At 38.3% G+C, this 112944-nt stretch overlaps 6 protein-coding genes and 4 long non-coding RNA genes across 16 annotated transcripts; 7 read left to right on the forward strand and 3 right to left on the reverse strand.

Moving 5' to 3' along the window:
- Positions 1-14020: 14020 nt before the first annotated feature.
- On the forward strand, positions 14021-18917 carry LOC117134313. The gene is made up of 2 exons (XR_004458568.1): positions 14021-16151; positions 16188-18917. It is a non-coding gene; the product is annotated as an uncharacterized LOC117134313 (long non-coding RNA).
- A 3262-nt stretch (positions 18918-22179) lies between these two features.
- LOC103868679 (protein argonaute 1) lies at positions 22180-28740 on the forward strand. Of its 4 annotated transcripts, none has more exons than XM_009146758.3 (22): positions 22180-22340; positions 22820-23658; positions 23742-23950; positions 24025-24174; positions 24260-24399; positions 24502-24611; positions 24716-24822; positions 24916-25054; positions 25129-25245; positions 25837-25944; positions 26041-26112; positions 26203-26325; positions 26402-26564; positions 26655-26914; positions 27027-27169; positions 27271-27333; positions 27426-27489; positions 27578-27713; positions 27811-27884; positions 27964-28058; positions 28155-28186; positions 28283-28740. In XM_009146758.3, the coding sequence occupies exons 2-22, from the start codon at positions 22843-22845 to the stop codon at positions 28495-28497; spliced, it is 3336 nt and encodes a 1111-aa protein (XP_009145006.1). In that variant the 5' UTR covers positions 22180-22340; positions 22820-22842; the 3' UTR covers positions 28498-28740. The 4 variants fall into 4 exon arrangements, with proteins under 4 accessions (XP_009145006.1, XP_009145007.1, XP_009145008.1 ...); XM_009146759.3 differs by having other exon boundaries at positions 22204-22340; positions 22835-23658; positions 28283-28497; XM_009146760.3 differs by having other exon boundaries at positions 22258-22353; positions 28283-28497.
- An 11135-nt stretch (positions 28741-39875) lies between these two features.
- On the reverse strand, positions 39876-40526 carry LOC117134354. Its single transcript, XM_033292632.1, has one exon. The coding sequence runs from the start codon at positions 40524-40526 to the stop codon at positions 39876-39878; it is 651 nt and encodes a 216-aa protein (XP_033148523.1).
- Positions 40527-46931: 6405 nt separating this feature from the next.
- On the reverse strand, positions 46932-52468 carry LOC103868681. Its single transcript, XM_033290903.1, has one exon. The coding sequence runs from the start codon at positions 47459-47461 to the stop codon at positions 47228-47230; it is 234 nt and encodes a 77-aa protein (XP_033146794.1). The 5' UTR covers positions 47462-52468; the 3' UTR covers positions 46932-47227.
- Positions 52469-52564: 96 nt separating this feature from the next.
- Positions 52565-56215, forward strand: LOC117133880. The gene is made up of 2 exons (XR_004457923.1): positions 52565-55152; positions 55193-56215. It is a non-coding gene; the product is annotated as an uncharacterized LOC117133880 (long non-coding RNA).
- A 2672-nt stretch (positions 56216-58887) lies between these two features.
- LOC117133878 lies at positions 58888-64996 on the forward strand. Of its 2 annotated transcripts, XR_004457920.1 has the most exons (4): positions 58891-59068; positions 59137-59322; positions 63106-64261; positions 64710-64996. It is a non-coding gene; the product is annotated as an uncharacterized LOC117133878 (long non-coding RNA). The 2 variants fall into 2 exon arrangements; XR_004457921.1 differs by lacking the exon at positions 64710-64996 and adding an exon at positions 64338-64352 and having other exon boundaries at positions 58888-59322; positions 63106-63188.
- An 8316-nt stretch (positions 64997-73312) lies between these two features.
- On the forward strand, positions 73313-76166 carry LOC117133877. Its single transcript, XM_033290901.1, has 3 exons — positions 73313-73388; positions 73464-74362; positions 74430-76166. Exons 2-3 carry the CDS (start codon positions 73565-73567, stop codon positions 75588-75590), a joined length of 1959 nt encoding a protein of 652 aa, XP_033146792.1. The 5' UTR covers positions 73313-73388; positions 73464-73564; the 3' UTR covers positions 75591-76166.
- A 7220-nt stretch (positions 76167-83386) lies between these two features.
- On the reverse strand, positions 83387-85932 carry LOC117133879. The gene is made up of 2 exons (XR_004457922.1): positions 85712-85932; positions 83387-85639 (listed from the first exon to the last, which is right to left on the reverse strand). It is a non-coding gene; the product is annotated as an uncharacterized LOC117133879 (long non-coding RNA).
- LOC103868682 (1,4-dihydroxy-2-naphthoyl-CoA thioesterase 1-like) lies at positions 85638-87521 on the forward strand. Of its 3 annotated transcripts, XM_033290902.1 has the most exons (3): positions 85638-85931; positions 86791-86925; positions 87025-87513. In XM_033290902.1, exons 2-3 carry the CDS (start codon positions 86800-86802, stop codon positions 87364-87366), a joined length of 468 nt encoding a protein of 155 aa, XP_033146793.1. In that variant the 5' UTR covers positions 85638-85931; positions 86791-86799; the 3' UTR covers positions 87367-87513. The 3 variants fall into 3 exon arrangements, with proteins under 3 accessions (XP_033146793.1, XP_009145011.1, XP_009145013.1); XM_009146763.3 differs by lacking the exon at positions 85638-85931 and having other exon boundaries at positions 86325-86925; positions 87025-87521; XM_009146765.3 differs by lacking the exon at positions 85638-85931 and having other exon boundaries at positions 86793-86932; positions 87025-87521.
- Positions 87522-98586: 11065 nt separating this feature from the next.
- LOC103868683 (ABC transporter C family member 4) lies at positions 98587-105439 on the forward strand. Its single transcript, XM_033291683.1, has 10 exons — positions 98587-100943; positions 100977-102502; positions 102593-102679; positions 102743-103393; positions 103464-103628; positions 103706-104000; positions 104078-104292; positions 104397-104702; positions 104778-104841; positions 104919-105439. Exons 1-10 carry the CDS (start codon positions 100886-100888, stop codon positions 105257-105259), a joined length of 3708 nt encoding a protein of 1235 aa, XP_033147574.1. The 5' UTR covers positions 98587-100885; the 3' UTR covers positions 105260-105439.
- The last annotated feature ends 7505 nt before the right edge of the window (positions 105440-112944 follow it).

Below are 112944 nucleotides of genomic sequence, written 5' to 3' on the forward strand. Positions count from 1 at the left end.
CTTGACATTTATCTTCCGAACTTGACTGTTATCTTCTCCTTAGATAAGACGTCGATTTTTGTAAAAAGGTCCAACGTAATCGTATAGTTAAGGCGGCTAAGGTGTTAAGTTAACCATTGCCGTTTTATACGATTAATCTGAATCCATGCGAGAAAATAGGTCTTTGCGGTTTTTTTTTTTTTTGTATCGTAAAGTCTCAATGGTAACTTCAATCGAGGCGAAACAAGAGACGTTTCGATCGAGATTCGAAAGTGAACGCAAAGATGGAGGTAGGGTGAGCAGAAACAAGCCAAGGAGTTTAAGATGAGGTTTACTTGTTTTTGTCATAAAATCTCAACGGAAACTCCGATTGAGACGAAACGAAAAGCGTTTCGATGAGAATTCAAAGGAGAACGCAAAGGAGGACCCCTTTGAGGCCTGACAGGTTGCTATAGCAAGTGAGGATGTCATCTCGGTCGCTATAGCGAGTGGAAGGGAGCCGAGACGAGTCCCACTTGTTTTCGTCGTAAAATCTCAACGGAAACTCCGATTGAAACGAAACGAAAAGCATTTCGAAGAGGATTCAAAGGAGAACGCAAAGGAAGAACCCTTTGAGGACTTACAGGTCGCTACGTAGCGACTGACAATCTGACAGGTCGCTACGTAGCGAATGGAAGCAAGCCAAGAAGCGTCCTACTTGTTTTCGTCGTAAAATCTCAACGGAAACTCCGATTGAGACGAAACGAAAAGCGTTTCGACGAGGATTCAAAAGACAACCCAAAGGAGGACCTTTCTGAGGCCTTACAGGTCGCTACGTAGCGACTGACAATCTGACAGGTCGCTACGTAGCGAGTGGAAGCAAGCCGAGACGAGTCCCACTTGTTTTCGTCGTAAAATCTCAACGGAAACTCCGATTGAGACGAAACGAAAAGCGTTTCGACGAGGATTCAAAAGAGAACCCAAAGAAGGACCTTTCTGAGGCCTTACAGGTCGATACGTAGCGACTGACAGTCTGACAGGTCGCTACGTAGCGAGTGGAAGCAAGCCGAGAAGAGTCCCACTTGTTTCGTCGTAAAATCTCAACGGAAACTCCGATTGAGAGGAAACGAAAAGCGTTTCGACGAGGATTCAAAAGAGAACCCAAAGAAGGACCTTTCTGAGGCCTTACAGGTCGCTACGTAGCGACTGACAGTCTGACAGGTCGCTACGTAGCGAGTGGAAGCAAGCCGAGAAGAGTCCCACTTGTGTTTGTCGTAAAATCTCAACGGAAACTCCGATTGAGACGAAACGAAAAGCGTTTCAACGAGGATTCAAAAGAGAACCCAAAGGAGGACCTTTCTGAGGCCTTACAGGTCGCTATGTAGCGAGTGGAGAGTTGGCTTGAGCTCGGTCACTACGTAGCGACCGAGCCGTGTGCGTGCTCGGTCGCTACGTAGCGACCGAGCAGCGTGTGTGCTTGGTCGTTACGTAGCGACCGAGCAGCGTGTGTGCTCGGTCGCTACGTAGCGACCGAGCAGCGTGTGCGTGCTCGGTCGCTACGTAGCGACCGAGCTGTGTAATCGTTTTGTTGTGTTTCCTTTTTCCGCGATTAACGTAGGGGTTTTTCAGCTGTTTTTTTTGGAGAACAAGTTTTATCCTTCCGAGATGTTTTCGGAAAACGTGTTTTGGTAAAACCCTTACGCATCGAGATTTGTTTACGGGGTTTTGATAAGATTTATCGTTTCCCTTCTTGTTTACAGGGAGAAATCGCGAGCTTGTTTTAGTGCTCTTCCTGTGGCGGAAGGTCGCGACTAAGTTTTCGATTTTGTTGAAAACTACGGCGTTTGCGTAAGCGTTGGCCATAGGAGCAGTCAGTGCTGCGAGTTTGTCTTTCATATATCCAAACATCGTTTCGATCAAGCGTTTTGTGGCCATGAGTAAGAGTAATCCGTAACCCCCCTCCTTCTAGTGTCAAACTGTGGGAACCGAAATTCGCACTGTCGATTTCTGTTTAAATAAGGAAACTAGGAAAACCCTAATTTCCCAGAGGTCCCGGATCTCTGCGAGAGCCAACGACAAGTGATCGAATATATGCGGAAATCATGAAAAGATAACAAACGAGTTTAGAGAAAACAGTAGATTTTATTTCGAGTCCGCGTAAGAGCGTTGCGATCATTACAAGGGATCATAAAAGCTTTGGCCGCAAAGGCTGTCAGCGAGTTACTTAGTTCTAGCAGCCTAAAAGCTCAAACCTAGTTTGAGTCGCAGCTCGATAACAAAAGACGAAAAAGATAAATAAAAGGTTTTTGATTGATTTCGGACTGAACCTTGTTAAAGGCTGCCTACGTACCCCTTTCGAGGATCAAGCCGAACGTAGTTCAATTGATAGAGCTGGACAAGAGATCGAACTGCCTGGGCGAGTTCGTCTAGTAATTGAGTGCCAGTCATAGAAACCGAACTTGTCGAGAATAAAGCCTAAAGTTTCTAAGTGCAGAGAATTCCGAGTCTAAAAAGCTCTCTCTCTTGCTCCTCGCCTAGGACTCCTTATATACTAGCTCCAAAGTCGGTTTACGCTTTTACTCTTCTGCCCTTAAGCCGTCATAGCATAAAAATGGAGATATTCCATTTTTCCCGATCTTCACAATTATCTTCAAAACTTCCGTATTTATCCGCGGAAACTTGACATTTATCCTTCCTTGTGGACCAAGCGTAAACCAGGCTGTGGTTTACGGGCTTTTGATTAGGAAAATCGTAGGATGGGCTCGAGTCGTGTTTTAGGTCCCTTTGGGCCGTCTTCCGACTCGACACATTTACTACGAGTTTTCCGCAGTTTCTAATCCGCGAAGTTTGATCGATGAATTAGAATGGCGGGAAACATGGACTGAGCTTGCTACGGTCTTCGGGAGATAGCATTCGAAGGTTTTGACGAGAATGCAAGAACTGGTGTCGTATTGACGTTCGGAAATGTTCATTCGCTACACAGCGACCGAACTTTGGCTCGAGCCCGGTCGCTTCGTAGCGACCGAGCGGGACGAGCGCTCGGTCGCTACGTAGCGACCGAGCTTGGCTGAGCTCGGTCGCTACGTAGCGACCGAGCGGGACGATCGCTCGGTCGCTACGCAGCGACCGAGCTTTGGCTCGAGCTCGGTCGCTACGTAGCGACCGAGCGGGACGATTGCTCGGTCGCTACGTAGCGACCGAGCTTTGGCTCGAGCTCGGTCGCTACGTAGCGACCGAGCGGGACGATCGCTATGTAGCGACCGAGCTTTGGCTCGAGCTCGGTCGCTACGTAGCGACCGAGCGGGACGATTGCTCGGTCGCTACGTAGCGACCGAGCGGGACGATCGCTCGGTCGCTACGTAGCGACCCAGCTTGGCTTAACTCGGTCTCTACGTAGCGACCGAGCGGGACGATCGCTCGGTCGCTACGTAACGACCGAGCTTTGGCTCGAGCTCGGTCGCTACGTAGCGACCGAGCGGGACGATCACTCGGTCGCTACGTAGCGACCGAGCTTGGCTCGGGCTCGGTCGCTACGTAGCGACCGAGCTTGGCTCGGGCTCGGTCGCTACGTAGCGACCGAGCGAGACGGATGCTCGGTCGCTACGTAGCGACCGAGCTTGGCTCGAGCTCGGTCGCTATGTAGCGACCGACCTGTGTGCATGCTTGGTTGCCGCGTATCGATCGAGCTTGGCTTGTCCGCGGTCTGATTTCCATACTCGAGCTTGTCCGCGGCCGATTTGGATACATGTCTGTTGCCTTCGGACAATCGGTATTTAGTGGTTCGATTGAGATTTGGACGATATTTTACTGCAAGGCTGTTCGTAAAGATATCTTTACGAAGATTACTTTTCGTAAAAACGGTTATGCTGATTTTTACGGACTTTCAGACATTGATTCCGTCGTGACCGATTTTGACCCCAACAATTATCTTTTAGACGTCTAATTCACATTCTTTAGTCTGAGGATCTTGCCAAGACAATGATGGTTGATTCCATGTAATCTCTTTTACTCTTTTACCAGCTTATTACTTTTTTCCCCTTAATCCGTATACCTGGCCTCAAACTGATCACCCATATTTGGCTCAAGGTACTTAATAATCGTGGGAGAATCATATCCAACATATATCCCCATCCTCCTTTGAGGTCCCATCTTAGTTCTCTGTGGTGGAGTAATTTGTATATAGACGGCACATCCAAATGTCTTACGATGGGATGTCTGGCTCTTGACCCGTTATCTAATCGATGGGAAATATCTATGCTCACTAAATGGGCTGATGCGTATTAACTTAGATGCATGTAAATTTCGTGTGGCCCAAGCTGTGACTGGGAGTTTTGACCTCATAAGTAATGGTCTAGCAATCTTCTGTATGCGTTTAATAAAAATTTCGGCCAAGCCTTTCTTGGTATGAAACATATATCACGGAATTGTCCACACTTACCCCCATGGACATACCATAATCATTTAAATGCTTGAGACATGTATTTACCAGTTTATTATTTACTTAGTCTCTTTGACTGGTGATGGCCTATCAATGAGTTTTCCTTGTGTACATGCTATACACGTGAGATTCTTTGGGATAACCCTTTCTTCCTTTCAATGTGTGCCCATTTGTATATCAATTTCGCATTATGTTTGAACCAGGATGGCCAATCTGGTTATGCCATAAAGTGAATATTTTTCGCAGGCATTTAGCCTCTATCATCCTGATCTTGACATAGTAAAGACCAGTAGATAATGCATGTATAGTCTCGACCATTTTTCTATGGTCTTGGGCGAATTTTATATATCTAAAAGGAACTTTTTATTTCCTTTGCCCATTGTTTCAATATGGAAACCACTCTTATATCTTTTAAACTCAATGGGTTTCTATGAGTGAATATAAATCATTAGATCTCTTTAGTCTGGCCGTAGCCTATCATGAGAATGGCTATACCCGCAACTATATTTCTTATAAATTTATATATTTGAAAAATCATTCATTCCTTTTATTAAGTTCAGAGCAAACAAAGCAATAAAATAAATTCAAAGTGATAAAACAAAGCAAGTATAAAAACAAAACAAACACAGAAGTCGAAATCAACATTATTCTTTTAGGCAATCAGAAGTTTCATATTCCGTAGGATCATCTCTTTCATGATCAAAAATCATCTTTACCATCTTTATATACCAAGTGGGCTTCAGGATTCTTCCCTTTCAGACTCTCTTGATAGAGGTCACAAAGATGTTAGGGAGTCCTACATATCTTAGCCCAATGGTTCCCCATTCCACATCTATGGCACACTGATTTGGTCGAGCTTTGTGGTTTAAAGGATATACCACGGTCTCTGCCTCGACCATGACTCAAATTAGGTTGATACCCAGGGCCTTTGCCATAGTGGTTCCCACGGCCAAATGTATAATAGTGGCCATGGCCACGTTCTTTCTACCCTCCACGGCCATGGCCGTGTGGTCTATCATCCTGGACGTGGTTAGATTCTTTGGATTCTTTTTTTTCCTTTGCGGCCTTATTGGCTTCAGGTAATGGGGTTGATCCAGGAGGTCTCAATTCATTGTTTCTTATTAGCTAGCAATAGACTCATCCATGGACTTGTAGTCCTGGATTCTGAGATTCCTCCAAAGCTTTCGGTAATAACACCTTTCTTTGGTGATCATATCTCGATTTGAATTCTGTCCAAAGGTCTAGAGGATTCTCAATTGTCAAATACTGATATTTGAGACTCTCAATAAGATGATGGCGAATAATTAATATTGCCATGTATCAATCTTTCTTATTGGCATTATTGCCTTCTATGATACATTCACCAAGTCTTTTTGACTTTACGATAATCTTTGTATCCAATGCCCACCGTAAATAATTATCTCCAGAGAGATTTAGGGCAGCAAAATCCAGGTTGATTTTCGACATCTCAAATCATATATCACTCAATATTTAGGTATAATTTTCATGCGGCCTTACTCTTAAAAAATAATCAATTCAGATTTCAATCTTGTGAGGACAATGAAACTATCAATCTTAAAGGCATTTAATCAATCAGTCAATTTCTAGCAAGTCTCAGCAATACTATTTCTATGTGCTCATAATATTATGGTTTATCAAGACTAGCAAAAACGGATTCAATTAATTATGCAATTAGGGTTTAACAATCAATGGATTTTAGCAAGACTAGTAAAAATATTTATTAATCACTCAATCAGTTTCAAGGCTGATTTTAGCAATACTAGAATATAGATTTCAAGCATGAATTTCAATGAATCAGTTTCAAGGCTGATTGGTATTTAGCATAAACCGTGTGTAAATAATCTATCTAGTATCCAAATTTATCAAACCTCAAAAACATATAATCAGATCAATCAATTTAATAGAACTCATAAGCATAATGAATTTAGGGTTTCAAGTTTCAGATATGCGGATTAAGGTTAGGACTAGAATTAGGGTTTCATGATTTCTAATCAGATCAATCAATAAAATCGAACCTAGCATACAATCTTAAACTTCAAGACATTAGATTTTATCATGAATCTATCAACCTAGCATATGGGTTCTCTATTCTCAAAGACATCCAAATCAGATCAATATAACTTATCATACGGATTATTTAGGGTTTCTATTTAAAACAAATCAAGATTACAAAACTATCAATCCTAGCAGATGATATTAAACCTCAAGAATCATGAAATCAGATCATTCGGATTTTAAACAAGTAAACCTCAATCAATCTATCAACCTATCGGGATTATATAAGCAAAGCAAGCTAGCAACCTATCAGATTCAATTAATGATTTAACAGGCTGGTCGAAAAAAAAAATTTTAAATCAGATGAACAATTAACCAAGCAGGATGAGAAAATAAATCTATCAATCCTAACTGTGATTAAAGCATTAATAAAAACAAGCAGGTCGGATTTAATCAAGACTTAAACAGATCAAAATTATAAACTAGCAGGATGAAAATAATAAATCTAGCAACTTAACGGTCAAACAATTCTAGCAACATAGCATCAGATTCAATCAGATTTAAAACCTCAATGATCAAAACCGAAAACAGTTTTGATTTCAAAAAATATTCGATTAGGGTTTTAATATGTGATTTGATAATTATAGTATAATTAATTCTGATACTTATATTATTTAGGGTTTATAGATATAGGGTTAGGGTTTATCGGATTTTGACTTGTAAAATCTGATTTGGGGTTTTAATCATGTAGGAACATGATTTAGGGTTTATCGGATTATTAAATCCGATTTGGAGTTTTAAGGTTTTAGGGTTTAGATGTTTACCTTAACCTCCAAACGGGTTGAACAGACCACCGAGAATCGAGAAGAACTTCGCGAGCTGGTACGTGCTGGATCGGATCGTCGGGTCGCGAAGAGCAGTTGGGATCGTCAGTCGCATCGTCTATCGGATGCGAACAGATCGTCTAGTCGGGTACTTATCGGATCGTCAGATCGACTGAGCTTCTATTGGGTCGTCGGATTGACTGGTCGTATCAGATGGCTTTATCGGATGAGAGGGTAACCACCGAGAGAGAAAGAAAAATTAGGGTTTATGATGATCAAGGTTTCAAAACAAGAAAGAAAAGGAAAATAGGGTTTCTGGTCGTTTTTAGAACTCAGGGAATTAGGGAGCTTCGTGCTGATAGCATGTTGTAAATTAATGGGAGAAAGAGATTGTCTATTTCTCATTATTATGGAGCCCTTTATATATATGGAATTACAATAGACCGTCATAGATAAATGGAAAGTATACAAATCCTAAAGTGATTAGGAAAAGGAAATCCTAAGCATACAAGGAAAAGGAAACTGTCTAAGTAGAAAGAAAATATGTCTATTTTGTTATGACATTCACAAATCGGTTCATAACAGAGTAAGATGTAGGAAGACCAAAAATAAAAAAGTGAAGTTATAAATATTCAGAAAATGAACATAAGGTAACTGAGTGCACGAAAAACTATACTGATAACTAAGATGCATTAATTGATAATGGTTTGTTTACAAGGATATTTAACATTAATCAACCTCTTACCGATGGTTTCTTATACTTTACTGTTTGAGTTTCTTTGTTTTCACTTGATTTGGGGTTGTTTTAGTTTCTTATGCACTGTAAAAAATTACCGAAGACAACATTATAAACTCTTTACTAGATTTTGACCCGCGCTTGGAAAGCGCAGGTTTTTTGGATTATATTCTAATACAAAGTCTTATTATATCGAAAAAAATAATTTTTAACAGTTATATAATCTATGAATTAGTTTATTTGATATTTTATATGTACACTTTTACGTAAGTTTTTTTAGGCATGAGAATTATACCTGGATCAAAAAATCAAACCGAACCGACCCGGAAATATAGGTTTAGTTCAGGTCGAGAGAAGATAACCTATTGGGGGTTTTTTTGGACCCGCAGGTCTTTGTTTGAGTCCGGATCCTATCCTAGACCCGATCATAAATATGTTGTGTTTATTAGGTATATTTGGATATTTCGAATATGTTTCCGGCATTATGGATATTTTTTTTAGGTTTTTGGTTTACGATTATAGTTTTTGATTTCAGGTAAATTTTCAAATTTAAAAAAAAATTGGGTATTTGGATAAAATTTTGGGTATTTTCAATTCAGTGTCAGATTTTGAATAAGATTTTGAACATTAAGGTATTTGAATTTTTTGGGTAATTGGAGTTTCAAGTACTTTTCGTGTTTCAGATATTTTTCATATTTTTTAGATATTTCGAATCTTTTTAGGATCCTAAATACCCGAACAGATGTGGACCCATTACGTCCATATCGGGTCCAACAACCTTTTGATATAGATTTTTAACGTTATTGTACAAAAATATGGTTGATGAAATATTTTTTGAAAACTCATTTTTAAATATGAAAATATCTATCAAACTATAGACGGTTGAAAGTTTAGTATATAATATGAGATTTTAGTGGGAAATTTTATATATGATATGATTACGTTATTATAAAGGAAATAGGAAGTTAGAATATACACATATATGTTGTGTAACTTCTCTTGCTTTAAATTATATATTATATGATAAAAGTGATAATATACAACATTAGTTTCAATGCTTTTACGATTAAAAGTCAAAATGGTAAATATAGTAATAGTAATGATTAAGATTTAGGATTGGTATTTGAATAAATAAAGGAATTGAATAAATTATTGTTAGAGAAATATATGGTAATATATTGTTAGTCTAAGTTTAAGGTAAGACCAAAAAATAATGAGTTAAAAAAGGATCCAAACAACTTTGATAGGTAGATTTTTTAATACTTTTTCCCTTTTAATAGTATTGACTAGATTTTGACCCGCGCTTGGAAAGCGCGGGGTTGTTGGATTATATTATAATACAAAGTCTTATTATATCGAAAAACATAATTTTTAACAGCTATATAATCTACAAATTAGTTTATTTGAAATTTTATATGTACACTTTTACGTAAGTTTCTTTTCGACATGAGAATTATATCCGGATAAAAGAAAAACAAACCGAACCGACCCAAAATTATAGGTTTAGTTCAGGTCCAGAGAAGATAACTTATTGGATTTTTTGGATCCGCAGGTCTTTGTTTGAGTCCGGATCCTATTGTGGACCCGATCATAAATATGTGTTTATTAGGTATATTTGGACAGTTCGAATATGTTTGCAGTATTATGGATATTGTTTTTAAGTTTTTGGTTTACGATTAGAGTTTTGATTTCAGGTAATTTTTTCAAATTAAAAAAAATTGCGTATTTGGATAAAAATTTGGCTATTTTTAAGTTCATCGTGTCAGATTTTGAATAAGATTTTAATTTTTAGGTATTTGAATTTTTTTTGGTATTTGTTTGGAGTTTCAGATACTTTTCAGATTTTTAGATATTTTGAATTCTTTTAGGATCCTAAATATCCGAACCGATGTGGACCTATTACGTCCATATCAGGTCCAACAACCTTTTGATATAGTTTTTTAACGTTATTGTACAAAAACATGGTTGATGAAATATTTTTCTGAGTAAAGATATCATAAGAAATAATATTAAGATCTGTTAAAAATATTTAAAATATTGTATGTTTAGAATGATTAATGTATTATCAGAAAAATAATAAATAGTTATACATAACTCCAACAACTTTTTTATATTAGATTTTTTAAACTTCTTTCCCTTTTAATAGTATTGATTCGTTTTAAGTGAAAAATATATAAAAGTATAATATCTAAACCAATAATTTTCAAAATCTTGAATAATCAAGGGATTTTTGCAAAATTGACCTACAACTTAAAGTCAAACACAAAACTAACCTCCTTTTTTTTTGAAAATTGGTTTTGCCCTATTCACCCCACAAGTTCATATAATTTACGAAAATGCCATCAATTTTTTTTTTTTTTTTTCGAAAATGACATTTTTACTCTCTCACCCTCATCATCTTCAAGTAATTACAAGATTGCCATTGTCATCAATACCACAACCACCATGAACAACCAATTTGAAGCTCTTAATGCTCCCAAAATCGATTTACCCTTCTTCTTTTTCCATTCTTGTGAACTAAACACAACATATCTCTCACTTTCTCTCCACAATGAGCTAAAAAAACCCAAGATTTTGATTCTAAAATTTTTATGGTTCATAGAGTCATAGAAGCTAACGATTATGGGTGGGTGACTTCCGTTTGTGATTCTGTGTGCTTGGAGAAGCCTTATGTATGCTAAAGAACTTATCTCACCAATTTAAGGTATGACATCGAGTTTTTTCCAGATCTGTTCGTCAGACGACTTACTTGGGAAGTCGTCTGGCTGTAGACGACTTACTTTTCAGTCGTCTGGCTGTAGACGACTTACCTGGAAGTCGTCTGGTCAACGCAGAGGTTATTTTTGCAATTGACTTTGAAATCTGTAACCTGAGACGACTGAAAGTTAAGTCGTCTACTATTGTTTGGTTTCAAAAAAAATTCCAAAGAACCTAGACGACTTACATTTCAGTCGTCATAGGTTAGTTTTGTATTTGACTGGATAATTTCAGAAGTTTGACTTCCCCAGACGACTTACATTTCAGTCGTCTGGCAAAAATTAAAATAATAATATTTTTTTTAAAGTAAACGACTTACAATTAAGTAGTCATAGGTTAGTTTTGCAATTGAAAAAAAAAACTTCAAGATTTAATTATACACAGACGACTTATAATTCAGTCGTCCACCAGACGACTTAATTGTAAGTCGTCCAGGATTTTTTTCCGAGATTCTGGTCAAACCTCGTAAATCCTGGACGACTTACATTTCAGTCGTCTCGTGGACGACTGAATTATAAGTCGTCTGTATATAATTAAATCTTGAAGTTTTTTTTTTTCAATTGCAAAACTAACCTATGACGACTTAACTGTAAGTCGTCTACTTTAAAAAAAATATTATTATTTTAATTTTCACTAGACGACTGAAATATAAGTCGTCCAAAAAGTCAAACTTCTGAAATAATCCAGTCAAATGCAAAACTAACCTCTGACGACTGAAATGTAAGTCGTCTAGCTTTTTGGAGTTTTTTTTTAACCAAACAATAGTAGACGACTTAACTTTCAGTCGTCCGAAATAACAGATTTCAAAGTCAATTGCAAAAATAACCTCTGCGTTGACCAGACGACATATAGTTTAGTCGTCTAGACAACTTAGATTGAAGTCGTCCGCGTCTTCTCCACTAGTTTTTAAGTCTTCTACGTTAGTTTTGAATAACTTGTATTTTTAAGAGTGATAAGTAACTTCAAGATATGTAAAACTCATATTTACAAAATATGTTCTCTCCCTTAGTTTTACTAAATTTGACTAAGTTTTTCAATGCAAACTTATAAAAAATATGATATGCTTTGACTAGTTACTATTGTTTGTTTCCATCTCTTACCAACATTCTTGTTTATTAAGATGAGAAAAAGGCCATTGGAGTTTATTATTGCATATGAGAGATCCAAAGATAAGAAAAAGGCTACTGAAGTCTATTATTTCATTGATTTGTAAATGTGTAAACACATTGTTAGCACATTTAATACATCTTGGAAAACATTATTACTGATTTTACAAAAAATTCACAACTAAAAGAGTATACATGCAATTCATAAAACAGACCACAAACAAAACTATTATAGATCATTCATCTACAAAGACAAGCTTGGATTCCACTTGAGTAGACAAGACCAGACAACTTTTAAGAAGTCCAGACGACTTCTAAGAAGTCCAGACGACTTCCAGGAAGTTCAGACGACTTTGCCAGAAGACTTTTAGGAAGTTCAGACGACTTCCAGACGACTTTACAGGAAGTCCAGACGACTTTTAGGAAGTCCAGACGACTTCCAGACGACTTCCAGACGACTTCCAGACGACTTCCAGACGACTTCCAGACGACTAACAAGTAAGTCGTCCCAGAAGTCTTCCAGATCTGAAAAACCTACATATTAAATCCAGATCTGAAAAACCTGCATATTCAAAAACGTTCAAATGGCTTAAAACAGAAAAAATGAGTGGAAGATTAGATAAATCTACCTTTACAGAACACACAAAAATACATATCTAAAAATAAAATATCTACCTTTAAATTAGTGGAAGATGAGTACCAAATAATTAAAAACCTGCAAAAAAAAAAATAGATTAGTAACAAAGACATGAGACAAAATTGAAAAATTCATATAAAGTTTGGTGTTTTCAAGTCAAAGAGATTAGAGTGGGTTTGGAGAGTTTTAGTTTGGGAAAAAAGTAAGAACTTTATACAACAAGAAGTTACCAAATGAAGAAAAATCAGACATAAGAACTTACCAAAACGCTCAGAAAAATCCAGACGACTTCCTAGAAGTCCAGACGACTTCCTAGAAGTCCAGACGACTTCCTGGAAGTCCAGACGACTTCCTGGAAGTCCAGACGACTTCCTGGAAGTCCAGACGACTTTGTCAGAAGACTTCCAAGAAGTCCAGACGACTTCCAGACGACTTCCAGACGACTAACAGGTAAGTCGTCCCAGAAGTCTTCCAGATCTGAAAAACATGCACATCAAATCCAGATCTGAAAAACCTGCATATTCAAAAACGTTCAAATGACTTAAAAATAGAGAAAATGAGTGGAAGATTAGATAAATCTACATTTATAGAACACACAAAAATACATATCTAAAATTAATAGATCTACCTCTAAATTAGTGGAAGATGAGTACCATTTGATTAAAAACCTGCAAAAGAGATAGATTAGTAAGAAATACATGAGACAAAACTGAAAAATTCATATAAAGTTTGGTGTTTTCAAGTCAAAGAGATTAGAGAGAGGTTGGAGAGTTTTAGAATGATGAACATTACATTTTTGTTGCAGCCATTTGAGAGAAAGAGAGAGAATGTGTAAATTTTTCTTTATATAGAGAGACAAAAAATCCAATTAGATTAAATATTTTTGACTCAGACGACTTCCTGGACGACTTACATTTCAGTCGTCTGGTGAAGAAATTAAAACAGACGACTTACATGTAAGTCGTCCAGAAGAGTTTAATATTTTTAGCGGGAAATTAAATATTTTTAGCGGGAAACTAAAATAGAAGACTTTCCAGACGACTTACTTGTAAGTCGTCTGGACGACTGAATTATACGTCGTCAGGGTAAATTATTCAACAGACGACTGAAATATAAGTCGTCCACACCCTAAACATAACCCCTAAACTTAATTATCTAATTAAACACTTCATAAAACCAAATCAAACTTGAAAAGTGTTTACTATACACATAAATAAACACATATAGGTGAAAACTAATTTTTGAAAAAAACATTTTAGTTTTCCAAAATCTAACTCTAACAATACATACAATACTACAACATATGTTTGCCAAACTCCTAAACCAAAGTATTTCATGATTCACTACTTCCACTCATCTATCTTCAAAACAAATCAATTTTATCATATCTTAATTTATATCAGTTAAAACTGTTTATAATTACTTGATTTTTATTTTTTACGCATCAAAATATTTTTTTACAAGATTTATAAATTATTTTTAAAATAAACTGGTACCAGACGACTTACACTTCAGTCGTCCAGACGACTTCCAACATCTCAGACGACTCAGACGATTTACTAGGGCTATATTCGTAAAAATGGCTTCTGTTTTTTTGTTTGGTCACAAGGGGCTGAGCTGTAATTTCACTAGGCTTTTAGGTTAGTTTTGCATTTGATTCAAGTTTGGGTATATGTTTGGAATTAAAATCAAGTTGTGGGTTAGTTTTGGCAAAAACCCCAATAATCAATACTAATATCGTGAAGTCGGGTTAGCTTTAATAGAACCAATGAATTTCTTCATTTTTGTGAAGGTAACATGAATATTCAGAAAAAATATTTTTAAATATGAAAATATTATCAAACTATAAACGGTTGAAAGTTTAGTATATGATATGAGATTTTAGTGGGAAAGTTTATATATGATATGATTATTTTATTATAAACAAAAGAGGAAGTTAGAATGTACACATATATGTCTTGCAATTTATTTTGCTTTAAATAATATATTATATAATAAAAGTAATAATATAAAACATTAGTTTCAATGCTTTTACGATTAAAAATCAAAATGGTAAATATAGTAATATTAATGGTTAGGATTATGATTTAAATAAATAAAGGAATTAAATAAATTATTGTTAGAGAAATATATGGTAATATATTGTTAGTGTAAGTTTAAGGAATTAAACGCTCAGGTGCTCCTGCCCGAAAAAAAAATGATCTGAGATACTCCTGCCCGAAACTGACCGGATTTTGAATTTAATATATCTTTAATTAAATCAGAAAATTTATTAAAAGACCACAGAGCCAACAGAAACTTACATAATTACAACCCAACCAGGGCCATTTCGCGGACCATCCAGACCCGATCCATAAATTCGGATCTATTTCGCCTTAACTTTCGAAACCTTTATATGACTTAGTGTAATTGTAAACTTTGGTATAACTGTGTAGCGTAATAAAACCTGAACAAATAAATACTGTCCCAGTTACAAAGTTATGCTAAATTGAACTAAATCGCACATTGAGTACTCCACATTTAGATTGCAATTTATTATTACGTTATTGTTCGGCCACATGTGTTGTTATTGATATATTTAGTGAAGTTCAAATAAAAAGATTAGTTTATAGATATAACTAGAGTAATTACATAATGTTTATAGATAGAACTAGAGAAATAACAGAGCATAACAGCTCATCAACTTAACAACTTAGAAAAACTAGATAAAACTTCTACTAATCTTCAATTGGCCATGTGCGAGCAGTCAAGTGTATTTGGTAGCAGAAGTCATACGCTGCACAATTCCAGAAACAACGATCGCATTTCCACCGTGATCGTGATCCATCTAGGGAGACTTCAAACTCTGGAGGGTCTATGTGGGAACACCAGCAATCACGTGGCACATTAGGATCTATTCTTTTAGCCATAGATAGAAACATGCCAGGTTTATCGTAATCCCAATGGCCTGAGAGTTGCCAACTACAGATGATTTGAAACATCTTATCAACATGTTGACGAGTAAAGGCAGGGTAGTTGTGAACAATTCCCCTCTGATCAACGCTAAAGGCTAAGTTCAGCATTCCATCAACATACTGGGCCAACTCGCATCCTCTCTCACCAGCAAGATGGATTTTTTCCCATCCTTCATCAACTAAATGGAGGATGAAGAACTCATACATACCTCTCAAGTATATGGCCTCTGGATTACCCGAACGGTAGCATTTAAGCCTGAATGTTCGAACAGCACTGACCTCGTCTACCCAGTCATTCAGGTAAATGAGATTGGCCGATATGTAGAAGTGATCTTCTCTTCCAACTTCGTTGAACCCGGGAAAAGCAATCCTTGCAAAACCAAAATCCTTGATATTCATCGTTGCTACTGTAGAGAGAATCTTATGAAGCATTGAAGGAGGGAGAGAATCCATGTCTAAATCTGATAAAAGAAAAAATGTTATTGTGTGAGAGAGATAAGGGAAATTGTAGAGATTCGAAATTGTATGTAATTGTAGAGTGTAATTGTAGAAGTGATAAACCATTTATAGGTGATTTGATGGACTCCTCGAGAAGACATGACTTCTGTGACACGCCTTTTGAATAACAGTCGCGTCTGTTGGAATTGAAACTTTGTAAAACTATAATTTATTAAGATATATCTAACTATATTTAATGAAGTTGAACAGTGGCGTGTCCATTTAAGGTTGATTTGATGAGTATTATTACTTGATTGACTCAGGTTGATTTGATGAGTATTATTACTTGATTGACTCGAGACTCCCCCGAGATTAAACCATTTCTCTCCCCGAGAAAGCATAACTACTTCAACTTATCTAACACGCTTTCTGACTGCAACAGTCGCCTCTCCTGAATTTTAACATACATAAATATGTATAAGTAAGTGAAACTCGTGGAGATCACGTTATGAAACTAAGCAAAACGTAACAATTTAGATTGTATGAAAATTTGAAACTATAAAAAACTTAACGAAATTTAGATATTATATCGTTTTATTTTTTTAAATATGGTCAGTTTCCAGGTTGATTTGATGAGTATTATTACTTGATTGACTCGAGACTCCCCCGAGATTAAACCATTTCTCTCCCCGAGAAAGCATAACTACTTCAACTTATCTAACACGCTTTCTGACTGCAACAGTCGCCTCTCCTGAATTTTAACATACATAAATATGTATAAGTAAGTGAAACTAGTGGAGATCACGGGCTAAATTTATGAAACTAAGCAAAACGTAACAATTTAGATTGTATGAAAATTTGAAACTATACAAAACATAACGAAATTTAGATATTATATCGTTTTATTTTTTTAAATATGGTCAGTTTCCAAAATGTATAAGTTAGTGAATATATTTAGAGTTCATATATTTAATGATAGCAACTACCAGTGTAGGAGATAATCAAAGAAAAGGATAATATTAATTTTGAAAAAAAACCTGTAATTTAATGAACTATTAGAATCTACTACTCCTATTTTTGCCCGAGGTTGATAGACTCGTGGAACGAACACGACATTTGATAGACTCGTCGAAAGGAAAACATGTCCCCACGACTTCTCTTGTGAAAAAGTCTCTTTTAATAATCATTACACTTCCGAGTATCATTTATACGCTACATCTCTTGCATTTAAGAGAATTCTGCATTTAAACACTCACTGTTACTCCATCTCTTCTCTCATCTCTTCTCTGCGAATACTCCATCTCTTCTCTCATCTCTCAACAAACACAAGATGGCAGAGTACGATAAGCTTTCCGAGGTTACTTATAACCCGGCGGTCAGGGCTTGGCGTTTCAGAGTGAAACTACACAGGATCTACCCTTTCTATTCCTGTGTTACCAACAGTGGGCCTTACTATAACTATATCCTCGCAGATGAAGATGTAAGTGTATATCATCATCTCTCAATTGTGTAATAAACATGTAACCGTCAGAAATAAAAACTTGATCCTTGTAACATGTAATAAACATGATCTTTGTACTTTATTTTTGTAGGGATACAAGATGAAGATGAACACTTATGGGAATTATAAAAAATTTAGAGGCCTTGAGAAGGAAGAGGGAAGATGGGTGGAAATCTTTGTGGTAGATGTTGAACGGGGCTACCCATGTTTCAAGACAACTAGGTCTCCGTTCAGACTAATTGCTTCGCGCCTTACGCAAGTCCGCATCATCGAACCTCTGAACAATCGTCTTTTCTTTGATTTCAAAAGCATCCATGCAATCCCTTGCATGCACTGGCGTGACCTCAAATATCCCATAGGTAAGTGAAACGAACAGATTTAGGAATGGTAATCACAACTGATTTAGGAATGGTTTTTGGAATGGTAATCACAACTGATTTAGGAATGGTAATCTCAACAGTCGCATGGCTTGGTTTCAGAACTTTGTATAACTCTGTAGATGTAAGTGAAACGAACTGATTTAGTTGAGTAACACTTATATGGTAGATACAATGGGAGTGGTCTTCAACACGGAAGCCCATCTCGATGCCCCTTCAGGACCAAGGATGGAGTTTTACATAAGGGACAACATGTGAGTATAAAGTAACATATGATCCAAGCAAAATTTATATATATATATATATATATATATTGTAACTGACGCACTTTTTCTTTATTCTGAATAGTGACCATCAGATAAGATGTGTGGTGACTGGCACTCAGGCAGTTGCCTTCCGGGATGGTCTTGATGACATGAGTGGTGGGGGTCGTAGACAGGTGATTGTGGTCCTTAAGATGTGTAGAGTCTGTGAATCTACGAGTAAGTGTTGTTTCTGTGTCTAGTTTTAAATGTGATAGTTGAGTAGAACTTTTGCTAAAATCAAGACCATGCAGATTATTTTGGTCCTGATGATATATGGCTTCAGACCGAAGGTGGATTTGCGGACTTCAGGTTCAATCCGCGTTTGCCAGAGGTCGAGGAATTCAGGCAGTCTGTACTAAACAGCGACCCTTATGTTCAGAAATATGGGGTTGAAGGTCTCGTGTAAATGTTTAATGTCGGTGAAACTTTGTTTAAATATCGGTACAACTATGTGTTAATGTTGGTGACACTATCTCTATTGTCGGTACAACTTTGTTCACTCTATTGTTCAATTTTCCAACTTTATAGTTTCACTTAGTCAATTTTCCAACTTTTCGTTTCACTTAATCTCACCTGTTTCAACTTTTGGTTTCACTTAATCTCACTTGTTTCAACTTTTGGTTTCACTTAATCCTTGTTCCAACTTCTGGCTTAACTTAATCTTCTGTTCGACTTTTTCGTATAAATAGGTCAGATATTGTGTTAGTTTCACTTTCTCAATTGTCTAACATACTAAAAATAATAGAAACTTTTTCGATAGATCAAACTACATGGTTGTTCAACTTCGCATAACTTAGAAAAACATAGCTTAGCAATAACAGTTAGTTATAGGAATTGGAATTCTCTTAGGAATTTCAATTACTTTTTGTACATCATAATTCCTACAACTAAAACGATGGTAAGAAGAACACAACCTCCTGATATCTTTATCATGGGCATCTTTTTGGGACCTTCGCGGATATCTCCTTCATTCCTTATTGTTGCTTTGAGACTCTGAACTTCTTCTTCGAGCATTCGAACTTGGTAGTTCAGCTGTTGTATCTCATCGGTGAAGGCTTCGTCAACCCATTTGAAGACATGATTGTCGTTCTCGAGCTACAACATGATTTTTTTTCAAAACGAGTAAGCGTGATTCATAAGCGTTCGATATATAAACAACAAACGGATGTACCTTTGTGAAGCCGCAAAGAGACACCGATAATACCGGCGATATGGGTTTGGATTGCTTCTGGAGATGATCTCGGTGACGCCCACCCCGCACCAACACTACTAGGTATCCCCGGAGTTCGTATCCGTCTCCGACCACCGGTCGTGGAAGATGAAGCGGCGGACATCTCGGTTTTTGGGAGGGGAGGGAGTGACGAGGAGAGAGAGGAGAAAGATTAGGGAAGAGAGAGAAAATGAAGATAGCAAATGGGGAAAACCTAAAAAAAGGGTCTTTAATACTTCGATTGAACGATTGGGAAAAGCTGGGAAATTAGAAATTCGAAAAGCTGGGCGGGAAAATTAAGAATCCCACGGTTTTTTCTGTTGTAAGTTTCACCAAGTACTCAGTTTTACAGAAAGCGTCAAAGTTGCACTTTTTAATTATTTCTATTTATCTTAGTTATACTCGACTTGAATTAATGATTTTGTGGTTATACCAATGCAATTATGTTTCCTGAGTTCATTTCTCATACGATCATGTACATATAAACTTGATTTCGTGCCATAAAGAGTTATCAAATCTAACGAGGTCAGTTTCAGCGATAAAGCTATGACAACACATTGTATTTCCTATATGATTGCTACCAAGCAATGAGATAGAATTTTAAGAATTTTAACAATTCTGATTAAATCATAATTAACATAGCACTAATAATAAACTACAATCGTATTACTTCCATGACTTATAAAATTAAATTACAAAGTTTAGAATTTACAATCATATTATTCAATTTACATAACGTAGTTATACCAGTTTCACTTAGTTATACAACACACAAATAAAATTTATTTCACCTCACAACGTTCTCATACGATAAAAACACCAAAACCGAAAGTGAAAGGCAAACACCAAAACCGAAAGTGAAAGGCTTACAACCTAATCCACATCAAAACTGAAACCGAAAGGTTTACAACCTACTCTTCTTCTGTTTCTTGTGGGGATGTTCATCGTGCTCCAAACCTGTGCCCACATTATCTTCTTCTCCATATCCACTCTCACGCTCACAATAGTTCCTACTACAAGAGCTCTCTCCAACTCTCGACAGTTGCTCGGTTATTTGAACTATTTGCAATTCTTCGATGTCCTCCACATGCAAAATACTTCTTCTTTGCTCTCTATCAACTGATGTTAGATAAACAAACACATCTTCATCATCCAAAATATACGATTGCCTCTTAGGTTCCACTACCAATGGAATGTAACCCAAATTGAGCCTCTTCGTAAACGGATCTATTCCCATCTTCCTGCATATCCTCTCTTTCAACAACGAATAAGTGATCTCCTCCAACGATGATGTCTTAAAGGATATAACATACAAACGAGCATCGGTTGGAATCCATTCATAATCATCTCCATCCTTAGAATAATGTCCATCATAATCAAAGTGTATGTTCGTCGAAAATGGACACATTGTCTGCAATAAAAACATTTAACCACTTAAAGTTATACTTGTTTATTCAGTTATACCATTCACGTTATACTTGGTTACACAGTTAAACCATTAAAGTTATACTTCGTTATACTTCGTTATACCATGTCACAGAGTTGTGTCAGTAACCAACCAATTAGTGATAAGCCAGAACGTCTAATCTTCGATTGAATCGTCATAATTTCCGACATTCAATCATTCCTTTCCGATCCTCGATTAGTTCATGAAACCCAAATGAATAAGAATTTTTCAATTAAAACTATAAATTTGGAGTCGAGTCTTCAATTCAAAACCAAATTGTTATCAGCTTTGATTCCCGACATTCAATTATACAGTTGTTGATTATCGAATTCCCTAACAAACAGACCATTCAAACTTTCCGATCGTCGATTAGTTCATACAAATACGAAATCTTCTATCTAATCGGAATCCAGTGAATAATGAGTTCGTCTATGGTGGATTCTATACATCGGTCTTAACGACGATTTGAGATACATACCTGTATAACGGAATTAATAGCTCGATGATCCAGTATCCAAGCGAAGAGATCGTATTCCAAACGAATTCACGAGAAGATGAGTACGAGGGAAGTATCGAGTGGGCTTCGAGTGAATCTTGTCGGGGGGGAGGGAGGGAGGAGGAGGAGAGGAGAGAGAGAGTGGATACTCGATTAATTTATTCATTAAATCGGTCAGGGGTATTTTAGATATTAACCACATCCTCTAAGAGTATGAAAACAGATAAGAGTATGACAGATCACATGAGAGTAAGGTAGATCACTTTTTCCCTCATTAAGAGTACCTGAGCACTTGACTCAAGTTTAAGGTAAGATAAAAAAATAATGAGTTAAAAAAAGGGTCCAAACAACTTTGATAAATAGATTTTTAATATTCTTTTCCTGATGGTATAAACTTTTAATATTTTAACCAGAAAAACATTAGCACTAGTCAACCTCTTTGACTTCATCTGCATGTTTAAGTAAAGCAGATTAAAAATAAGACCATATCAGTTTTTTTTTTTAAGGATGACCATATCAACTAATATAGATTCATAATTAATAAGTTTAATGATTATATAGATGCATGACTGGTCTGTATGTTTCAATGCTCTCTGAGTATCTACTGCAAAAATAATAGATTAATGAAAAATGTTAAGATTAGTCGAGGTATGTTATGAAAACGTATTAAACCAGTTGAGATTAAAATATGTTTATTGTACTACTAATAAAAACGATTAGGTATATAAAACGACAAAAGGGTTTCGTCTTGTTGTTTTCGAGAAGCTTCTTTTTGGATTAAAAAACATTATTAATGTAATTCCACGTCAGATGCGCATTATAAAAATAATGTAAAGGTAGACAGGCTACTACTGCACACGTACGAGTCGCGTCGCACGAGGCACGACCTTGGGTCAGCATACGGAAAGACCAACCCTGACTTGACACGCCATTATACGCCAGCTAATTACGATGAGGGTAGTTTCGTAAATTAAGATATAGCAGATAACCCTTGGTTTGCTCTCTCGTTAAGCAAAAAAAGAGATGGGATATATAGTGCAGCAGTAAAATAGTTATCTCTTTTGTTTGGAGGTGAGAGAGAGAGAGAGAAGTAGGGTTGGTCAATCGTAGCATCCCCGGTGTGAGATAGCCGTTTTTCCGGTAATCAAACAAGGTCCTAACGTGCTTGTTCGTCACTGCTTCGATCTGTCTAAATAATTAGGTTTTCCACTCGATTGGGTGGATCTGCTTAATTTTTGGTTATGATTAGTTGAGATGTTAGTGGATTTCGTTGATCGGATCTAGTAGCGGTCTTTGTGCGTGTGTGTTCGTTCGTTTTTTATTTTTAAGGGTTTGTGTTGGTGTTGATAGTTTTTTTTTTTTTTTGGGGGGGGGGGGTAAAATGTTGATAGTTTACAGCAACTGTACTATGTTTATTTCTCTCAAATGGTTGAATTTGTTAGGAATAATTTCGAAATTTGATCTTTTTGTAAGATTTGAGCGGCTTCTGAATGTGTTTCCTGCTTGATTTACTTGCTAAGTAACATGTATTGTATTTCCTTTAACATTCAGAAATTTATTTCTATGAGTGTAGTTTTATTGGTTTCTGAAGGTGGATTTTTTATGTTTTTGCGACTCAGTGTTTGTTTTCTCAGGATTCATTATGGTGAGGAAGAAGAGAACTGATGGTCCATCTGAAGGAGGTGAAGGGTCTGGTTCCCGTGCTGCTCCAGCCTCAGGTGGTGGACGTGGTGGTTATCAGCAGGGGAGAGGAGGAGGCGGAGGAGGACAGCAGCAAGGTGGAAGAGGCTATAGTCCTCAGTCTCAACAGGGAGGTCGTGGTGGTGGTCGTGGATATGGCCAACCACAACAGCAGCAGTACGGTGGTCCTAGAGAAGGCCATCCACCACAACAGCAGCAGCAGCAGCAGTACGGTGGACCAAGAGGTGGCCAACCACCACAACAGCAGCAGTACGGTGGACCAAGAGGAGGTCAACCACCACAACAGCAGCAGTACAGTGGACCAAGAGGAGGCCAGCCACCATCACAGCAACAGTATGGTGGTTCAAGAGAAGGCCAGCCACCACAACAGCAGCACCAACAGTACGGTGGACCAAGAGGAGGACCTCCTCGTGGTGGTGGCCGTGGAGGTGCATCCTCTGCTGGACTGCCGCAGAGACAATCAGTTCCCGAGCTGCATCAAGCTACCTTACCAACTTATCAAGCGGTGTCTTCTCAGCCTACACCGGCTGAGGTGAGTCCTACTCAGATGCCGGATCCTCCTGCTCCGGTACAAGAATTTGAACAGCTCTCTATTGAGCAAGGAGCTCCCAGCCAAGCAATCCAGCCCATTCCATCTTCCAGCAAAGCTTGTAAGTTTCCACTGAGGCCTGGTAAAGGACAGTTTGGCAAGCGATGCATTGTAAAGGCCAACCACTTCTTTGCCGAGTTACCTGATAAAGATTTGCACCAGTATGACGTAAGTTTTTGATGTGCTTGTTCCCTTGTTGTTATACTTTAGCTACAGTGCATCTAATGATGTCTTGTTTTTTGTGTTTGCAGGTAACCATTACTCCAGAAGTTACATCAAGGGGTGTCAATCGTGCTGTGATGAAACAGTTGGTTGACTTGTATCGTGAAACACATCTTGGAAGGCGTCTTCCTGCATATGATGGGCGAAAAAGTCTGTACACTGCTGGACCGCTTCCGTTTGTTTCGAAAGAATTCAGAATCTTACTTCAGGACGAGGAAGAAGGGGCTGGGGGACAAAGGTTAGTTCATATATAGTTATTATCTTTATCCTTTTAAGGAATTTTTGGAGTAAAAAAATATTTTCCTTTTACAGACGAGAAAGGGAGTTCAAAGTTGTGATCAAGCTAGCTGCCCGTGCTGATCTACATCACCTAGGATTGTTTTTACAGGGGAAGCAAGCTGATGCCCCGCAGGAGGCTCTTCAGGTTCTTGACATTGTTCTTCGTGAGCTGCCAACTTCAAAGTAGGTTCACTCATCTATTGGATGCTTTTGCTCAAAACTACTATGCTTACATGGCTCAGCTCTTTTAGTTTTGCTAACATGTTAGAGAGAGGTATACTCCTGTGGGCCGGTCATTTTATTCTCCGGATATAGGAAGAAAGCAATCATTGGGTGATGGCCTGGAGAGCTGGCGTGGATTCTATCAAAGCATTCGTCCTACACAGATGGGCTTGTCCCTCAACATTGGTGCGATGGCTTTCTGCATTACGTTCACTAAACTTTCAATAATAAATTTTATATTATTGTCCCAGCTCATGCTTGTGATGCAATCTTGTTTTTTTTTTGTAGATATGTCATCTACAGCATTCATAGAGGCACTTCCTGTTACCGAATTTGTCTGCGAGTTGCTGAATAGGGATATTAGATCCCGGCCTTTATCCGATGCTGATCGTGTCAAGGTCTAGTTCAACTGTCATTTCCTGTTATTCTTCCATAAAGGAAGTGGAATGGTGCATTCTTAACCTTCCTGTGTTTACTGACTTTGAATCTTGTTCTGTACCAGATAAAAAAGGCGCTTAGAGGTGTGAAGGTTGAAGTGACCCATAGAGGAAACATGCGCCGAAAGTATCGCATTTCGGGGCTGACCGCCGTGGCCACTCGAGAACTGACGTAAGTGTTTGTTTAGCTTTGCAAACTACTATTTCGTGAATGCTGAACCAGGAGAAGTTTATGTTTCTATTTTTTTTTGTATTGTACTTTCAGATTTCCTGTGGATGAAAGAAATACCCAGAAATCTGTTGTTGAATACTTCTACGAAACATATGGCTTTCGCATTCAGCACACGCAGCTACCATGCTTGCAAGTTGGGAATTCTAACAGGCCAAATTATTTACCAATGGAGGTAACCTCGAAGTTTGTCATCAATTACTGTCAGCTGACCAATACTTCCTATGCTAATTTTCTGTTGCTGTACAGGTCTGCAAGATTGTTGAGGGACAGAGGTACTCAAAAAGGTTGAACGAGAGACAGATCACTGCTCTTCTGAAGGTGACTTGTCAGCGCCCCCAAGAACGTGAAAAAGATATCTTGCGGGTATATTTCTTTGTTTTGGATATTATATTCTCCTTTTCACTTAGATGCCTAGTTCATTATTGCTGTCTATCTCTTTAAATTGTTTTAGAAATCATATACATTTGGTTGAGCAAAGGCTGGTTATGAATTGTATATCTTACAGTATATTTCTTCTTGCTTTTCTTTCTAGCCTTTTTAGTTCATGATTATTGAGAGCATCTCCAACCCATTTTTATTTTTGTCTCTAAAATAGAGAGTGCTATTTTCTGCTCTATTTATAGAGGAAAAATAGCATTCCTCTATATTTTGCTCTATATTTGGAGATCTCTATTTTAGAAAAATACATTGGAGCAAAACACATCTCTATTATAGAGATCCTCTATTTTAGAGGTAGAAATAGAGAAATACAATAGAGATGGTCTGAGGCACTTCGCCAAGTTGGGGAGCTTTTGTGCTCTTACTAGCTACCTGCTTACCTTTTTCTAGTTACAATTTATGTAAATACATCTTATTCTCTTGAGCTGTTTAAGCTTGTAGATATTTTATCCTATATGTTGTTGTTGATCTGATGTATATATGTCTGATATGTGTTGATGTTTTCTGATTGGGTAGACAGTAGGGCTCAATGATTATGATCACGATCCCTATGCTAAGGAGTTTGGAATCAAGATAAGCGCATCCCTTGCTTCTGTTGAGGCTCGAATTCTGCCTCCTCCATGGGTATATTAATTTCCCTTGTGATTTTTTCAATTTTCTTTCTGTCACTCTTAAGCTTAGTACAGTGTGGTAATATGATTTAAATTTTCTATGCTGCAGCTCAAGTATCATGATTCTGGGAGGGAAGGGACTTGTCTGCCGCAAGTTGGACAGTGGAATATGATGAATAAGGTAAACTAGATGAAATAGTTATCCATCTGTCTGCCTAGCGCTTTTTCATATAATTCTGTTCTCATGATATGGTTGTGGGTGTGTATGCAGAAAATGATAAATGGCGGTACAGTGAGCAACTGGATTTGCGTCAACTTCTCTAGGCAAGTTCCCGACAATTTGGCACGTACTTTCTGTCAGGAACTTGCTCAGATGTGCCACACCTCTGGGATGGTAATTTTTGTAAAGCACAACTTTTATCGCCTTCTTAACCTTTCTTACCTTGATGTATATTATTTTTCACCTCCAGGCATTTAATCCGGAACCAGTCCTTCCACCAGTCAGTGCTCGCCCTGAGCAAGTCGAGAAAGTCTTGAAAACTCGATATCATGATGCCATGGCCAAGCTCTCTAAAGGAAAAGAGATTGATCTCCTTATTGTCATTCTCCCAGACAATAATGGATCCTTATATGGTATGGGCCATGTCTTAGTACCATTCATTGTCTGCTTTTACATTTAAACGAGCTCTCTAATCGTCATTCCCTTCTAATTTCCCATCGCAGGTGATCTGAAGCGCATCTGTGAGACCGAACTCGGCATTGTGTCTCAGTGCTGCCTGACTAAGCATGTCTTTAAGATGAGCAAACAGTATATGGCTAACGTGGCTTTGAAAATTAATGTCAAAGTTGGAGGAAGGAATACTGTACTTGTTGATGCCTTATCTAGGCGAATTCCTCTGGTCAGTGATCGCCCCACCATAATCTTTGGTGCTGATGTAACACATCCTCATCCTGGAGAGGACTCAAGCCCGTCCATTGCTGCCGTAAGTCTCTTTCTCAACATCTTGTTCTGAGAATGAATATTTTATTTTTCCTCCATAACCTGGTCTGATGTAATTACTCTAAAATTTCAAATGATTTTTGATTTTCTTTCAGGTCGTCGCTTCCCAAGACTGGCCTGAAATTACGAAATATGCTGGCTTGGTTTGTGCTCAAGCGCATAGACAGGAGCTCATTCAGGATCTCTTCAAAGAATGGAAGGACCCGCAGAAAGGGGTAGTGACCGGTGGCATGATTAAGTACGCGTTTCGATATTTTGAACTCTACTCCGAATCAGTTTTTTCGCTTCATGTTGCTCTTTGTATAAGATCATTGCCTCTTTCTCCTTACTTTGCAACAGGGAGTTACTTATCGCCTTCCGTAGATCAACTGGTCATAAGCCGTTAAGGATCATATTCTACAGGTATGTTTGTTTTTTGGCGTATACTTAACTAACGCTGTACATCTTCCCTTTTAGAAAGGCATATGTTATTATTGTATGGTACAATTCCGTAGGGATGGAGTCAGTGAAGGACAGTTTTATCAGGTTTTGCTCTATGAGCTTGATGCCATCCGCAAGGTAAGAGTTACAACTAACAAATGACTTGTGTTTAATTCTGTGGATAGTTATCTTATGTCTAAATATGATTTTATTTGAACCACTTCAGGCATGTGCTTCGCTGGAAGCAGGTTATCAGCCACCAGTGACGTTTGTGGTGGTGCAGAAGCGCCATCACACAAGACTATTTGCTCATAACCACAATGACCGCAATTCAGTGGACAGAAGTGGAAACATATTACCAGGTAAGACAAATTTGGATTGGTTTGGATTTCACGTATGACTAAATTAGCTGCTCATCCTTTGAATTTTTTTGCAACACTTTGGGTAATTTGTTTGCAGGAACCGTCGTGGATTCCAAAATCTGTCACCCCACTGAGTTCGACTTTTACCTCTGTAGCCATGCTGGTATTCAGGTAAGTCTATATATGGAAAAGATGTTTGTGTGGCTTAGATTTTCTTTCAAGTGTTCAAAACTTATAATTCCATGAACAGGGCACTTCCCGACCTGCTCATTACCACGTTCTTTGGGATGAGAACAACTTCTCTGCAGATGGACTCCAGTCTCTGACCAATAACTTATGTTACACGTAAGATCCATTTCTCTTTCTTAAATGTCTGTGTAATTGTAAGATATGAAACAGACGTAAACTCATACAAACATAACTTGTTTGAGCTGTGTGTAGGTATGCGAGATGTACTCGTTCTGTATCCATTGGTGAGTTTTTCTTTAGATTTTAATGGTTTACTTTTTTGATTTGGAGTTTTTGAAAGACAAGTAATGAGTTTCTTTCTTGTTGTTGGGATTTTGTAGTGCCGCCCGCATACTATGCTCATCTAGCAGCGTTCAGGGCTCGGTTCTACATGGAGCCAGAGACGTCAGACAGTGGTTCGATGGCTAGCGGGAGCATGGCACGGGGAGGTGGTATGGGTGGTAGAAACACACGTGGTGGGCCACACGTGAACGCTGCAGTGAGACCACTCCCACCTCTGAAAGACAATGTGAAGCGCGTGATGTTCTACTGCTGATTCGATTCAGCTCTATCTATCTCTCTCTTTTATTTAATCTCGTATGACTGTATGAGCTATTAAGACTCTTGTCGCCAAATAAATTGTTTGCTTTTGCGACTCTTATGTCTCTACTGAACTCGTGTGGTGTGAACTTATTGAAGCTGACTTAAGTTTGCGAGTATTTGGATTTATGTTTTGCCACTCTTGCTCTCAAGTGTGAGGTGCTTGCTTTCTGTTTTTTAGTTCCTTTTCTTACGATTATTGTCTCATAATTCTGGGAGATGATACTAAACCGAGTCCAGCACATAATGTTTTTATTTATTTATTTGCAGAGGTAAATATTAATTAAAATTATTAATTTTTGATTTATATCACTTTTTATTGAAATTTTGGACGGAGCAATACATTCTTCTAGGAAAAAACTACACATAATTTCGCTTTTTAATTACATAATAATGAAACAATTTTTATGTGTTATACCATAATTATCCTTCAGTTTACTGAAATCGATCGACAGAGTGGAACGACCAGCCCAACGGCTAAGAGCGGGAACCATGATTAGGTACATCTTAGCTAGGGAAGCTTCTTTGTCTAGCCAACACTTGGCATTTTTTTGTCCAATTCTAACAAAATCAAATCAATTAGCAACAGATACATAGATTTTGATCTAAAAAGAAAATCAAAGATCTTTTTGCTTTTTTTTTTTCATCGATGAACCATAAAAAAAAAATTCTTTTATGAAACAAATCTCTGAAAAACCGAGTAAAAAAGAAGAATACGAATATACACAAGAAAATGAATTGGACATGGCAATAGTTCCCGTGAGAAAAATTAAGGATTTGTAATCAGCTAAGAAGATGGATTTAGGACATAACAAGGATAAAATGGAAATATGAATTAGAAAGTTTGGGCTCGACTTTGAAGCCGATATAAAAGATAAGAATTGCATTTAGATTATAATGCCATATTCGGGTAACAAATGTTACAAATCGGTGACATCTATTTTTTTTTTTTGATTTTTATACGATTCAAATCGGGTGTTAGATGACAAATCTACAAATATGAGGCATTAAAGAAAAGAACAACACGAAAAACACATGTGACTCTCTCTCTAAAACGTTTCTCTCCAACCTCTCTCTTTAAAAAAGCTTCGATCTTTCCTCTCTGCAGTCCGACCTCCACGTCGGTGGTGTGAGAGGGCTCTGTCCTTTTTCTTTCTTTGTTTTCCAGCGAATCCTTTATGCGGTTGTTGTTACATGTGGTCACCGAAGCTCACTCTCCTTCTCCGGTTGTGCGTGGTGTGGAGACCGAAAGGCCATGACGGTTATATGTATGCTCCCAGAAGTGGATGGCAGATCCGGCTTCTTCTCTTCCAGATCTCGCTAGAGGACGGTGAGACTTGAGGAAGTTTGGTCAGATCTGGATCTTTCGGTTGTTGCAGATTTCAAGCTTCATGGTCTCGGTTTGTTGGTCATGGTGGGTATGCACGGCACGTTAAGTTTGGCCAGTGGAGGTGGTTTGTCCCGATAACCTCTACAGTTCCGGCGAGGTTCACAGGAGGCTTCTTTGGGTCTCTTCTTTGGGTCTCGCTCCCCATCGTCTTCTTGTGGTTGACGTTGGAGTGGTTTCAACAGACCGGGAGAGCTCGAGACACCTGTTGTTGAAGGCAGCGAACAGGATCTCCAGAAGAAACGAAGACACGACTTGAGGACAGTTGCAGCCGCAAGGATTCTAGGGTTTTTGTTTGTACCCGGTTTACTTCGGTTTACAGGAGCTGCTTACGTATAGGTGTGACATTCGAACTGCTACTGGACTGGTAGCCCATGACATTGGAACTGCTACTGGACTGGTAGCCCATGTCTTACTGGACATTGGAACTGCTACTGGACTTTATTTAGTTAAGTCTTTGTTTCTATTTTCAATTTCTTGTTTTTAGCACATTCTTCTTTGGATCTCTACAACTTGTAATCCTATATATAGGGCCTATGAGCCACGAAATAAGACAACATTTTTCTCCTTTTATTGAGTTTATCTCTTTTGTTCTTTGTAGAACACTTCTTGTTTCTTGGTATGGTTAGCTCCAAGTAAACTTCTCTATTTCGTTGGACTTGCACGTAATATCAAGCAACGTATAGAAACCCTTCTTTTGTTGGACTTGTGCGTCATATCAAGCAACAACTGAAGTTTGGTAGTATCAAGAGACTTTCCGCCCCTCTAGTGTCTCCGTTTAATCCACCAGTTCTCCCTTTTGGTGAGTTCATATCCCTTAAGTCCGATTGAGTGATCCTTCCCTAATTTAGGGCGTATCACAATGCAACGATCCTCTCTCTCATTCCTAAATCAGAAGAGGCGCAGACTATGAAGGACTATCGACCAATTGCCTGTTGCAATCTGATCTACAAAGTCATCTTTAAAGTCTTAGCTAGACGACTCAATTTTTTTTCCAGAAGCCTAATCAAACTGCTTTTATCGAAGGGAGGCTGCTATAAACCATGACTAAAAGTGGGTGAAATCCATGGTCTATCAGGTAATGAACTCACTTTTATGGTTGTCTATAATCCCAAGTTCATGGTTCTAGTTAGCTACTCTAGAACTTAAGCAGTTAGATCAATTCTGTGAAGGATCTAATTAAATCACCCTAGCAGTTTTATGTATCAATAATTCATCAAAACCTTAATAAACCCTAAATCTAACTTGATGATTACTCAGACGTAATTAAGCAAAGCATAAAGATTGACTGAATAAATTGCATAAATATATAGTCAGAAATACTGGAGTTCCAATACAAATCTTTGAAGGAGTCTTTGATATTCTCTCCAAAATATACTAAATATAAAACTAGTTTCTAAAGCGTGCTGCTTTGTCTAAGCAATGGAAAAGTCTATAAATACTAAGTATAAAGTCAGCTAAGAGCAATATTGTAATATGTGAGACTTTTGGTCCTAAGTCGGTCTTGAATCAAGTCAGGCCCCTCTACTCGCATGGGCGTCGAGCGACACCAAAGAAGAGGTGTCGAGCGACACCAAGGAAGAGGTATCGATTGATGCTTCTTCTAAATCTTGGCTCTGATTTCTGACTTTTTGAACATTTACGAGTTTCTTCATCTATAAGCACTGAAATGCTCCGTAATCTCCACATTGTTCTAATAATGTTTGGATCTGAAAAGATTCTAAAATATACTCCAAACATAAAATTAAGACTCTAAAAAAAGACTGATACTATAATTAAAAACTGGTAAAATCTATCGTATATCGCATTTTCATAAAACTCCAATAAAAACATGAATTCAGGTTGTTCAAACTCCCTTTAAGGCATGTGTATTTGCTCAACAAACGAGATTTATTGGAGCCATTTGTGCTCCCTTTTGCTTTTTAGTTTTGTCCACTTAGCAAACTTTACCATCATCAAGGACTGGTTCATTAACATTTTGATATCGTATTGGCTCTCTGTCTTTCCTCTCATTCTACAGTCCACCAAAGCTTCAATCATTGTGACTATAGTGAAGATTGCTAGAAAAATTTCAACAGCTTCATTAAGTTGGTCACTTTCTTGGCCTCAATTGCTGTGTACTAGGCAATCTATCTCTTGGCATATGTAATAGAATTACTGCAGTTATATGTTACATTGGTGAAAAGAGAAGTTTTAGGCAGCAAACTTATGACATATCCCAAGCCTCTATTTTAGTCATCCACTTCAAAATCTCTTCTCAATATCCACTTTACAGTATATGAACTCTTAGAATTAATGGTTTATGTTTTCATTTGATTGGTTGTATATGATCCCAACTTCTTCTTTTTTTGTGATCCCATCAACAGCTAATTCATCCCGAGATTTAGTAAGTAGATCATATGTGTTGTACCAAACTTTACCATCATCAAGGACTGGTTCATTAACATTTTGATATCGTATTGGCTCTCTGTCTTACCTCTCATTCTACAGTCCACCAAAGCTTCAATCATTGTGACTATAGTGAAGATTGCTAGAAAAATTTCAACAGCTTCATTAAGTTGGTCACTTTCTTGGCCTCAATTGCTGTGTACTAGGCAATCTATCTCTTGGCATATGTAATAGAATTACTGCAGTTATATGTTACATTGGTGAAAAGAGAAGTTTTAGGCAGCAAACTTATGACATATCCCAAGCCTCTATTTTAGTCATCCACTTCAAAATCTCTTCTCAATATCCAATTTACAGTATATGAACTCTCAGAAACAATGGTTTATGTTTTCATTTGATTGGTTGTATATGATCCCAACTTCTTCTTTTTTTGTGATCCCATCAACAGCTAATTCATCCCGAGATTTAGTAAGTAGATCATATGTGTTGTACCAAACTTTACCATCATCAAGGACTGGTTCATTAACATTTTGATATCGTATTGGCTCTCTGTCTTACCTCTCATTCTACAGTCCACCAAAGCTTCAATCATTGTGACTATAGTGAAGATTGCTAGAAAAATTTCAACAGCTTCATTAAGTTGGTCACTTTCTTGGCCTCAATTGCTGTGTACTAGGCAATCTATCTCTTGGCATATGTAATAGAATTACTGCAGTTATATGTTACATTGGTGAAAAGAGAAGTTTTAGGCAGCAAACTTATGACATATTCCAAGCCTCTATTTTAGTCATCCACTTCAAAATCTCTTCTCAATATCCACTTTACAGTATATGAACTCTCAGAAACAATGGTTTATGTTTTCATTTGATTGGTTGTATATGATCCCAACTTCTTCTTTTTTTTGTGATCCCATCAACAGCTAATTCATCCCGAGATTTAGTAAGTAGATCATATGATCCCAACTTCAAGGACTGGTTCATTAACATTTTGATATCGTATTGGCTCTCTGTCTTACCTCTCATTCTACAGTCCACCAAAGCTTCAATCATTGTGACTATAGTGAAGATTGCTAGAAAAATTTCAACAGCTTCATTAAGTTGGTCACTTTCTTGGCCTCAATTGCTGTGTACTAGGCAATCTATCTCTTGGCATATGTAATAGAATTACTGCAGTTATATGTTACATTGGTGAAAAGAGAAGTTTTAGGCAGCAAACTTATGACATATTCCAAGCCTCTATTTTAGTCATCCACTTCAAAATCTCTTCTCAATATCCACTTTACAGTATATGAACTCTCAGAAACAATGGTTTATGTTTTCATTTGATTGGTTGTATATGATCCCAACTTCTTCTTTTTTTTTGTGATCCCATCAACAGCTAATTCATCCCGAGATTTAGTAAGTAGATCATATGTGTTGTACCCCCCCCCCCCCCCCCCTCCCCCCCCCCCCATTAACCTCTGAAAGATACACATCTACACGCTCTGTTAAGATATATATCGCAACCAAACAAAAAATTCAATTGGTGGAAATTCGTTTGATGAAAAGTACAAAGATTTAAGTAGTAATTGTAGTGTTTGTCGGAATTAAATTTGAAGTGCCCAAGCTAATAAAAAGATATAAGAAATAGGAAATTCATCTTATCTAGTTGTTATGTAAATAAGTTTAAGTTTAATGAGATTATGAGTTATCTATCTCTATATAAGAAGATTCTAGGGTGTGACATAGCTTATGAGTTTAAAGATTGATTTTTGAAAGCTTAAGTTTTGAGTTATTTTCTTAAGCTAAGTTAATAAAGAAAGAGTTTTTTTTTTTACAATATTCGAGTTCATACACTTGAGTTTGAACAATAGTGTTTAGCAAATTCAAGTTCTAGTATATAGAAAAGTAGGCTGCAATTTGCAAACAATTGAAAACCCAAACCAAGATCAAGTGATGACTGCGAGGAGTGCAAAGTCTTTTTATAGAGAATTTGTTACATTGGTTGTTCTATTTCAGTCTGGTTACCCAGACTACCTCAAGTTTGAGTAATAAAATAGTCGTTCGTTGTCAAAAAAATACAATCACTGTTTTCTTAATCAAATACAAACAATTAGTTAAATTTGATCTTATTAAAATAACTTTCACATAGATTCACGAATCTCTTAAAATTTCACTCTCATAATAGACACTCGAAGTAAATGTTCGCATTAGATAGATCATTGTTGGTCAAACCAATAGTTAACACTTAACAGACACATATCAAGCTAATCTCTCTCTCTCTCTCTCATATTTTTTTTTCCTCTAGTCGAAAACCAGGTATACCCAAAGATTCCAAAAATATGTAGATAGAAATTTTACCTTTAGAGGGGCCATGTTAGGTTGCAGAAGTGAGGCCAGCTCTGTGAATCAGATGTTTTAACATGTTAGGAATGTTAATGAGGATGATGGAGAAGACAAGGCATGTTAGAGGGATCATGTTGTCCCACTAACACTTTAATACAATCTCATGGTAAAATATCTTCACATTACCTCACGCTAATCGTTATACGGCTGTACTTTTTTTCTTTTTTTTTTCTCTTCTTATTTTATATTTCGGGCTGTCAACCAATTTTAATTTTATTTTTTTGTTTCAATTTTTATAGATCTTATTTATATCTCATCATTTTAATAAGTTTTAGATTCATCTTTTAGCTTATTATGATCATTTTAGGTTTCATTTAGGTCTTTGTGTTGCATTTGCATACTCATTTGCATATCATAGGGGTTGGAATGCTAATTTGGAAGTTTGGGGTGAAATTCAAGGGTTAAATTGCACATTTTGGAAGTTTTGGGCCACTGTGATGAATAACAAGAATCCAGGAACCAAGGCTGCAAATTCAGTATATTCGGTGGGGTCAAATTGTACAATCCAAAATTCCAGGGGTTAATTCGTGTGGACTTTTCTGCATCGCTAATAGTTTTGGGGTTGGATCGTAAATAGCCAAAAGAAGAAGGACCAGGTGTGCAAAAAGTCTCAAATCCACCATTGTTGCTTCGTGAATCCTCCGTTACGAGCAGACGACGAGCAAGACGGTGGAGGCGGATACCACGGCCTGGAGATCCGATCACAGCAAGGAGGCGACGACCTGTACATGAGAGCTTTCCGATGAGGAGTATCAACGGTGAAGCTCGATCACGAGAAGCGACGAAGAAGACGGAGTCCGAGCTCAAGCGACCTCAGCGGCTTGATGTAGCGGTGTTGCTTGGCCGCTCGCTCTGCATCACCTCCCTGTCCAATATCGACTTGATGGAGCGGTCAAAGGTAACTGCTGTGGTCTCGGAGCGGTTTTGTGGAGCGGGAGAAAGAAGCCGCTCGGTAAATCCATATGCAGAAATTAAATTATTGACCGGTTTAGTCCGGTTTGACTTTGGTTTGTGGGGTCAAACCAGCTCGAGTTTTACCACTCTATAAATAGATTTATGTTGTATAATATAACTTAGAAATAGAACTTATATTTATTATTTATATATGTGTGTTTGATTGATAGAAGTAAGAGAGATCAGATGTTTTATGTGTGTGTAGTAAAGCGAGAGAGAGGAATTATAGAACTTATGTTTCATATTATTATTGTTTCAAGAGAACTACAAATCCTATTTATACTACTTTCACGTTGGTTTAACATACATATATTTGACAAAATAATAATATAAGATGGACAGATATTTATGTCCATATAAAGACAAGATTTGATGGATGAACATTGACTTTTTAACCTTTATCTTATAACACTCCTCCTTGATCATTCATCTTATACGTATTACGTAGTGCCTCGTTAAAAACCTGGTCATGGAAAAATCCATTGGGACAAAAACCATGACAAGGGAAAAAGAGTATACTGTCGTAATCTCTCCCTGAAAGTAGTGGACCTAGCTTCCTCGTTACAGGTCACGCAAATACCGTATTCCGATACCATAGACGTGTTTTTGGAATGTTGTAGTCGGAAGAGCTTTGGTGAACAAGTCAGTCGGATTTTCGCATGACCGTATATACTCGATGCCCACTTCTTTATTTTTCTTGAGCTCCCTTATGTACGAGAAAAATCTTGGAGGGATGTGCTTTGTTCTGTCGCTCTTGATATAGCCTTCTTTAAGTTGAGCAACACAAGCCGAATTATCTTCAAATATTTTCGTCGGTTCTTTCTCGTTGACCATTCCACTTGATTCTTGTATGTGGTGACTCATTGACCGAAGCCACACACATTCTCGACATGCTTCGTGAAGCGCGATAGTTTCTGCGTGATTCGAAGAGGTTGCAACCAGAGTTTGTTTCTGGGACCGCCAAGAGATCGCGGTTCCACCAATTGTAAAAACATAGCCGGTTTGCGATTGAGCCTTATGAGGATCTGATAAGTATCCCGCATCTGCAAAACCAAACATACTAAACTCGGGTTTTCTTAAATACATTAACCCTAAATCAACTGTACCTTGAACGTAACGGAATAAGTGCTTTATTCCGTCCCAATGTCTGCGAGTAGGAGCAGAACTATATCTCGCCAGTAGATTAATAACAAAAGCTATATCTGGTCTGGTACAGTTTGCAAGATATAACAGCCCACCGATAGCACTCATATAAGGTACTTCTGGACTTAATATATTCTCGCTATCTTCGCAGGGCCTAAAAGGATCACACTCAACATTGAGAGATCTACCAATCATTGGAGTACTCAAAGGAGTCGCTTTGTCCATACGAAAGCGTTTCAATAACCTTTTCGTATAGTTTGATTGATGCACAAATATTCCTTCTCGGAGATGCTCAATCTGGAACCCAAGGCAAAATTTTGTCTTGCCGAGATCTTTCATTTCGAACGCCTCTTTCATATGAGTTCGAGCATCATCAAACTCCTTTTGAGTTCCAATTATGTTCAGGTCATCTACGTATACATAAATGATCACAAAGCCAGATGACGATTTCTTTATAAAAACGCATGGACATATCGCATTATTCACATATCCTTTACTCAAAAGATATTCACTTAAGCGATTGTACCACATGCGTCCGGATTGCTTTAATCCGTAAAGTGATCGCTGTAACTTGACCGAACAAATCTCCCTGGATTTTTCTTCCAATGCTTCAGGCATTTTCAATCCCTCAGGGAGCTTCATATATATATCGTTATCCAATGATCCATACAAATACGCAGTCACAACGTCCATGAGATGCATTTCAAGATTTTTAGATGCCGTTAGGCTCATCAAAAATCTAAACGTAATTGCATCCATTACCGGGGAATACGTTTCCTCAAAATAAATTCCCGGTCTCTGAGAAAAATCTTGGGCAACTAATCGGGCTTTATATCGTGTTACTTCATTTTTCTCATTTACTTTTCTCACGAATACCCACTTATACCCAACAGGATTTATATTCTCAGACGTTATGACTATAGGTCCAAAGACATTTCTTTTATTCAGGGAAAGTAATTCAATTTGAATGGCCTTCTTCCACTCTTCCCAGTCATGTCTTTTCTGACATTCTAAAATGGACCTTGGATCGGGATCATCATTTTCATGATCGATCTCTTTGGACACAGAAAAGGAGAACATTCCATCAACATCTTTTATCTTATTTCTGATCCATATCTTTTCATCTCGGGCGTAGTTGATGGAAATCTCATACTTTTCTGTTCCCCTCTCGTCATCTGGATCATCTTTATCTATGCCTTCTTTCAGACATTTTTCAGTATCAGGTTCTTCTAGAACCTTTTCCATTTATGTCTTCTTTCAGACATCTTTCAATATCATATTCTTCTAGAACTTTACTTTGTTCATCCAATTTCATTTTCTTTAGGGGATTTTTATCTTTAGAACCCACTGGCCTTCCCCTCTTTAACTGAACCCTAGGTTCATTCGTTTTGTTTCCATCAGCTTGTTCTTTAGGAACATCAACTCTTGATGGAAAATTTTCAGCGGATATACATGATTTCGACACCCTTCTCGTATCTGTGAATACATCTGGTAACTGGTTTGCCAAATTATGCAAATGCACAATTTTCTGAACTTCCAGCTCTCTTTGATTCGTAGGAGGATCAAGGTGTAACAACGACGGTGTACACCAAGTAATCTCTTTAGGAATTTCTCTAATTCCTCCTCTAATGCTGGAAATTCATCCTCATTAAAATGGCAATCGGCAAACCTTGCCGTAAACATATCACCAGTTACTGGTTTCAGATACCTTATTATACTTGGTGACATATAACCCACATAAATTCCCAATCTCTTTTGTGGGCCCATTTTTGTTCTTTGTGGCGGAGCTATCGGAACATAGACCGCACACCCAAAGATACAGAGATGGGATACATCTGGCTCTTGCCCAGATGCCAATCGTAAAGGGGAGTACTTATGATATGCACTCGGTCTTAACCGAACCAGTGCAGCCGCATGCAATATAGCATGACCCCATACATAAATTGGGAGCTTTGTTCTCAAGACTAACGGTCTTGTAATCAACTGCAACCGTTTTATCAATGACTCGGCCATGCCATTTTGTGTATGCACATGGGGGACTGGATGCTCCACATCAATCCCCATTGACATACAATAATCATCAAAGGCTTGCGATGTAAATTCACCAGCATTATCAAGCCTCAGTTTCTTAATGGCATACTCTGAGAACTGCGTTCTCTGCTTTATTATCTGGGCAATGAACTTTGCGACAGCCGTATTTCGTATCGTCAAAAGAGACACACTTGACCATCTACTAGATGCGTCAATCAATACCATGAAATACTTAAACGGCCCGCACGGTGGATGGATCGGCCCACATATATGACCATGTATTCCTTCTAAAAACATTGGTGATTCATTGCCTACTTTTGCTGGTGATGGCCGAGTTATAAGCTTTCCTTGAGAACATGCATTACATGTAAACTCGCTCGTTTGCAAAATTTTTCCGTTTTTCAACGGATGACCATTCGAATTTTGCACTATCTTTCTCATCATGACTGAACCAGGATGTCCTAGCCTTTCATGCCATATTTTAAATGTATCAGTAAACTTCATGTTTACCACGGCATAGGACTCAGTCATGGTTATTTTCATACAATATAGTCCAGAGGATAACATTTTTAACTCTTCCAATATATGTTTCCTCTCGGACTTAATGCAAAGAAATTCAATGCCATCTTTACTCATAGTCTCAATATGATATCCATTTCTTCGGATATCCTTAAAACTTAACAAGTTTCTATGAGACTTGGAAGAATACAATGCATTACTTATTTCAAATATCGTTCCCCCTGACATTAAAAATTTCGTTCTTCCTGAGCCCATAATAATCTTTGCATTACCAGATATTGTACTTACGCTTCCAGCGTAATCTCTTATTTTGAGACTGGATAAATATTTCTTATCTTTAATTATCGTGTGCGTTGACGCACTATCTGCCAAACACAAATCTCCATCCATAGTCTCAAAGTTTGGCATTTTCTGAATATAAAATATTCATAAAACATAGATTATTAAACATCAAACAAACATAACATATATCTTACAACAAAAGATATAGATACTATAATACAGTCTACTTATATCACATCGATTCTATCACTCATCGATACTCTCTGGTTCAACCAGAAAGTCTGATACGTCGAGATGAGTATCATCGTTTAAACCATGAAAGGATGGCCCAGGTTCATCAGAGATGAAGTTAGTTTCACCTCTTCCTTTCTCTTTTCCCTTTTGGGATTCTCTATACAGATCGGCTAAATGTTTTGGTGTACGACAGGTATGTACCCAATGACTTTTCATGCCGCATCTGTAGCAAACCTTTCCTGTTTGCCTTTTATCATCCTGGCCGTTTTCATTCCTTTCATTTTCGTGGAAGTCTTTATTATTTATTTCATCATAGGGACGGAATCTTCTTCCTCGTCCTCTTCCACGACCATGATAACGGTTTCCACTACGTCCACGACCTCGTCCTCTCCTATTATCATAACTGGATGTTGCAACATTCGTTTCAGGGAATGGAGCAGATCCAGTGGGACGAGCTTGATGGTTTAAAGTCACGAGTTGATTATTCTGTTCCGCTACAAGGAGGACTTGCATCAACTCCGAATAACGGGTATATCCATTCACCCGGTACTGTTTCTGCAGGATTACATTTTCACGATGTAACGTGGAGAGAGTTTTCTCGATCATATCATAATCACTTATTTTCTCTCCACATAACATCATCCTCGAACTAATTCCGAACATCGCGGAATTAAACTCACTAACACTTTTGTAATCCTGGAACCGGAGATGGATCCACTAGTGTTTAGCTTTCGGTAAGATCACATATCTCTGGTGATCGAACCTCTCTTTTAAAGATTTCCAGAGGTCACAAGGATCCTCTTTCGTAATATATTCATCTTTTAAACTATTATGGATGTGGTGTCGTAAAAATATCATGGCTTTAGCCTTTTTCTCATCCGATACCGTTTTTGAACTATCGATGGTTTCCAAAAGCCCGTTTCCTCTCAGGTGCATTTTTGCATCCACTGCCCAGGTCATATAATTATTTCCCATAATATCCAGGGCATTAATTTCGAGCTTTGTCAAATTCGACATGATAACTGTATTCACAGAATAATATATAATATAGTAAAGACGGGAATTTAAATGCATAATTTAAATGCAAAAATTAAAGGCATACAATAAAAGCATAAACTTAAATTGCAGAAATTTAAATTGTAGAAATTTAAATTGCCGAAATTTAAATTGCAAGAATTTAAATAGCATAAATAAAATCGGGAGGCTCAACCTACCACATGATCCGAGAAGTCATAAACTACCATATTGATCATTTTTTCAAAGTCCGAGGAGACATGGTCTACCATTTTGACTTTTATTTATTTCAAGGTCCGAGGAGACTTAGTCTACCATTTTTGACCCTTTTTTTATTCATGGAGGCAAAGCCTACCACGTGTTTCTCTGATCGTGAAGGCATAGCCTACCATAACGATCAGTCGGGGAAGGCAGCGCCTATCATCCCGAACGGAGAAGGTCCAGCCTCTCACTCCGAAACAGTAATAAAATTTAAATAAATTAAGTGTATTGAAATACATAAATTTAAACATTACCTCGGCTGGTTTAAAAACTTTCGGATTGATAAATCTCAGTTGGTCAGAGCTTCGTGCTGATAACGTGTTGTATAATATAACTTAGGAAATAGAACTTATATTTATTATTTATATATGTGTGTTTGATTGATAGAAGTAAGAGAGATCAGATGTTTTATGTGTGTGTAGTAAAACGAAAGAGAGAGGAATTATAGAACTTGTGTTTCATATTATTATTGTTTCAAGAAAACTACAAGTCCTATTTATACTACTTTCACGTCGGTTTAACATACATATATTTGACAAAATAATAATATAAGATGGACAGATATTTATGTCCATATAAAGACGACTTGATGGATGATCATTGACTTTTCAACCTTTATCTTATAACAATTTAGACCTAAAAATCTTAGACTTATCTCATTTTCTCTCAAGACTTTGTCTAAACTTATAAAAGCTTAAATCTTTTTATAATCTAAGGAAGTACTTCATCTTATATTTGTGTTTCTCTTGCTCATTAACATGATTAGCCTTGATCCTTACATGGGTTTAAGGTTTCTCATGGAGATTAGTGATGTGATTCATGGGTTAGATAGATTAGGGTGATTAGGTAGAAATTTAGGATGTTTATGGTTTGATTAACATTGTTCTATGCTTGCTAAGTGCACTTAATGCTAGATTAGACTTGATCACTCTCATCTAAACCTTAAGCTTTTTTACGTCCGAAAGGTGTTTGTTAAAATGTTTGAATGAGCTTAATATTGTCTTTTACATGCTTGGCCAACGACAGTTGATGTTCAAGATGTTTAAGTGGTTAGTATACTTGTGATTCATGCATGCTTGATTGCGTTAGCCAACGACAGTTGATGTTTAATTCATGATTAGCATAGGGGTTTTTGCCACAACAGTGGATTAATCTATATTGAATGAGATCTAGACCTATAGACTTGTTCATTGTTTTGTTTGAACATCCTAGATTGAACCTTGATCACCTTATATCAATTATCATTGCCCATGGATCAATCCTTAGCATTTGAAAGTTCTTGCACTTATTTCTTGATTGGATTTGAGATCACCTTGTTTATATTTATAGGATATTAGCTTGTTACAAATCATCCATCTTCTTGTTTGCTTAGATTAGGAAAGTTTGTGTATTCTTGGTGTTATAGATCACTAGTTCCTTGTGGATTCGATCCTAAGATGCTACAATGACATATCATTCGACTGTGGTATTGTTGGCACATTAGGTTAATTGGTGTGTGCTTAAACGCGTAATCACTTATACAATGCACACAACTTATGTGAAGATTATTGATAGGCCTATTTAGCTCAATATACAAATTGTGGGCGGTAATTGCAGAAGTGTGCATTTTTTTAAATAATTAGCGAACCATGTCATTTATGTCCTGAGTTGCTAATTCTGTCCTCGAGCTAAAACTTCTTTATTGTGTATGTGTTACCTGCTACCGGGACTGATGCCAAAAAAATTAAGTTCTATTGATACTGTATGGAAACGCTATGGAAACGCAAACTACGTTTTGAAACCGGATAGATTGATGGTAATTGATGATATAAGAGCTTGAAACCGGATATAGCTTTAATAATTGAAGAGAGAAGAGTTGTAAGATATTTTACTAATTATTTGTCCGAAATGGGATTCAAAGCAAGATATTTTAGAAAATGTTGGTCGCTGTTCTGAACGTAAGGTGGGGAGTGCTCGACGCCATAGGACCATGGTTTCCTGTTTAGCTGCGTCTGTTCCCTGTCAAATAACGAAACTTGGATGTTAGATTTACCATATTAACGAAGCCAAGAGGTAGAGGGAAGCATATATTTATGAGTATGTTGTAATGATTGTAGGATTACATTCTTTTCTCCGGATTTTAATATTAGTAACTGGATATTTGAAAGTAGTGTGCATATCTACATTATTGAATCCTTACTTCAATATCTTCACGTGCTAGTGGAGTGAGTTGATGGTTGTTTTTACCCAGCCGACCACCCCTTGGTAGGGAAGAATTTTCTTCGTGACAAAGGGCGCCCGAAACCTGAAATTGCATTAACGAGACAGAATTAACCGGTTACAAATATAGGATACTGGATCTCATAAGATGACTCTTTGAGATACCGGATCTCATCTTCGTTCAGAGCATTAAGGATGGTGTTGATTGATCGGGATGACTGGTAAGTCAGAAGCCTAACGCCCACTGGTTCCTCTCCATCCGCGAACATCATCTGAGGTAAATCGACTTATGTTTCATCTACTATGTCTTTTGGAAAATCGACTAATCTTGAAGCGACCATTACGGATTGGTAAAAGAGATTTTGCAGACAGAACTAAGAAATCAGATGTTGGTTCAGAACGAGACGATATACTATGAAACAAATTTATATCAAACTTCTTTGGGTTTTTGCAGTCAAGAGAAAAAGTTTTTGAACATTTTGATTCTTTGCATTATTATCACTCTCTCTCTCTCTCTCTGCAACCGTCTCTTCAGATTCTTTAATTTTCTAATTGTATTTCTTTTTTATACGACCAAGGACACTTTCGGTATTACTGAAAAATGCACAGTGCTTTATCCACTTACCTAATATACTTATATATTTTTGCTATCTAGTGCAAAAACCCTTATTGATATATTCGTTTGTAGTACATTTTTCTTCTAACAAAAGATTTTTAGCGGAAATCCGTAATCCTACAACCCGAAAACAATATATAATATTGATATCATCATGAGGTTTTTGTTTCTGTTTAATTTTTGTCACATGTTTTACTGTTGTAGGGGTTAACTAAGTTCTGTTGATATGGCTGTCAATAACCAAACATTTGTAACATGATTGTACTTAACCAAAACAATCTGTTTAATTTGGTTTGATTATTAGCCAAAAAAAAATTGGTTTGATTGAAAACAAAATTAACCAATAACAAAAAAGCAACCCAAAACTGTTATTTTTTTCTTAAAATTATATCAAAATATAGACATGTAATCATAATTTATGCTGAAATATATTTTTTTGACGATAAATATTAAATCCAAGTCTATTAAAAAACCAGACTAGCTCTTGGGTGAGAGGTGCAACCTACTCGAGACCCTCTTCTAGGTATTCATACGAACGGATCCGCAGCTGTAATGAACAAAATAATGTGACTTAGTTTTCTCAGCACGAAGATCGAACCCGAAATATTTTTCCGTTTAGAGCCCGTCCTCTACCACTAGACGACAGAGTCCCACTCTTTATACTGAAATATGCACATGACAAAATCCCGTTTCCATCTAGATTTGGTTCTTTCATGCATTTTGCAAAACCAGTAAAAATAACGTTAAAAAATCTAAAATTTTCGACTCGAAGTATATATTTCAACACTGTTTCTTTGGGGTTATTTATAAATATTCCAAAAGTTTTGGTAATCAATGAACTCGTATAGTGTCCGAAGGACAATATGATAAGAGTGTAGATAGCATTACTATGAGAGTTAGAGATCCGTTACTAGATAGTTTAATGTTTTATCAGCTACACCTTTTGATGAATTATTTACATTGTCATCCTGTGGTTTATATTCGTTAGTTAAATTAAATAAAATTTGCTATATTATCATTTTGTACAATAGTATATTTATTCAATTATGGTTATGTTCCCTTTATTTTTCAAGATAGTCTTTTCTAAACTTGTTAAGAAAGTAATAAGACTCTGAATACCGAAAACAAAATCAAAAATCCAAAACACAAAACCCTAGCCGCCTCCTCCTTGCAGTCAACCTAATCTCAATACTTCACCGGTATCAGCCTGTCGTGCCGGTGCCGGTGCCGGTGGCTCCTCTCTCTCTAATTTTGTGCTTTGCTTTTGTTTATCTCGCAAGCCTCTTCTCCTTCTCATGTCAATACGTTTGCTTGCTCTGCTATCTCGACGTCTCTTTTCGGTGTATAGGAGGCATTCGAAAGGTAATGGAGTAACTACGAGACATGCGTGAAGGCATCGTCGGCTTCAAATCCTTTTTCTAGGTTTTCACTGGATTTGGTGTTTGGTTTTGGAGTTTGTAGACCCATCCCGTCTTTGTAGAGATTCTCTTTGGTTGGTTTGGATCTGTCACTAGTACTTGCTTCAAGGGCCTTGTAGATTTTTACACATCCGAATCATCACTCGGCTGTGGATTTGGCAAATAAGAGAAGCTTTGTTTCTTCGGTTCTCGATGACGGATCGCGTAAAAAGTCACCGGCTCTTTTGGTCATTAAGTGTCGGAGATCTATTTAGTGGTGGCACATTTTAAGTGTGGATCCATCCCAGCATCATCGATCAGGCTGTGGTCCTTCTAGCTGATGGGAAAAACTCTTTTGTTTCTCTTTTGCAGGTATTAGAGTGGCAGCTAAGTCCCATCTGCCAATTGCTCTGTGTGTGTGGTTCTTGGAATCAAAGATAAGGGAGACATGACATCCGTATTTTCAAATTGATTGTTTCAACGTTCCTTGCCGTTTGTTTTCATATTACTGAAAGTTAAGAATCGCTTCTCGGCTTTCAAGAACGAGTCATGGAGTGAGTATTTCAGTATGGTTGGTCATTCAAAGCTGAAGTACCCTTCGCGTGGACATTTCAATTGTTGTGCCATCCCAGGAACATCTTCGGACATCGGGTATGTGGTGTTGGGTTCAACAATTCTCTTATATTAGCAGATTGGTGTCAATGTCAAAAGAGAAGACTTATCTTTTCTAGATCATTTTCCACGATTTTCCTTCATTACAAGATGTGCCCTTCTCAAGCTGCTAGTGTGGATCAGGACATGTAAAGCAACAGTGTGAAGTAAATTCAACTTTGGACAGGGCAATTTTCCTTGATTCTCAGGTTTTCCGGCCTAGAATAGGATAGGTAAGATCATTGTGGTCATTTATGCTTATATTTTTCTTATCTTTCGTTTGTAATTTGCAGGTATGTTTCATCTCCACGTTTAATAAAAATCTAGTGTTAAAAAAAACTTGTGAAGAAAAAAAAAGAAAACAACTATGTTAATTCGTAAACTGATACTTTTTTATCATCAAGATGCATATTCAATTACGACTCTGCAAATCACTTAGTTAACTTTGTGTCCATATCAACGAATTTATAAAAACAATTAGTAAAAAAATAGGACTCTAAACAAATATAAACTCAAAACTGAAATTATTGTTATATAAACTATTAACTAATAAAATATGTATCAAAAACTTTACAAGATTATTTATATAAACAATTAAAAATCTAAAAAAATCATCATTTTGAATATGGAGAATACAAATAAACCGGAATTGTAAACCGATATCCAAAAAAAAATTTCATGTATGATACAATAAAAGAAAGACTTCGTTTTTTTGGTCAAAAGAAAAAGTTCTTTTTGGAAAATTTGGCTGTATAACACCAAAAAATCTTAATTCATCATCTAACCTTTTTTCTATAAATCTTTCTATCTCTCTCTTCCTTTTTTCTATAAATCTAATATCTCTTTTTTATTTAGAGTATTCCCTTCTGTTTTCTATGAACAACTTGGATTAAAAGAATGATATTAAAATAAAGACTTATTAAATAAAAATGGGCACCATGACTTGGATTAGATCATTGCAGGGATTCATTACATCCGAATCAGAACTGATCATTGGATAAAAATTCACTAAACTCTAATTTAGAGGGGAAAAAAGCCACGACCACGTAATGTAATGTAAGATAAGGAGAAAGAACAGACACATGGCGGGCTCTAATACAAAGCTATACACATTGAAGGAAAAAAGAAGAAGAAGAAGAGAAATTCGAATTCCATCTGTTCAACGTAATGTAAATTACGCTGAAAGATGAATGAGAGTTTCTCATTTTTCGTTGTGAGAAATCCAATCAAGAAGAGAGATTGTTTGAAGAGTTTGACTTGTCAAGAATTGACCACATGACGAGGACATCTTCATAACCACAAGCCATGACGTCTCCTTGAAGCTCCTTCACCGATCGTCTCTCGTGTTCTTCTCTTGCCTTGGCGTTTGCGTGGCGGTTGTGTGGCGTTTGCTGCGGTTGGTTAAAGAACGTTGCCGCTTTCTTGAATGGCGTTGCGATTGTTTTCTTCCATGAAGTCATTTTCTTTCCAAAATAAAAAGATAAAATTAGGTTTAACTGGTAATTGCTTATTTGCTTTCCTTTTGGAGATGGATTGGAGAGGAAAGGATTCTATATATTTATACACCACAGGTGAACACAAAACAGTTTCTCTCTTATTAATATTTTAAGAATTGTTATAATAAAATAAAAAATTAGTAAGCGAATTAAAAGTAAATGATAATAATATCTTGCTTTTTGTTTTGTCACAGATAATAATATGTTGCTAAAAAATAAGTAAATAATATTGGAGAGAGAGAGTTGTTAAAAAAGCAAGATCCGTGTTAAGAGCATTCCCATAAACCCATCAATTCGATTTCTTATCCTCCCCACGTGATCTTTCTCTCCTTTGCTCACAAACTTACACAATTTTACATTTTGTCTCACCTTAACATTCATTTCGAACAGATAACCAAGAACTAGAGTAGTTTTAATTAATTATGGTTTGTAAAAGTTAATAATCCATTAATTAGGTTTGGTCGTTTTCGAAATGGGTAGTTTGGGTATTGATATGAACCGTAAGTTAGTTTATGTTTTTGTTCATGATTTTCTGTCATAAATATAAACTATTTTCATAATGTAATAAGATCTAAGCTATAATGTAATAAGCCATTCATGAATTAGTTAATGTTTAATCCATGATCTTCTGTCATAAAAAAAAGAAGAAGAAAATATTAGCATAATTATAAGGTATAAATTATATTCCACACTTTCTATTTTGTAACTATAAAAACGTTGTAATGAGTTTTACCAAAACAAAAACGTTGTAAAGAGTTAGATTATATCCTACCTTCACCTGCTAGACTTTTCTCACTCAAAAACAAACAACTAAGTAATTTCAAAGTAGATAACCAAAGCAGTAAACTAGACAAAATCAAGATTGGTTCTTCTAATAATTAAGCTTAGTAATAACACAAAAGTTTCTTGAGCTGATTACTTATGTTGAAGATCGGCTTGATTGGTTTGTGGTGAAACATAAACGCTATTTCTGACCGTAAACCATTAGTAGATATTTTTATATTCCATGGTACTATGCTAGATATTTTTTTAAGCTTGAGTGGTAGATATGACTACGCACATGACACATGAACAATGATGAGTAAAAGTCAAGAATTTGCCTTTCCGGTTTCGAGTACTGACGACAAACATAAACCACTTACATCAACTTTCTATGGGGTCTCACTTTCTACTTATGTTTTTACCCAAATCTCCTTTTTCTTCACCGATCATTGCGCTACTTCTTGATATTTTTCTCCTATGCACCCAACTCTCACACAAATGCAGACACATGTACACATAAAAATGTGGTTAGTCAATCTTATGCATAGAATAATCATATATCAATACCAAAAAATAATCGACATGTGAAGATTTGAGACTAGAGACACCGTCGCACCGACACGATATAATTAATTACTAGTATTAAAATACCGCCTAAACTGTTAGCTTAATTAATATCTACTAAAACTAAAATATATGGATTCATCCAAGAGCTCTGGAGACTAAATGGTGTTAGAGTTAAGGGTGACTTTGATAACAGCATATGTTAGTATCTACTTAAGGAGAAAGATGCCAAATCGTCATCTAATGAAGATAAATAGAAAAAGAACAAAACTCAAAGAAAGAAAAAGCAAGTCTTTTGTCTTACGTATAATAGGTTTTTTTGGTTCATTGGCTAACTGAATACTCAAGTTCTTCATATTTAATCGATATTAGATCCTGATCCGTGCGCCAGTGCGTGTATGAATTTTTGATTTTTGGTTATTTATTTAACTAAATGATGTATTTGTAATATTTGATGTATTATATTTACCAAATAAATAATTTTTTGGTATCTTAAACCATCTATTTATGACGAATATTCGATATCATATAAAGAAATATAACAAATAGATGTAATTAGAGAATTATAGACGATATATAAAAACTATGGTTATTAATGTAAAATATGAAAAAATATTATATTATGACTTAGTATGGCATAAAAGATTATAAATTAACTATACATGTTTAAAGAAAATACAATGATTTTTAAACTTCTATGAAAAATTTAACATATAAAAAAGGGTGATGAATTAGTCATCAAATTCTAAATAATTTCATAATTTTATTAATAATAAATTATTTATAGTCTCTGTTTTTCGTCAAGATAATTATTAAATGTCCATAACATTAATATGTTAAAATACCATATTATGAAAGCCCATGTTGTAAACGTTTTTTTCCGGGAAGTGAACAAAAAAATTACATTTAACTCTTCATTTTGTTTAAGTTCTATGTCGGTAAAAGATTAAAAAAATCTCTATATCTTTTTCAATGTTCAATTTGAAGCTTATTATGCGAAAATCATACACAAATATAGGCAATTGGTTGGAATCTCTATATCTTTATATTCTTACAAATTTTAAATTTATTGTTTTTTTTTCTGCAAGCAAATCAATTACCGAAGTAATATATCAATTGGTTGTAATCTTATATATTCTTATAATTAGTGTAATTATGATTACAGTTTCTATATTTAATAGGTACATTAAAGATACGACACTGGAGATATTCTGTTTTGATTAATAGAAGATATTGGATTTTGAGTTTGTATTTATTGATTTGTTTTTTTATAAAGCTTAGAAAATCAATAGGATGATTGGTTGGTTGATACATCCTATAAGTAAAACGAAAACTATAGGTGGTTTGAATATTGTACATCGATCGATGCATGATGTAAGTTGACTATATAAAACTTGAGCATGATCATTTCAAACTAAAGTATAGGAAGGTTATATGCATTTGTTATATTGTAGTTAATATATTTTAAATATTACATACGTCAAGTGATTCACGTTTTCGTAAAAATAAAATTCAAGTTTATTATTGAACTGTACTCGTCCGTAATAAGCTACGTTAAATATGATGTATTTTTAGGTTCATTTAATGTCATTAAGTTTAAATTTGATTAAGGAAAACTCATTAATTTAACTGAAAATGACAAGCATTAAAATATGTAGGTTTATTTAATGACGTTAAGTTTAAATTTGATTAAGGAAAACTCATTAGTTTAACTGAAAAAACAAGTATTAAAATAGATAGTTTAATTTAATTCTCAATGGCATGAAAGTGTAAATAAGTTAGAAAATTTAAGAGTATTTTTTAATGAGTACTTCTCTTATAATAATATATAAATGCTTAATCTCAGTTTAGTTACTGGTGATGTATGTTCGTTTGAACGACAAATTCTGAAGTTTTTGATACAGAAAATATTAGTTTCTATCACTGTTTCCCATTCCGTACTATCGGGAAAAAAAATATTTTGAATGTGATTTGTGTTATTTTCCTTCGTCTAAATGTAAAAAAAAAAGCTGACGTTAACAATAAGAAATGTATTTTTATTAACCAAACGACTATTAAAATCTAAAAATTTGAAATATGATGCAAATTGGCAAATGATTAGGTGATAAAAATGGCGGAGCCAGAGATGGGTAAATGTGTATGATTTACAGGACCAATGTATTAGGAGTTTGAGGTGGGCAGAGTAATGCGCAGAGTAATACCATGTGATCTCCACATGCCTTCTCTCTTTCTCCACTTCCATCTTTATCAACTATTTTCTTCTCTTTTTTGGTTATTTGTTGTGTTTCCGTCGTATTCGTTTTCTTTGATCATATCCTGCTTGACATTTATACAGTCTAGATAACATACTCTAGTTTTCATTGGTACGACTAAACGAACGGAATACAATGATTTATAACTTTTTGTAGTTTCACAATCTTTCTTTTTCATTTTATTGATGTTATTGTTCCATCTAATGCGAAGTGTTCTTAATTAGTGGCATAACGTAAATCTACGTAGCAAAACCAACACTATTCATCACCTTTGTGGCGGTTGACTTCTCTGCTCAACAATGAAACTGATAGGCTATAACCACTGTGATCCAAAAATTAAAGAAAAAACTGTAATTTATTTTAACAGTGTATCATTTCGCGATTTTGTGGCCGAGTGGTAAGGGAAAGGAAAAGAGAAAGAGTTAGGGAAGTAAATACGTTTTAATCCACTTGATGCACGAACTAAATCACATTATCCTGGACATCCACATGGATATGAGTCTTTGTTTTCGGTCTATCCGAATACTCGGAGAAAGAGTATATCCATGGTACACCACTCTTTAAGATTAGTCTGTTCTCTCCATAAATTCGAAATATCTCCAAGTTAATCAAAAAAATGTTTTATAGTGCTAAAAAAATAAAAGTTACTAAATCTTTCAGATTTTGAAAAATCAGGCTTTTAACTATAACAATTTTTCATAGATGTGAAAATTCCAAAACTTACGTTCATAGTTTTCTAATCTTAAAATTATATTAAATATTAAATTTAACAACTATATTTGGTACATGAGTATTTTTTAATCGGACTACAGAAAAACTAACTTCATTCTACTACTAATAGTGATAAACATAAGGTTACTGTTCATCTGGGCACTATTCATCCGGTGAAATACAACACCATCTGCGGGGTGACAGAGATGATCGAAGTGCTCATACTTAAAGTCGACGAGAATGAGATGTTAAGAGACGAAGAAGGTCGCACTCGCAACAACGCATGACAATTGATTAATGCTCAGGGTGATGTGATCTCTGATTTGATTGTTGCTGCTGAGATGAATGACTTTGACCTGAGCCGAGCGTGGTATGATTGGGTAAGTCAAGACCCCTTCGAGGGTCTTCTTCACCAAGATCCCAAAAACCACATCGAAGAGCTTGAGGATCTCGTGTCAAGGAGTGAGCAGAATGAAGTGTCTGAATACCACATGCTCTGCAAGATCTTCCCCTATTTATCTATGGGGATGCATTCAGCTGGTTCAGTCAACTACATCCATGATCTCTAACCAGCTGGAAGGACACTGAAAGAGCCTTCCTTTACAAAATTCTTGATGATGCTGAAGCGACTCGAGAAAAGGAGAAGAATGATAAGTAGGACATGCTTGTTGAAAGTTCACATACAAAGAGGGAAGATCAGATTCCGAAACAGTTGCTCCACTACATTATTGTAGAGGGTGATAAAAAACACAGATCTGAAGAGCAGAGCAGAGCAGAAGAAGCTGAGACTAGTGATCCGAGCTCAGCATCGATCACCACCACTACCTCAACATTGATCGACACCAACACCGCAACATCGATCGATGATATGTGGTGTTTTAGACATCTTGTATATATGCTTTTCAATTAGTTTTCAAGTCTTTATTGAGTCTTCCTAGTCCTTTACGAGTCATTACAGGTCTGGAGTTGCATTGGATGGGCGATGGCTGGAACACAAGAGGCAGAAAAGAGTGCAATTTGGTGATTTTCACGCAAAACAGTCTTGATGGTTGTTCCCGATCGCGCAGAATACCCCGAGTGTCTGTTCCAGCGGCAAAGATTTTTAAGGAAGTTTCCAAATATTTCGGGTACCTAGGGCTTCCCCCTTTTTCTCCTTGGCCGCAAGAGACCTGCAAATATATCTTTTCTTATTCTTTTAGACATTCTACGTTAGTTTTTGGAGAAGAAACCAGATTGGAGCTTTTGGAGATTTGTGATTTGATACTTTGTAAAGGGATAATTCTATCTCTCTCGATTTAGAGAAGAACCTCCTGAACCTTATTTTTGTTTTATCTACACATGTTTTCTTCATCTGTTATCTCTGTGATTTCTCTGTTCATGTCTGAGTAGTCGCTTGCTAGGTTTAGGGTGTTAGGGATCATAGATAAATGAGCTAGACACAAATAGGATTGTTATTCTTTGATATCTCTATCTATTGTTATGCTTACTGCTTATGTTAAACTGGCAATTTAGCATCTGATATATAGGTTTAATCTAATCATCAAAAGTGTTTTAGGTTGCTAGAAAAAGCATAGATAGGCGATTTGTCCTTAGACAACGAAAGCTGATGCTAAGGCAAATCGTGAACCAATTGAATCTGAACTTAATGCGTGTCATCATTCTCTGATCCAAATGACAGTTTAGGCATTAGGATTGCTTGATAAATTGGTAGACACCACGACAGTGGGTTTATCTATTCTTGTTGTTCAAGTTCTAGATTGGCTCTTATTGCCTTCCTGAATAGTTGTGTAGCTCATGTTCTAAGTATTCCAATGAATCACCCTGAACCTAGCTCTTTTAATCATCTGAAATCTTTAATTAATCTTGTTACTTGCTTGATATTGATCCTATAGAAATAAAGTGTAAATTGGTCCTCTGGAAATAAATCTCAAATATTACATCTGCACTATTAGCTTGCAGCAGTAAAGACACAATTTTAGTGTATCAACCGACCACAACACCTCAGCAACGATCTACACAGACTTTTGTCATCGATAGATACCACTTGAAATCTCTGAAAAATCAAGTTTTCCTCAGGACATCGCAGACTCGGAACAAAAGAGTACTGATGTATTAAGTTGTTATCATGCCCCAAATGTAGAATAAGAGATCACCATGGAAGATTTCTTGGAGCTAGAAGAACTCTTGGAGTTAAAGGATGGAGAAAAGCTTGGAGATTTGGATTCGAGTAGGGAAGTCACTATGGAAGACTTCTTGGAGCTGGAGGAATGGCTTTAAGATATGGATAAAAATTCAAAGAAGAAGCTTGATGACGATCAGCATACTTCGAGAGGAGATCTGGAAACTTCACCAAAGGCTAGCATCGATCGACACCAACCTGATGAGATCGATCAAAAATAACCCCACATCGTCGATCAACTCCCACCCTATATCATCGATCGACACTCAGCAGATAGCATCGATCTACACCCACACTCCATCATCGATCGACACCCACTCGAGATCATCGATCGACACCCATCGCTGTAAGAACTGCCAGGATACATGATTGAAATAGGACCGATTGAGGAGTGAGTGCACAAATCTGAGACCTCACACCTTGTTGTCCCCGAACATCTAAGACCACCTATATGCACATAAGAAGCTGTTAGGATTCGCAAAAGAGTGAAGAGGATACATGATCCTGTGAGGATTATGGTTCCATGCGATGTATTTGATGCTGAATCTCCTATTCCACCTAATAGAAGTATGAAGTTCAGTTCTTACATTGAGGTACTTGATGATCCTCTATATGCAGAAGCTTCTCAGAGAGGATTGATATTTAGAAGTGAAGTCGATACATACCCCACAAAATCAGTATCGAACGATATCAATAAGTCGGGATCGATCAACACTACCACTTCACCATCGATCGACACTACTACTTCATCGTCGATCAACAGTGGACGCATATCAAAGCAGAAGGAGTTTGATGTGTGTGAAAATATTTTGATGGAGTTAACACCACGCGATCAGACAAGTTTGAGAGAAATAAGAGGAGGAATTGGAAGAAGAGAAAAATGATCAAGGACGGTCCTCAGTTATCATTGATTCCTCACTTATCAGATGGTGTCAGGAAATCCAGAGTGTGCAGCATCAAAGCCATTTGCAAAGCTTCGAGCAATCCTTACGGCTGAGATAATAGACAAACGAGAAGAGTCTATGGAGGAGGCTTTCACAAAATAATGATAAAGCTTCAGAAACTTGTTTGGAGCGAGTTCTCATTCTCATCCGGGCTGAATCAGATCTCCAGAAGTCAAGCTAAATGACTATAATAAAGCGCTGAGTGGGAGGCAACCCACTATTTGGTAATTTTATTCAGTTTAGGTTCGATTGTTACTGATTTTTGTTTTTTATTTTTATGCAGGTTAAAAAAATGAATAGTAAGGACGACACTGTAGCAGCGCCGAGCGACACTGTAGCAAGAACATCGAACCGCACTGTAGCAAGAAAATCGAATGGCATGTAGCAAGAAAATCGAGCGGCACTGTAGCAGCAACTTTGACTGACACTTTAGCAGAAAATTAGAAGTTACTGTAGCTGAGATACTGTAACAGGGTACTGTATCAAAGTCACTATTCATTAAAAAAAAATAAAAAATTTTGAATTGGTTTTATTAATTATCTATTACTGACTTTTATTGTTTTTTTTTTATGTTAGGTAAAAACAAAAGATCCGAGGAAGACGAGTTTGCATAAGAATCGACGTTGACTAGCTAGCATCGATCGACTAAGCATCACAAGTATCAATCACCACTTAACTGTGTTGATCGATACTCACATCAATCGCCACTTAACTGTGTTGATCGATACTCACATCAATCGGCACATCAACCAATGAGACCAGCTTGATATCGATCGACAACGCTTCAGCAACAACGATTAATTGTCACTTCATTGTGTCGATCGACACTGACATCATCGAGCAGGTTATCGTTCTTAGTTGTTAAATTGTGTACTTATGTTTATGTTATCAACATAACTCCGACTGAATTTACACTGGGGACAGTGTAGTTTAAGTCTGGGAGAGAGGTTTACTGATATTGGTTTATTCATGAGTCTTATTAAAATGTTTTCAAAAATAAGATTTTATTGAGTCAAGAAAGAGACAATGAACTTATTGATTTTGCTTGTTATCTAACCACACCATTCTAGACTTAATAGTTGCAGATAGCACTAAAGATACTAAATTGGATCAACATGTCAACTATGTTACACTTGCTGAGAATGTTTGAAGGAACCAAAGCTGACTTCCAACCTAACTAAGCTCAACTTGCTTGTCTTGGGGCTTGGTATACATGAGATTAGATTCTTCAAACAAGTCTGGAAGGTAAAAGCCTTGTGTAGATATGTCACCCTCTCTCTCTCTCTCTATTTCAAAATTTAGATTAGACAAAAAAAATATATATATATATATATATAATTATAGATGATAATTTAGGAAAAGAATTTGAACATGACTTGGTGGCTACAACCATTAAGGCTTGATTTATAAGAATTCTATAGGTAAATGTTTCGAACAGGACTTGGTGGCTACAACCATTAAGACTTGATTCACAGAGAATCCTAGGATATAGGTCAAAAAGAAGTGAAAAGGATTTGGTGGCTAAAACCATTAAAGCTTGATTCTTGGTCAATGATCTTTCGATAAAAGCAAACTTTGATTCAAAGAGAAACTAGTAGAGAGAGAGGAAAGGAACTCCCATTTACCTGCAGATCCAGATACTTGTTTGAGCATCCTTGCATCCTGTGATCGATACTCCCAAGGTAAAGCCTACACTTTTATTTATTCAAGAAATGAGGTTGGTAGAGGGGATTATTAGACATGATTTGCTAAATTGTTGACTAGGTAAATTTGGGTTGCTGGACTAGGATATGGTATAATGTGCTTCTGAGATTAGGATTTCCTAAGTTAATGATTCTGAGTTTTTAATCTGTGAGTCCCTCCTATTTTCAAACCTCTTTCAGAGAGACTGTCTGTATGTTTTGCTTGAGGACAAGCAAAAGGATAAGTCTGAGGGAATTGATAGGCCATGGATTTTATCCACTTTTAGCCATGGCTTATAAGTTTTTTAATATATATTTAATACGATATATAGTATATTTAGAGTATTTACAGATTCAGGGACAATTTAGAGGAATGTGGTGATTATGGTATCTTTTGGAGCCTTTTGTGTGCAGAATTGCACAGATGCGTCAGATATCTAGCTATGGATGGAGACTTTCCCACCATTATATTGAGCCCATCGTTTGACACAAGATATATCTTTGAGTTATCTTTCTAAGGCCACCGGTTTGAGGTCAATCAACATCCTATACCAGAAGTTATGCATGTTTTACTGAAGAGTGGTCAGTCTGCCTCGCGAGAGGAAGCTGTCGAGGAGATGAAAGACTGTTGATCGACGGTGCACCCTTGGTGTCGATCGACAGTGATGCCAGAATACGGCCGAGAATATTTTATGACCGACTGAAGCCCATAAGCAACCACAAATTACCAGAATACTCTTAGATGATCTAAACCCCTATTTATGTATTTTCTAAGCCATTGTTGATGGTTACGCTTTCTATTATTCATAGAGAGACGAGAGGAACTCCTTGAGAGTCCTATTGGAACTCCATTGGTTTTGGTTTTAATATCTATTGCAATTTTTTATCTATTCATCTATGATTTCTGTGATAACTATCATGTTTGAGTAGATCCACCTGTTAAGTTTAGGGTTCCATATGGTTGTGATAAATTAGCCCTAAAATAGGATTGTTAGAGAATTGATACCAGTGATTAGAAGTATTCTTAATGCATGCTTCTAGAGTAATTAACTAGATCGTGTACTTAGGACATAGGATACTGGGAGAGTAGATCTTTGTCTAATAATATTATGATTGAGTTAGATTTGTTAGAAATACATGATAGCTGATTGACCATCTTTAGTGGTAATCAACTAGCCACAACCATCAATCAACATCGACACTCGACCGTCGATCGATAGTGTTATAAAGTGAGCGGTTGAGTCCTAGCATATCAGCTCGCCTAGCATCTTATCTATTACTCCCTCTGTTCGATGTTTTACAAAATTTTGATGTTCTAATATATAAGATGTTTTCATTTTCCTAGGTAACTTTTACTTTATTAAAAACTGTATACCCAATTCATTTATAGTTTTAATGATACTTTCTAGACAAAAAGTAGTTTTCTTAATATGTATGTTTCTATCTAAACATCTTATATTTAGGAGCAGAGGGAGTATAATTCATGTGCCTAAACCCTAGATCTAGCAACCATCATTCCAGCAAACAACTCTCAGTCTCATAAGAACAACTACCTTGTTCGCCCCTGCAAATTACAATATTTACTGCATTAATAAACTATTAGCCTAGCTTAATCATATAACTATTAGATCTATTGTGTTCCCTATCTCCCTCTAAATTCGATCCCTAAGTACTACAATTCGACCTCTTAATTGAGAGATTATAAATCACTCATTAGGGTAATTTGAGTGATATCAGTTTCCAGAAGCACGAAATGTCAACAAAAGTGGTGATCTCATGGGTGTTGATATGTTCTTAGTGGATGAGAAAGTTATTTTACTTAAGTAAAACTCTGATATTTTTGCACCGAATGTAAAACTTCATATTTGTAATTGATGATTTTTTATTGTGTCTCAGTCAACCCTCATCCAGGGATATATAAGCAGACATCGGTTGAACATCTTTCGACAAATCAGTAAAGAAGGTGTGGTTTATGAGCTCAGTCTCTTCGAGGTCACAAGGAGTAATCAGAACTTCAAAGCCTCGACGGCCCGTTTATAAAAAGATCACAGAGAAGACCAGTTTTGTTGAGATGGCAGATAGCATTAACCGGGAGCGTAATGCATATGTCCTGACCTCGGAGCCACATGTGCACCCTTAGCTCATCTCATCCATTTTTTGTACTTCTAATATATTTAAGTTACTGATTCTGATGTAATGCAACCACATGCATGCAAGTTTCTCTGCTCTGCGGAAGTGGACAATGACTGTACGAACAGGTGGTGCTAAATCTCATGTTTTTAGGTTATCCACACTAAACAGAACATCCCTCATACCCTTTAACCAACCATATCTAATCACTCATATTATGTGACTTATGCAGGTTCCGTATTCAAATGTCTATCTCTGATGTCTCTGAATGTGTTGTGTATGTGGATTTCAATGGGTATGTCACCAAGATGACAAATGTCACAGCTGCAGAGGTTGCACAGCTAATGGTAACATTCTCAAACAATACAATTTCGCATCTACTAGGCTCTTTACCAAATATGACATTGCTTGCTAGAATGTAATCTGCAAACAGAACCCAGGTGTTAAAGACTCAGATGAGAAATCCCTCCCAGAATGCCTCAAGGATTTAGTTGGAAGGACCTACACTTTCCAGTTAAAACTGTCTGCATTTAACTTTACTTAACGAGAGCACTTCTTTGACGACGATGAGTGTCCACCACAACCCAACTTTTAGGAAAGTGTATGTTCACACATTCTCTGTAACTCAACTCACTTCACTCTGAAGATGTAAGATGTCTGCCCTGAAGTAGTCGTTGACGTAGTTGCTGAAGCAGACGTCGTGGTGAGTGGTGAAGACCATGTGGAATCAAGGTGCTGAGTTGGAGTCGTGTAGACTTGGAGAGAAAGAGAGTATCTTGGAGATATGGAAAGAGGAATAAACTTGAGGAGCAAATTTATGACTTAATGAAAGAGGAATAAGTGCATTCCAAGAAAAGGAAAGTTGCACTTATTGTTATGGAAGATGTCCATACATGTTGCCTTGGAGACTAGAGTTTCGGGAACGTGGAGAATAACCATAAGATAGATATGGAGTCGACTGTATAGACATAGAGACACAGAGGCTGATCTTATAGAAAGAGAGAGAAGCTCTTGGAAGTGTTATGGGTCGTGCTGAAGCAGTGGCTGAAGTACTCGACGGAAGAGAGACACAAGCGGGTAGCTTAAGAATCTTTCAGTAGCAGTTGTTAGGGTGTAAAGCTGATTAAGCAGAACTTGTAATAGAGTGTACAAGGCGATTTCTAATAAATCTTAAGGGCTGCTTGTAGTTGTTTGTCTCTTGCTTTACTTTCTGCATTACCTTATTGTGTTTGCATTATGCACTTACAAGTGGTATCAGAGCGGGGTACCTAAGTTATCGGTGTTATCCTGAAGGTGAATATGGACACGATTATTTCTGTGCAGAAGGCGATCGTGTTGAATGTGGACCAGTATGGTCATTGGAAGGCTCGCATGAAGCAGATGATTCGAGGAGTCAATGAAGATGTGTGGACAACTGTGGAGATTGGTTGGGAGGAGCCTACCATAGTCACAGGAGGTGAGAATAAGCCTAAACCAAAAGAGAATTGGTCAGAGGCATAACGCAATGCATCAAAATTTAATGCAAAGGCGTTGTCGATGATTTTTGGAGCTGTTGAAGCAGAGCAGTTTCAGCTGATTCAGGGGAGTACTTCGGCTAAAGAGGCATGGGAGATCCTGCTGAATTCAGTTGAAGGAGATGTGAGTGTCAAAAGGACACGTCTAGATCACCTTGGGTCGCAGTTTGAGAATCTCAGGTGGTCTGATAATGATTCTGTGGCGAGTTTTAGTGCCAAACTCAGTGGTATGGCGCATGAAGCATTTGTACTTGGGAAGAAGGACAAGGAGAAGAAACTGGTAAATGAGTTACTACGCTGTCTTCCAACGAAGTTTGGAGCTCACAAGGCGGTCTTGCAGATGACTACAAACACGGATGAGCTCAAGTTTGACAAACTTGTGGGTATGCTGAAGGTACAAGAGATGGAGACAAACAATAGTTCAGTCTCTACACCAAGCAGTGCGCCAAGGAGTGTGGCGCTTGTAGCTGACAAAGATACTGATAAGTTTCAGAAGATTGAAGATGACATTGGTATGCTGTTCAGGAATTTTGGTAAGATGAATTCTTCTGGTTGGAGGAATCAGTATGGTCGCCAGGGAGGTGATCGTGACAATGGTAGAAGGAGAGAAAGTCTCAAGTACTATGAGTGTGGAGGCATTGATCATATAAGGGTTGACTGTCCTGTAGCACAACAAAGAGAACTTAAGTGTTCTGAGTGCAGAGGTGTTGCACACACACGGCGTGAATGTCCAAACTCAAAGAAGGAGAAAGGAGTTCTATTGCACTCGTCTGATGATTCAGAGTCTGAAGAAGATGGGAAGGTGATGAATAATATGGTTGCATTTGGTGCACACAAGGAGAAATCTAGTGAATCCTCAGATTCAGATGTTTGTACAGACTCTGAGGATTATCACGTGATGCTCAACAAGTGGTTGAATCTCAAGAATGAGAATCTGAGGTTGCAACACGATCTGGTGCAGAGCTGTGAGCAGTATGAAGATCTTGCTGAAGAACTTGCTGTTGTAAATGAGAATTATGAGTCTCTCGAGTAGAAGGTTAGCAAACTGAGGGAGGTTGCTATTGTTGAACGTGAGAGAGCAATGAGGCTGGAACGTGATTTGGCTGAGAATCGCAAATAGACCAGGATGCTCAACAGTGGATCCAAAGAGTTGGATAAGATACTCTCGATGGGTCAACCAGCCAAGGCGAATTGGGGACTGGAATATCGAGGAGCTGAGAGTACTAAGGGAGTACAATAGAAGGGGCTATCACATTTCGTGCATGGGAGCACATCAAAAAGTGGAGCCAAAGGAACTTGTCAGGAAGTGCGTCGGGACTTACGACAGAGAGTAAGACAGAAAGTTCTACAGCGCGTAGCTGTGAGTAACAAGCCGAAAGTAGTACATCAGTGCAACAACATGAAGGTCAGACATGAGGTTCTGAAGCATGGTTGTGCAGCTGGTACAAGGAAGGAGACTGATCGGTGCATCAGCAACTGTGTCGGGCCAAGCAAGAAGCAGCATCAAATTTGCTGTTGGTTCTGTGGGAAGGTTGGACACAAGAAGGTGCAGTGTTTTGCTCGTGAGAAGAGCATAAACATGGCCAAGAAGGTGAACAAGACGTTCACTAAGCCCAAGAGGGTTGAAGAGGTGTCCTTAGCCAAGAGTGGCTTACTTGATGAGATCAAGGATGAGACATCAGAAGATGGATGCAGCTCTGTTAGGAGTGATCTTCAGGAAGATCAAGAAGCATCAAGCGTGGAGTCAGGACACGGAGTTGTATGTGACACAAAGGGGAAGGAGATCGAAGTGCGTCAGAAAGTGGTGCGAGATGATCTTCAGGGGTGTGATAATGAAATCACTCCAAGACAGTAGCAACGAGTGAAGAATACACTCGGTGTGGATGAGGAGGGGCTCATGGTCAAGGAGACGACACATGAAAGTAGTCAGGTCCTCAACAGAAGTGGGTCGAGAGGTAGCTCGACAGGTGCATCAGATCGTGATGTAGTACTTGTTATTCCGCTGCAGCAGGGGCTGTGTCATGATTATACATGAAGAAGCAGGCGGCTGGGTCTGTAAGGCTTGACATCTAAGCTTCTGTGTTTTAGCTTAGTATGCAATCAAGTAGGGGGATAATGGTGTGGTGCACATCTGGTGGGGGAGAAAATCACATTTGGTGTGGAAGTTTCCAGGTAGGGAACGTGGTTGCAATGTGGTTGCTGAACCAGAAGAGTGTTGTGCTTGATCGGCACACAAAGCTAAAAGGGGGAGATTGAAGATGTAAGATGTCTGCCTTGAAGTAGTCGCTGACGTAGTTGCTGAAGTAGACGTCGTGGTGAATGGTGAAGACCATGTGGAGTCAAGGTGCTGAGCTGGAGTCGTGTAGACTTGGAGAGCAAGAGAGTATCTTGGAGATATGGAAAGAGGAATAAACTTGAGAAGTAAGTTTATGACTTAAAGAAAGAGGAATAAGTGCATTCCAAGAAAAGAAAAGTTTGCACTTATTGTTATCGAAGATGTCCATACATGTTGCCTTGGAAACTAGGGTTTCAGAAACATGGAGAATAACTATAAGATAGATATGGGGTCGTCTGTATAGACATAGAGACACATAGGCTGATCTTATAGAAAGAGAGAGAAACTCTTGGAAGTGTTATGGGTCGTGCTGAAGCAGTGGCTGAAGTACTCGACGGAAGAGAGACACAAACAGGTAGCTTAGGAATCTTTCAGTAACAGTTGTTAGGGTGTAACAGACTGTGTAAAGCTGATTAAGCAGAATTTGTAATAGAGTGTACAAGACGATTTCTAATAAAACTTAAAAGTTACTTTTAGTTGTTTGTCTCTTACTTTACTTTCTGTATTACCTTGTGTTTGCATTATCCATACCCAGGTGTATAACCTACGTGATGACATGCCTAGAGCTGGAACTCTGACAACAAAGCCCTCCCTTGGTGTAAGCAACCCCTGAGGCCAGTGTAGAGACGGAGCTTTTTTAGGAGCTGTTTCTGCGAGTGGAGCTTCGCCTACTGAATCTATTCCAGGTGGAATAAATACTGAGAAGATACCATTTCCGAAAAAGGAGCCCGCGGGAAAAAAAAAGCTCCGGAAGACATAGCTCCTTACTTATCGAACTATTGCGACGACCGAACACCACTACTCCTTTTTCTTTTGATTTTTAAAATTTTCAATAATTTGAAATGGGCATGACTAATTTATAACCGCTACTGTTAAATTATTTTGATTATTTACTAGCCTTGTTGAGGACGTAACTTATGAATCAAGTTTCAGTAATTGAGGCAACCTTAGACACGCACAAAACATTGCTATTATTTGACACTGCAGAAAAAATCATGCTTTCAGCCTGACTTACAACATCGAGGACACGTTTATCTTACAAAATTATAACTTCAGAATTCCCATTTAGTCATCAGCCCCAAATCTTTCTATGTTCATGATTTGAAATATGCGCTTTAAACTTTCCTGCAATTAGCAAACCGAAGACTTATTAGCGCAAACCATCCCCTCCTACGTGAACATGGACATGCTAAAACGTAATTTTTCACGCACAAAACTATCCACAGTTTCCATTATTTCTAAAAAAAACTACCAACAACTCCAACAAACATGTTCCTTAGAAAATCGGAAACCCCACAGTTTTCACCTGCAAACAAATGTGATTGTTACATTAGTTATACAAATAATATTATAGCTCCAAGCAAACATTTACCAAAGCATGCTTTCTGGTGCGAGGAACGGCCAACATCAAGAGCTTCCTGGCACGTAATGAGCTCTAGTTCACAATAGAAATGAGAGCATTCCTAATTTATATTCCACTTTGTTTTGAAAATTATCTGTAATTCCACTTAATTTTAAGTCTATAATAAAATATAACGTAGAATTATTTTAATTTTTGATTTATGATTCTACGTTATAGTAAAAAAAAAACATGAAAGTAAAACTCAATTCGATTTTGAAGTTAATTTATAAAGTAAGAACTGAAGTGATTTGTTGATGCTGTAAAGCAAATCTTTATGACACTATTATAGGTAAAGTTGACTACTATACATAAATGAAATTGTATTATATATGAATGATGAACTTATTTTATGCGAATGAAAAAAGGTGTCGGGGATGGATTTACATCTTACTCAAGGCCCATTAGACATTGAACTAGGTCCATATTGGTAGGAAGCTATAGACTTCATCTTTCTATAAATAAAGAGCTATGAAAAGGTTCACTTTGCATTTGTAATCATCTTCTTCTCCTCTTCTTAGACTAAGAAACATATTTTCATAGAGATTTTGTATTAAAAGGTTCACTTTGCATTTGTAATCATTTTTGTAATGAACCTTTAATCGATAAAATCTCTCTTATATTCTTTTTCCCATTTGATTTCATCTAAAGATTTCTTCTAAGCCTCAATAATCTAATTCTTATTCTTTTTTTTGTAAACTGCTTGCTAATTCTTATTCTTTGATTCTTTTATCAAACAGTTGGCGCTGGAAAGAGGGGGCTGAAGAGAACTAGCTTCAAAGCATGTCAAACATGAAAGAATCCTAGATCGATATTCATCTTCTGTTTCTAAAAAAAGGAAAGAAAAAAAAAGCTTGGCTTTTGATTCCACAATCTGAGCTTGCCGTCTCATCCTTTGGCTCGTAGAGATTGCAGCAAAGCTCAATACTTTATCTCGGCGGCGATGGCGATCTCGCGATGATTGAGTCTCGTTCCGACGATCTCCAAAACCTACTCGAGGAAGCTCCAAGCCCAACCTCATGAACCGGACCATGAGACGGGAACCGTAACAGATAATTCCCGAACTAGAAACCCTTCTTGAGGATTCGAAGAATGGGGATACACAAGCGTAGAAGAAGATCGTTAAGGTAGAGAGATCTTCTTAGATGAATGTGTTCGTAAGCGTAGCTTGTAAGAGCTTTGCAAGATAACTTGAGAGATAAGGAAGTTAGGAAAAATAGTTTATTGATTGTGTTCTCTTAGCTATCGTAAGAGTTACATATATAGTAAAACTAAAATATAGATAAGGCTAGAACTAATCCTTATCCTAGTAGAAATCATAAATAAGAACTTGATAATAATAAAACATAACGATAAAGTCGTTAAAACCGTTAGTGACGTGTCCTGTCACAATACTCCCTCCTTCAGAACAGACTTGGCCTCAAGGCTGAAACTCAGGATATTGCGCAATGAAGTCTTGGTAGAACTCCCAAGTCGCCTGTTGAGGAGTAGAACCTTTCCACTGGACGAGAATCTTGGTCACTGGTTTATTTTGCCGATTGACCATTTTCTTTTCCAATATGAGTTCAGGTTCTCTACTTGAACCAATGTCGTTGAGGTATTGTTGCAGAGGAGGCATTGAAGTTGAAGCTGGCGGGTTAGGACACAGTTTCAGTTGACTCACATGGAATACATTATGTATGGAAGTAGTTGGTGGTAGTTCAAGCTTGTAAGCCCGCGAACCAACTCTGTCTTGTACGCGAAACGGACCGTAGTAACGTGGTGAAAGCTTGTGAGGCATGTTACGACCCTTCAGCGAATGTTGACGATATGGTTGAAGTTTCAAGTACACATAGTCACCAACAGAGAACTCACGATCAGAACGATGAGAATCAGCGTACTGTTTCATTCGATTTTGAGCCCGCAAGAGGTGGAACTTCATCATATCAATGAGTGCTTCCCGTTTCTGAAGCGTTCGGTCAATAGCTTGTGATGAACTTTCTCCAGGCAAGTAAGGCATGTGTATTGGCGGAGGCTGACCGTAGACGATCTCGAACGGTGTACTGTGAATAGCCGAGTGATAGGTTGTGTTATACCACCATTCCGCGAGAGGAAGCCAAGAGCTCCAAGAACGAGGCGAGTCAGAGACCATACATCGTAAGTATGTTTCCAAAGTCTTGTTTGTAACCTCTGTCTGACCGTCAGATTGAGGATGATAGGCTGTTGAGAAGTTGAGATCGACACCATGGACACGGAACATCTCTCGCCATACTTCACTTAAGAAGGTGGGATCTCGGTCGCTAGTAATGTCTTTGGGCATTCCATGGAGGCGGAAGACCTGATCCAAGTAAACTTTGGCGACATCCATAGCAGTGTATGGGTGTGATAGAGCCATAAAGTGGGCGTTCTTACTTAGCCTATCAATGACCACGAGGATGCAATGTTTGCCGGCAGATGGGGGCAGACCTTCTATGAAGTCGAGACTTATTGATTCCCAAACTCCTGCAGGGACCGGAAGTGGTTGTAGCAGACCTGGCTTTGCCGCCAAATCGTAGTTGTTCTTCTGACAGGTTGGACAGTTTCGAACATAGTTTTGAGTTTCTAAGCTCATCTTTGGCCAAAAGAACAGAGTTTTGATGCGTTGCAGTGTTGAATCACGACCTGAGTGTCCTCCAATAGCTGAATCATGTAGCCATTTATATATGTGAAGCTTGACTGTTGGATCATCACCTACTACGAGTTTCCCTCGACGACGTAGTTCTCCATTCACGAACGTGTATGACGGGTGAAGGGATTTGTTGTCCTGCAGCTCGGAGATGATCTTTTTAAGACACGGATCAGTGTCCCACAAAGCTTTCAGTTCCTCATAAAACCCATGATGGGCTTGAGATAGCGTGATCTGAAGCAATTGGGAACCAGAAACGCGAGATAACGCGTCTGCTGCGACGTTCTCCTTGCCTTGTTTGTATTGAATTTCAAACGTGTATCCAATTAGTTTGGACAGCCACATGTGTTGAAAAGGAGTTGTGATCTTCTGTTCCAGGAGAAATTTGAGGCTCCTCTGATCAGTTCGAATGATAAACTTGTTATGAGCCAAGTAAGCATTCCAAGTTTGGACCGCGTGAACCACTGCAAGAAGTTCCTTTTCGTAGACTGAAAGGTTTTGGTGTCGTGGTCCCAATGCTCTACTAATGTAGCAGATTGGATGGTTTTCTTGCATGAGCACGGCGCCTATACCCGTCTTGGATGCGTCCGTTTCTACTATGAATGGCTTAGAGAAATCAGGTAAGGCGAGGACAGGTGCCGTTATTAAGGCCGTTTTTAAATCTTGAAACGCTGAGTTTGCTTCTGTACACCACGAGAATCCATCTTTCCGGAGTAGTAAGGTGAGTGGTCGTGCGATTATACTGTAACCTTGTATAAAACGTCTGTAGTAGTTAGCAAGACCTAAGAAGCTCCTGATCTGCTTTTGGTTACTAGGAATGGGCCAATTTTCGACTGCTTTTATCTTAACTGGATCGGTGCTGACGCCGGCAGAAGATATAAAGTGGCCAAGGTATTCAATCCTTGTTGCTCCGAAGGTGCACTTGGATTGCTTGAGGTAGAGCTGGTGGTGTCGAAGTATTTCGAAAACCATGTCGATATGAATGAGGTGATCTTCCCAGGTGTTGCTGTATATCAGGATATCATCGAAGAAAACTAGCAGACACTTACGAAGAATCGGTTCAAACACATGATTCATCAGGCCCTGGAAGGTACACGGGGCGTTAGTAAGTCCGAAAGGCATGACGAGGTATTCGTAGTGGCCCGCGTGGGTTTTGAATGCTGTTTTGTACACGTCTTCAGGAGACATGCGTAGCTGATGGAAACCGGCGCGTAAGTCCAGCTTGGAGAAAAATTTGGCACCTCCCAGTTCGTCTAACAGATCTTCCAGTAGGGGAATAGGGTATTTATCTTTGATCGTCTGTTTGTTTAAGCCTCTATAATCCACACATAAACGCCATGAACCGTCTTTCTTTTTCACAAGGACTACTGGGGAGGCGTATGGACTGGAGCTGTATTGAATGATTCCTTGAGTTAGCATCTCAAGAATCATCTTATTGATCGAGTCTTTCTGCATTGACGAGTATCTGTATGGTCGTAGGTTGACAGGGTTAGTTCCTGCTTCGAGTGGGATTTTGTGATTGAAACCGTCTCGGAATGGAGGAAGAGACGAAGGCTCATCAAAGATATCAGAGTAGGAGTCAAGGATTCGTTGGAGTGATCTGTTTTCGTCGAGCTGTGGGTTGCTTGCTTCTATGTGGTAGAAGATAGCCTCGGGGTTAAGTGGTTGCTGCGGTGAAGTAGTGTCGTTGATCTCGTGTAAGTGGAGGAGGGCGAGCTGAGGTTGTTGTAGTAATAGCTTGTTTAAGTTGTTTCCTGTGACGACTTTGGAGTTGTTTGGTGTTGCGCCTCGGAGAACATGTTTTAGACCTTTGAAGTTGAATTCCATTCGTAGATTCAGAAAATCCCAAAGGATAGGGCCGAAGGTTGATAGCCATTGAACTCCTAGTACCAAATCACTGCATCCCAGCGCCAATGTTCTTGTTTCGGTTGTAAAGTCGTAGCCCTGCATCTTCCACGTGAACGGGCTGCATTTGTATTTGGTTATCAAGTCACCGCTGGCTGCGACCACTGCCATTGGTTTGATTGGTGTTAAAGAACAGCCCAAGCCCTTGGCGATTTGTAGGTCGAGGAAGTTATGTGTGCTGCCGGGATCGATCAGAATATGCAGTTTTCTTTTTCCGTATTGACCCATTAGGCGCATACAGTTGAACGTCGGACAACCGTTTAATGCGTGTACCGAGATCGTAGGGACCTTATCATCATCTGCAATTGTTGTTTCGCGTATCTGTTCTTCGAAAGCGATTTCTTCGTCGAATTCTGTTTGGTCGGCTTCGAGAAGTAAAAGCTCTGAACGTCGATGTTTCAGTTGATGGCCAGGTGTGAAAGGTTCCTCGAAATACATACACAAACCTTTACGTTTTCGTTCCTGCATCTCGTCGAAAGAAAACCGTTTCTGAGGTGCATTAGGTATTAACGGTTTGTTGTTGTGATTGTCGCTGGTGTTGGACGAGTTTGGTGTTGTGCTGTATTGATTCTTGTTTTGTTGAAAATTTGATCTCTGAGACGTGGTGAAGGTTGGCCGTGATGTCTTTGTCGGAGCATGGAGTAGGGATAGCTCGTGGAGTTTCGCGATTCGTGCTGCCTCTGGGACAGTGGAGGCTTTGAACTGGCGGACATGAAAGGCTAGATGCTGATTCATGTTTGTGAGGAAGATACTTAAGGCGTGAGCAGGAGCCAAAGTAATCCTTGTCATGGCACAATCAAACTTTTCCAGATAGATGTCGATGGAGTCGTTTGCTTGTTTTAGACTGACTAATTCAGAGAGAGGATCATCGAAAAGTTCGCTGAAGCGTTCCGATACAGCAGAGACATAGTCGGGCCATAGTGGAAATATGTTGTAGCGGTTGGCTATGTAGGCGTGATGCCATTGAAGAGCCTTGCCGGTCATATGAAGGGAGGCGAGACGAACCTTCAATTCTGGTGGAGTACTATCGATCGAAAAGAATTGTTCGCAACGATAAATCCATTCACGAAGTGCTGTTCCATCAAACATTGGGAACCCTATTTTTGTTAACCGTGACGAGAGTGTATTGGGGAGCTGTGGAGTAGCGTTTTGGTCGGAGTTCATTGGTGTTGTTTTTGCTGTACTCTGTTCTCCTGTGAAGCGATCTGGTGGGTCTGGTTTCTGGGATTTGTCAGCAGCTGTGAGGCCGGAACTTCCCTCTTGTTGTGTTGACTGCGAATTGCTATTAAGGAATTTTTCCATCATAGCTTTAAGTTCGGCGATTTCTCCTCCAAGATCCTTGCGTATTTCCTCTGATTGTTGAGTTTGTGATAAACGCAAGTCGTCAAGGTTTTTGTTCATCTCGGCCAGCGCGGTGGTTTGCCTTGTGTCCATAGTTTGGTCCTAAGGTATTGAGATGCTCTGATACCACTGAGACGGGAACCGTAACAGATAATTCCCGAACTAGAAACCCTTCTTGAGGATTCGAAGAATGGGGATACACAAGCGTAGAAGAAGATCGTTAAGGTAGAGAGATTTTCTTAGATGAATGTGTTCGTAAGCGTAGCTTGTAAGAGCTTTGCAAGATAACTTGAGAGATAAGGAAGTTAGGAAAAATAGTTTATTGATTGTGTTCTCTTAGCTATCGTAAGAGTTACATATATAGTAAAACTAAAACATAAATAAGAACTTGATAATAATAAAACATAACGATAAAGCCGTTAAAACCGTTAGTGACTTGTCCTGTCACAGATCATGGAGCCCTCCATCTTCAGAAACCGATCTCTCCTCTCTCTGGAACTTAACTCTATCGATCTCAGGCATGAAGTCCTCTCTTGTCCAAAAGATGTCACTGAACGGACAGATCCAGAACGCGTTACAGTTTCTGCATAAGCCGAAAGTCTCATTCTTTGCCGGAGAGTGGATCAGAAGTTGACGAGGAGGAAGGTGATTTAATGGAAGCTCTACAAAGAGACCATGGTTGACGGCTGTGGAGCTGGATTCGTTGGGTTTAGGAGCATCTAAACCAAAAGACTTCTCCTCTTCTCGTCATGTTGATGAGATGACCTTCGTTGCCAAGATCAGCTCTCAGCTTTGTCGGGAGAAAGTCTTGAGCTTCAGAGACTCTGTTCTTCAGACAGAACCTGTTCACAAGAGACCCAAGCGTGACCTTATCTGGCTCAAAAACAAGTTTAGTATCTGAAAGAGATGGCGTAGATTGAATCAGCTTCAGTTACTTGATCTCTCTCTCACAACCACCTCAAAGGCTGATTGCCTTCAGAGATCCCCAAGCTGCGGCAGCTTCAACATCAAGGCTCAGTGGTCACAAGGCCTTGTCTCTTGGCTCAAGGTCTCAAGACAAGCTCGCCGTAATTGGCAAAAGCTTCCAATGAGACATCATCATGTCCCTTGGCGTCAACAAGCTTCTTGAGGCCCAAAAGCTCTCGCCATCTGGTCGTACACAAGGAGCTTTCGGGGACAGGAGGTATGAGATCAGTCCAAGTAGAGGAGTCTATCAAACGGTTCTGTTAAGAGGAATGTGGCGTCTCCGAGGTCGCAGTCTCAGTCACTGTTTGTACGAGATTCAGTTGATTAGAATGATGAACTTCAAGATGGGGTGACTAAAGACGTTTTTATTAGAATCAGACAAGGGATTACAAGATTGACGGGAAATAAGGAGACAAGATTAGAGATCTAAGCAACAAGATCAGAATGATCGTTGGGAAACCCTAAATCTAGCCGCTTAGTTTGTAGATTGTCCAAAAGTCCCAGTTTCGTTGCCTCCCCCTTCTCTTTTATAGCGCCCCTGTTCGTGATGCCCTAATCGCACTTGTTCTTTGGGCCCTGTCGCCAAAGGCCGAGTATGCGGGCCTTGGTACTGTTTCGTCTAAGCCGAATATAACTGATCGGCTTAGCTTATCGGCTTAAAGTGCTCTAGAGTCGAGCCAACGTCCCTAGCCTCTAAGCCGACTAAGTTCAATCGAGCTTGTCGGGCTAGGGCCTGTTATTTGATGGGCCTTGTGGAGGGATGTAATCCATCTCCTACAATAAGTCCCCCCCCCCCCAGTTCACTTGTGAGCGGCTTGTCGGTCTCAGTGAATTTGTGGGTCAGGTTCGTTCATATAACAGGACCTAATGCCAGCGACAACTCGTTTTGCCAGTGTGTGATTTTAGTCGCGTGTCGCATCTAGTCGCTCCGAGCTGCGTCTTTTCACGATGCGTTGTGTTTTACTCGGGAGGTAAAATTCTCTTGACTAAGAGCTCGGGTGGTTTACTCGGGAGGTGAACTTCTCGAACTAAGATCCCGGGCGGTCTTTGGATGGTTAACTCTGTTGAGTCGGTTCAGACCGGAACCGGAGATTAATTTCGGTCCTGATTGAAAACCGGTTTGAGCGAGAAACCGAACCGTCGCGAGTATGTTTTTGGGCATTTAGGCGGCCTTTGAAGCCCATTTAGGCCTTTGTAGACCTAATGATGACGCTTCGAAGAATGCGCCTCGTTTTTGCTATAAATAGGCTTCTCTCCTTCACTTTCGTCATTCTTCTCTGCAGACTCAGGTATCCTACTTTCTCTCCCTTCTCTCTACTTTTATTTTCTCTCTCTAGATAAGTCTTCTGTAGAGTACGCTTAGGACTTCATCGGTTTAGTCGTTCCCCCCCGAGTAGAAAGATGGCTTCGAAGAATCGGTTGTCGCGTGAAGAGAAGGGGAAAGACATTGCCGCCCCGTCAAGCCCTGCTAGGGATGCGGACGGCAGTCCGTTGGATGAGTTCGACGTAATTCATCGCGATGCCCTGAGAGATACGGAGAATATGAGCCTCTCCCAACGCCTTCTAGTCGCTGATGCTCACAGGCAATTTTGCGAAGAGGCCGAGGAGAATGCTGAGGGTGAGGGTAGAGAAGCAAGTGGCTCAGAAGCACCTAGTCAAGTCGCGAGACCTCGGAGGCGGGCTCAGCGGAGGGGTCGGTTTGATCAGTCAGCTTCTTGTCCCGTGCCAAGGAGTATTCCTTTCGACGAGTTAGACTGTCGCCCCATAATTTATCATCCTGGTGGAATCTTTGAGGAGCTTCCTTCACTTCCTCGAGAGGTGTTACGCGATCCTCGAGTTCAATCGTGGGGGGAATGTATTCAGTTCTTGTTCCTCTAGCGAGTCCGTGAAGAACTTATTAAGGGAGAACGGCGGCGCCGGCGTCACTTTCCTTATTCCGTCTACCGAGCAGCGCCCATGGTCACCTCTGGTCGGATATCAGTGTGTGTATGAATCCTATTTCAAGGACCAGACCAAGCTCTGGTTTCCAATCCCTCGATTGATCACGTCGTACGCGTTTCGTCGGGATATTGCTATTTCTCAGCTGCTGAATGGGTCACTGCGCATAGCGGTCATGCTGATGGTTATGGCTGCGGAGATGGATATTTCGATGAGCGTGAGGGTGTTCGAAGAGTTAACTTTCACGAAGGCGGAGCCAAACGGGATCTTCTCGATAAAGATGCGGGCAAACTACAACGTCTTGACGGGCCATCCTAACAAGACGCAGGATTGGCAGCGAGCTTATTTCTATGTTAAGTCTGACGAGCATGCCTTCGAAGAGCCTCCGGGGGACGACTATCGCGTTTTATGGAATCCGTTACTCGGTAGAGATTTGACTGTTTTACTCGCGTTCTGATTAGGAGTTCTAACACCCTTCTTTCTTTTGCAGTTCGTCATCCTAACACGATCGCCTATCCCAAAAAGTTCTTTGAGAACGCTCAACTTATCGCAACGCACAGTCATCTTCGTTGGCCAGATCTTAGCCGAGAGTGGATTCGTCGTCAGCAAGCTAGGATCGCTAGAGGTAAGGACGCTGTTCCATTTAGAGAAATTACGAACCTTTCGAATTCTTATATTGGGTTTTCTTCTCCTTCTGCAGTTGATTGGGAATCGAGACTTCCTTGTGTACTCGGTACTCGCAGATCACGTCCCTCCTTATTTACTCGGAAGCAGCAAAAACTTCTCAACAAAGCCAGAGAGATGGAGGGAATCCCGGATTTGAGCGCGTTGCTTAAAGGGAAGCTTCAGATGCTTTCGTCAAAATCGTCTTCTGCTGGCGCCTCAGAGGTCAGGCCTACTCCCGCAGACGGTGACGCGAACTCGGAGCCGCCAGCTCGCACCCCTCCGAAGAAAAGGGCCAGCAAAAGCAAGAAACAGAGCCAAAAGGAACAGCCTTCTCCTCTTGAAGGGAATGTTCCTTTGGAAATGGCCCCGTCTTCCGCTGATGCCTCTGAAGTCGCGGCGAAGAAAAAGAAGAAGAAGAAGGACGGCAAGAAGAGGTCTCGCGAGGAGACTTCTATCGAACCTGCGGAGACTTCAGCGGCTGTAGGGAGTGACGATGCGGGAAGACCCGACCCGATCGATTCAACTCGGGGGTCGTCTGAAGAACGTCCCAAGAAGAAGGCTAAGAAGACAACCGCGGGGGATGAAGGCCGACGTGAGGGGACCCCCATTCCCGAGGGCCCTTCTAAAAGCGGGGGAAGGACTTCTGAAACTGGAGGCGGCTCTCGGGATGAGTCTCCATCGAGTAGAAGAGCCCCTTCTTCTTCCGCGAGGAGGAAGGACGGTGAGAGTGGAGGTTCTCTTCCGCAGATGTCAGGAAGAGGGTTCCCAGATCGCGTAGAGTTCTTGTACGACGAGAAGACTCCGCTGGTGCTGAACCCGCTTCAATGCGCAGAGTTAACCCGTCAGATCCGTGGCGGGACGAAGGAGTTGCCACCACTCGATGACTTGTACTTCAAGAAGGAGTACATTGATGCAGCCATGGCGAGCAAAAGGGTAACTTCGTTTTCCCTTTGCTTTTTCTTTCTTGCAAAAATTTCTAAGTGTTTATTGCTTTATGCAGAGCGACGGAAGCATGAATTATCTCGTTGAGAAGTACGACAGCACCTTGAAGCAGACGATGGTTCAGCTGGGCGCCTCGGAGAAGCTCACACGAACCAGGTTGGGCGTGATCGAGAGGTTACGTGCTGAAAACAAAAAGGCCGGCGACAAAGCGGCCAAAGAGAAAGAGGTCCTCCGAGTTAAATTTGAGGAGTTGGAAGACAAGCTGAAGTCTGACCGTCTCGCGAAGAAGGACGCTTTACGCGAGAAAACTCGCTTAGAGCGGTTGGTCACTTCCCTCGAGAAAGAGAAGGCCGAGCTCGAGGAAGAGAGGGACGCTGTCGTTGGAACGCTGGTCAAAGAGAGGCAACGTCTGAGGGACTCTAGGGTTCAGGAGGTCACCCGCGAGAGGATCAAGGTTCAAACGGCTATGGCGGACAAGTCTACTCGCTGTGTAGGTAAGATGAAGGGCTATCTGGATCGCCTTAACGCGCTAGAGAAGGCCAAGAGTCTATACGGGCAGGCTTCAGGGACGAAAAAGTGCCTTGAGATGATAAGAGATAGCGGGACTGAGATCCCGCAGAGTATGATCGACATCTTTTCGGAGCAGGAGAAGGTGCATGAGGCTGAAGTCGCCAAACTCCGCCTCGAGCCATTCTCCGAGGATGACTTTGCTCTCTCTCCTCTCAACCTCCCTTCTCGATTTGTAAGTGAAGAGCTCATGGGGGTACTCGACCCGTACGGATCGAATGTTGGTTTGATTGGCCACGAATCGGCTTCCCAGTTGATCACTTCCCGCGAGGCGACCGAAGATCCAGTCGATGAGCCGATGGTAGACATTACTTCCGCTCTGTCGGAGCGTATTGTCGTTCCCGAAGGAACTGCCATCGAGGAGCGTCCCGACGGGAACGATCCCGAGGAGGCCGGGGACGCGATTCAAGCAGACACGGGGGATGTAGCCGCCGAAGATTTGATCCTGGTTTCTTCGTCTGAGGAGCGAGAAGAGGACGAGGTGGGTGAGGAGGAGAACAGGTCGTCGCCGGCACTTATCGAAGAGACGGTCCCGAACCTGTCAGTTTCAGACCCTCCTGCTCAGGTTGAAGGCCTTGACGCTCAAGCCGTTGAAGAAGAAACGGTTGAACCGCTTGACCCGAGCAGGGACGACCAAGACATTGTCGTTTGATCTTGTTGTATGTAATATTAGGATGCTTTCATCGGTGGTCTTGATAGACCTTGTTGTTGTACTTTAAGACTCTTTTTCCTTTGTGTTTCCTGTCAGTATTTGCAACTCTTTTAAGCGATTTCAGTTATCTGTTGTGTTTGGAAACATCAGATTTTTTTATCCTTAATCTTTTGCAAATAGACAAGTGATGAACCGGTAATTGGTTTTACTCGGCTGTCATCATGTTTCGATTTGGAGTTATATCCGTGCAAGTTGTCCAATTTCGATAACAAAGAGTTGAGTATAAGAGTGGAAGGTTCTTATGTCCGTTTCCTCAGTGACAATTAAGTAACCGGGTAGTTAAGCCGTTACATTTTAGTCGAGAAAAGGCAAAGATTCACTCTGTTTAGTCGGTTCAATGCTTAGGCATAGGTGAATCGCGACTATTAAGGTCCTGGAGCCAAGTGTCTGATCAGGACATAGCTGTAAGCAAAGGAGCGTGAGTGTCCGCGTGTCCTCTGCTGGAGGCACGGGAGCCATTCGATATGAAAGTCATTATTTATTCGATTGAGACCTAGGTAAGGTTTTGACTTTGGTTTTGTTACAGCTGGACCTGTTAAGGCTGCCTACGTACCTCGGTTGAGGATCAAGCCATTCGTAGTTCGTTGTTCCTGAGTAAAAGTGGCTGTGAGTGGCGCATTTACTCGGTCGAGTAGAAGTGACCACGGGGTGCACCTACTCGGTGTTTTTTTTTTTTTTTTTTTTTTTTTTTTACTAAAGACATACTCCTACGGGTAGAAGCGTCGTAGGTGCATCGAGTTCCATGAGCGTGGGACTTCTTCGTCGCGCGACGTTTGGAGTCTGTATACGCCAGGCTTGACGACTTTAATGATTTTGTAAGGTCCTTCCCATCTGGCGCCGAGTTTGCCGGCGTTTAGCTCCTTAGTGTTTTCGAACACTTTGCACATGACGAGGTCGCCGAGTTCCAGAGGTCGGGCTCGAACCCTTTTGTTATAGTAGCTTTCGATCTGGTGTTGGTAATTCTGGATGCGCAGCAGAGCTTGGTCTCGTCGTTCTTCTTTCTCATCGAGGGCATCGAGTAGCATCTCCTTGTTGAGCTCGACGTATTGAGGCATGTTGGAACGTCGGAGGCTTGAAACGTTAACTTCAGCAGGAGCCATTGCTTCGACACCGTAGGCGAGGGAGAAAGGAGTCGATTTAGTCGATCCTCGCGGGGTTGTGCGGTGGCTCCATAGGACTCCGTCGAGTTCGTTGGCCCAGTGACCCTTTTTCAGGTCCAGACGCTTCTTGATGCCATCGATGATGAGTTTGTTGGAGGATTCTGCCTGGCCGTTACCTTGCGGGTAACGACGAGTGGAGGGGCTTAGTCGAATGTTCCACTTGCCACAGAACTCCTTGAAATTACCTGACATGAACTACGATCCGTTGTCGGTAACAATTTCATAAGGTAGACCATGGCGGCAAATGATGTTTTTCCAGACGAAACCGCGGACTTCTTTGTCTGTGACTTGAGCGTATGCTTCAGCTTCGATCCATTTAGTGAAGTAGTCGGTGAGGACAAGGATGAAGCGTCTTTGGCGGGAACAAGGAAGCGGTCCTATGATATCCATCGCCCAACGCATGAACGGGTAAGGGGCGGTGGTTGTGCGCAACATCTCGGTTGGACAATGGATGATGGGTGCGTGTCGTTGGCACTTGTCGCAGCTTCTCGCGTATGACTTGCAATCAGCGTTCATCGTCGGCCAAAAGAACCCTAAGCTCCTTACTTTGATTGCTAACGCACGTCCGCCCGAATGATTTCCGCAAGCGCCTTCATGCGTCTCTGCCATAACCCTTGCTGTCTCGTCGCCATGGATGCATTTGAGGAGCACTTTACTCGCCGTCCATCGGTGTAGTTCATTGTCAAGAACGACGTAATGGGCGCTGCGGGTTTTTAGCCGGCGAGCTGCCCATTTTCTGCTGGGAGTTCCCCCTTCGAGAGGTAGTCGATGAACTCGGTTCTCCAATCTGGGCCAAATCCGTCGTCGTCTGGAGCAATGGGCTCGACGACCTGGGCAACGAGGGTTTGGTCGGTCAGTATATCGATGCTTGGTTTCTCGATACGATGTATCGGGATTGTTCATTTAACTTGGTCATGAAGCTTGCTGCCAAGGGTCGCGAGGGCGTCGGCGCAGACGTTTTCGCCTCTGGGAACTTTGATGAGTTCGAAGAACTCAAACTCTGCTGCCAGGCTTTGCACTATTTTGAGATAGGCGTCCATTCGATCGTTGCGGGCATCGTAGTCGCCACTGAACTGACTGGCGACTAACTGGGAGTCGCAATAGGCGCTTAGTCGTTTAGCTTTTACGGCTTTTGCTAAGCGGAGTCCGGCGATCAGGGATTCGTATTCTGCCTCGTTGTTTGAAGCGGGAAAGCCAAAGCTAAAAGACTGTCTGATTAGCTCTCCGGTCGGAGACTGTAGTTGGACTCCGGCGCCTGCTCCTTTGTTGGTCGACGATCCATCGACGTGCAGCGTCCAGTTCAAACTTGGGAGTGCGAGATCTTGTTCCAATTCTGGGGCCAGTTCGACCAAGAAGTCCGCGAGAACCTGTGACTTTGCTGCGGTGCGGTTCTTGTAGATGATATCGAGCTCGCCGAGTTCAATGGCCCACTTTGTGAGTCTGCCAGACCTGTTGGTGTTTTGGAGTATCGTTCGGAGAGGCTGATCAGTCAACACCTCTACCGAATGCGACTGGAAATAGGGTCGAAGCTTTCTCGCTGCTTCGACGACTGCTAAGGCCATCTTCTCCAGAGTTGGGTATCGCGTCTCTGGCCCGGTCATGCGCCGGCTCGTATAGAAAATGGGCTTTTGCTCGCCGCGGTCTTCTTTTATCAGGACGCTGCTGACTGCAGCTTGTGATACTGCGACATAGAGAGACAGAACATCACCGACGTCCGGCTTAGCGAGTACAGGAGGTGTTGTCAGGTATTGCTTGAGTTGAGTAAATGCCTCCTGGCACTTCTCGTCCCAAATGAACTTCTTGTTTCCTCGCAGGAGATCGTAGAAGGGCAAGCACTTGTCGGTGGATCTGGAAATGAATCGGTTTAGAGCGGCTATCCTCCCCGTGAGTCGTTGTACTTCTCTACTGTTTCTCGGACTCGGGAGGTTCAGGACCGCGGATATCTGTTTCGGGTTCGCCTCAATTCCTCGCTGCGTGACGATGTAGCCGAGGAACTCGCCAGAGGAGACTCCGAACGTGCACTTTGCCGGGTTCAGCTTCATGCCGTACTTGTTGAGAGTTTCGAAACATTCTTGCAGGTGGCGGAGGTGATCAGTGGCATGGAGCGACTTAACCAGCATGTCGTCGATGTATACTTCCATGGTGATACCCAACTTATCTGCGAACATCTTGTTTACGAGCCGTTGGTAGGTTGCTCCGGCGTTCTTCAAGCCGAACGGCATAACCTTATAGCAGTAGGTTCCCCTATCTGTGATGAAGGCTGTCTTCTCGCGATCATCCGGGTGCATCATTATCTGGTTGTATCCAGAGAAAGCGTCCATGAAGGTTAGCATCTCGTTTCCAGCCGTAGACTCGACTAAACGGTCGATGTTGGGAAGAGGGTAGCTGTCCTTTGGGCAGGCTTTGTTCAAGTCGGTGAAGTCGACGCAGACGCGCCACTTGCCATTTTTCTTTTTGACGACTACTGGATTTGCCAACCATTCGGGGTAGCGGACTTCGGCAATCGAACCGGCACCGAGTAACCGGTCGACTTCTTCATTTACGGCCTTAGACCTATCGGGACCGAGTTTACGTCTCTTCTGGCGGATAGGTTTGAACGTTGGGTCGACGTTTAGTTCATGAGTCGTTATAGTCGGGTCAATGCCTTTCATGTCTGCCATAGACCAAGCGAACGTGGACACGTTCTTTCTGAGAAAATCCAGAACTGACTGCTGCATTTCCTCAGAAAGGTATGCGCCAACCCTCACGGTTCGACTCTGGTCGACGTCGTCAATAGGTAACTCGAGAACTTCGCTTTCCTGAGAGTAGACTTTTGAGGTTGGAGGAGATACTGAGTTAACGGATAGTGACGACCGTTGAAGTTTGACTGTGGCGACTAGGAGATCCCTGGCGGCTCTCTGATCCCCGCGCAACGTTTTAATCTTCCCGTCCGTGCCAGGGAACTTGACGCACTGGTGGTATGTGGAAGGAATGGCTTGCATTGAGTGTAACCAAGGGGTACCGAGTATAGCGTGATACAGAGCTTTTGTGCTTACGACGGCAAACTTGACCGTTCGAGTAACACCGCATGCACGCACCGGGAGGTGGATCGTTCCCAAGATAGTTTCGGAAGACCCATTGAATCCGGTTAACGTTCTGGAGGACGCTTTTATGTCGTCGAGGTCGACTCCCATCTTCTGCAGAGTTCCTCGGAAGATGAGGTGTCGATAAGGATCTTGGTGACATCATACTCTCCAATTCCAAGGACGACGAGGAGTGGATCATTATAGGGCGTGTGAACACCTTCTGCATCATCTGGTGAGAAGGTTATCGGAGGATGACTTGTCGGTTTAGTCGGCCATTTCTGGGACGTCGCGACTTGTCGATGATAATCTTTCACGGAACGGACTGAGTCTCCGTTAGGGGGGGAGCCTCCCATGATAACGTTCAAAGATTGTCCCGTTTGTACTCGCTTAGAGTCCAGTAAGGCGCGGAGATCTTTGGATATGCTGGTATCGGGTGGTGACGGTTGAGACTGACCTTTAACTCGCTCCAACTGTCGTCGTAAGTCTGTTGGTTTTGAACGGTTGAGCTTCACGCGAAGATCGCATGCGCCGGCATTGAGTTTATCTCGGAGGTCGCTAATTGGCCCTTCGTTGTTGTTAGTGTCGCTTGCCGAGATGCGTCGAGACTTTCGTGCATCCAGCATCGTCCGGAGATCTCTGTGCTTGGAAGCGCCTTCGTTTTCTGATTCGAACTTCCGTTTAAGGACGTCTCTCAGATCTCCGGGTACAGGAGCATCGTCGTTCTCTTCATCGGACGACAAGGATTGCTGAGAGAGTATGACCTCGATGCGTCTGCGATTAGCCGGGTGCTCTTCGTCGGCTGAGGAATCCCCCTTGCCGTTATCCTTCGGGGTTTCTTCCTCGTCGTCTCGCCGCGGAGCATCGTTTTGTCGACCTTTGCCGGTGGCTTTGCGCTGGACTCTTCTTTCCTTATTCTTGCTCCAGCTCTTACCGTTCTTTGGTTTAGCTTTCAAGGGCTCGAACTTAAACTCGCCGCTCGCAAGGGATGAGAGATAATGTGCGTAGAGAGATTTGCATTCCGTTGTATCGTGTCCCTTGACGTCGTGATATTTGCAATGCTTGGTGAGATCGACAGTCCTGGAAGGCCCCGCTGCTGATCCGGCTCCCGCCGTAGGTTGGGTGGTGCAAACAGTGTCGACTTGTTTGTCGGGCGATTCGAGTTCTCTTGCCCACTTGTTCCACCCCTCTCCGCGAACCACGAGAGTAGAAATCGGTACGTTATTCTCGTTGACGACATACATGTATCCGTCTTTGCGACCGTTTTTGTCATTTGGAGCGTGCTGGCGCGGCTCTTGTCGCGTATTTGCGTTCTTAGCCGCTGGAGCCTTGGGCACGCTCATCTTGCTGAGAATTGCATTGGTGTCTTCTTCCATCCGGATGAAGTTATCAGAGCGTGCGATAGCGTCTTGGAGCGACTTAGTCGGGTTCTGGTACAGGTCTTCTCGGAACTTAGAGTGGACCCATAAGGTATTGCGCAAGGCGTCGATAGCGATTCCGTCTGGGATTTCAATCTTTGACACCACAGCTTTGAATTTTTCCATGTACTCGCGCAAGCTCTGGTCCTTCTTCTGATTGAGGTTCCATAGGCTGGATGCGGTGGCACTGCGCTTTGTGAACATGATGTATGTCTTGAGAAAAGCTGCTGATAAGTCGCGGAAACATCCGATTGAGTTCTCCTCCAACTGGGAGAACCAAGTCAGGGCTTGCTCGTGAAGAGTCTCAACGAACAGCTGGCAGTAACCTGCGTCCCTTTCGTCGTCAGGGAGTCGAGCTCGCGCCATCGCGATGTTAAAAGCTGTCATATGTTCCACCGGGTCTCCGCCGGGCTTATACTCAGGTAGGCGCAGCTTCTCTATCTTTCCGAGTTGCACGCTAGTTAGCGCGCGAGTAAAAGGAGTACGCGAGGTTGCGGCGAGTACACTCTCGATTTGCGGAGCCGCGCTGGTTACTTGGTGGATCTTCTCGCCCATCTGTTGAAGGCTGAGTTTGAGCTCGGCGAGCTCGCGTATTGTCGTGAGATCTGAACCTGCTGGGAGAGCATCTGCGAGAAGGGCTTCATTAGGCTCCGAGTCGTCAGAGATATGGTCGACTCCGGTTGCCGTAGGGTTTGTGTTGAAGAGGCGGCGGCGTATCTGCTGGGGGCGGCTCGTCTGTCCATCAGGAGCTGTGAGCGCCGCGACCAACGCAGCGAGTTGGTCGTTGGTTGTCTTTTGGACTTCGTCTTGGCGAGCGAGTCGAGCCATGACGGAGCTCATGAAATCTGAGGTGATGGGTGGCGCGGCCGCAGGCGTAGGTGTCGGTTCCTCGCCTGGAGCGCCGAAGGCGGCGTCGTCTTGAGCCATGTAGATCTAGAACGTTGCTTTAGTCTGCCCCACGGTGGGCGCCAATTGTTTGTACGAGATTCAGTTGATTAGAATGATGAACTTCAAGATGGGGTGACTAAAGACGTTTTTATTAGAATCAGACAAGGGATTACAAGATTGACGGGAAATAAGGAGACAAGATTAGAGATCTAAGCAACAAGATCAGAATGATCGTTGGGAAACCCTAAATCTAGCCGCTTAGTATGTAGATTGTCCAAAAGTCCCAGTTTCGTTGCCTCACCCTTCTCTTTTATAGCGCCCCTGTTCGTGATGCCCTAATCGCACTTGTTCTTTGGGCCCTGTCGCCAAAGGCCGAATATGCGGGCCTTGGTACTGTTTCGTCTAAGCCGAGTATAACTGATCGGCTTAGCTGATCGGCTTAAAGTGCTCTAGAGTCGAGCCAACGTCCCTAGCCGCTAAGCCGACTAAGCTCAATCGAGCTTGTCGGGCTAGGGCCTGTTATTTGATGGGCCTTGTGGAGGGATGTAATCCATCTTCTACAGTCACTGACGAACCGACGAGTTGTCTGAATGGAAAGCTCAAGCTCAAGGTTCTTTGCCGATCTCACCACGGCTGCTATCATCTTGAAGTTTGACGTCATTGCCAACTGAATTTGGATAACACCGAGGACAAAAGCTCTCACACTTGTGGGAAGGGAAACCAACAACCTGACCAGAACTTGATCAAACTTCCGACAAGCTCGGCCAATCATCTCGCCACAAGCTTGACGAACAGAGACGACCCCAAGATGAGATGAGTTCGATGAGAACAAGTTCAAGCTCTGTTCAAGGACTGCTTATTAGCGACTTGAGTTCTTCTTTTTGAAGTTTTACTCTTACTGGCTTGAGCCCCAACGTCAACAGTTTCTTCTTGATGCGAAAGTGGAGATTGCAACCAGTCGTTAAGCTCGGCTTCTCAGATAATAGCAATCACATGGTTTGTTCTCAGCAAGTACGCAATCTCGGCAAAAGCGAGGAGCAGCTACCGTGATCTCGTCAAAACGCTGACCACGTACAACCATCCCTTCACGACAGAGATAAGCTCTCTTATCAAATCATTACATGCTTTAATCACTTTGAAATTACACACATGTGTTAGGCACTATAGCTTTGGTTTAAATTATTAAACAACTCTAAGTTGTTCACTCATCTCATGTTATTGCTTTGCTGTTGGTAGCCTTATGATATTAATAAGTTGACAGTTATTATATCATCATGTGCAACTCACAAACACTAAGTAGAAACAAGTTCTATTGATTACGTGAAACTCGTTTATTTCTTTTGGGTTTGTAATGATCTAATCCTGTTTTTTGTGAACCAGAGTTGATTAGATCTTTGAGCCAAAGAGAATCAACAAGTGACTGTCACCATCATGTCCTCATGCTTCGAAGGACGGCCCTCAGCTACAAGCTTGCAGGAAGCGGTACAAGCGGAGCAAGCCAGAACGTTTCTCAACATCATCACAGCCTGACGAACATACAAGCCAACAACTTGTTCGGCACACACGATCTCAACACGAGACTTCGGGTCGGCAACAGTTCTGTAACTTGTATTTTAGGCACAAGTTTAAGTTAAACTTGCTTTTTATTAGGCACGAGTTTTCGGTCGACTCGCTTATTGTTAGACACGAGTTTACAAAAACTCGTCTTTGACTAGGCATGAGTTTACAGAAACTCTCATTCTACTAGGCACGAGTTCTCAGTCAATTCGCCTCTGTCTCAGCATGAGTCAAGTGAACTCGTCTTTCACTAAGCACGAGTTTAAAGCAAACTCGCATTTTACTAGGTACAAGTTCGAAGTAAACTCGCCTAAATCATCATAGGCATGAATGTGACTAGTTCATTGTCTAATAAACCCTATTCGTAAAATTCACAGAGATCCACTTCATCTCTCTCTCTACGAACTTGGGGGACTTACTATTGGGGATGGATTTACATCCTCCTCAAGGTCCATTAGACATTGAACTTGGCACATATTGCTAGGAAGCCCTAGGCTTCATCTTTCTGTAAATAAGGAGCTACCTCCTTATGAGAAAGGATCATCTTCTCCTCTTCTTAGACTAAGAAACATATTTTCATAGAGATTTTGTATTAAAAGGTTCACTTTGCATTTGTAATCATCTTTGTAATGAACCTTCAATCAATGAAATCTCTTTTATATTATTTTTCCCATTTGATTTCATCTAAAGATTTCTTCTAAGCCTCAAGAATCTAATTTTTATTCTTAGATTCTTTTATTGTATTGATTCAACAAACATCACCAGCATAAATACTATTTTTGGATCAAACAAAAGGTACAATCAATAACGAACTTATTTATTGTAATTTGTTCATATAAGAATGCTTAAACTGTAGGCGAAAATTAAATATTTTAATCTAGAGAAACACTTAGCTAGAAATGTAAAAGTAGCTTCTAAGTCTGCAAAAACTGTGTCCTAACGCATCATTTGCGTCTTTCTTCGGTCTTCGGATGATATTAATGTTGGGGGTGGATTTACATCCTCCCTCAAGCCCCATTAGACAATAAATTAGGCTCGTTTTACTATAAAGCTCTAGTTTTTTCCTTGTATAAATAGAGATACACCTCTCTTTATTAAGGGGATCATCTCTTTTACATTTAGACCTAGAACACATCCTATAAGGATTTTATACATTTTTTGATTCACTTTACACTAGAAATCATTCTTTTAATGCAATCTTTGATCAATAAAGTCTATTGGATATTCTTTTTCTCATTTGATTCTATGAAGATTTCTCTTAAACTTCAAGAATCTAATCTTTATCCTTAGGTTCTTTATTGTATGGTTCCAACAAACAACACCAGCATAAACACCGTTTTTGGGTCAAACAGTTGGCGCTAGAAGGAGGGGACTAAGGAAAACTATCTTCAAAGCATATCAAATTTGGAAAACCCCTAGATCTAGCTTGACCACAAGTCATCTCGGTAAAGAAGGAAGCTTTTCATGAAGCCCGGCGGTTGATGTCACTAAAGGCCCACCAACGAGCCCAATACTCTAGGCTTGTCGTCTCTGAACATCACGTAAGGTTTCCCGTCTTCGACGATCTCCACTGGTGGACCGGAACTCTGGAAGAAAAAAGCTAGCGAGACAGGAGACGACGACGTCGATACCTAGGCCGAGACTCTCCATGGATTGCTCGAGTGAAGGTAAATTGGTGACGTCTGAAGAAGAAGACGATGTCGGAGCGGTCTCGAGAGATGAAACTGGTTTGATTCTCTCTCTCGTGAGCCTAAGATTGTTAGACGTCCGGATCCATCCAAAGGACGCGGCAGCAAATCCAGAAACACGGCGAAGGCGAAAATCCAGATCTAGCTTATCACAAGGGTTCATCATCCTCTAATTTGTTTACTTTTGATGATGTGTGAATACATTCGTTCTCCCATCTGCACAGCACCAAGATCAACACAAGGAGACAAAACCACAATCACAATCGATTCATCAAGCTCGACTTTGACCTGCCAATGAGTATAACTTGAAAGGATGTCCGAATTTGGGTTATTCATATGAACCCAAGCTTCCTTACAAGAGAGCAGATCCATTGTTCGACAAAAAGAGAGAGCTCTATGAGCTAACGACGAAGTTTTAATGGTGAATGAAACAGAGAAACTCTCCAGAGCTTTCTCTGAATCATTGTTTGAAGTTTAAGAGAGCTTTGATTGGATCCTTAGATTCAAGGTAATGCTGGCTTGCACAATGATGTATCTCTGGAGATTTTTCTCGGCCAGGTGATATCGCTCAAATTATCCTAATGAGTTAATTACTCTCTCAAATAAGTTGTTAATATATATTTTTTAATTAAATTTTCTAAATATCATGATAAGTATATATATTAAATATTTTTTTAAAAATACTATATATATATATATATCAATAGAATAGATTAATGTTTATTAATTATCTTAAATATCATGATAAATATATATAACAAGTTAAAATAAAAATTAAATAATAATAATAATTAAAATATGATTAATCCTAAAATTATTGAGAATATTCACTTTTAAAATAATACTCCTTCTGTTTTTAAAAGATGCATATTCTAGACTTTTCACATATATTAAGAAAATTCATTAAATATGCATTATTTTTTGTGAATAATAATTTTTCATAATTTTTAGCCAATAGAAATTCAATAAACACCATTAATTTTTTTTGAAACTTACAAATTTTTATAAAATCATACATTGTAAAAAATGTATCTTTTTGAAACATTTTTTTTTCATAACATACATCTTTTAGGAACGGAGGGAATAATAGATAAGTTTATTATGTGCCACAAAAGGGACTTAATTTACTGTAGCCCATTAAAAGGGTTCAAGTCCCACAATCAACAAGAGAAAAAAAAAATTCCATCTGATAAGAATGTCTGTCAGCTTTTGACATTTGGACTAAAGGGGAGTGGACCCCCGCTATCACTCTCAGTTTCAAAAATATTCGACCAACAAGACAATTCAACCTATCCTACCCACTTTGTCCCAGCCTTGGTTATTATCTAACTCCTAAGAAGACACTCACCTACCTAACCCCACCACAGATCGCACAAATGGATTCTGCATCGTCCAAAACCAAAGCTTTAGCCCTTCCGCTTCACATCTTAGGCTTCGAGATTGATGAACTGTCTACAACACGTGTCACCGGTCGTCTTCCCGTTTCTCAAATCTGCTGTCAGGTTCTTTGTTCGTCCTTCTTCTTCTTCAGTTTGATCATCAACCCTTTGGTTTCCCGATCACAGTTCTGAGAAATTTTCATTTTATTTCTTTCTCAAAAGCCTTTCAAGGTGTTACACGGTGGTGTATCTGCTTTGATCGCTGAGTCTTTAGCAAGTATAGGAGCTTACATGGCTACTGATCTCAAAAGGGTGGCTGGAATTCAACTCTCGATCAACCACTTAAAGAGTGCCGATCTTGGAGACATTGTGTTCGCCCAAGCATCTCCTGTAAGCTCGGGGAAAACCATTCAGGTTTGGGAAGTCAAGCTTTGGAAGTCAAGAAAAGAATCCCATAACAAAACCTTAATATCTTCCTCTAGAGTCACACTCCTCTGTAATCTTCCTACCCCTGGTCACGCCAAAAATGTATCGGACCCACTCAAAATGATCTCCAAATTGTAAACTACAAAGCTCTCTCTCTCTCTCTATATATATATATCTCTGAATACGAGTCATTGTATTCTATCGTGCTAATCACTGTATTCTATCTTGTTAATGGCATTTTTAATTTTCACTTGTATCGATCACTTATTCTAAACATTTACCTTTTGAGAGCCGTTTATTGATCTAAGAGGATATCCAGATTGTGATTTTGGTATCAACTTTCCGAAACAACCAACCCTACTCAACTAAGAAGCTTATTATGAAATTTATTCGTAATTATAAAATTTATTGCTATTTCAATATGTGGAGGCGAATCTGTTAAAACTAATTCTGGGTTCATATGTTTTTTAGTTTTTGTGGGAGGTTCTTTTTGAGAAGTTTTCCAGATAGGAAGAGCTACATCGAGATTTTGTCTCTGGAAATCTATTTCTGCAAGAAATCCATAGGTACCAACTGGTTATAAACCTGAGGTAATCTCAGTTGGGAAATCGTTTTGCAAGTCGAGAGAAAGTGATTGTTTTGGATTCCAGAAAAAACTAGGTTTTGCAAATTTGGGTTTGGACATGTAACACCCGGTTTCTCTTATTTAACTCAAATCTCCACTTTGGTAACTCCAACCCCATAAATTCAATATTTTATTATATAAAGCTTGGTTAATATATATATACACATAACAATTATATATTTAAGATTTTGACATGAGTTAATCTATCTCATAATTAAAAATATATACTAGGATATTAACAAAAACAAATTTTATTAAAAAGAATTTGATTTTAATTAAAGAGAATTATAAATATTATTAAAAGAATTATGAATATTATTTAATAGTAATTTTCTTTTTCCAGAATCCTAATCAAAAGATAATTGCAAAAGATTATTTGATACTAATTTTCCTTCTAATATTGTGACATGTGTTTAAATATATAACGATTAAAAATATATATAATAAAAGGAATTTTGAAAATGACAACTTTTAAAAACAGTTAATATTAACTGGAAATAATTATTTTATAGAAATTTTATTATTTTATAGAAATTTTATTTTTCTAAATCCGAGAAAAAATATAATTATAAAAGATTATGTAATATTAATTTCCTTTTTTAAAATCCTAAAAAACTGTAAAAGAATGTTTGATAGTTGTTTTCCTTTTTATAAAAATAAATCCTAAACAAAAGAAATTTGTATCATATTTTTAAGTCATATCCAAAAGAGAATTGTACATATTTATTAGATAATATTTTTAAGAGAGTATTTAATGATGAACATGATACTAAAAAGTATTTAATTAACAAAAAAGTGTAAAATTAGTATTGATACGAATTGTCAAACTAGTAATTTTAAAATTATTTATTAATAACTAAAAATAATTATTTGATAGCAGTTTTATTTTTTTCTGAAATTTTAAAGAGAAGATAATTGTAATAGATTATATGACAATAATTTTCCTTTTCTAAAATCTCAAAAAAATTGTAAAAGAGTATTTAATATTATCTTTTATATTTATTTTAAATAAAAGGGAAATTTATAAAATAGAATGTTTTACTTTTTTTAAAAATCCTAGCAAAATGTTTTTAAGACTTATTTAATAAAATATTAAATTAGTATATAAGAACATGTATAATATTGTCATTGATTCGATTGGTGTATTTGACTTTCATTTTTTTTTAATTTTCATTCAATTTCTTATTTCGGGTTGTGTTCAATTTAAATGCTTAGGTACAGTATTTTCTCTAATCCAGAGTACAATGTTTATAACAATTCATCTATGCACCATGATTATAACATACAAATATTAACTTAAATTTATATGTGAAAACTGGTTTAATTATAAAATAAATTTCAAACAACGTATGCAAAATAAACAATCATAAAACTGTAATATAATGATTTATTATTTTGTGATTTTCATTAAATTAAAACATAAAAAACCTTGTTGCAACGCAACGGGCTCATATCTTGTTATTATATATAAAGCATGGTTTTTAAAGTTGTTTATTAACATGATCGCATGATCGCGACACATAGCAATTATATATTTAAGATTGTGACATGTGTTAATCTATCTCATAATTAAAAAATTATATATTAAGATATTAAAAACGAATTTTATTAAAAAATAATTATAAATATTACTTAATGGTAATTTTCCTTTTTTTTTAAATCCTAATAAAAAGATAATTGCAAAATATTTTTTAATAATAATTTTCCTTCTAATATTTATATGTGTTTAAATATATAATAATTAAAATATATATAATAAGATAAAAAAAACGAATTTTGGGAAAACAAAACTACTTTCAAGAATTATTTAATACAACAAACAATTTAAAAAAAAATATTTAGTAGTAACTTTTATAGAAATTTTCTTTTTCAAAATCCTAGAAATACATTTGAAAACAATTAATTTAATATAATTTTTCTTTTGCAAAATTTTAATGAAAATTTAATTATAAAGGATTATATTGATCTTATTTCTTCAAAATTGATAATTAATATGATTGTGACACATGTCAGTTATATATTTAAAAATGTGATATGTGTTAAACTATATTATAATCAAAAAAATATATACTAAAATAGTAAAAAAAACGTTAAAAGCATGATCGCGACACATGTCAATTATATATTTAATATTGTAACATTTGTTAATCTATCTCATAATCAAAAGTATATATACTAAAATAATAAAAATGATTTTCTGAAAAATTAATTATATATGTGGAAGCCCCCTTGGTCTAGTGGTTTGACCAAAAGTTCATTAATGCTTCTACACCAGGAGGTATTGGTTTCAACTCCGGAGAAAGCGGAATTTTGCAAATTAAGAGAGAAAAGGCTAACAAGAGATCTGCAGCATGGCGCAAGGAGTACCGTCAAGCGTCGATCCCATAAGACGGCTCAGATGATGCAGTCAGGCGTGAATCCTCATACGACAGGTAGAATTGTCAATTGTAGAATCGTCAACTAATATTTCTTATTATTATTACTGTTATTATTTTTTTAAGAGATATTAAAGATAGAGAATTATAAAAGATGAATATTAACTTTTAAGAAAATAATGTTAAACAAAAGACTAATTGTAAAATCCTACAAGTGCAATAAAGTATTTAATAAAAAAAATAAGAAGAAAAAACAATTTTAAAATAAATATTTTTTTTAAAATCCTATTTAAAAGAAAATTGTAAAAGTACTCTTATTATTTTTTTTATAAGTAACTAATTTTCCTTTTCAATAGATAATTGTATGTTAAAAAATTATGACCAAAAATAGCTACAAATATTTCACATCTATATTTAGGTTTAAACTTCCAAATATTATTCTTACAAAACACAATAGTATTTACATGAAAAGTATTACCTGAGTATTTTATTTTAATTTATTGATACAACTCAACTTATATTATCCTTATTATATCTTATAATGCTAACATAATTTTTAATTTTGATGTTGTTGTCGTACATTAGTATGTGTGAATATGATGCATATGTGTTTGTATGTATAAGACAAAATATATAAATAATTAAACAGAAACTTTTCTATTAAAAATAAAATAGTTGTATAAAAATACAAAAGAAAAACTAATTATAAGATAATTAATTTCGTCGACAAAAAAAAGAAGTTAATTAATTTCCTTTTTAAAAGTCTAAATAAAATAAAAATGTAAAAGTAATCTTATTTTTCTTATAATTCACTAACTTTAATTTTAATATTTTTGTATAATAAAAATATAAACAAAATTAATTTCAAATATTTCACTTAATATGACTGTTACATGTGTCAATTAAAAAAAAATTAGATAGTCAATGTGTTAATAAAAACATAAATTATGTGAAAATAACTTCTTATTTTCCTAAAATCCTAAATAAAATAGATTTCTCAAAAAAAAAATATTATTTTCTAATCTTAACCAATCAAGATTTTTTTTTTACCAGAGAGAATTGTAAAATTTTATTTAATATTAATTTTGAGTTAAAACTTAATGATAAACATGATAGTAACAATTATTTAATTAACAAGAAAATTTGTAAAACTATTAGTGATATTGAAAAAAAAAAGAATTTTTAAAATGGAAACTTTTTAAAATAATTAATATTAACTGGAAATAATTATTTGATAGAAATTTTATTTCTCTAAATCCTAGACAAAATATAATTATAACAAATTATGAAATATTAATTTCCTTTTCTAGAATCCTAAAAAACTGTAAAATAATATTTGATAGTTGTTTTTTTTTATATAAAAATCCTAAACAAAAGAAGTTTATATCATATTTTTAAGTCCTAACCAAAAGAAAATTGTAAAAGTTTATTTGACAATATTTTTAAGAGAATATTTGATAATGAACATGATATTAAAAATTATTTAACTAACAAAAGAAGTGTAAAATTAGTATTGATACGAATTGTAAAAATAGTAATTTAAAAATTATTTATTAATAGCTAAAAATAATTATTTGATAGCAATTTATTTTTTCTGAAATTCTAAAGAGAATATAATTGTAATAGGTCATATGACAGTAATTTTCCTTTTACAAAATCTTAAACAAAATTGCAAAAGAGTATTTAATATTTTTTTTTAAAATTTTAAATCAAAAATAGATTTATAAAATATAATGTTTTCCTTTTTAAAAAGTGCTAGCAAATTAAAATTTTAAAGATTTATTTAATAAAACAATAGTAGTTAGAGTACACTTTGAGAAAAATAGTAGTGTTTTTTTCACAAAATCGTTGAGATAATGGAAAACCGAAGTAGTTATGGAGAGAGTGGGGATTAAAAGAAGTTGTAATCATTGTATTTTACACAATGTTTGTCAAAAATAAAAAAAAAACTTGTTTTAGGTTTTTTTTTAAAGGACATATGTCACTTCCAAAATTGTCTTTGAATCTTGTTTTATAAAAAGTTGTAATCATTTTATTTTACAAAACGTTTGTCAAGTAAAAAACTTGTATTAGATTTTTTTTAAAAGGACATATGTCACTCCCAAATAAAAGATGATTCTTTTTATTGTTTTCCCAACAGTTTCTAGTATTCTGAAAGTGGTTCCAGTTGGACTTTAAGCTTATTTCACGCAACTTCTAATCTATTAATTTAGGTACTATTTTTTATCTACTATTAACAATTCATAGTAATCCACTTAAAGAAATAGTTAATATGACATATTTGATAATTTATATTAATAACAAACCAACTATAAATTTGAAATTTTTTCATTATGACAAAATTTGTTGAAAAACAATCTAAGAATATCTTATTTAAAATTTTAAATATTTTTATAAAATAACATATAAATTAATTTTTTAATTAGCAATATAATATTATTATATATCAATGTTAATTAAAGTTTTATTATAAAACAATAAAATAAAAATTATATACTTTTTTTATAAGTTCTATAGTTATATATTGTATTAAAATAAAGTGCTATATGAACTAAATATAAAATTTTATATTAAATATATAAATATATAAATTAATAAATTTTATTTCTTAAAATTGTTTCATTCAAATAAATTATCATTCATCATTAAAATGAGTTAAAATTTGTAAAGTATATAATATTTTTGATACAAAAATTAATTTATTAACACAAGTTAAACTTGTATATATACAACTATATATTATGTTTTTATTTATTTTGAAAATTTCAGCAATATATTGTTTAAAATGTTTTTATACAAAAATATAATAGTATATAATTAAATTCATATACTATTTAAAAATATGTTATTAGAGAACTACGAAGTTTTAGTAATTCATTTAAAATATTAATGATTAATCAAATTATATTTTTTTTCATTATAACAAAATCTGTTAAGAAACATTTAGAAAAGATTACCAAAAATTCAAATATTTTTATAAAATAATGTATTACAAGTAGTAACAAAAACAAGTTCAAAATTCATGTAATCTTCAAAACTCCTTCGCTTGTCCTTTCTCCTTCACGGTTTGGGATTCATTAGCGAACCGACTGACTGGGAATAGGACTGATCCTGACTGGTCGGCAACGCTGCATTTTGTGTGCAGCAATTTGCAAAGCATGGATAAGATCCTGATTAAAATTCTGTTCCAAGCGTGTATCTACAATGTATGGAAGGAGAGGAACACTCGCAGACACAATACTGGCTTTCGAACAGCAGAACAAGTAGTGAGAATCATTGATAAGGGGATAAGGAACAGAATCACTTCTCTCCATTACAAGGTGGGTCACAAGTTGGAGGGTTTGAGAAGACGTTGGTTCGAAGTTACACTTTAAATCATATGAGTTCATTCATTATACAGCCTTGTGAATGTTCTTAGGTATCCATAGCATATGTAAATTCATATTCTTTCTACATGATCAATAAATTTCACATTTCATCAAAAAAAAAAAATCTTCAAAACTCAAAAATAATAGTGTATTTTTGAAAGTTTTCTTAACAAAATATAAAATTTTGAAAATATATATTCAAGCTCAAAATGATAATATCTTAAATTTTACAAACAATAAAATCATAGATACTAAATAATATTTTTTGAAATGCACCACGGAAAAACAAACTATATATGTTGTGAACATTAAAGCAATCTAATATTTTGAAATATTAATTAAATATAAAAAAAACTTTATATCATAACATCCAAAAAAATCCTATATCAATACAACTTACTAAAATAATATGATAGATGCACTATGTATAAAATTTACTAAAATAACAGGGCTATATTGTTTAAAAAACAATATTTTTTACTTATAAATCCCGTAAAATACTAAAATAATATATGTTAAAGTATTTTTTTAAGCACAACATGTAAATATAAATTATCTTAAACATATTTATTTTCTATAATATAAATAAATAAATTTTAAAAATGTATTATAGCAAAATGTACAAACTAAAGAAAAAACATATTTTCAAGAAAATTATCTATTAGATTATTTTATATTATTATTTTATTGTACCTAACTTGAAAATATATTAGTAAATAATAAAAATTAATAACAAAGTAAATGTATTAAGAAATAATGTCAAATAAAGATAACAATACTATTGAGTTACATGATATATAATCCTAAAATAGAAATAATATATTTAAAATATTTGTAATAATATCAAATATATTTAAAATGACAAAAATATCCTCATGGACGTGCTGACTAAATCTAGTTTTTTTTTCCTTCAAACGGATGTTCTATTACTCAAGCTTGAGGTGGTCTGGGGAACAAAACCGGAACAGAACAACCAGCTCAGTAGAAAAGCTCGGCCATGCTTTAGGATCTTTGATCATCGAGATTAAGTCCTTGCAGTCAGTCCCAAAAGATTGACATGTCGATACCTGGACCATACACTCCATTGCCCAAGATAAAGCTTCAGTTCATAATGCAATGGTGAGATTCGTCGTCGTTGATTTCTTGCTCCCAGTAGTTGCGTCACTCCTCTTGAATTTACCCATATCCATCCATAACCACTAAAGAGTGCGTCATGTGTCCATGACCCATCTGTCATGCATCGCTCGGAGATTGGAGCCCCTTCTGTATTTTGTTCTTCCACCGTTTCTTCCGGTCTTTGATTTGCGTCAAACCAAGCTTGGCATTCAGATTCATCGTGTCTGACAGTTTCCAAAGGGTCCCTGTCTATTCCTCTAAAGAGTTTGTCGTTCCTCGCTTTCCAAATATACCATATGATCCATGGATATGGGTCCTTGTCCAATTCTGGATCTTCAATATCATTCTTCCGCCAGAAGAGGTAATCTATATTTGTGAAGTGACTTCCACTTGGGAAAAGTGTTGGAGGTGTTCGGGTTGACGCATGTGACCATGTCTGTACGGCAGGAGGACACTCAAAGATGGCATGATTTATAGTTTCATCATCTGCACCACAGCGAGGACAATAGTTGTCGCATCTTATATGACGATGAGTCAGATTAGTTGTTACTGCTAGTTGCCATGATATCGTCTGCCAAATAAGATGTCTCATTTTGGGAGGAACTTTTATTTTCCAAGCAAAGGCCTGAAGCTTTGTAATACTAGGCTCATGCACCTCCAATGACTCTTCTTAACCAAGTTTGTTGCCACCCAATAACCTGATTTGACAGTGTACATCCCATTCTTCGTATAGCTCCAACAATATCCATCTCGACGGTAGTCTTGGCTTATGGCCAGCGAGTGGATCAATGTGATGTCCTCCTGATGGACATAATTCTCTAGCATTTCAGCATTCCATCTCTTCGGGTTTCCAATCATCATACTACTTACTGGCATCATTGGGTGAAGTACTGGTGCAATTGACCTAGCTGGTCTCTCCGGTATCGTTGGGATCCAAAGATCTTCCCACATCCTAATTTCATTCCCAGAGTGTACCTTTTGTCTAATCTTCAACATTATTAATGGCTTTGCAGCCATTATACTCCTCCACCCATATGAGGGATTGTTTACATCGTTTAATCGCAGCGGTGAGCTATATCAAAAATATCGTCTTCTCAAGACTCTTGTCAGTAAAGAGTCCAGAAATTGCACTAATCGCCATAACTGCTTCCCAAGTAATGCGAGATTAAATTCATGGATCATCTTGAATCCTATTCCTCCTTCTTCCCTTGATTTTCAGAGTTTCTCCCACTTAACCCAGTGAATTCCTCTCTTAGGAGGGTTCGAGCTCCACCAGAACTGTGTAATGGCACTAGCTAAGTTCTCACAAGTCTCCAAGGGGAGAAGAAGAGTTGACATTACATATGTAGGTAGCGCCAGCAGTATAGACTTTATTAGCACCTCCTTTCCTCCCCTTGTTACCCATCTTCATGTCCAGCCATTAACACGGTTTTGCAGTCGTTCCTTCAGAAAGGCAAAGAGCCTTACCTTCGAACCACTAATATCTTCAGGGATACTAAGATAGGAACCCATTCCTCCCTCATTATCAATTCCAGTTGAATGTTTTAGAGTATCCTTGACATGTCCACATATCCTCTTACCAAAGAGTAAGGAAGATTTTTCAAAATTAATGCATTGTCCCGAAGCTTTTCCATAGGTCCCCAGTGCTTTCATGATTTCATCGCATTCGCGTGGCTCCGCCTTGCAGAAGAACAGGCTATCATCAGCAAAGAGAAGGTGGGATACCGGAGGGCTAGCACGTGAAACGCGCATCCCCGTAATCTTTCATTGATTCTCTGCATGATTTAGAATGTTAACAAGCGCTTCCGTGCATAAGATGAATATGAAAGGAGACAAAGGATCTCCTTGTCGCAAACCTCGTTGTGGGGTTATGTTTCCTCTTGGTTGACCATTGAATAAGACATGGTATTTCACCGATGATACACATTATCCATTCAATCCATGTTTCTGAGAACCCCATCTTCTTCATGACCGCAATGATAAATTCCCACTCCAACCTATTATAAACCTTGCTCATGTCAGTCTTTATCGCCATCCGCTTCTCTCTTCCCCCAGAGTTCGTGCGCAGAGCATGAAATATTTCCTGAGCTATCAAAACATTATCTGTTATTTGTCTTCCAGCAACAAAAGCTGACTGGGTTTCAGATATTCGATCTGGTAATATTTTTTTCAATCTTTGGCATAGGACCTTAGATATAATCTTGTATCTGACATTACAGAGACTTATGGGCCGAAATTGTGACATCTCGTTTGGTTTCTCCTTCTTAGGTATAAGACATATATTTGCATCATTGAGCCCATTGGTCATTATTCCATCGAAAAGGAACTCATTAACCATACGAGTTAAGTCTTTCTTCAGAATGTCCCAGAACTTTTGGTAAAAAAGAGCAGTGATACCATCCAAACCCGACGCCTTTTCAGGGTGCATTGCGAAGAAGGCCAATTTAACTTCCCATTTTGAAACAGGAACTGTAAGATCTTCATTTAACCGGTCAGATATGGTTGTAGAAACATTTGCCAAAGCTTCATCAATGAGTTGAGGGTTGGATGACTGAAACAAGTCTCTAAAGTAACTAGTAGCAATCTACTAATTTATCCTCCTCCTCTACAAGGTTGCTGACTAAATCTAGTTACATATTACAATTCTACGCTTTAAATTGTGTTTCGATACATGGCTCAGTCAATGATATATGAGTGACGGGTCCAATAATTGATCAAAAAGTCACGACTTTCTCCACATCGAGTTTTTATGGGTCAAATCTCCATATCGAGTTAAAATTAATAAAACACGAATGGGACCCTTTGTTTATCTTTCTTAACCTACTCGAGGAAGCCAAGTCCCGCACGACCTTCCCACTAACTATGTTTTTCCCCTACTTAATTATATAATTTCTGCTGATCTTGTCAACAAAACAAGAAACCATTCCTACTAGAGGAGGACTTGTTTAATAGAAACGTTTCTGCATGCCTCTTTAAATATCTTTTTTATAAATCTAGACTATTGTTTTTGGGTTGTAAAAACCTTTATGCATGTCTCTTTTGAATTATTTTGTTATAAATCCAAACAATAATTTTAAATCTTTCTTAACCAGATTAGAAGATACACATGTAATACTAATAATAAACAAAAGATTCGTATCCGAAGTTTCTCATTCCAATGGATTTGTCTTCTCTTATTAGAAGATACATGTATTTGTATACAAGATATCCGAATCCAAAGTTTCCTTTTTTTTTTGTCACAGTCCGAATCCAAAGTTTCTCATTCCAAAGAATTTGTCGTCTCTTTGAATTCCAGTATATAAACAAAAATATTACCCAACGAATCTATTGGGTCTAAATCGTGGGCACATCATCGTAATATTTGTGGTCGAAGCATCTGAACTTACATATTTTAAATATTTTTATTTTCAATAGTATCTGGTCCAACTAATTCTTATCCTATATACCTAGTTTTTCCTTTTGGTTTTATATACCTATTAAACATTTAACAACTTTGAGTTAAAAAATATTTCAAGAAAAATAAACAAAAAAGTTATGGTAGTTGTTAGTTTAGTAAGCGTGAGAAGTTTTTTTTTATTCTATTATTCAAATTTGAAGTCGGAAAAACCAGATCGGAACAGAAAAACCAATATAGTACATATCCTTTTTTTTTTTTTTTTTGTCTTGGAAAAATTCCATTAAAACTTAAGTCAATCGACTTATGAGGTATCTGAAACAAGAAAGGCTAAAAGAAACAAAGGAACAAAGGGCGAAAAACGCAACAAAAAACATCAGTAGATGCCGTAGAAATAAATAGACTCCCAATCAGGGGAAGTACATCATATGCCTGAACCATTCGAGGCAAGAGATCATTGCAACTACATATCCATATGATAAGATTTTGCTATCTTAATTAAAGAGCAGACGATACATTTTCAAAACGAGAAATGAAAACAGTCGAGAAATCCGAGAATTTATTCTTCAGATTTGACAATTCCTTCGGTTTAATAGAAAATTTAGGTCATGATCATGGATCTTGAATCATCGAGACTAGGTCCTTGCAATCGGTGCCAAAAGCCTGACACATCGATTATTATAGCATGCACTCCATTGTCCATAAAAGCGCCTCAATTTTCGAATGTAGGGGGTGAGATTCTTCTACGTTGGTTTCTTATTCCAATAGTTGAATTTCTCTTCTAGAGTCTTTCCATGTCCATCCACAAATACTGAAGAGTGTGTCATGTATCTATGATCCATCTATCATACATCTCTCTGAAGTTGTGACATGATCTAGAGATTGTCGATTGCTCTGCTGGTATTTCTTCTGGTTATAACAAAGATAGCTATTGTTGTTCATCGTTCAGAAGCCCGTTCGTAAAAAGTTTCCTTTAATTTTTATTCATTCTCTCTTACTTTACTTTTATTTTATATTTTATTTTAGCTTATTCAACTTCTGTATTAAATATGATTAATTTAAATATGATTAATATTAATAAAGTAGGAAAAAAGGATAATATGATAAAAAAAAAATGAAACTCCAGTCTTACGTTTCCACATCAAAGTGAAATAGAGAACTTCATTCTCTTTTTTTTTTTCATTTCATGCCTATTGGCGTTCCAAAAGTACCTTTTCGAAGTCCTGGAGAAGGAGATGTTTACAATTCGCTTCAAATCAAGCATGACATTTTAATTTTGCATGTCTGACAGTTTCTATTGGATCTGTGTCTATCCATTTGAATAACTTATCGTTCTACGCTTTCTAAATATACCTTATTATCCATGGGTATGGGTATTTGTCCAGGTCATGATCTTCAATATTAGAACAGATAATCTATACTTGTGTATTGGTTTGCGCTGAGAAATACCAATGGTGGAGACGGGGTTAATGCTAAAGACCATGTTTGTAAAGCTGGAAGATATTCAAACACGGTATGATTAACAGTTTTATTCTCTGCTTCAGTTTCCACATCGAAGATAGGATAGTGATTATCGCATCGCATATAGCGATGTGTTAAGTTGCTTGTTACAGCTAGTTGACCTGAGATCGTTTGCCATATAAGATGACAACTAGTAAATGTGAGAAGTTAGAACATTTTATTAGATAGAAATTATTATGTTGATGAAAACTAAAAAAATACACTAATGCAAAGTGTGAATGTCTAAAGCAGCCGCCAGCTACGATATTCAAAACACGACCCGAAATGTATGCTAATCATCATTCACTGATTTCAAAACAAGAAAATACGAAGTCATTACCAAAAACATAAATCTATTTAATAGTCTGTCAAAAAGAACAAAACAAGTATTTGTTGCATTATGTTGTCATGATACAATATATAATAAACATGTGAACAGCCGAGAGTTGATTTATCTGTCTTGTTCTCAACCGATTAATTTCGGGGAATAGTATGTGGTGGCTTTCTTCTTCCTGGCTCTCCGAGCTCTCATGTTCTTCCACGGCGGTTATATCTGAACCAACATCTACTGTATCTATAGCTATCCAATGGCTGAGATTTGTTTTCCTCTCTCCGTGCCCTCAACGTGCTCTCTTCTCCGCCGTAGATCTTTTATTCGTGGTCGTCCTTGTCTTGTTCGCCCTTGGGAAGCTCTTTTCTTCGTCTTCTTCCTCAACCTCAGTCAACGTAGGAAACCTCTACTCGGAAGAATCCAAACAAGAACAACCGCATGGTTCAAATCCACGGTCGTAGCCACCGTTTTACTGTCGGTTTGCTCCGTTGTGGTCTGTGTTTTGGCGTTCACGGAGAAGCAACGGACACAGAGACCATGCAACGTTATAAACCCGATGTTTTGGCTAATCCACGCCGTCACAAACGCCGTCACCGCAGTTCTTGTCCTCCACGAGAAGAGATTCGCAGCTCTGAAGCATCCCTTATCTCTAAGAGTCTACTGGGTTTCAAGCTTCGTCGTGACAACTCTCTTCACCGTCTCCGGGATTCTCCACGTACTCTCCGACGACTCAACCGCCGCGGTCCTGAAAGCAGAAGACGTCGCATCGTTCTTCTCCTTCCCGTTGACCGCCTTTCTGCTCATCGCTTCCGTCTTAGGAAGCACCGGCGTTGTCACAACGGAAGGGAACAACAACAACTACAGTGATACGACGCCGTTTCGGAGAAAGCCGATAACGTGTCTCTCTACGCCTCCGCTTCGGCTTTATCCAAGACGTTCTGGTTATGGATGAATCCTTTACTGAGCAAAGGCTACAAGTCACCGTTGACGCTTGAACAAGTCCCGACGCTGTCTCCAGAGCACAAAGCAGAGAGGCTCGCGCTTCTCTTCGAATCAAACTGGCCGAAACCTTCCGACAACTCGAGGAGCCATCCTGTCGGTACGACCATACTCCGATGTTTCTGGAAAGAGATCCTCTTCACGGCGATCCTCGCAGTCGTGCGTCTCGGCGTCATGTACGTCGGTCCTGTTCTCATCCAGAGCTTCGTCGATTTCACCTCCGGCAAGAGATCCTCGCCGTGGCAGGGGTACTACCTCGTCCTCATCCTCCTTGTCGCCAAGTTCGTGGAGGTCTTGACGACGCATCACTTTAACTTCAGCTCGCAGAAGCTTGGGATGCTCATAAGGTCGACTCTAATCACCGCACTGTACAAGAAAGGTCTAAAGATCACAAGCTCCGCGCGTCAGAGCCACGGCGTGGGTCAAATCGTGAACTACATGGCCGTGGATGCGCAACAGCTCTCTGACATGATGCTTCAGCTCCACGCAATCTGGCTTATGCCCTTACAAGTGGCTCTTGCTTTAGTGCTTCTCTACGGAAGCCTAGGCCCGTCTGTTGTCACGGCCATCATCGGTCTAACCGGAGTGTTCGTATTCGTCCTCCTGGGGACTAAGAGAAACAACAGATACCAATTTAGCTTGATGGGAAACAGAGATTCTCGGATGAAGGCCACCAACGAGATGCTTAACTACATGCGAGTGATCAAGTTCCAGGCTTGGGAGAATCATTTCAACAAGAGGATCCTTGGATTCAGGGACCTGGAGTTTGGTTGGCTCTCCAAGTTTCTCTACTCTATTGCCGCAAACATCATTGTTCTCTGGAGCACGCCGGTTCTTATCTCGGCTCTCACGTTCGCCACCGCGCTTTTCTTGGGAGTCAAGCTTGACGCTGGGACCGTGTTCACCACCACCACCATTTTCAAGATCTTGCAAGAACCCATCAGGACCTTCCCTCAGTCTATGATCTCTCTCTCGCAGGCAATGATCTCTCTGGGAAGACTTGACTCCTACATGATGAGCAGAGAGCTGTCTAGCGACGAGGCCGTGGGTTGTGATGGTAACATTGCCGTGGAGGTAAGAGATGGAAGCTTTAGTTGGGATGATGAGGACAACGTACCTGCACTCAAAGACATCAACTTTAAGGTTAATAAAGGAGAGCTCACAGCGATTGTTGGGACCGTTGGTTCAGGAAAGTCTTCCTTGTTAGCTTCGGTTCTTGGCGAAATGCACAGAATCACGGGCCAGGTGAGTGTTTGTGGCAGCACAGGTTATGTAGCGCAGACATCATGGATCCAGAACGGCACGGTTCTAGACAACATCTTGTTTGGTCTTCCGATGGATAGAGACAAGTATAACCAAGTTCTCAATGTCTGTTGTTTGGAGAAAGATCTGGAAATGATGGAGTTTGGAGATCAAACAGAGATTGGAGAACGTGGAATCAACCTCAGCGGAGGTCAGAAGCAGCGTATACAGCTCGCACGTGCAGTTTACCAAGACTGCGATGTTTACTTTCTTGATGATGTTTTCAGCGCCGTGGATGCTCATACCGGTTCAGACATTTTCAAGGTGACAAGGGACAAGACACACAAGAATCTTGATGTACTAATTTTAAATTATGCAACACAAGTTGATTCTTGTTTTCTTTTTTTTTTTTAGAATTGTGTAAGAGGAGTTCTGAAAGGCAAGACCGTCTTGCTCGTAACCCATCAAGTGGACTTCTTGCACAACGTTGATTGTATTTTGGTAAGTTCTGACTGAAGTCAAGAGAGTTGAACATGTATGTATACTTATGAGATGGAGTTTCAGGTGATGCGGGAAGGGAAGATTGTTGAATCAGGAAGATACGACGAGTTAGTCAGCTCCGGGTTGGATTTCGGGGAGCTCGTGGCGGCACATGAGACATCAATGGAGCTAGTTGAAGCCGGTGCAGAGTCTTCAGCGGCGGCAACATCAATCATTACATCCCCAAGAGCACCAACGTCTCCTCGTGTCAGCTCCCCAAGAACGTCCATGGAGTCTCCTCACTTAAGTGATCTTAATGAGGAACACGTCAAGTCGTTTCTCCGCTCGAAGCTCATCAAAGAAGAGGAAAGGGAGACCGGGCAGGTTAGTCTGCGAGTTTACAAACAGTATTGCACCGAGGCCTATGGCTGGTGGGGCATTGTGTTTGTGGTGTTCTTCTCTCTAACATGGCAAGGCTCTGTGATGGCTAGCGACTACTGGCTCGCTTACGAAACATCAGCCAACAATGCAGTATCGTTTGACGCCTCTGTTTTCATTCGTGTATACGTCATTATTGCGCTTGTTTCCATCGTTTTGGTGAGTTTGCGCTCATATTACGTCACACACTTGGGACTCAAGACGGCTCAGATCTTCTTCCGACAGATTCTTAACAGTATCTTACATGCTCCCATGTCGTTCTTCGACACCACACCATCTGGAAGAATCCTCAGCCGGGTGAGAAAAAGTTTCACCCTATATGAGATTTGATTTTAGTAGAGATGTTAAAAGGTTCAATACTTTGCAGGCATCGACTGATCAAACAAACGTTGATATCTTCATTCCGTTCATGCTCGGACTTGTGGCCTCAATGTACACTACTCTGCTTAGCATTTTCATAGTTACTTGCCAGTACGCTTGGCCTACTATTTTCTTTGTGATTCCTCTTGGATGGCTCAACATTTGGTACCGGGTAGGCACATCGAAAATATGTTTCTTCTTTGATATTTAATTTCCTAACAACATGCCACTTTGCTTTTGATCCTTCAGAACTATTACCTAGCATCTTCCCGCGAATTAACACGCCTGGACTCCATCACCAAGGCTCCTGTCATCCACCATTTCTCGGAGAGTATAGCAGGAGTGATGACAATCAGGTCGTTCAGGAAACATGAGTTGTTTAGGCAAGAGAATGTGAAGCGTGTCAACGACAATCTTAGGATGGACTTCCACAACAACGGTTCAAACGAATGGCTCGGGTTTCGGCTTGAGCTTATTGGGAGCTGGGTGCTCTGCATCTCAGCTCTGTTTATGGTTATGTTACCAAGCAACGTTATCAAACCAGGTAATGATCAACCAACAAAATACATACCTTGAGACGATCTCAATCATGAGGAATAATATTCTTTTGGTCTGATGCAGAAAATGTCGGGTTGTCTCTTTCTTACGGGCTGTCTTTGAACTCGGTTCTGTTTTGGGCAATCTACATGAGCTGTTTTGTCGAAAACAAGATGGTTTCTGTTGAAAGGATCAAACAGTTCACTGATATTCCTGCTGAAGCCGAGTGGGAGAGCAAAGAAAACCTCCCACCTTCGAACTGGCCTTTCCATGGCAATGTACATCTCGAAGACCTCAAGGTAAGTTAACAACAAACCAAAACATTTTCATGACTAGAAGACTCATCTTTACTGCTTAAAGTATTCAAAAAGTGGACCTCATATGAAATTATCTACAACAATAGGTACGGTACAGGCCAAACACTCCACTTGTGCTCAAAGGAATCACTCTAGACATCAAAGGAGGAGAGAAAGTTGGTGTAGTTGGACGAACAGGAAGCGGGAAATCGACGTTGATCCAAGTCTTGTTCAGGCTTGTAGAACCATCAGGAGGGAGGATAATCATCGATGGGATTGATATATGCAACCTAGGATTACATGATCTCAGGTCAAGATTCGGAATCATTCCTCAAGAACCAGTCCTCTTTGAAGGAACCGTGAGAAGCAACATCGACCCAACAGATCAATACTCCGACGAAGAAATCTGGAAGGTGATGAGCTTCAACGTTGAAGTTTCTTTCTATCTTAATCATATACAATAATATTTTTATCCTTTTATTCTCCAGAGCCTTGAGCGATGCCAACTAAAGGATGTTGTTGCTACAAAGCCTGAGAAGCTCGATTCTTTGGGTGAGTTTTTAGCAGATTATATACATTTTCATGAGAAAAGAATCTTGAATGAACATATACATACTTGATTCTTACAGTGGTTGATAGTGGTGAGAACTGGAGCGTAGGACAGAGGCAGCTTCTTTGTTTAGGCAGGGTTATGCTGAAACGAAGCAGACTTCTGTTTCTAGACGAAGCAACTGCATCTGTAGATTCTCAAACCGATGCAGTGATTCAGAAGATTATTAGAGAAGACTTTGAGTCGTGTACCATAGTTAGCATCGCTCACAGGATCCCAACAGTGATGGACTGCGACCGAGTACTCGTCATAGACGCAGGTAAGGCAAAAGAGTTTGATAGCCCGACTCGTTTGCTTGAGAGCCACTCTCTTTTTGCGGCGCTGGTGCAAGAGTATGCTCTCAGATCTTCTGGAATATGAAAATTAAAAAGGTTGCTAGAAAAAATATCTAAAGATATTATTTTAACTGACTGGAGAAAAAAAAATCGAGATTGGTTCTTATGTAATTTTTGTTTAAGCAATAAAACAGAATTTGAATAATCAAATGTTTTTGTAACCCAAACGACATCGTTAATTCAACGGTTTCATTTTAGGACTCTTGATTTATAGAGATACTTACTTGTTAATTGTTATGTTTATGTTAGCCAATTAACTTCGGTGGGAATCTAGTAGTTCCACCAACATGTGAATCTGGAGGGGGTGGCGGGTTACTAGTTACATATCAAAGGAAACAAAAAGTTGATTACACGGAAACTAACATACGGTCGATATTCAAAACTGAGGGGGTGTGTATTGGAATAGGAGTTTTAGAAGATTTTGGAATTTGATAAAAAAATCCCCTGTTATTCAAATAGTGATTTAGATATTTCTTTTTCAAATCATGTGTCATTCAATATAGAATTTGGGAAAAAATATTAAATACACTTGAAATTCTCTGTTATTCAATTGACAATTTATAAAAGTTATATCAAATTCTCGGTTATTCAAAGGTAAACAATATTTAGAAAGAACAGTTTGTAAAGAGGATTTGAGAATAGGTTACTGTCACTTTTTAGTTAAAAAATGTTCATATTGAATAACACTAGGGGCATTGCCCCGCGCAAGCGTGATATTGTGGACATAGTTTTTGTTTCATCTCAATATTTGCTACGGTTATTGTAGTTCTGAATTTTGTGTTTTTGGTTGATCATTGTTTTTCAAGTTTTTTTTATTGTTATAGGGTTAGAGTTGTGATGATGAACTGTGTATGCATTGTTCCCCATCTACAAAGGACTTAACTGTGTTAGTTATGTGATTGATATAGTTTGTGGAGTTGCTTGACGTGTACCTTTTGTTTATGTATATTTTTTTTCTCCAGTTTAGTTGTGTAAGTTGTGTGTATTAAGTAATAATTTTTATTATCCTTATTATGTTTGTTATATGTTTTATTTTTATTTTTAAACTTGTTGCTTTTACCGGATCTTAAAACAAATACACGAAGACTTGTAGAAATAACTATAAAACGAGTGATAATTCTGAGTATTTGGGCTTTAATGGGTTTTATATATTTCTTATAAGAAGAAAATAGCATTGGCCTGTTGATATTGGGCATGTAAGTTATTTTCATAAGACTAGAGGAGTGAGCAGGTGGAGATGTTGTTGCCGCCTTTGTGTCTGTCATGATTGTCTCTTGTATCTTCTGGTGTGGTTGTGTTTATTCTCTTTTATTTGATGGATAATATGTAAACAAAAAACATTGTTATTTGTATTTATCAAAGTTCGTAACTTACTCTACTTCTTTTTAGGTAATTTCACTGATTTTTGTCGTCGTCTTCGTAAGCATTTGCGAAAGTAAGTTTGTAAATTGTTAAATAGCTGGCCGTGTAGTTTGTGTTTGTTTAGCTGATTCGATGTTTGTGTCGTTGAGTTTAAGTTGAGGTGATTGGTTTGTTATATTTGTTTTGAAGTTTATTTGTAAGATTAGAAAATAAAAGAGAGGTGATCATTGATTCATCTTTTTTGGGATTCTAGTTTTTGGTGTTTTGATTGTTTGGGTTGTTGTGGTTTCTTTTAAACCGTAAAATAAAGCTTTGTGTAAAATTAGTTTGATAAGTAATGGAGATAGATAGACGACCACAGATCTTGAGTGATGTGGTCATCAGATCAGCAACTGAACCGGGGGTCAACCCAAAGCCCTACTCAACCAGCCAAGGCGCCAAGCAGAACATATGTGCACTAAAAATGCTGTATCTTACAAACCAGGAGGGTTTAAGTCACGAGACAAATTTTAATGGACTCTACACTCAAGAACTTGAGGAGTCCAGCCCATTTTGAATCAGTCCAAAATATTCACGAAGCAAGAAGTTATGAATTTTACAAGTCAGAGGTTTTCCAGCCCGTCCATCTGCGAGTACCCGACTTTAGAAGGAGATTCCAGCCCAAGGAAGGAGCGGCCTGAACCAAAGCCCATCATAGGATTCAATAGGAATCTCTCAGCTTTCCAGAAAGCCCAATACCAGGAGAAATGGTCACGAAATTATGAAGTTATGATCCAATCTCCAAAACCGGCCAAACCAGTTCTACACTTGCCTCAATTGGAAGCTACCCGGTTCAATCAGCTTCAAACCAGAAATTGGCGACCAGGAGATCAATATATACATTCAGGAAGTCTATCCAGAGATCCAGAAGAGTTCTACAAGTTTATACAATGCACCAGCCAACAGTGGATCAGGAGGATCCTCATTTACTTCAACTTACCTTATTTGGAGTCTCAAGCATTAAAACTCCAACAGCTCTTTTTCCTTCAGATTAGGCACGACCTCAGCACATTCCAAACCATCAAGAAGGTTCCCAGGAAGCTTAGTTATCCCCTCAAACCGTCCAAATACAAGGAGAACACCATCTACATTCATTTGGCCAAGATTCTCATCATAAATGCAGATTATTGCTGGGACTTTATGTTGTCTCTTAGTAAATAAATTATTTATTTTAATAAGTAATAACATATAAAAGATGTGTTTAAAATAAAACATATAACATTTAAATTGAAAAATAAGAAAATTACAAAGTTGCCTACAAAAATAATAAAAACCTGAAATTATAACATTAAAAATTTTAAAAGAAAACATTGAAGACACAAATTAAAAACAGAAAATCATACAAACATCATAAATTAAAGCACAACATTTTATTCAATTCATAGAAACTTATAAATTATATGTTATTTGAAAGATGTCCAAATTTAGCCCATATATTTTCAATCAAATCATTTTTTTAATTGTTGATGGTCTTGCCTATTCCGAACTCTCGTTCGATGATCAATTGTATTGCCGAGATTTGTAGCCATATCGACGGAAAATGTAAGATCCACATCTTCTCCTTGTTGAAATTCTAAAATGTCATACTGAGTGAATGACTCTCGTTCTTCTTCGACAATCATATTATGTAGTATGATACATGCTTTCATAATATTTGCTATTTTGTCTTTATCCTATAACTTAGATGAATTTTTGACAACGACAAATCTAGCTTGCAAGACTCCAAAGGCACGCTCAACATCTTTTCGCACAGCTTCTTGGGTTTTAGTAAATAATGATTTTTCTCACCTTGTGGTAGTCGGATAGATTGACTAAACTTCGTCCATTTCGGATAAATACCATCCGTGAGATAATAAGACAAATGGTATTCCGTTCAGTTGACATAGAAGTTTACTTGTGGTGCTATTCCGTTAACAATGTCATCTTAAACAGGTGATCGATCAAGAATATTAAGAATCACCCGTGATGCTTATTGTTTTACAAGTATACATCTTGTGATACTAGCTTGTTTTCTTGTGGAAGAAACAAACAACCCATGTGACTCTTGAGTACATCTTGTGAAACTATAGTTTTTTTTCATTGGTAAAATAGCATGTGACTCTTGAGTACAAACCATGTCATAGTAGCTTGTTTTTTCCATTTTCTTACAATCTCTTCTCTTTTTCGCCTTGAGTACAAACCATGTGATATTTTGGTTCTCGGAAGTACTAGACATTACAAAATGGAGAGCATTGAATGATGTTTACGATTATATTATACAAAATGGAGAGCAGTTACTATAGTTTTTGGTGTCGTTATAAACATTGAATGATGTTTTTACGATTATATTATTTTGGTTCTTGGAAGTACTAAACATTTCAATGGTGTTTATTCTCTTGCATTGAAATGTTTTTGGTGTCGTTCGGTTACAACAGAAAACGATTGCAATGTTTGAATATTATTGGAGTCATTACACATTTAACAAAACCAGAGAAAGAGTTCATTAGAGTCATTACAAATTACACATAAGACATATTAGACATAACTAATCCGATTCATTACACATTAGAAATAAGACATAAGAGTTCATTAGAATCATTACAAATTACACATTAAACAAAACCAGAGAAAGAGTTTATCACAGTATGCAACAACCACTTGATGATTAACGTCATTCCATATTACACATTAGACATAACTCATCCAATTCATTACAATACAGCAGCTTAATTTACTTAAACATGAGCAGCATACCTATTAAAACTAATACCATAACCATTACACCAACAAAGTACTCAAAACCATTGGTAAACCTTGATTTTTTCTTAGCTAAATCACACACTGTCTTCTCTAGCCTAACCAGTTTTTGCTCAGAGTCATTATGGAGATCCTTAACCTAGTTAAGAGTTGTTTCATAGTCACCAAAAAAGGTTAGATAATCTATCTTTTCAGCTAATTGAAGTGTGTGTGTATCCATGGCTCTCATCTCCTCCATAACCACCACATCCCACCATTTCCAAACATGGCACTCTCCATCATCAACATTATCACAACTGTAGTATCTTCTTCCTGAATCATTTCAAGTGTGAGATGTTGCTAGAATAGGTTGACCACCATAGTAGCATGTCTGCGGGAATCCACTCAACCTCGGGTTGAGGAGGTTACAGAACCGGCGCACCATTATTGTAGTTTATCTCAGCTTGGTCCCGACGACTAAGATATTCTATACTGCTGTAGCCACTGTCAGCTGTCTCCCACCATACTCCTCTGATTCAGAAGGCTGGCTATAGCTATAATCATGTCCCATGTTTAACTAAACCTGAAAAAAAATTAGACAAGGTAAATATTATATAGACATTTAATCAACCAGGAAGATAGACAATTTTTTTATAAAAGATCGACATTCATTTATAAAGTAGAAAGCACCATTAACATAAGTGATTCTTTAATAAAGATAGACATTTAAAAGCAAACAAGTAGTACATTCATCACATTTAAGATAATACAAAGTACTTAAAACAAAATTTAAAAGACATAGTTATAAAGTAGAAACATAGATAGGCTCTAATTCCCAGAAATTCTCGGTGAGTAGCTTATTCTTGACAACTTCTTCAGCCTCACTTAATGGTTCTTTTTTGGCAAGGAGAGTGTCTAGTATGGCCAGCTTTGACAGTTTCTTTTTTTTTTTGAATTATACAGAAGTATCTTGGTCCCACAGAAGTGATCCATACTAGTCACGTGTTGCCACGTGTCGGTCATCTGTCCCTAACGATGCCAAAATGTTAATTCCTCAGTGGCCGGGATTCGAACCCAGGTGGAGGTACTCACAGCTGTAAGCCCTTTACCACTAGAGCTAGAAGTCCCGGTTAGCTTTGACAGTTTCTCCTTCATCATGAGATCCTCCTTCTTCATTTCTCAAATGCTCGTATACTAAGCAACAGACTTCCCTTAAGCATTATTCCTTTTAGCTTTAGCAGCCTTGATACCTTCAAGACGGATGTCATGATCACCAACAGTGGTGCTTGAAGTTTGGGAACCTATCTCACCAGTTTTTCTCTTTGAACTGCCAGTAGGTTTAGGAGTGTTAAGGTTAAGTCATTTCTGTTTATACCTCAACACACACCACGCATGCTCAAGATTAAACTTCGTGTTGTGATCAGAGTAGAAGATGTCATGAGCCACCTTGAGAACATCATTGTCATTATGACCAGAACTGATATGTCTCTCTGCTGCCCCATATGCGCCACAGAACTTATTAGTGAGATCATTGATTTTGTGCCACCTCTGCTTACAATGGAGATGCTCTCTTGGTTCACCACCCTCTCTAGCATGAGGACTTGCTGCATAATATTATCCTACTCGTTTCCAGAAGGTCTCTGGCTTTTGTTCATTTCCAACGACAGCATCCTTAGATGTGTTTAGCCACCCACTGATTAGAACATCGTCATCGGCTAGGGTCCATTTCCTTCTCTCCATACAGTCCACTAGTGTGTCTTCACGTAGAGTTGGAGCGTCGGTTTGTTGTGAACTGAAACGAAGGATTTCTGAAGCTCCAATGTTTATAGTAGAAGGAAAACTTTCATAAAGAAAGTTTTGACTGTTAAGAAGGCCTACATAACTAGAAGACTCACTATATGAATTCCTTGAATCCATAGCGATTAGAACAGGGAGGGGATTATAGAAGAGAAACCAGAGAGAAGGGGCTTTCGCAAACAAGAGAGAAAGAAGATGATGGAGATATATGATACAATGAAGGATGGTTGGGGTTTAATAGGTGAAACTGTAAGAAGTAACAAGTTACAATCATAATGACCTAACCATAAACTACCAAAGTCTAATCAGAAGTTATTACACATTACACAACCAAAAAGCTATCAAGTAATTAAATTATAAAGGGATTTGGTTTCAAACAAACTTCTCTTCATTCAGACTTGACAATTTATTTTACTAACCATCAATTAAATTAAAAGAGGATTTAGTTCGAAACAAACTTCACTCCAATCACACTTATCAATTTACTTTTCGCAAAAAACTTACATATTTCATGTATTATTTTCTATCTCCATGTAATCAAGCTCTTTTTACTAATGCTATGAGAACACACTCATAAATCATGAAATGAGTTTCAAATCGAATGAGTGAATGATCATATACGATAATATTCTAACAAATCTTGTATTCTACCAATATTTTGAAAAATAGTGCATCCATCTTACCCAATATCTAAAATTAGGAACCAACTCCAACGTCTTTCTAAAATGTCCACAAAAACTAGTCTGTAAATGATGAACCCATTTTATCCCAAAAACAATCACCAAGTTACAAAACAAAAACTGAGTTAAACTCCATCGACTACGTACTCATCAAGAAAAGGAATCTAAAACATGGCTTTATCACTGAAATCCCTAAATCTACCCTAATTTTCAATTAGATTTACTCAAACACCAAGCATACAATCACAGACATTAAGCATGCAATCAAATCGTCACAACAAAAACCAATCAAACCCAGATATTCATCGTGGAGATAGATCGACAATGACAAATAAATCCTCTAAATCTCAAAACAGAGGACAGAGGAGGAACACATACCTGGTTTAGATTGGAATCGGCGGACAAGCTTTGGATGACATGAGAGATCAGTGTGGAGTGAGCGACTACAGATCGGTGTGGTTGAAATTGCCGTCGAGAGAGAATAGGGAGACGATAAGAATGATTTCGAGACCGTAAACTCGACTTTCCCCTACCCCATTCGGTAAACCTATCGCATGATGCCACGTGCCCCTTCAAGACGTCTTTGAAAACTTCTTAATTAACCCACATCTCTACTTTTTTCTCCTAATTTTGATTTATTTTTGGGTCATTATTACTAAGGGGGCGACTGGTTTTCCCGCTACCACCCGCAAACGCAGCTTTTGCGGTTAGTAGCGGTTGTCGGTGGTTTGTAACAATCACTCAAATCGCTCTAAACCGCTTCAAACCGCTTTAAACCGCTCTGAATCTCATAAATTCAAAAGCTGGCTCCAGTTAGTGTTTGCGGTTGCGGGCAGTTGCGGGAGGCTAAAATTTTTTTCTTTTTTTTAAAACAATATATATATATATATATATATAAAAGTAAAAATATTTAATAAAAAATTAAAATTGAAATTATGAAAATATTAAAATATATCTATTATATTTTAATTAATATTATAAAATTTTATAATAAAAACAATTTCAATAAATTTTCAAAAATTAAAAATATAACTTTCTAAATAGAAATTTTATATTTGTTATAATTTTATGATTTTGATAATTTTATAATTATATTAAATATAAATATTGTTAATTT

This window comes from Brassica rapa, chromosome A05 (assembly GCF_000309985.2).
Source record: "Brassica rapa cultivar Chiifu-401-42 chromosome A05, CAAS_Brap_v3.01, whole genome shotgun sequence".
NCBI classification, from domain to species: domain Eukaryota; kingdom Viridiplantae; phylum Streptophyta; class Magnoliopsida; order Brassicales; family Brassicaceae; genus Brassica; species Brassica rapa.

Coding starts and splice junctions, on each gene's coding strand:
- LOC103868679 (XM_009146758.3), top strand. CDS start 22,843: ATGGTGAGGAAGAAGAGAACTGATGGTCCATCTGAAGGAGGTGAAGGG. Junction 23,659..23,741: donor AAGATTTGCACCAGTATGAC/GTAAGTTTTTGA, acceptor TTGTGTTTGCAG/GTAACCATTACTCCAGAAGT. Junction 28,187..28,282: donor TACTCGTTCTGTATCCATTG/GTGAGTTTTTCT, acceptor GGGATTTTGTAG/TGCCGCCCGCATACTATGCT.
- LOC117134354 (XM_033292632.1), bottom strand. CDS start 40,526: ATGTTCGGAATTAGTTCGAGGATGATGTTATGTGGAGAGAAAATAAGT.
- LOC103868681 (XM_033290903.1), bottom strand. CDS start 47,461: ATGACTTCATGGAAGAAAACAATCGCAACGCCATTCAAGAAAGCGGCA.
- LOC117133877 (XM_033290901.1), top strand. CDS start 73,565: ATGGAGGGAATCCCGGATTTGAGCGCGTTGCTTAAAGGGAAGCTTCAG. Junction 74,363..74,429: donor CAGCCATGGCGAGCAAAAGG/GTAACTTCGTTT, acceptor TGCTTTATGCAG/AGCGACGGAAGCATGAATTA.
- LOC103868682 (XM_033290902.1), top strand. CDS start 86,800: ATGGATTCTGCATCGTCCAAAACCAAAGCTTTAGCCCTTCCGCTTCAC. Junction 86,926..87,024: donor TTTCTCAAATCTGCTGTCAG/GTTCTTTGTTCG, acceptor CTTTCTCAAAAG/CCTTTCAAGGTGTTACACGG.
- LOC103868683 (XM_033291683.1), top strand. CDS start 100,886: ATGAATCCTTTACTGAGCAAAGGCTACAAGTCACCGTTGACGCTTGAA. Junction 102,680..102,742: donor ACAACGTTGATTGTATTTTG/GTAAGTTCTGAC, acceptor ATGGAGTTTCAG/GTGATGCGGGAAGGGAAGAT. Junction 104,703..104,777: donor CCGACGAAGAAATCTGGAAG/GTGATGAGCTTC, acceptor TTTATTCTCCAG/AGCCTTGAGCGATGCCAACT.